General features: G+C 44.7%; 3 protein-coding genes across 3 annotated transcripts; 1 reads left to right on the top strand and 2 right to left on the bottom strand.

Moving 5' to 3' along the window:
• Nucleotides 1-21,626: 21,626 nt before the first annotated feature.
• LOC116907806 (40S ribosomal protein S12-like) lies at nt 21,627-22,819 on the bottom strand. The gene has a single exon (XM_032910982.1). The coding sequence runs from the start codon at nt 22,366-22,368 to the stop codon at nt 21,970-21,972; it is 399 nt and encodes a 132-aa protein (XP_032766873.1). The 5' UTR covers nt 22,369-22,819; the 3' UTR covers nt 21,627-21,969.
• On the top strand, nt 22,727-34,899 carry Arl1 (ADP ribosylation factor like GTPase 1). The gene is made up of 6 exons (XM_032910967.1): nt 22,727-23,225; nt 24,954-25,091; nt 27,308-27,389; nt 29,033-29,144; nt 33,302-33,480; nt 33,867-34,899. The coding sequence occupies exons 1-6, from the start codon at nt 23,222-23,224 to the stop codon at nt 33,895-33,897; spliced, it is 546 nt and encodes a 181-aa protein (XP_032766858.1). The 5' UTR covers nt 22,727-23,221; the 3' UTR covers nt 33,898-34,899.
• Nucleotides 34,900-37,955: 3,056 nt separating this feature from the next.
• Nucleotides 37,956-119,669, bottom strand: Utp20 (UTP20 small subunit processome component). The gene is made up of 62 exons (XM_032910993.1): nt 119,465-119,669; nt 118,129-118,209; nt 117,246-117,312; nt 116,986-117,118; nt 116,257-116,445; nt 114,191-114,272; nt 113,383-113,520; nt 112,717-112,872; nt 112,026-112,172; nt 111,735-111,869; nt 110,696-110,773; nt 108,616-108,794; nt 104,688-104,843; nt 104,489-104,577; nt 102,995-103,100; nt 101,206-101,356; nt 99,553-99,615; nt 97,986-98,144; nt 94,790-94,866; nt 92,334-92,413; nt 91,940-92,180; nt 88,151-88,336; nt 85,279-85,369; nt 84,468-84,553; nt 83,866-83,991; nt 80,947-81,113; nt 79,068-79,276; nt 76,021-76,164; nt 75,090-75,169; nt 72,569-72,792; nt 71,794-71,938; nt 70,313-70,400; nt 69,393-69,536; nt 69,092-69,142; nt 68,839-68,991; nt 67,497-67,652; nt 66,868-67,008; nt 66,366-66,503; nt 64,305-64,444; nt 62,125-62,207; nt 60,357-60,646; nt 59,102-59,241; nt 58,719-58,875; nt 57,238-57,336; nt 56,639-56,806; nt 54,678-54,844; nt 53,610-53,751; nt 52,685-52,801; nt 49,891-50,061; nt 48,827-48,958; nt 47,943-48,053; nt 46,385-46,464; nt 45,951-46,020; nt 45,669-45,851; nt 44,876-45,007; nt 44,096-44,228; nt 42,543-42,730; nt 41,870-41,941; nt 40,511-40,792; nt 39,755-39,881; nt 38,401-38,546; nt 37,956-38,243 (listed from the first exon to the last, which is right to left on the bottom strand). The coding sequence occupies exons 1-62, from the start codon at nt 119,507-119,509 to the stop codon at nt 38,088-38,090; spliced, it is 8,367 nt and encodes a 2,788-aa protein (XP_032766884.1). The 5' UTR covers nt 119,510-119,669; the 3' UTR covers nt 37,956-38,087.
• Between the last annotated feature and the right edge of the window lie 24,510 nt (nt 119,670-144,179).

Here is a 144,179-nt window from a genome sequence, read left to right on the forward strand (position 1 = left end):
TTTTCTGTTCACTAGAAGAATATGATTTTTAAATAAAAGAGGTTGGAGACTTCAGACTTGGGCTGGGGGTTCAGAGGAGGCCATGGCATAGGGTCCTGGCTGCCAGGTGGCAGGGACCACACCATGAAACCCGGAGGAAAAACAACTGCTAAGCCACATTGCTCCAGTACAGAAGAAGTACATTTCATTACCAAAGGTCACCACCACTCAGTCCAGAGCACACCCAGCACCCAATTAAAGTTTTTTTTTTTTTTTTCTTTTTTCTTTTTTCCAGAGCTGGGGACCGAACCCAGGGCCTTGTGCTTGCTAGGCAAGCGCTCTACCACTGAGCCAAATCCCCAACCCCCCAATTAAAGTTTTGAAGCTAAAGTTTTTGTTTGAAGCCTTTCCTGATCTGCCTCATTCGGACTCATGCATGGCTTACTCTGTTTGTTTCTTTGTCTTCATTTTTTTTCTTTTTTGAGATGGGGTCTCTCTGTGTAGCCCTGGCTGTCCTGGAACTCACTCTGTAGACCAGGCTGTCCTTAAATCCACTGCTCTGCCTCTCTAGGGCTGAGATTAAAGGCATTCACCACTACACTTGGCAAGGCTTAAGTTTTAAGTCTAAGTGGGTCCTTTATCTCATAGTTTTGACTATAGCACCAGATATTCCTAAGTGCTGTACCATCTAAATACCAAGCATGCTTGAGCCCGCTTAGCTTCTGAGATCAGTTGAGATCTGGCATGTTCAGGGTGGTATGACTGTAGATCCGTTTAAGTGTTTAATGTTGCAAAATTGAAGACTATCAACGGAAACATTAGATAGATAGATAGATAGATAGATAGATAGATAGATAGATAGATAGATAGATAGATGGATGGATGGGGTGGATAAGGGACCAGTGAGAAACCTTAACACATAACATTAATACAATGAGCATTTTTTCCTCTAAATCTAAAGTGAGTACCTACATGTGAATTCTAGCAGCCTGATAGGCTGGAAAGAATGTTGGAAACCAGGAATAGAGGCTGGTGACTTAGTGAAGTTGGTAATGGCCCTTGCCACCAAGCCTGATAGTATGAGGTTAATACTGGGGACCAACAAAGTGCAAGGAGAAAACTGACTCCCAAAAGCTGTCCTCTGACCTTCATATGGGCAGGTGGTGCACACACATAGAGGCACACACACACAAACACATTAACACACATGGGCACACATATGCACACATGCATAGCACATTCATACAATACACTCACACACAGTGTAATAATAAAGAAAAATTTGAGATAAATTTATTATTATTATTATTATTATTATTATTATTATTATTATTATTTGCAATGTGTAACTTAACCACCTGAACACCACCATTCATAGAATGAGAGTTTGTCGTTCTTTGACTTCTATGCTGGTTCACCATCTCAGAATTAATCCCTGCTAATAATCAAATGAACCCACCCTAGTATATTTTATGCACATACTCACCAGTGGCTATTTCCTTTGAATATAAATGATAGCATAATGTTTATACTGTTTTGATTCTTATTATTTTTTAAAGCTTTATTTATTTTACGTATATGAGTACACTGTAGCTGTCTTCAGACACACCAGAAGAGGACATCAGATCCCATTACAGATGGTTGTGAGCCACCATGTGATTGCTGGGAATTGAACTCAGGACCTCTGGAAGAGCAGTCAGTGCTTTCAACCACTGAGACATTATTATTATTATTATTTATTATTATTATTATTCTTTAACAATATATTTTAGCGAACCCTTTGTATTGGTTCAGGCAGAATTATCTTATTGTTTGCAAACAGCCGCCATGGGGAGGAGACTGAAGAAAAGGTATAAATGCAGATAGTGTTGGGTAGCATCTGGAGTCATCTTCTGCCAACACCTGGGAGATCCACAACACTGCGGCAAAGTCCCCGTGGATGATCGGTGAGCCTCCAAGCAAGGAGAAGATGCTCGGGTCTGCATTGATGAAACCACACAAGGTTTCAGTGCACACCGTCGCTGTCCATGGAGTGGAGCAAGGTGTCCTTTCTGCTATCACCTCCCAGGGAAGCTTTTCTGTCACAACAACTTGTCCAGTTCTTAATTTTGGCATGGCACACAAACTCTTCAACTTTGAGTAACAACATGAAAGACTCAAAACTATCTTTCTCTGTGGTGGCGCAGACCTGTGGGAGGCAGGGGCTGGGGCAGGGGCTGGGGCAGGGGTAGGGCCAGGAGCAGGCTGATCTCTGCTTTCAAGGCTAGCCTGAACAAGAGAGATATCGATTCAAAACAAACAAACAATCTGAAACAAAAAAACAATTGTCTTTATCCAGGAGCATTTTATTTGGTGGTGTCAGTTATGGAACTTAGCCTTACCTACCCTAGGGCAAGTGATCTCCTACTGAGCTGCAGCCCAGTGCCTGGAACATTACATTTTTAAAACACAGTGTTTGAATCTTTTGGTCACGGTGGCAAAAGCTGTAATCTCAGCACCTGATGGGCAGAGGTAGGAGATCACAACAAATGCACTCCCTGGCTGTACAGCGAGACTGCCCAACGAGAGAGACAGGTAATTAGTCAGAGTTCTCTAGAGTCACAGAACTTATGGAACGTCTCTGTTGACGGAATCTAGTAGTTGCTCAGTCCCACGAGGCTGGTTGTTTGAGCTGGTCTTCTGTGGAAGTAGGTTCCAACAGATGTGCTGGCAAGTAAGTGCAAGCAGGCGAAGAAGAGTGAGTCTTCCTTCTTCCAATGTCCCTATGTAGGCCTCCAGCAGAAGGTGTGGCCCAGATTAAAGATGTGTACAACCATGCTTGGATCTGGGACTTGCTTTGTCCCAGGCTGACCTTGAACTCAGAGCTCTCCTTGATTCAGTCTGCAAGGACTAAAGGTGTGTACTACCTTGCCTGAGCCTAAGTTTTTCATGGCTACTGTGCCTCAAGATCTCCATGCCAAGATCAAGGTCAGAAACTTGTGTCTTCCAGCCTCAAGATCTGGCTTACAGGTGAGCCCTCCAATTCTGGATGGTAGTTCATTCCAGATAGAGTCAAGTTGACAACCAGGAATAACCATTATAGATAGATAGATAGATAGATAGATAGATAGATAGATAGATAGACACATACATACATACATACATACATACATACATACATACATACATACACACACATACACACATACATGCACATATACATAGACAGATAAACAAGAGGCAAGGTCAGACAGAGGCAAGATGAGGCGAGGTGAGACAAAATTAAGGCTGACAAGGTGACTCTTCTTTTTTTTTTTAAAGGAAGGGCAAGACAGCTTTGCAGCCTGGTCTACAGTGAGTACATGATAAGAACCTGTCTCAGAAAACCAGAAAAAAAGGTGACATTTTAGGAAGATCCTGCATGGATAAAGATGAGAAGGAGTGGGAGAGGGAAGACTGGGAAAGAGTGTCTGGGCACAGGGACTGCAGCACTCGATCTTCTCAATTCATTTCAGTATAGTGTGATGTTGAACTCACCCTTCAAGTGAAAAGGAATGCACTCCAGCTTGCCAAGTGCCAACATGCATTGTAAAGCCATTCATTTCCTGATCCGAGATTTTATTTAAAATGTACAAAATAGTTTATCATCATAGTACTTTTAAAATAGATGTTCTTAATCATCTCCATTGGACATCAACAGACTCGATATAATGAATTTCTTTTGCCAGCTTTTTTCAAGTCCCAGATCCTGTGCTTGATTCTGGAGATAAAATAGGAAGGCTAAAAAATAAAGTTTCAAATGAAAATTAAGCTGAGCACGGAAAGCGAAAATGTGTTCATTCACACTTACAGGTTGACCAGTTGGCTTTCCTTCAGCACCACCTTTAGCCATTGCACTGTTTTCATAGTTAGAGACAGATCAATGCTTCTTCAAGACATTCTATGGGGATTTACAGAAGGCTAAACGAACCCTGCACACAAGAGTAGCTTTCATGCAGTTTGTATGTGAACACCCCACATGGGAGTCTGTTAGAGGAGCAAGTTCCATTGATTAAAAATATGAAGAAAAACAATGAAAACAATCAGGTCCTCAAATCTTCTGGAATGTAAAATGCATATTGTTTCGGACAGTTGGCTGCTTTTTTTTTTTTTTTTTTTTTTTTTTTTTAATCTCAGAACTACTTAGAAACAATCTGAAGACCTGCAGTTTGAGACGATTCAAGGATACCATGATATAGAGTTTTTCCCACTTGGAGCACTGCTCTGGTGGTTCACAACCACCTGTAAATCCAATTGCAGGTGGTCCAATGTCTTCTTCTGGCTTCAGGGGTGGGTGGGTGGCAGAGAGCACCTGAATACATTCATGCAAGCAACACACACACACACACACACACACACACACACACACAAACACACACACACAAATAAAAATGGGCCTTAAAAAAAAAGAATTCCTTCACTTGAACAAACATTAAATGCATATTTACTCTTAATACAGATATAACACTTTCCCCCTATGAATAACAGAATTAAGTAAATAATCAAAGTTCCTTGCTATCTACAGAGCAGATCCAACCAATTCCTTGTCCTTTGAGAAATGTTTAAGTCATCTGCATCTCTCTTCATCAACTTCTCTCCTTTCAGAATATCTAGAAACCTTTTAAGTAAAAAGGAAGGAAATTCTAAGCTGGCAAATGTGGGATGTGAAAACGGTCTCCAGGCATGAGAAACGCACTCCTAGTAAGTTAGCAAGTTTCAAGTCCTTTACGAAAGAAGAACTAGTTGGCACGGCCAGTTTTGTTAATCATGCTTTTTTTTTTTTTTTCTAAAGCTATTTTGTACTTGTGTGCTGGCTTTTTTCGCTGGCACCGACGTGGGAAAGTCACATGAATGCGAGCTTGTGCTCATTTAGTCCCTTCCTTTCCTCTTTGCCACCTATCTAGGGTGTTGGGTGTTATGAAACCAGTAGCAAAGACTTCTAGACTTTGCAAAAAAAGGAAAGAAAAAAGAAAAACAAACAAAGAAAGAAAAGCACCCTTTCTTCTCTTGCCTGAAGCACTCAGACTCTGTGTGTGTGTGTGTGTGTGTGTATGTGTGTGTGTCTCTCTGTGTGTGTGTGTTTGTCTGTCTTTCTCTCTCTCTGTTGTCTCTCTGTCTGTGTTTGTGTGTGTGTCTGTGTGTGTGTGTCTGTGGTGTGTGTGTGTGTGTCTGTCTGTGTGTGTCTGTCTGTGTGTGTCTGTGTCTGTGTGTGTCTGTGTGTCTGTCTGCCTGTGTGTCTGTGTGTGTCTGTGTGTCTGTGTGTGTGTGTGTGTGTGTGTGTGTGTGTGTGTGTGTGTGTGTGTGTGTGTGTGTGTCTGTGTGTGTGTGTCTGTGTGTGTGTGTGTCTGTGTGTGTGTGTCTGTGTGTGTGTCTGTGTGTGTCTGTGTGTGTGTGTCTGTGTGTGTGTGTGTGTGTGTGTGTGTGTGTGTCTCTCTGTGTGTGTGTCTGTGTGTGTGTGTCTGTGTGTGTGTGTGTGTCTGTGTGTGTGTCTGTGTGTGTGTGTGTGTCTGTGTGTGTGTGTGTGTGTGTGTGTCTGTTTGTGTGTCTGTGTGTGTGTCTGTGTGTGTGTGTGTGTCTGTGTGTGTGTCTGTGTGTCTGTGTGTGTCTGTGTGTGTGTGTGTGTGTGTGTGTGTGTGTGTGTGTGTGTGTGTGTGTGTGTGTGTGTCTGTGTGTGTATGTGTTTTTTTCTTTTTCACAATGCATGAAACCACCAAGCCAGTACACCTTTAACCCCAGCACTTAGGAGTTTCAGGCCCACCTGGTTTACATAGTGAGCTCTGGAGCATCTAGGACCTGAGAGAGGGAGAGAAGGAGGGGGAGGGGGAGAGAGAGAGGGAGAGGAAAGAGGCCCTGCCTCCAAACAGAAAACAAAGCCCACTTTATATTACAGAGGCAGTGAGCTGATTCACCATGCCTGATGACCCGCACATGCGTGCTAGAGAAATGGCTCAGCAGGTGAGAGCGTTTGTCGCTCTTGCAGAAGACCTGGGTTTGATTATCAGCACCCTCGTGATGGTTTGCAGTCATCTGTAATCCCAGTTCCGGGGGTCCAATGCCGCCTTCTGCCTTCTGGAGGCTTCCACACACATGTGGTCCACATACATACCCAGGCACGCACACATACAGACAAATTAAATACATAAATATTTAAAATTAAAATAGGAGTTGGAGATGTAGTTTACTTGATGGGATGCCCGCCTAGTGTGCATGAAGCCGTGGGTTCAGTTCCCAATACTATTTAAACTGGGTTTGGTGCTACACACCTGAAACCCCAGAACCAGGAGAGAGAAGCAGGAGAGTCACAGGTGTAATGCCATCCTTAGCTACATAGCCAGTTCAAGGCTAATTTGGGATACATGAGACTCGAGCTCAGAAATAACAACAAAATTAAAAATAAAAAGTATAAAATTTAAATTCACAGAGAGCAATGAATTAGTCAAAAGAGCACATGGGCCCAGGTATGATGGTGCATGCCATCTAGGAGGTGGAGGTAACTGGATCAGAAGTTCAAGGCCAGCCTGGGCTACATGAGACCTTGATTTAAAAAAAAAAAAAATTCAGGCTGCCAGGCATTGTGGCACCCATTTTTAATCCCAGCCCTTGGGAAGCAGAGACAGTTGATTCTCTTTGGAGTTCAAGGGCAGTCTAGTCTATATAGTGAGTTCCAGGATAGCCAGGGCTACATAGATCTTGCCTCAAAAAACAAACAAACAAACAAACAAAAACAAAAAACAATAGAGGCTGGGGCGAAGGATCAGTCAGTCAGGTGCTTACTTTGCAAGCTCGTGCCTAAACTTGATCCCTACCACACCTCGTTGGCACGAGCACATGATCCCAGGGCGTCAGAGAGATACAGAGATCAGGGAACTACCGGGAACTAGTTTAGCCTAATTGATAACCTCTGGGTCCCAGTGAGAGACGTAGACTCAAAAACCAAGATATCTCCTGAGGATTGACTTTCGAGGTTGACTCTGACCTCCATGCATTTGAAGGTCACACTCCATCACTCAAGCACACCCACACAACTTACATACGTGAGCCCAAAGCAAACAAGCAAAGAACAAACAAACAAACAAACAAACAAAAACAGCGACGTGACTGTAAAAGCAGCAATGAAATAATTCTAGTTCTATGAAGGAAATTGTTTTATATGTCTAGCACAGGATATAGTAAATACGAATTGGAGACCATCAGAGAAAGAACCTCAGAACTACGTGAGTGTTTGAGTTGTATATGTAAGTATTTCTGTGTGTATTCAAGTTGTATATTTCATCTGCCCTCCTAAAAAAAAGAAACAGAGTAAGAATCCTACGGAAATCAGACTCCCTAGACATGCCGTGCTGGTTTCCAGGGAAATCACACTTCCGGGAGAAAGTGCACTTTCCTCCGGAAGCAGTCTTGGAAAACTAAAGTGAAGAGGTCAGAATGAAGCTAGGCTCATACTAGGCCCATCTTTAATCCCGGCACTGAAGAGGAGGCAGAGGCAGGCCGGTCTCTGTGAATTAGAGGCCAGTCTAGCCTACATAGTGAGTTCTCCAAGACAGCGAGGACAGCTAGAGCTATACAGTGAGACTCAGTCTTAAAAAAAACAGAAAAAGAAAAGGAACCAGGATGCCCAGCGACCAACGACCAGCTACATCCCACTGCCACTGCTCCATCTTCGATTTGCTGTGACGATCAAGGCACCTGAAGTCATCCCTAGTGACACAGCCAAAGCGGGAGACGTGTGTACAATTATAACAAAAGGGCTTGATATCAACAGGGCTTTAGCGCTCCAAACCCTCTATATTTGAGGCTAAATGGAGTAACAGTGGGCCAGGGGCTGGGGAAAGGCATAGAAACATCCATTAGGAAGTCAGAGCAGGTCCTTACAGAAATATTCTGTTTGAAGAAAGCAAATCGGTGCAACTGGGTTTCATGGTTATGAAATTATCACTCTGATTTAAGGAGCAGGAAGAGTCATTTCCTCTTCCACCTGCAGGTCTGGAGGTATATTTTAATTAGAGAACAAAAACTCTCATTGCTTTAATACTGTAGATTCATCTCTCTCTCTCTCTCTCTCTCTCTCTCTCTCTCTCTCTCTCTCTCTCTCTCTCCTCCCTCCATCCCTCCATCTCCCCCCTCCATTTTTTAAGACAAGGTCTTTCTATGTAATCTTGTCTGTTCTAGAATTCACTACATAGACCAGGCTAGCCTCTTAGAAATCTACCCACCTCTGTCTCTTTGAGTTCTGAAATTAAGGCACATATCACCATGTCCAGCTAGATTAGGGTTCCTTATGTGAACCCTAAATCCATCTAATATATATGTTTGAAAAATAATTTTGTTGTATTATTCGTTAATCCCAACATCTTGCGTATAGTAGGCACTAGTTTTTGGTGGTTTTTTTTTTTTTTTTTAAGTTTGATCTACTTTGAAGCTATGATAAGAAAACTACCACAGTCTGCTTGGTCTGGGGCGACTTTAGTTTCAGAAAGCCATTGGTCGTGGAGCTACCTTTCACTGCTAAATCTGTTACTAGGGAGGCCTCAGGGCTCTGGGTTTGTTGGGAGGTGTTCTTATTATTTAAAACTGTCCTACATGTGGGACACGTGCCAGGCGGTGACCGCAATACAGCTGCTGTGAAAGAGGTGATTGTAGGACAACTTTCCTACTTCCACTGTGTAATCTTCTTTGCATATTGGACTTTCTAAACCCCCAATCAACTTATTTCTGAGTTTCAGTCACTGTTGGGATGAGATGTGATCTTTTCCTTGTCAGCTGGAATATACAGGGGCTGTCCCTTTGTTTTCCTAAAAGCTGGCTTAGGATGGTATCAAGTCCCAGCTAACTGGAGGGCATGGTCGCCAGGGCTGAATTGCAGCACCCTACTCAAAGACATATGCTGTGAGGGCCAGAGAACAGCAGATTTTGCAAAGGACGCTGCAAAGATCTGCTGTGTTAATAGTTTCCGGGGTTTTGGTCCGTGGCACTGGAGTTTCATCTTTCTGGTTCTATCGGGAGGTAGGAAGTTCATCATGACGCAGGGGTGTAGAAGCAGAGCTGTTTGAATCATAACACGCAGTCAGCGGGGGTGGGTTTTTGTTTTTGATATGGGGGCCTCTCTAAGTAGCCCAAGATGTCTTTGAAATCACATCACAGTGACCTTTAGCCCCCGAACCTCCTGCCTTAGCTTCCGGAGAACTGGGGTGATGGGTGATTACCAGCATATCCAGCCACAAGGAAGTTTCTTACTTAGAGCTGGTCAATCTCTTTTCCAGAAACTATGCACAGTGAGGATGCCCAGGAGGCCTGGTTCTGATGTTGAAAAGCTTGGGCCAGTTTTATCTCAGCCACTTACTAGCTAGACACCGTGAGCAAATGGTGGAACTTATCTAAGTGTTGATCTCACTGACTTTGAATCACGGATGTTTACTTCATAGCGTTCAAATGTAGGTCAGGTAAAGTAACGCGGTTGAAATCACAAGCACACAGACGGTAACGCATCTTCAGAAACACAAGCAGACTTAACATAAGGCAGCTGAGAGGAGCTCTGTTGGCTGCTGAGAGTTCCGAGACAAAAAAGTGCATTGCCTCATGAAGGGTTAATCATTCTGCTCATCTCTAGCCTGTGTTTCCTGATGCTCTTACATATCTGAGTTCTCCTGCTTCTCAGAATAGAAGGGACCAGCCTGAAGAACAATAGGAAATCTGGTTTTGTGCCGTATGTATTAGGTGGCCTTGGTTCCACAATGTCCCCACCTATAAAACAGAGACAGAGACGGGTGGCCTTGAGTTCACTGGGCTACTACAACTCCATAAGAATCCCAGGCTGCTTCAGTCCTCCATGACAGTAGCCCGAGTTGCTGCATTTTGAGGAGCTCAGATTAGAGCTCAACCTCAGATTAGAGCAATGGTTCTCCAACCTTCTTAATACAGTAACCCTTTAATACAGCTCCTCATGTTGTGGTGACCCCTAACCACAAAGTTATTTCATTGCTACTTCATAAATGTAATGTTTGCTTCTGTTATGAATTGTAATGTAAATATCCTATATGCAAGATATCTGATACGTGACCCTGTGCAACGGTCATTTAACCCCCAAAGGGGTCCTGACCCTCAGGCTGAGAACCACTGGAATAGAGGCTGAAAGAGAGTTTGGCAAACTCAGAACTCGAAGGGTAGTGGGGTTAGGGCGACGGCTGAGTGGGTAAAGGCCAGATGTATGCCTGTATTTCAAACACTCCTGTGTCAAGACGGGATAAAAAGAGGGAGAATTGGCCAGAAGCTGGCGGGTCAGCCTGAAGTATGCAGCTCAAAGGCAGAGACAGGAGAGACTTCAATTCCAAACAAGGTTCATAAAAGAGCTGACTTCTGCAAAGTCGTCCTCTGACAGTGATACATGAGCTGTAGCAGGTGTGTGTGTGTGTATGCGCACACACACCACACACACACACACACACACACACACACACACACACACACACACACCACACACACCACACACACACACACACACACACACACACCACACACACACACACACACACACACACACACACACACCACACACACACACACACACACACACACCACACACACACACACACACACACACACACACACACACACATATACACAGAGAGAGAGAGAGAGTGCAAGACAGACAGACAGACACACACACACACAAAGAGTCAGAGAGAGAATGAGAGACAGAGAGACAGAGAGATAAAGATATAGACGAAGACACAAAGAGAGGCAGAGACAGAGATACAGAGAGACAGAGACACAGATAGAGACAGAGATACAGAAATGCAGAGACACAGAGACAGATAGAGATACAGAGAGACAGAGAGACAGACACACAAAGGGGAGGGAGGGGGAGGAGAGAGAGAGAGAGAGAGAGAGAGAGAGAGAGAGAGAGAGAGAGAGAGAACAAAACAAAGACATTTTACCTTCTGGGAGTTTTTACTTTGTTTCTACTGCATTTGCTGACCAATTTGACTAAAGGATGGGAGTCTTTCAGTGTAAAAACAGCTTTCAATGTCTAATATACAGAACATTAAGATTTGTGTGTTATGTATGTCCTATCCGAGTATCACATTGCTTTTATTGGGTGTTTCATTTAGCTGAGATTTGCAGCATTTTGTAGGGGTGTTGTATATCATTCACCACGTCTTAAAATGTTTTCAGAGGCCGGGAGTGGTGGTGCTTGCTTTTAGTCCCAACATGTCGGAGGCAGAGGCAGGCAGGCCTCTGTGAGTTCGAGGCCAGCCTGGTCTACAAAGAGAATTCCAGTAAAGCCAAGGCTGTTACACAGAGAAACCCTGCCTCAGAAACCATAATAATCATGATGACAACGACGATGATGATGGAGGAGGAGGAGGGGGGGGAGGCAATAATGACCATGATGTTTTCAGACGGGCAGCAGAGATGGCTCAGGGGTTAAGAGTGATGCTCTTCCAGAGACTCCACTACAGTTCCCAGCACTCATGTCACATCTAACAACTGCCTATAACTCCAGCTGCAGGGGATGTAACCTTTACTCTCTTCAGAGAGTACCTGCTCACACGCGGTGCACATAAACACACTCAGGCATGTGCACACACACACACACACACACACACACACACACACACACACACACACACTCAGACCTGTGGAATTAGTACTTTACAGTTTTTACAGTAAACTCCAATAACTTGCGACTAAAATCTTCTGCCTGATCAGTAATTTGGTCGTGTACAACATAGTTCTTTTTTTCTGCCAAACATAAATCAATATTTGATTGACGAGAGACAAAGACTGCAAGTTGATTACAGAACAATAGCAACAAGAACCAAGCGCTCAATAGAAATGCAAAGCAGGGTGGCAGGTTCTGAACTGTCTCTAACTTTTTCCCACAACACTGAGTTAGGCAACATCCGAAACACTTCCTCATTTTAACTTTAAGATTTGAAATAACTTCTCTATATTGATAGTAAGATCGGTTGTTTTCCGGGCAGGGAGTTCACGCTATCATTTGACATGCGGTTGGGATAAAGCAAGTGTTTAAACAGGCTATTGAAATCATCCCACCGAGACATGCTCTGTGGCGCTAGTTTTTATTCAAGCGATGCCAAAAATCACATGAGAACGCTCTGTGTGTTTGAACTGTGGGGCAGAAGCAGCGATGCAAACATCACTGTGTTTAACTCTGAAGGGGGAAAGTAGGGTCTCGGGATGAACTCACTTTAGATCATCCTAATACTGTTAGCTGAAGGGCAGCCTAGACTGTTTACATTAGACTGCTTCTTTCAAGGAGATCAGGGAAATTCCATATTGACTGTTTCCTCCACACTCGAGAAAACAATAGTGTGCTTTAAGACGTCTGATTTCTCTCTGACATACAATGACATGATGAGTCGTTTATTCACTCAGATATTCGAGCATTACTCTTTGGGGTACTTATTATATGTGAGGTAATAAGAAAGGAAGGAAGGAAGGAAAGAAAGAAAGGAAGGAAGGAAGGAAGGAAGGAAGAAAGAAAGAAAAAGAAAGAAAGAAAGAAAGAAAGAAGCTATAAAGCTAGGGTTATTGCTTACTTGGTAAAGCTCTTACCTGGTATGTGTGAGACACTGGTTTCCATCCATGGTACCACAGGGTTCTAGTTGTTGTAATAAGGCACTCAAATAGCAACTTAGAGTGAAAAGGGTTTGTTTGGTTTACACTTCCAGGTCACAATCCATCACTAAAGGATGTCAGGGCAGAAGTTCAAGGCAAGAACATGGAGGCAGGACCTGTGGAGGAATCCTGTTTGCCGGCTCCTTCTTGGGCTGACTCATGGGTTCCCTCTCACTGTCTTTTTTATGCCTAGGATCACCTGCCTAGGAATGTGTGCCCACAGTGTGCTGGGCCCATTGTCAATTACCAGTTAAGATAATCGGTAATCCTTCAGAGACATGCCCCAGACTTACCTTATAAAGACAGTTATGGACTCCTCTCTCTCTCTCTCTCTCTCTCTCTCTCTCTCTCTCTCCTCTCCTCCCCCTCCCCTCTCCCTCTCCTCCCTCCTCCTCCTCCCCCTCTTCCCTTCCCTCTCCCCTCCCTTCCCCTCCCTCCCCTCTCCTTAGAATTTTTCTATGAAGCCATGGATGGCCTCATATTCTCAATGTCCACCCGCCTTTGTCTCTAGAGTGCTGGGATTGAATGTGTGTACCTCCACCCCTGTAAGCCAGACCCAATCACATGTTTCCTTTGTAAGAGTTGCCTTGGCCATGGTGTCTCTTCACAACAATGGAAACCCTACCTAAGACATCTTCTTTATCTGGATGATATGAATCAGCTGACCAATTCTTTTTCTAATTTTGTATGGAGTTACCTGTGCAGCTCAGTCTATGTTTTGGTTGATTCTTTTTAGGTGATTCTAGGCTGTGTCAAGTTGATAGTTAATGCTAATTAGGACTCAAAGGTTTTTTTTTTCAAAGAACAGCGTATAACTGAATATTTGTAGGAAGCCGGTATCTAAATATAGCTAATGTTTTTAAGACAATGAGTGCAAATTCAAAATACCATGAGTGAATACTGTAATACAGTAGAGGAAGAGGAAGACTTGGGTACCAGAATAGTGTAGGGGAGAGCTTGAAGAGATGGGTGGGATGAGGGGGAAATCATGGAGAAAGCATGGAGCAGGGAGCATCATACAGACCATTACATTGTCAGCTGCATAAAACATAGTACAGAGGTCAAAGAGCAGAGAAACTCACATAGTTACTTGAAGGGTAGTTTGGGGGCCAGCAACACCAGCATCCCCTGGAATTTTCACAATTGCAAAATAAATTCGTGGTTCTGCTTGGCTCTCATCTTTGGGTACTTTATGCCTTAGTATCTGACCAATCGATCCTTCAACTTAGAAAGGATGCTGAGTTGAAGAGAGGTTGAATGGCTTCTCTTATGATCATAGAGAACTTTCTTTTAGAGCTCAAATCAGACAGTCCTGGAAATGAGTCCCATGTCATATGAAGTATCGAATCCCATGTTAAGAAGTTTATGCTTTATTCCTCACTAACTAAACATTTTTACTGATGTTGTTGTGTGTGATGTACTTTGTGTGTGTGTGTGTGTTGCACATATGCTCAGAGTCCAGAGGCTCGTTCACGCTCCTCCCCTCCCCCTTTCTTTTTCTTTTCTTTTTCAAGACAAGGTTTCTCTTGATATACCACCATTCCCTTGCTGTTTTCACCTTATTTTCTTGAGATAGGGTCTCTCACAGAATCTAGAGCTGCACATGGCTAGCAAGCCCCAGAGATCCTCCTGTCTCCTTCATAAGCACTCTTATCTACTGAGTCCCTCAGGTCACCCCTTGCAGTGTTACGTCAGGAGCCACATCGCGTACTTGACTTTGCATTTGCACTCAGGGGTCATCTGCTAGATTGCTTCATGTTGGCAGGCTAGTCCTGTGTAAGGATGCATGCATGGACAGGGAGGGCAAGTGCTATCCTTGGGAAGCAACTCCTCCTTCTCAATCCTTCTCATATACCATGGTTCTCAAATCATTTGCTAATGTAATACATGTGATACAAGGGCAGACACTTGGGCTGTTTGGTCTTTGATTCTGTGGATAAAGCTGTTTAAACACCCCTGCATGTGCACCAAGGTGTACACACATGCATCTGTTAGGTATTGCCCTGGGGTATGGCACTGTTGGAGCCATATCCTGACATGTTTAGCCTTTCGGGGAGTGGAAGACCACAGGAGCCAAGAGTTCAGTGCATCCGGCCACCAAATAAATCAGTTCAGTACAACTGCACAAGTAAGTCCATACAAGACTAGAAAAAAATTGGTCAGCTGATCTGTATCATTTGGATAAGGAAGGTGTCTTAGTTAGGGTTTCCATTGCTGTGAACAGACACCACGACCAACGCAACTCTTATAAAGGACAGCATTTAATTGGGGCTGGCTTACAGGTTCAGAGGTTCAGTCCATTATCATCATGGCAGGAAGCATGGCAGCATCCAGGCAGGCATGGTAATGGGAGGAGTTCTGAATCTTGATCTGACTGCAGCCATGAGAAACTGAGTCTTCCACATGGGGTGGGGCTTTAAAGCCTACCTCCACAGTGAGACACTTCCTCCAGCGAGGCCACATGTACTCCAACAAGGTCACGCCTCCTAATAGTGCTACTTCTTGGGTCAAGCGTATTCAAACCACCACAGACTTTACTGTTTAATCTCTTAAATTTTTTGTGTGTGTGTGTGCGTGTGTGTGTGTGTGTGAATGGGTAGTTCTGGGAATGGAACTTGAGGCCTCAGGAACTCTAGTGAAGCATCTTATCACTAAGCTGTGCCTGTACTCTGTGAGATGGGCTCTCACGATGTAGCCTTGGTTGCCCTGGAAGTAGCAATGTAAAATGGGCTGGCCTGGGACACACCTTTCTGCTTCTGTCTCTCAGTTGCTGGGATTGCACACATCGGCGTGCCTGGCCTGGACCCCTACTTTCTAAAGCAGTTTGTTGTAAAGTAATAACTAACAGACATGGAAGTCAATAGCCGTTATGAGTACATGAAACTTTAAAGCATGTGGCTTTGGGTTTTGAGCATAGTGGATGGAAACTGGAAAAACAGAGAGGCTCTTAGAGGTGGAGGACAAACGAGCTGTTAGTGAAGGGCCACCAGGCTGGGAACAGATGTGTTACTGGAGGCTGGAAAGAGTGAATAGTGACAGAAAGCTATGTAAGGGGTACAAAACTAAACCAAAACAAAACAAAAAACACCTTGTAACAACTGGAAATTTATGTCACATAGCTAGTGGACTTCCAGAGTGGGCTGGGAGATTTCCAGGTGGCATATCGGAAGTATCATTTGGCTTCTGAGAACTGAGTACAGGAAGGGATAAGGGGGAGAAATAGTTGCGTCTGTAAGCAAACAGCTGGCCAAGGACTGGAAGGGTTAGGAAATGAGACTTCTTTTATTCCAAGTTTCTCCATGAGAGCTTTGGTTAAGACCTCAGAGAACAGTTGTATGCTGGTACAAACTGTAATCCTAGCACAAAGGAAACTGGAGAAGAAATACTTCCGCATGCTCAAGGATATCCCATCTTGGGATAGCAGAGTTCTTGTATAGGGGTTGGGGTGGGGCCCCCAAAAACAAAACAAGAAGGACTGAAATGAGGTGTGGACTGAACTTCAAGTCTTTGGAAAGTAGCGAAGCTTTCAAGAGTAATACAGGTGCAGAAACAGCCAGAAGCCCTGGGAGTTTCTCTCCATGGCGCAGGCTTTGCCGCATGTGTTACAAGAGTTGACACAGATTCTCAACAGCTCAGGAGTGGGGCTGCAGGAGGTACACATCAAACTGGAAAGTTGAAACACCCCCAGGTACTAAGAGAGAGGAATCCAGGACCGTCTCCAGGCCCTTGGTTTAAACCAAAGAGTATTTTTGCAATCTGAGCCTTTCGCCCGGAACAGGAAGTCCGGCCGCGGAAGAAAAGAAAACCCACACTATGGCGCCGTGGCACACACCTTTAGGGAGGCAGAGGCAGGCGGATCTCTGATTGGAGGTTAATCTCGTCTACCGGGTGAATGCCATGGGAACACAGAGAAACCCTATCCCAAAAAGCAAAAACACAGAAATCACAATACTGCCAGATGTTGTTTCCAGCATCTCTAGCAGAGTGGTGGGAAGGAGAGCTGGAAAGATGCCCCCCCCCCCGTGCTGACGAGCTTGTGGGTCTTTGTTGTACTGAGGAGCAGACCCTGTCTTACCCTTTGGAGAGGGCAGGGCTGTGAAGACAATGATCCCAATGCCCTCTCTGTGAGGGTGCTGTTGACCCGCTACCTCTTGTGTACCGTTAAGCTCTAGTGTTCCTGCCTCCTCCTGTACACAGTCCCTGAATTGTGGCATCCTGTTCCCTCTGGGACGCTGCAGTGTGATGGTCTTCACGGAAGATTTTCTGGTTCCCGAGTCAGGCCAGGCTCAGGAACATAAGACCACCATGAACAAATCCTGCTGTCCCAGGAGACCTTGAGCCCCTGGAAGCCATGGTCAACTTCAATATCCTTAGTGGAAGAAGAGAAACTCAATTACTTTCTAGCTGAGGAGCCACAGAATCTCAAAATGCTGTAATTGCTGCCTTCTTCCTCTACCTCAGAATCAAATACGAATTTAAATGGGGGGAAAAAGGTATTGGTGAAGATACATCTAATTTTAAAATTTAGTAAGTTATTATTGGATTATAGCATCTGACAAAGATTAAACTGTCTGGGTGTGGTGGCTTGTGTCTATAATTCCAGCATTCGGGAAAGCTGAGGTAGGAGGCTCTCTGTGAATTAGAGGCCAGCCTGGGCCACAGAGTGGGACTCTGACATAACATAAAACGTTAAATATGTTACTCTGAAGTTAGAGCTACAGTACACACATCTCTCATCCTAGCAATTAGAAGTTGAGGCAGGAGGATTACAAGATCAGTGTCAGCCTGGATTTGGTTAAGATTCTCCCAGAAAACAGATTAAAATAGCAAGTTATTCCTTGCTTTTAATAAACCGACCAATTGACAGGAGTCTAGTAACAATTAGCTTAAAGCACCACCTCCACCTAGTGGCTGCTCTTGACATTCTTTGATCGTTTGATCTCCAGTGCGACATTAAGACATGAAGACAGTGATTCACTTATGATTATTGTAACAAACTATTATAGAACATTTAAGGATTAAATTAATGATCATTGCATTAGTCCCCAAATCTCATTCTATAATTTAACATATAGCTGGGTATTGTGGTCCACACATGAGACCAGCCAGGTCTACACAGCGAGTTCCAGGATGGCTAGAAACTACACAGTGAGATCCTGTCTCAAACACCCAAACAAACAACACACAGTAAGCAATAGTAAAACAAATAGTTACTAAATAGTAAAAGAAAATTTTTTTTTGGTAAGAATCTGGCCTAAAAGCGAGCAACGGGAAAAGGGTCTTGTTGCAATTTTAAATATGACATTTGAGTGAACATATTAAGTCAATTCAGTGTGGTTGTCTCAAGAATAAGAATGCAAAGCTAATACAAGCAAGGTTAGCATGATTTTAGAGTTCTACTTCCTCAAAGATTATGCTTTAAAATATATTTAATTTTATGTATAGGTGTTTGCCTGAATGCATGTATGTATGTACGCTTGGTCCGTGTTGGAGCCCATGGAGGTCAGAACAACTGAATCCCCTGCGTGGTAACTATTCTTGGTGGTCACCTTGACTGCGTCTGGAAAGAACCACAGTACAGAAATGGAGGGCGGATTTGTGAGAGATTATCCGTGCTTGGGTGAATTCACTTCTAGTCTGAATCTTTGAGACAGGAAGACACACTGTTTTGATTTGGATCCTGAGGTGGGAAGACACACCTTTAATCTCATTAATCTAATCTAATCGCCTTAAATCTAATTTAATCTGGGCCACACCTTCTGCTGGGAGACTGTACAGGAACATGGAGGATGGAAGCTTTTGCTCTTTGCCTGCTTACCCTTGCCTTGCTAGCACATCCACTCTTTCACTGACTTGGAGCCTACTTCTTTGGGATTCCAGCAGTACTGAAGACCAGTTGAGACATCCAGCCCGTGGACTGAGTCTCTAGAAAACCCTTATATACCCTATAAACCCTGGACCTGGAGTTAGAGTTGGGAGCCACCTGTTGGTGCTGGGAGGAACTGCAGAGATGACTCGTGGCGGAGATTTTGAGAGTTACAAAATCTGCCTACCCGAATTGTTATTTTCACAGTAGTTTTATTGTGGTGTATTTTCTCTTTCTTTTCCCTTCCTTCCACCTCCCCACTCTCTTTCCGAGACAGGATCTCTCTATGTAGCCCTGGCTTATCTTGGAACTCACCATGTAGACCAGGCTGGCTTCGAATTCAGAGATCCACTGCTTCTGCCTCCCAAATGCTGGGACTAACGGTGTGTGCTGCCCGGCCTTTACAAATGTGGCATATTATTCCTTTCCACCCTCTTTTTAAAAGAGAATCCATTCTCTCAGGTATTTTATGTAATTGTACTCCAAGATAAATCTACAAGAGCCTAAATTTGAAGTAGCAATGACCAAGACCTGTCAATGTAGCAACTCATGTTAGAGAGGAGCTGGGAGAAGGGGTCAGTGGAATCGTAAGCATGCTTTATGTGTAAAGCATTAGAAAGACGAGGCGGTCTTTACAACTAATCTTAAAAAGGCTCAGGTGTTATCATTAACAGGCAATTCATCATGTGCTATTTAAGGTGAGAAGCTGAAGACAGGGCTGACTGTCCTATTTCAGCCTCAAGTGTCCTACAACTTCCCTGTGCTGAGTCAGGCTGGTCCCTGGCTCTGTAACCTGGAGAGAAAAAGCAGAAAGGAGCACGAAGAAAAAAGAATCCTTGGACTGCAGAGATGGCTCAGCGGTTAAGAGCACTGACTGCTCTTCCAGAGGTCCAGAGTTCAAATCCCAGCAACCACATGGTGGCTCACAACCATCTGTAATGAGATCTGATGCCCTAGTCTGGTGTGTCTGAAGAGTGACAGTGTACTCACATACATACAGTAAATAAAATCTTAAAAAAGAAAAAGAATCCTGTGTCCTTGAAAACAGCTTGAAGGTGAAGCATTCCCAACATGTGTTAGTAATATTTACCCCATGATATAAAAATGCCCAGAGTGGAAACAGCCAGAATTTAGCCATGGAAGGCAGCTCATCAGTGGAACAAATGCTGTGCTCTTGAATTCATGAATCTTGCTTTCTGGGTTCCTTCCCTGTAGGGCGCCCTCCAGTGGTGAACAACGGTACTGCACATGTGCAGGTTTTTGCACCTGGTGTCAGTTGGCCGTTAATATGCTAATGAGGGGCGGTACCATGCTAGTGAGGTGATTCATTCTCCACCAATCCCTGGAGGACAAGTAGTGGGGTGATAGTGGGGTGATCCGTGCCCCACCAATCCCTGAGAGATTATTAGCATACTGTTGTGTATATAAGGCGAGCGACTTTGCCGCTCGTGGTCCCCTGTCCCTGTTCAAGAGAGCTGTACAGTAAAGGCTTGTTCGCTGAAGAATCCTGTTGCCACGCGTCGTTCTTACTGGCGAGACGGTGGGCGCGCGACACTTCCCCAGTTGGTTTTTCCCTGATGACTAAGTCTGACTCAATGATTGTCTGTTTTTTGTCCTTTTACCCAGAGGCTTCAGGGAGACACTGATCAGGAGCTCTAGTTTGCTGTCTTGATGAGGGTTCTCGATGATTTCTGCTAGATGTTTAAGAGCTGATTTGATGCTGCCTTTTGTCTGCTCTCTCTACCGGGCTACCCCAGTTGTCTGCTGGATGTTGTGCACACCTCGATTGCTATTTTTTATTATCTGTTGCTTCTGTCTCCTACTGGCTACTCAAGGTCTTAACTTTTGCTGATTGTTTACTTAACTCAATAGTGCCTCATTCTAGAGAGATCACTCTGCAGACCTTACAGGTGTTAAGGTAGAAATTCACTTTCCCAATGACTTTTCCTTGCAAGGAATGTTTCTGAGAATTCAGGGCTTTGGGTGAAGAGGAGGGTGTTGGGAGATTTAATTCAACATCTGTGCAGCAAATTTAAGTAAAAAACAAAACAGAGACCCTTGGCAGGAATGTAAACTACTGTAGCCATCGTGGAAAACCATATGGAGTTTCCTCGAGAAGTAAAATAAGTACGGTAGCATCTACTTTGTGGTATTTACCTTAAGAAAACGAAGTCAGTGTGTCAGAGTGCAATGCGCTCCTATGTTTCCTGCAGCATGAATCGCGATCGTCGATATAGAAAATCAGTGGGGGCTGAAGAGGTGGCTCGTCAGTTAATAATTACTGTTCTTGCAGAGAACCCTAATTTGGATCGCAGCACCCACATCAGGTAGTTCTCAATTGCCTATAACTCCAGCTCTGGACAGCTCCAGATGTTGCTGCCCTCTGGGAGCACCTGTCCTCATGTGTTCATACTTAGATGCATGCCACGGGCACACACACGCTCAAAAATTATAAAAAATACAGCTACCAAAAAAAAAAAAGGTAGGAAATCAACCTGAATAATCGTATTAATGTAGAAAATATCATCTGAGTGTACAGAGGCCCATGCTCAACAATAGAATAACTAGTTTATAACACAAACTTGGAAGCCATTCTGCCAAATGAAATAAGCTTAATACAAAAATCATACATTTCTACCTCTGAGGGTGTTGGAAGATCTAATTCATAGGTGGAATCTATGGAGGAAACTCAGAAGCAGAGAGCACAACGGTGACTGTCAGTGGATGGAACAGGGATGCAGATACATTGGTAAAGCAGTACAGATTCCTTTGCAACAGAATGAACAAACCCCTTAGATGTATAGTCACAGCATGATGACTGTATTTAATAACAATACACTGCCTATTTGGAAATTGCCAGGAGCTGGAGAGATGGCTCAGTGGTTAAGAGCACTGACTGCTCTTCCAGAGGTCCTGAGTTCAAATCCCAGCAACCACATGGTGGCTCACAAATATCTGTAATGAGATCTGATGCCCTCTTCTGGTGTGTCTGAAGGCAGCTACAGAGTATATAATAAATACTTTTTTTTTTTTAAAGTCAAATAGGGGGTTGGGGATTTAGCTCAGTGATAGAGTGCTTGCCTAGCAAGCGCAAGGCCCTAGGTTCGATCCCCAGCTCTGAAAAAAAGAAAAAAAAAAAAGCCAAATAGATTTCAGTGTGGACAACATACAGGAAAAAAATTATGAGGATTTGCCTATGTTCACAGTAATCACTCCTCATACATATCACACTGCAACATGCATATAGTTTTATCAGTAAAACCCTAATAATGCTAGACTAAATCTTATGCAGTTTGCAAATTTCCAAAAAGATGAACATTTTCATTATAAAGAAGAACATAACAATACAAAGTTTACATTTGGAAGAAAATCTCCTAAATAGTTCCGGCGAAAACTCAAGAATTTGAGATAATTGTACTTTTCTGTTTTTAAGAACTTAAAAGAAAGTAAGCCAATTTTCTTGTTCATTTCTTGCATTTGAAGTACTCTTCGATGACATCTTTAGCTTGAGATTCTTGGCCATAATCCTTAACCACCACACAGCTGCAACCTATCACTTTACGAGGTTTCCCCTTTCGATCAATTTTGCAGAGGCCTACCCATTCTCCTAGTTTCTTGTTGTCATCAACCTTAATTAGGTTGATTTGGTGCTCAGCACAAAGGGTTTCCACCAACTTGATGTACATAGGTTTATCACAGTTGGATGCAAGCACACAGAGATGGGCTTGGCGCTTGCCTAAGGCTTTGGCAGCTTCGTGAATTCCTCTGGCTAGGCCATCGTGGACCAGGGCGGTCTTCAGCACCTCTTGCAAAGCAGTATTAACATCCATGATAACTCCAGCAGCAGTGTCTTCCTTGGCCATGGCGTGGGTTACAGGTGGATCCAACCTGGAGCGCACTCGAGCCTCTGAGCGGCTGCGCAGGAAGAGGAAGCGTTTCTAAGAATTTTAAACACCAAACCCTTTCACTACCTAAAACTACGTAACTTCCAACCCAAGTCGCAAGAGGTAGCAAGTTCCCAGTCCTGCGGAGGCGGAAAGGTGGGCAGGTGGCCACCCAGAGAACAAAAAATTAAGCACCTTGGGTACGAGGGTGCCCCGTGTTGGTGGCACGCAGTGAGTGCGGGTGAGCTTTCTCGTTATTATTACGTAACCCTGGCTCCTCCTGCGAAAATGCATTTAGAGGAAAGTGGACCGCCTCCGCAGACTGCACCGGGATCTGCAACCACCAGGACGCTGCACCCTGCGCCAGCATTCTGTGCCTTCGCTTCATCGAGCTTTTTATTTTTCGTTAGCCGATTCGCCACTATTTGATGTCAGAATTTAATATGAAAGAGTCCAATTTTAATATTTGAGAAGGGCTTACTGTCCATAAAAGTGGAATCAGGAAACACTTTTGGTCTTCAAAAAATCTTTTTTGTTATAGACGTAGCGTTCATTTTGGCTACGCTCAGAGAACCAGGAATTTGCGTCGAAAGCGCCGACTCGGACGCCCAGATCGCCGTGCCCGGCGCGCAGTCGCAGTGGCCTCTCGCTCTGGCTCCCGCCCCCGCTGAGTGGACGACGTGGAAGTTGCTGGCTGACCAGGCTTGGAGGAGTCGTCTTCGGAATCGGAGTCTGGGAACAGCGGACGTGGCGGCGCCCAGGCTCAATTAGGAGTCGCTGCCGAGTCCCGGCCTGTCAGTGAGGATCGGCGAGGGCGCGGCGGCGGTCCATCATGGGTGAGGAGCGTGGGAAGGGCGTCTGTCGGCCGAAGGGACCGGCCGGGCCGCGGGCAGATCTTCGCTACCTTGGCTCTTCACCTGCAGGGAGACCCCACCTCCCGACTCGGTCCTTTGCACCCGCGGGGTCCAAACTGGTCCCAGCCCGGCCTTTCCCCCTTATCCCGCATCCCCATCTCGGTTGGGTGGGCGGAACGGGGCGTCGGGTGCCTGCCAGGTAGCTTGCAGGTCACGGAGGTGTCTGACCCTTCGTGGAAGCTTGATGGCTTCTGTGTGGGTGTTGGGACTGCGTCACTTTTAGAAACCCGAGGACAGGCTTGTTGCTCCTTGCTCTGCTCCTGTCTGCTCGCCCGCTGTAGCTAGCTGTCCGCGGAGATGGTGGAGTTAGGTGGATTGTGAAGTGGGAGAGAGTACGGCGGGACAGGGAGTGAGATTTTAATGTTGGTTCGCAGATTCGCACTTCTCCAGGTGAGGGAACTACGGTAGACGTCCGAGCGCACCCTATGGTGATGCTCCAGTTGGAATTCTTCGGTTCCTGTCAATACTTCAGTTTTCTCAAAAACATTGTAATTCCGTTCGGTTCTCTATTACCCTTCGGCGTTGTTTTTCCGCCTCTGGACTTGTAAATGGCCGAAAGGACTTTGTCAAGTCACACCCATTCTTTCTGTCTACAGCTTGCGCTGTGTTTGTTTTTCTAGGGTAGGCAGCTTTAATTGTGCCATTTCCGCCCCCCAAATAGCAAAGTGTGACATCTTTTCCTTTCTTCCTCTCTCCTTTCTGTGTGCGTGTGTGTCTTCAAGTGAGTGCTGTTGGAAGTCAGCCTTGAATATGCTAGGCAGTGCCCATTTGCTGAGCTGTATTAGTTCCAGCCCTTTTAAAACTTTGAGAAAGGATCTCACACAACTCACTGTAGCCAAAGGTGACCTCAGACTCACAGTGCTCTTGCTTTAGCCTCCTGAGTTTCCATTTTCTCACTTTATAGTGTGACTTTTTTTAACCCTTTAGTGACTTTTGAAGGCCAGTATCTGTGGCACAAATACTTTTACATCTCAGGGTGCCTTGGGTACATAAAGGTTCCTGGGAAGATTTCATTAAAGTAGTGAATGTAGTCTTTCTGTCTAAAATGAGTTCCTCTGTTTCAGGAAACAGAAGCAGGCCAATCTCTATGAGTTTGAGGCCAGCCTGATCTACATACTGATTTCCAGGTCATCCAGGGCTATAAAGTAAAAGACCCTATCTCAAAAAACACCCCCCCCCAATAATAATAAACAAAGCAACAACAACCTAGTTTGTTGAGGTGGTTGTGTGGGTTAATGGAGAGTGCCCTGAAGGCTTATACTGGTACTGCCCCTGTACAGTCACTGCTCTGTCACCCAGAGCACTCCATTGTGCCACTGTCTCCTGCCTTACGGGTAAGGACGAGACTGCATTAAGTTACCCTGTCCTTGTTCTATTGATAGATATGAACTGGACTCCTGAGGGCAGTATCTACATGTCTGATGTCTTCTGCCTGCCTGAAGTTTCTCAGGACCTCAGAACTTCACGTGTTAGTGTTTGCTGTTGAAGTACATCTTTCACTGGAAGCAAGAGTAGCTACCTGTGCATCCAGGACAATGTTTTGCTATTTAATTAGGCACATAGCTCTCAAAAGGCAAGGTTAAATGTTTTGTGGACCTAATTTATAAGATGACGTCAAATACATTATATTTTGTTTTTATTATCTTGTAGGTGGCTTTTTCTCAAGTATATTTTCCAGTCTCTTTGGAACCAGGGAAATGAGGATTTTAATTTTGGGATTAGATGGTGCTGGAAAAACGACAATTTTGTACAGATTGCAGGTTGGAGAAGTTGTTACTACCATTCCCAGTAAGTATTGGTTTGATACAACTTTCCATGTTTCCAATAGAGCTTTCTGAATAAATGAGTCATATGATAGAGGTTTTTAAACTTCTAGTATGGAAATGATATTGACAGTATTTAAAAGAAAATAAACTCAGCATTTTGGTGCAATTTAAGGTTCTGAACCTGTCTAGAACACAAACAGGCTTCTCTGTTTAGAGTTACAGTTGGCTTAAGTCACTAAATCTTTACTGCTTAATGGAGTAAAGCAGGCATACGATGTACTTCGCCAACTTGTATAATGATGTACGTAGATGTTAAATTGGTATTGTTGCACACAAAGCACCTTTTTCTGAATATTTATTGCTCGAATCACAGTGCAATTTCTCCTAAGTAATTCTGTAGATCACTTCTTTTTTTTTTTTTTTTTTTTCCGGGAGCTGGGGACCGAGGGCAAGCGCTCTACCACTGAGCTAAATCCCCAACCCCAGTCACTTCTTAAAAATGGGAACTTTAGAAGCCAAGTGTTGAAATGACCTGGTGCCTGAAAACCAAGGAGAAGAAACACCTGAACTTTTAATTTTATTTTATTTTATTTATTTATTTATTTATTTATTTTTGGAGCTGAGGACCGAACCCAGGGCCTTCCGCTTGCTAGGCAAGCGCTCTACCACTGAGCTAAATCCCCAACCCCTGAACTTTAATTTTAACTCTGCTCATGGCCTTGTTATCTCGCTGTCTTAGACAGTTATTATCTGCAGATAGTCCTCCCTATTTTACTTGGGGGTGGATACTCTTTACTTGGTGCTTTTTGTTTTTTTGTTGAGCTAAATTTATAGAGATCCGATTAATACATTTTAATTAAATTGAAGAGGCTATAGAATTTACTGAAGATTTTAAATTGTGTGCTTTGAATTACTCTGTTGGATATTCCCGTTTTGTCACTGTTAAACCATCCAGGGTTTTCTCTTTTGCTTTAGGGAGGAATGTTTGGATTTTGTAGCATCTGTTATTTCCTTTTGCAGTTTTCTGCCCATTTCACTTCCTTTGATTCTCACTTCTGAGACTTCTCTCCACTTGGGTAGCCTTTTGTGGCTTCTGCAGTGCACAGTGCTACACAAGGTGTGGACGGCAGTGTGCGCTGTTTCCACGCCCGTCCTTTGCACGTAAACAGTGTTCTTGACAGTGATGACCATAGACCTGCACTTGTCTAGTTCTGAGGAAGATCGGAACTCGCTTTTCAGTTGGCTACATTTGCCATGGTTTTATTTTTCAGTTGTAATACGTATATCTACTTACCAGCCAAATACTTCATTCACCAGCACATTGTTAAAGATAGGAAACAAAAATCAGTGGTGATTGTAAGTCAGTTTTCACTCTGATGTTTTTATTGGTTTGTTTGTCCATTTTCTGAGACTGGGTTTCTCTTTGTAGCCCTGGATGCCTGGAACTCACTCTGTACTGTAGACCAGGCTGGCCTGTGTCTGCCTCCCAAGCCCTGGGATTAAAGGCCTCACCTGACTGGTTTTTTTTAAGCTTAGGAAATGCGAGCAAACGTTATAGGTGTTCTACTCTAAGTGTTTTCAGCATTACTTTCTCCTCATTTAGATTTTCTTTGAAAATAAATTTCTGGTTTCAGCTGCGTGGTGTCGTTACACTTAAGGATGACAGACAAAAGGGATGAGATATTGACTGTCCAGCTGCGACCTTGTTGTACGTGAGCTCTCGAGATGACTGTAGAGGGGCTGTAAGGCTGCAGCCTACAGAGAACATGGCTTTATTGAATTTAGAGCTTAGTCTTTTATATTAATTTTAATTATTTACTGTCTGTCAGAGCTTCAGCTTTTGAATCTATAACCACTTTTCAAATGAGACTTCCTGAACTCTTATATACCAATACCTGGGTAGTTATCATAATGGACTTCCGGGCTGGGGAGATTGCTCAGTAGGTAGCAACTGCCTACTACATGGTCGTGGTGGTATGCAGTTATGATCCCAGCAGTAGAGAGGCACACTGGCAGATATCTGGGGTCTGATAGCCGGAGAGAGAGAGAGAGAGAGAGAGAGAGAGAGAGAGAGAGAGAGAGAATATGAATATGAATGAGAATGAAAATATTGTTATATTAATCCAGCCCATAATGTGATGGAAAATTATAAGCAGTTGCTAACACTCCGTGAGTTGGACACTTTGTGAGAGTGGAGAATATCAGTCTACATATGTGTTGATTTGATTTCTCTTTCAGCTATTGGATTTAACGTAGAGACAGTGACGTACAAAAATCTCAAGTTCCAAGTTTGGGACTTAGGCGGACAGACAAGTATCAGGTATGGTATAAACATCAGATCATTTGGTGGTATTTAACATTTCCTGGCTCTTTTTAGCACTGACAACACTAAACCCAAATATATCCCCCGTTGGAAATTAGATAGGAGTCATGTTGTTTTTTTTTTTGGTTCTTTTTTTTTTTTTTTGAGCTGGGGACCGAACCCAGGGCCTTGCGCTTCCTAGGCAAGCACTCTACCACTGAGCTAAATCCCCAACCCGTAGAGTCATGTTGTTTAAGATGTGGTAGAATTTGAATCTATGTATTGTCCTTAGTAAGTCCAGTGATTAAAATCTAAGGGACTCGATTTTTCAGATAATCACTTAAATGAAAATTCTCTCACGAGAACCTAGAAGGTTCAAAAATTGGCCCCTGGTTTGGGTTTTGTCATTTTCCCCTCTGAGACACTGTTTGGCATACATGCAAGTCCACGCAGGCTGATAGAAATGCAGAAGCCAACTGAAATCTAGTAGTTGGCAAATGTCAGTGGCTAGGGAACCAGTTTAGAGTAGTAGTAATAAGGTTGCTGTTAAAAATAATGGTGCACATCTTTAGTTCCAGCACAGGGAGGCAGAGTCAGGAGGAACTCGGAGTTAGAGGCCTGTCTGGTCTACATATCTAGTTCCAGGACAGCCAGGGTGAGACTTTTATAGAAGATAAAATAAAAGAGAGAGGGAGAGGGAGTGGGGAGGGAGGGGAGGAGGAACATTGATTATAATACAGTCACTAAATACTCTGCCGTTCAGCCATTCATTTTATTTGGTAAGTTACCTTTGAGGTGATGATTATTATGATTTCGTTCTTGGTTTTTTTGAGACAGGGTTTCTCTATGTAGCCCTGCTTACCCTGGAACTTGCTCTGTAGAGCAGGCCTTGAAGTTTACAGACGTGAGCCTGCCCCGACCTTCCAAGTGCTGGATTATAGGTGCTCCGCCACCCCCTGCTCTGAGATTGTTTCTAATTGTGTACAGTTCTACTCCTGGTTGTCAACAGTGATTAAGGACATAAAAAGTCACATTAAAAAATTCCAGGCAAGGGGTTGGGGATTTAGCTCAGTGGTAGAGCGCTTGCCTAGGAAGCAAAGGCCCTGGGTTCGGTCCCCAGCTCAAAAAAAAAAAAAAAAAAAAAAAAAAATTCCAGGCAATTGTGGCACATACTTTAAATTTCATCACTTTGAGAGGCAGAGGCAGGAGGATCTGTGAGTTTGAGGCTGGCCTGGTTGATAGAGTGAATTCCAGGACAAGCAGAGCGATACAGAGAAACTTTGTCTCAGGAAACAGAACAAAACCAAAAAAAAAAAAAAAAAAAAAAAAAAAATCCCTGGTTAAAGACTGATAAATTACAGTAATCAGGTCTGTGGGTAATTTTTCTATCAGTGTATTTACTGTTTTTTTAAAATTATATTTGTGTCTTCTTGTCCTGAAGTTTGAAGCTTGAAACTGTAGTTTTAGGCCTGTAATTTAATATTTATCACTCTCCTATCAACCCAGTCATACTGAGTGTGATGCCAGATGTGGCTCTGTTAGAAACCATAATCATGCAGGGCTGGCATGTAACCCCGGTCTCCAGCATTGACCAAGTCCAGCATGTAAGTTGACATGTCAGGTGTTTTGCAAGGGATGACATGTTTTTGGATTTTCTTTAGGCCATACTGGAGATGTTATTATTCAAACACAGATGCAGTCATCTATGTCGTTGACAGTTGTGACCGAGACCGAATTGGCATTTCCAAGTCAGAGTTAGTTGCCATGTTGGAGGTAAGCAGACAGTTAAGAGTGAAAGAATTAGAGGGATCACTCACATTCCGTGTATGTTACCATGTGCAGCAATAATTAAAAACATTCAAGGGTACTTTCCTCCCTTCTTTTCCTTTTTTTTAGATACATTTTTGGGGGCTGGAGAGATGGGTTAGTGGTTAAGAACACTGGTTGCTCTCACAGCACCTGGTTCGATTTCCAGCACCTGTAAGGCAGTGTGCAGGTGACAGCTGAGTGGTCTGTTACACTCCAGTTCCAAGAGACACACATGGCGCATGTAACATGCTCATAAAAATGTAAACACGTTAAAATGCACACAGATACACAGAGACTTACTTATTTATATGATTGTTTTGTCTGTATTATGTGGGTGGACCATGTACATGCATGGTGTCTGTGGAGGGCAGAAGAGGGCATATCAGATCTCAGGGAGGGGAGGTGTAAATGACTGCGAGCCATTGTGTAGGTACTGGGGAATTGAACCTGGGTCCTCTGCGGGAACAAGTACTCGTAATCACCGGGCTAACTCTCAAAGATTTATTTTTATTTATTTATTTGTGTGTTTGGCTACATGTATGGTTCTGTACTTACTGTCACCTGAAGAGGCTGGAAGGGGTGTTAATTACAGATGCTGTAGTCTACCCTGTGAGTTTGGGGATCAAATGGGGACCGACCCCTGCATAAGCAGCAAGTGAACTTAACCAGAGCCATACCTGTTGCCCATTCTGTGGGGTGTGTGTGTGTGTGTGTGTGTGTGTGTGTATCCATCCTCTATCCCTCCTGTTCTTTTTAAAAAGTGCATGTTACTTCCTATTGGAGATACAGTTGGAAAGATAGATTGAATAATAATCCAGCTTTTTAGCTTCTTGTAATCATTTCATGAGCCTTAGAAAGTTCAGAGCTTGTAAGTTAAACTAAGCCAAGTTAAAAAGTTACCAGGGTGTTGTTTTTTTTTTTTTTTTTTGGTATGTGTGTGCGGGCATGTACGTGCGTGCACATGTGTGTTTGTACACATTTGCACGTGGAGGTGAGAGCACAGCTATGTAGAGTTGGCTGTCTTCTAAAGATGTATCTCGGGTTGCCAGGCTGATGAGACAGCTTCTACCTGCTGAGCTCTCCTGCTGCCCCATAGTGACTTTTACAAGACTTGTTTTTGTGTCTGTGTGTTTGTGTCTACATGCGTATGTATGCTGGTGCTTCAGAGGCCAGAAGAGGGTGTCAGATGCCCCTGGGCTGGGGTTGCGGGCAGTTGGGAGCCACCGTTATGGGGACTGAGAACTGAACTTAGTTTCTGGAAGAGGAGGAGCAGGTGCTCTGGGGTCAGTCCTGGGCCGTCCCTTCTGCTCTGCCTTCTAGGGTTCTTGTTTTTGGATGGTTTGGATGGTTTGGAAGCACTGTGTGCTCAGCCGTGCGTTTCTGGAGTGCTGGCTCCGCTGTGCTGTGACTGAGGTCTCACTTCTCTCGGAACTCTCTCTGAAGTCGCCGCGCTTGCTTCCGTCACAGCTCTTCCTCCCTCGTCTCAGAGGTCTTTGCTTTGTTGCCTCTCCTCTGCGACACGATCTTGTTTTGCCATCAGCTTTTGTTTGTTTGGCTTGTCATTATTTTTTATTTTTTTTTTTTTGAGACGGTTTCTCTGTGTATCCCTGGCTGTCCTGGAACTCCACGTGCCTCTGCCTCCATTGCTGGGATTAAAGGCTGTGCCACCACCTCTACAGTTGTGTTTGTTCTTGAGATTAGGTCTTACTATGTAGCCCTGGCTGTCTTTGAATTCACAGGAATCCACCTGGCTCTGCCTTTTAATTGCTGGGATTAAAGGTCATTATGCCTAGCAATTAATTTTTTAATGGTTTTGGGGGTTGAATTTGTACACGAGTTCTACTATTGAACTATATACAGGAACTCGATACATTTTATTGACTGAGATCATTTATAATTTAATGTTTGGACAATCAAATTTAGAGCATTCATTAAATAAAACAATAAAATTAATTTTGCTTTGATTCATTTAATAACTGCCAAGTAGAATTTGCTCTGAAAAATTAAGTGGATAGTACCTTTGTCTAAAATTCCCACTTTCCCAGTTTGACGCTTAGTAACTAGTTCTAGGCTACTTGGTACTCAGGCGTATTAGTCACTTTCTTTTCTCGCTGTGGTAGACACCATGACCAGGGCGATTCACAGAAAAGTTTCTTGGGGCCTGGTTCCAGAGGGTCAGAGTCGGATGGTGGAGGGAAGGCTTGAGAGCAGGAGTGGGAAGCTGAGGACGCACGCCTCGCACTGCGAGCAGGAGCCAGGGGGAGAAACTTGAGATGGCACCATTTCTCCCAAAGGCTGCTCCAGAGACTTTGCTTCTCCAGCTGGACCACACCTCCCAGCCCTCCTCAAACAGCACTGGGACTAGGTGGGGGACCCTCTCTTTATAGACCGCAACACTAGGTAAACGCCTTCTCAGCAGAGGGCTGTGGATTTGCCATTTCTTGGACCACCAGCTTTGTAATGGCTTAGGAGTTGTGAGTTACAAACTTAATAGTTTTTACCTCTGCTTAACTTTTACAATGTAGCATAGTTGATGAGCTTCTTAGATCAATTAAGTATAAAGATTGCTTCCTCCCCCCTTTCTTTCTTTCTTGACAAGGTTTTACTGTGTAGCCCATGGTGGTTTTTAATTCCTAGACATATTCCTGCTTCAGCCTCTCAGGTAATAGTGTGCTACCATGCTTGCCTGGGAATAAGGAATTAGTTTTTAGGAACTGTGGAATTGCTTTTGCTATAAAGGATTTTTTTTTAAATAAATATTTTCCTTTTTGAGGTTATAATACAATTCCATCATTTTCTCCTCCACTCCCCTCCCTGAGAACCCTTCCTTACACTTCTTGCTCTCTTTGAAGTTCTTGATCTCGTTTTCTTCAATTATTGTCACAGATAATGGATTTAATAGCAGCGGCTTATTTAGGTCTGGTTCACATTACATAAAGTGTCATTTCAAAGAAACCAGCCGCTAACTTCAGTTTATAGTTTTTGGGTTGCACAAGATTGTTACGAGGTCAGCTGCATCAAGAGGATTTGATTTATGAGCTCCCAGAGGTAGGCCTGCAGTCTCAGATGCACGCTTCTGTTTGGGAGGCCGTCCTGGGCTACATAGTTCAAAGACTTGTTCAAAACCAGGGTGGGGTGCCGCTCAGCAGAAGTCAGGGTTAGGACGTAGCTTCTGCTTCTATCAGTAGGCGTGATTATGTCAAATCCAGGTCTAGTGCCAGTTTGTATTGTTAACCTTAAAACAAACACACAGGCAGTTTAAGGTTTGCCTTCTTTGTATAAATTCTAGATGAAGTAGCTAATGTGTTTGTTACATGAAAACTAGCCACAGGAATGAGAGGGTGAGTGCACTTAGGGTTTCTGGATTGGGAAAACCTTTCTGAAACACTGGGAAGGGTTTACAAAGGAATAGATTTCATTATAATCAAACCACTCACATTCAGATATGGTAAATATCGACAAATAAAACAGGAAACCAGGACTAGCTAGAACCCATTGAGGGAGGATTGGCTGTTCTTCTTTCTTTGTGAGAGGGTCTTGCCTTTAGCTTCTGCTGGCTTGACCTTGCTTGTCACATGGCAGGCTAGTGCAGACGTGGTTCTTTTTTTTCGGAGCTGGGGACCGAACCCAGGGCCTTGCGCTTCCTAGGCAAGCGCTCTACCACTGAGCTAAATCCCCAACCCCGCAGACGTGGTTCTTACTCTGGTGTTTGACTGCTTCTGTCTTATTTAGCATGCATGAAGTGTCCATGGTAGGCTTGACATTCTGCTTGTGTGTCCATAAAGTCTCGAGTGTGTGTGAGTGTGTGTGTGTCTGTGTGTGTGTGTGTGTGTATACACTCACATCCCTTTATCCCCTCCTTGTTCTACTTCTACTCCATCTGTCCCTCCCCACCTTCCCTCCCCTCCTGCCTTCCCTCCCCTCCTGCCTTCCCTCCCCTCCCTGCCTCCCTCCTTCTCTCCCCACCCTGCCTCCCTTACACTTCATGTCTTTCTTTTTTCCTTTTAACGACCCAGTGAATTAGAGTTGTCCAGGAATATGGACACACACATCCCCCCCCACCCCCCAAACTCGAATGCAAATTAATTAAAGGAAATGAAATCGTTTTCTATTTTACTTAGGAAGAAGAGCTGAGAAAAGCCATTTTAGTGGTGTTTGCAAATAAACAGGACATGGAGCAGGCCATGACGCCCTCAGAAATGGCAAATGCACTTGGGTTACCCGCCCTGAAGGACCGGAAGTGGCAGATCTTTAAAACGTCAGCAACCAAAGGCACCGGCCTCGACGAGGCAATGGAATGGCAAGTATCGTGTGGGAAGGCAGCTGTGCGTATGGACAGCCCAGCAGTAGTAGCAGAGTATGTAACAGTAAGTGTATATACCTGCACTCAGACCGAGTGTGCTCATGGTCCCAACACTTCAGAGGCAAGGCAGGAGGGGCAGGAACTCAAGGCCACCTTTAGGTACTGGGTGAGCTCAAAGTTAGCATGGGCTACTTCAGATTTTGTCTCAAAAAAAGAAAAAGCAGAATAAAAATCAGTAGATACTTGGTGTTTCTCTTTTGATCTGTATTAACCTTTGTTATGTAAAGAGCTTTTAGTGTACCTCCATTGTGAAGTTTATATTATTACCATTCATGCTGTGTACTTTGAAGTGAGTTGGTAACTATTGCACTTCCTTTCTCCAGGTTAGTTGAAACACTGAAAAGCAGACAGTGAGTCCATTCACATGAGCGCCTGTGAACCAAACGCTCCATCACATACTCACTGGAACCAGTCAGATGTACTTCTCGTGACTGCTGGAAGGAACTGTGTGATTCTAGCATATACAGAGCTGACTTCACTATGTGTAATAAATATAAAAAGCAAGTATCTGGTGAGAGGGTTAGCTTGATCGAATCACCCAAATGGTTTATGTAATGTAAAATATTTCTTCCTTGTTTTCTTGTGTTAAGGTATATATTCTATTTGTATGGAATTCTTACTCAGATACAGTTCTATTAAAGAATGTACACTCTTGGGGGAACCGTCCTATTTTTAAATTAGTGGTTTCATCTTGTTTGTATAAACACTAATATTTAGCTCAGACTCTTTTCCCCTAAAATGAATTAAGGCGTTCCAAAGATGAGTCTTAGCAAAGTAGATTAGAAACTGAGCGTATGGCCGTCATTTGCTCAGCGGACTCACTTTACTGACTCACATTATCTTACAATACTCAGAGTCATCAGAAGCGTTTTCTGTACTGACCTGAACTTTGTGCAGGAACTCTGTAAGGAAGGTGGGGTTCTGCTAGGTTGTTTGCCAGCCCTACAGTGAGGTGTTATAGGGTTCAGAGTCAGGCTTGTGGGTCAGGAACTGTCCTAAATCAGACTGTCTCTGGAAATGCCAACACTGGGAGCATAGACAGACACCGCCGTGTGGTGGCAACACCTGTAATCCTAGGACTCAGGAGACAGAGGCAAGAAGACCAAGAGTTCAGCTTTGTGGTGAGTCTGAGGCCAGCCCGGGCAGCTTGAGGCTATGTCTCAAAACAAAACAGAAAACCAGCCAACCAACCAAAAGATTCATGTCCAAATTGTTACGGATATTCAGAGTAGTGTTTGTATGCACTCTTGTCTATGCTAGTAAAACGATACAGAACGGTCCCAAACGGCTGTTTGATGAGTTCACAACACAATACAGAAACTGCACATGAAAAGAAATAAAAATCAGTTTTAATAAGCATTGTCTTTAGTGTCTTCCAGTCATTTACCTTCATTAATAAGATGTCCTTACTGTCTTCCATTCATTTATCTTGGTATGAAATTGGCTAAAAATAAAAGTTTTACTGGTTCTATAGCAAAAATTAAATAGTCCTAGTTTTAAAGATTAGGCATACTGTGTAGGCCTTAAGATTGTCTTCTGAGGAATTTTCTGAACCTGGTAATGCACCACATGCTTAACTGAAGTGTGCAGAATGGTCCAAAGTGTTAATAACACCGTGGAATTCTTTCAGTAAGTTGGACAACTGGCATTTAAAAGTTAGGCACTGCTAGGAACTTGGGCTCTAGTCTTCCCTGCCATGTATGTGGTCATTTAGGGTAAGTGGATGAACGGACTTTGCTCCTGTGGGATCTTTAAGCTCCGAGCTAGCCTCAAACTCCCAGTGACCCTCACGTCTGGCCCCTGTAGTGCTGAGGAAACATGTGGCTCTGTAACCACCATAGCCAGCTTGGGACTCATCACCTTTTTGTTCTTCCCTCTACTGTGTAGTTTGCTTTCTTTGAAATCTTTTTAGGAACGCTCTTCCTCCAGGCACTATAGGATGATGTCATTATGCAGGTGAAGGCAGGTACAAGATAGAACGAGGCCTGTCACTGGATAAGAAGGAAGGATGGGCGGGAGAAAGGTTTTAGAGGAGGAGACAGGAGAGGAGGGAACAGCCCGGAGAACATGGAGGCTCATGTTAAGATTCCTCTCTGCACATTTACAGGTTGTTATGAATATTCTTAAGGGATAGATGTGTACAGGGCTTTGTATGTCTAGATGAGCAAATTATATTTTATCAATTGGGTCAGAGGTTATTGTATGTTCTTTCATGTGGCAATTTAATTGAGTTCAAGAGAGTGTGGTAGCTAGACACACTGGGCCACCATGGAATTGGGATGTGTATGTGTGGCATGGTGGTAACCTGCCCTGGGAACTGGATGGGTAGAGAGATTGTTGCCAGGCTCAGAGAGTAGCCATCGGCAGTGCGATTTTGGATGGAGCAGAGTGGGTGAGATGAAAATATCCCACAGATGTCATATGGGGTAGTATGGCGCCAGACTTAGTGCAGGCTGAAAGAAAGCCGTATTTTAATTTTACTGCAACAAGGCAGTTATTCTTAGTACAACTCATCAAAACAAAATACCTTTTTGATGGGCAACAGCTTTTGTTTTTTTTTTGTTTTTTTTTTTTCTCGGAGCTGGGGACCGAACCCAGGGCCTTGCGCTTCCTAGGCAAGCGCTCTACCCCTGAGCTAAATCCCCAACCCCCAGCTTTTGTTTTTATATGAATACTAGTATCTATATATCTGGACATTCCGTTTCATGGGAACATATTCATACTTGAGGCCAGTAGTGGCTCAGTGGATCGTTTGCTATGGAAGGATGAGGATCAGTGTCTAATAACCAGACCTGTGTAAAAAGCCAGACGACCTTCCAGCCCAGTACCGGGGCTGGAGACAGCCTAGCCAGTCTAGGTTGGCCAGTGTAGCTGAAATGGCAAGGTCCACTGTCTCAAAGAGTAAGGCAGAATGTGCTTGAAGATGGAACTCAACACTATGACCTCCACATCTACACGCCCAGATAAGTGCATCCCTCATACCCTAATATATATCATACAAAAAATAGAAAGTTGGTATATGTCTGTCAGGTAGGAAAGTGGCCCTGCAATTTATACCTTAGCTTTCATCTGGTCAGAGGCACAGCTGGGAAATGGCAGAAGAGTAATTTACAGAGCTAAAGGTCCTGAGTGCTGGAACACTGAGAAACTCGGGGGCTGGGAGGCACGCACTGCCTGCCACACAGCCCCTGCACCTCAAATCATGATTCTGTTGATTTATCCCACAGGCTGGAATAAACCCTGAGTTTCGTTGTTGATGTTTACAAAGTAAATCTGGATACGTGTGTGCGTGTGTGTGCGTGCGTGTGCGAGATCTTGGTTCTACTGCCCACTACCTCACACACCTCCGTGGTGTACTGGCTGAGTCTGCTGCATCTGTAAAACAGGAACACTTCTGAGTCATCAGGTCTAGGTGTACGCCAAGTGCCTAACAACACAGGATCTACTTGCTGTCTTCCCAGCACTGGCACTGAAGAACACTGCTTCACCCATCCTGAGTGCAGTGAGCAGTTTCCTCTAAATCTGTGAGCCACTACACACTCAGGCGATTCAACCTTAGAACCAACTGGTAAAGTTCCAGTGAAACCATTTACTAATTTTTGTTTCCTGTTGTTGTTTGCTCCACTTTAATTATGAGGTTTTTGCACATAAGCAAAATGTGAGAATCTGGAGGAGAGCTCTAAGTCTTACAGGTACTGCTCGTGCCGTTTCAGGCCTCTGCCGGCACACTGGAGCTGCATCCTCTTCCTCCTCAGGGCTCTCTTCCAACACTGAGCGCATTCTCTGTCCACTCACACGGTTTACAGGACCACATATATGGTCCTTTAACAAACACATACATTAAATATAAACTCACTGTCTTGTCTTCCACTAATTAGCTTACCACCAACGTTTCTGGGGTTTTGCTTCCGTATGCACTCAACCAATGGATGAACTTGGGAAGGGCGTTTTCAGTCACTGACCGCCTCAGCCCGGCTGTGTCCACTGTGCAGACTTCAGACGCCTTCAGATAAGTTTACATGTTCTCATACTTTGTTTTCCTCACTTGTTCCTAATATCTTCCTCTTTACATTTGTTTTCTGAGGCAGGATCTGTTTTCAAGCTCACAGAGATCACTTGCCTGTGACACTAGAGTGCTGGGATTAAAGGTACGCAACACACCAGGTTTTTGTGAAAATTAGGCTAAAATCATATCATGTAGTATCATGTTCTTTTTTTAGACAGGAATAGCATATAAACATTTTAATTAAAAAAATACAGGTATGGTTACACTAAAATATACATTACAAATGTATGCCAAAGTTTTAACTTAATTTCTTTTGGTTGAGGTCCGGTCTCAGTCCAGCTGCTCTGAAACTCTAGGCAGCCCAGTTGCCTGGGCCTCCAGTCGGAGATCACAGGTGTTAAAGCGCCACACCCACCTCCCAAAGTTTACATAAGAAACAAAATCTGCTGCAGGGTCGTTCAGCCCAGCAGACTACAGCCGGACGTTCAGGTTCACCCTGGGAAGACGGCTGAGTTAATGTAACGCACACAGGGAGACCTCACTCCACCATTGCTAAGTCTCTGAGGCTCTGGGACTTGTGTCTCTTGGCCTTGTAGCCGGGCCGCAGGAACTCTATCTTTCTCTTCTTTGCTTCACTTTTATTTTTGTGTTTCTTCAACTTCTTCTTGGCGGCAATGTCAGGATTGGTTACAAACTTGAAGAGAAACCGGAAATCGTTCATTACTTTTAAAGCACATATGAAAAGAATCCAAATCACATGCAGAACACGTGTCATTAATGAACACGTGTCATCCCTCTCCCACGGAACAGTGGCACACGTGTGCACAGCCACATTTACAAGGGAACCTCACCTCCAGGGCCTTCCTCTTCTTCCGGAGCGCCCGCTTTTCACTAGCCTGTTTCTGGACAGAGGCAAAGGCTAATGAGAAGCTCTCCAGTCCAACCAGCTTTTTGAGTAATTCTATGATTTCCTGGGATAAATTCTTCAGCACAGGATCTAATCACACAGAAATAAAAGATTAGAGGCAATCACACATCCAAGTAACATCTAAAGTCCTGTGCTGTCATGACTGTTACTGTTAAACACAGATCTGACACCGGCTTCTGAGGGCCCGACAAGGAGGGTGTGGCCTTGTGGCCCCCACCTTAGCCAGCATGCAACAAGACACCAGGAACCTGGCTGTGAGGACGGCACAACCCAGCACCCTGGCAGTGTTCTGGGTTCTGTGACTGCCCAGTTGTGCAGCGGTGGAAGAGGTCAGACTCTGGCCTCTCTCACAGGTCAGAGTCCAGCTGTGCCCACAGTACGGATTTTTGAGATGACAGACACAAGAAGCTGGATTATCTCCTACTCTCCATGTCTCCTCCTCTTTATAAAATGCAAATCAGCCACAAGAGTTTGCCTATTTCTCAAACGCCATGGGGATTAAGATGTGTACCAAGTCCCTAACACACAGAACGGACTGTTCCAAATACTCTGGGCACTAAAGAATATCCCTGAGCAAAGGCTGGGCTGAAATCAGTCTCTAAATGTGCACCTCACTACAGCACTGGGTATGAGGACCTCAGGACCAACTGCTAAGATCTCCGTGAAATCAGACACTCATTTCCACTTTCTCTCTATTACTTATTTAGGCCACACGTTTAAAAAAATACATTATGAGGTATTTGTGAATAAGCAAAATTTGAAAACTTAGGATCTAACGTCAAATCTGTTTCCTTTGTCTTATTTTTAAACTATTTAAAAGTTTTTTGTTTTGTTTTTTTTCCCTTTTTGAGATACTCTTCCCGTGTAGCCCAAGCAAACCGCAAACTCGCAGCTCCTGCCTGAGGCCCCAGAGGGCTGGGGTTGCAGGAGCACAGCACCCGCCCAGCTCACTGTAAGGCCTTCCGCAAACTGCCAGACAGGACAGTCATCGCTATGCACAAGTGACAGTCGTTGAGACGGTGCTTCACTGTCGTTTTGGCCTTGAATTTGTCAAGGTCCAGCTGCCTCGTGAGTCAGACTCAACACCGTTCTGACATGACTGAGTCATACAGACAGTTTGTTAGATACAATGGAAAATATGTCTGTCGATTAACCATTTTCTCCCCTGAACTCCAGCAGGAGAGGCAGACAGAAAGGAAGGGGTCATCCAGCATCCAGACAAGAAGTAAGGGGTCCCAGTGTGCAGACCCTCAGGAGGATAGAGATGGCAGGGTTACCTTGCTCTGAATAGGTGCTGTTGAGTTCTCGAAACAGGGGAGCGATGATCACTGGGAGATAGGGCTTCACCCGGTCTACCCCAAGATCCACGGCCACCGCACCGAGGAACTTAAAGATGCAGGTTCTCTGAAAGAAGACATCGTTTTCACTTGAAATGTTTCTGCTCAACATTCTGTCATGCAAAAAGCGTTCATTTGAAAAGCAGAGTTCACTCTATTGTGCGACAGATAGTGCTGCACTTTTAGGTTCAAGATAGAAAATAAAATCCCAAGGATCTGAAAGTCTCATGGATAACGTTAAAATATTCAACAAAAAACCCAAGCCCCAAAACAAACACCCAAACCCAAACTACCACACGTTTCAGACCGGCCTAGGATATAAAGCAAGTTCAGGCAAAGGCGTCAGAGCCCGTGTCAAGCTGGGCGTGTGGTGCAGGCTTTTAGTCCAGCGCTCAGGAGGCAGAGGCAAGCAAATCTAAGCTGGAGGTTAGGCTGGCCTCGATAGTGAGCTGCCAGAGCTACAGAGGAATTCTCTCTCCAAAAACCAAAACCCAACCAAAACCCAGCCAACCAACCAACTAACCAACCACCCCAACCCCTGTGTGAAGACACAGGAGCCAGGCATGGCGGCACACTCCTCTGACGCCAGCATCTGGGGGCAGAGCAGAGCTCCGGCCAGAACTATGTAGTGAGCTGAGAACCTTCTTAGACAACAACAAGCACACAACGGAGACTTTCGGTTGTCCTGCTCTGTACCTTTAAGGGGTTTCTGGGTGAATAGGCAGCTTCCAGCTTGGCCATTCGGGACAGCTTCTGGATCAGCCACATCAATGTGGCTGGCTTGCTGGGCTCCTCCTTCTCTTCTCTGCTGGACTCCGTCCTCCCATCTGCAGCAGCCTTCCCTTCTGCCGCCTCTCTGGCCAGAGCGTCTCCTAACGTGTCCTGTTCTTCCGAGTCTCTGAACCTTTCTTGCTTGTTCCCAGAATCAAGTTCCAGTAAATATAAGACTTTTGCTATGAACAGTAAGTTCTTAACAACCTTAAAAGATGAGGAGGGGGAGTTAGAAACAAGTACGGCTCGTTGGAGCCTAACCAAGTGCAGCGGACAGAGACAGAAAGCACAGCACCGCTGCACTGATGGCTGTGTGCTTCAAATTCCTAAGTCCTTCCATAGACAGCATCCAAATTCACCCTCACGGAACTTAGCCACCTGTCTCAGTTCCGTCCTTAAAAATCACAGAAAATATTTCCCTATGGAATAACCTTTCTTATTTTACCTTGCACCAAATTCTTTGAATGGAGTCAGGTAGCAGTAGTGTTAACTGACTGGTTGGTGTCTATCCATACTATGGGTCAGCTGTAAAAGGTCTCTCTGAGGTGGTATTACCAGGAGGAAATGAGAAATGAGCTCAGAGTTATTATAAGGTCCACATGTACACTGTCACGAGTGCTCAGCCACGACTCAGCAGTCTGAGAATCAAGGCCGAGCGTTTAACTCTGCCATCCATCCCTTCCCTGCCCCTGCCCCATGATAAACCATGCTACCATTCACGTTTTAAACATAAGAGTGGAGACCTGCAGCCCAGGCTGCCCTCAAACTGCTGGTAAGCTGCCCACCTCAGCCTCCCAAGGGCTGGGATTACTGGCATGAGCTCTTCTACCGGCTACAGTTACATTTCCTCTTATGGAAGTCCATAAACGATTTTCAATGATGGGATAATGTATCTGTTTCTAAGGACAGCCAGTGTTTAGGGCAGAATGTGGACAGCATCCTTTCTAACTTCCAGGGTGGAGAGGAAATACGTTATCAGGCTGTGCTACAACACCTAAGCCATCAGTTAACCCCTGTAGAGCTTAGTCACTGAGTGGGATAGGGAATGGTGGGGAAGCCAAGAGTTATTCCAGTACTGACCCCAGAATCAACGAGACAGCACGCCTAACTGCACACACACTGGTGTGGACGTTTACACACACACACACACACACACACGCTGGCGTGGACGTTTACACTTCATCAGATGCCAGACACGAAAGTTGGCTACAAACAGAAGAGCCAGTAGCAGACGCAAGCCTGTGTCAGTCTGCGGCTCTGACCCTGAGCCGACCACACCCTTACCTGCTCTCCTAGGGACGCATCTAAGAACCTGGAATGCAGTTGATGGCACGAAGCCAGAGAGAAACTCTTCATCTGTGAAAAGAGACGGACATGAGCAGACAGACAGCACATCTGTTGGTTTATTAAAAAACAGAAACAAAAATAAAAAAATCCACCAGCCAAACAGAAAGACCCAGTCATGTGTAACAGCCGGGTGTGGCCGCGCACCTCTGACATCATCCGCGCACACCAGGAACCCGAGCCAGAGAAGCCCGTGACTCCAAGGCCGGCCTGGGCTCCAGTGAGCTCCACAACTCCTTTACGCTTGGTGAAATTGTGTCTCACAACCAAACCAACGCCCGGCCCCAACAACAGCCCCAAACAAAGCTACTATTAGTTCCGTGTGCAGCAAGTCATCAGCGGGATCTCTCCCAGTCATGGGTTAGAGCCACAGTCCACACACCAGAGCAAACACCTCACTCAGCTTAGAAGGGGAGAAAACGGCTTCAGGGAAAGTGTACCTTAGCAAACACACAAGCAGCAAGAAACAAAACCCAAGCTAGGCATGGAGTAGTACAGCTCCCAGGACTTAGAAGGCCAAGGCAGGAGGTCCAGTAACTCAGGCCAGCTTGATTTTAGGCTACAGGGCTACATGGAGACTCTGTCTTTAAAAAGTAAAGAAAATGAATGGTACCTTCTGGTCAAGGTCACTTGTTAGGAACTTGACTGCTACAGGGTCTGAGGTCTTCTTTTTGGCCTTTTTGCTTTTCCATTTTTGAATGAGCTCTTCTGGTTGGCAAGAGGCAAAGAGCAATCCAAAGATCTGGGCTGCCGTGAGCCACACCCAGCTGTGTGGGTGTCTGAGGTGAGAGTGCACATGACCTGAAAGAGAGGACGCCTTCTCAGGCACCGCCCTCCTGGCTCTCTGGAGGGACACAGATGGAGGCACCCATCTGTGAGATGGAGCTGCTCACAGGCTTGGACCGAGGAGCCGAGGAGCTGCAGAGGAAAATGGCTGTCCCTGCTTCCCAGGCCACAGGAGCCGGGGAGGAGAGGCAGAAAGACTGGCACCGTCTGGTAAAGGATGCACGGAACAGGTGTACATATACAGGAAAGCACACCGTTCCTAGAGCTGGTGCCACACGAGCTCGTTTCAGAACCCAGGGAGGGAAGATGCTGTTCTCAGACCATCTGTAGGTCAGCGATGGAAACGTGTGCAGACACAAGCTTGGTTCTAAAAGAAATTGGTGACGGAAAACAACCATTTCTTTCTGAGGGCCTTCTACTGGGTGTGTGCTCTGGTAACCTCCGTTAGACACAATTGTGAAGGAGAGTGCAGCTTTACCTTAGAGGAAAGAAGTGCTCCTGGAAGCTGGGGTCACACAGAGCCCCACCTCACCCAGAACACAGTGCTTCAGCAATAGGATGGACACCAGGCCTCTCTCTCTCTCCATCGCTGCTCTTGGCAGGAAGAGTGCAAGTCTAATGTGCGGTCGTTTGACCACTGCACTCTGCGAATGTCCACATACTGACTAATCTAAACGTATACGCTAAGGTTCTGGGTTACACTCTGCATTGGGAGAGTTCTCTAGAGTACACATGGTAATTTAATGTCCTCAAGTGAAAAGGGCGTCTACTGAGCTGTACTGTCATGACATGCTGGCTGAGTACACTAGGACACTAACATCTCTAGGGAACTAAGCCATGTGGAACACACCTACTTCATAAGCCGACTGGAAGGAAATACACTGTGTGTGTAGATCTCAAACCGTGCTGCCAACAATCTTACCCTCTCCCTTCCTCCCGCTGCTCCTTTTTATTAACAAGGACCCCCAAGCTGGGGGAACACAGGAAGGAAAGGGGATGAGGAAGGAAGAGCTGGTGTGTGAGTGTGAGAGTGTGTGTGTGAGTGTGTGTGTATGTGTGTGAGTGTGTGAGAGTGAGTGTGTGTGTGTGCGCGCGCACGCTAGCGTGTGCTTGTGGAGTGAAGGAAACCACGCAGCACTTCGACAACTTTACCTTTTCAAAAATTAATATCCTTTGTTTCATAAATGAAATGAATTAGTGACGAAGAAATACCCTTTTCCCCCACAAAGAAACATTTCAGTGTAATAATCTGATGGGATCCTTTACATTTTCCTTATGAACTTAAAAAAATTTACTTTTTGTAGTGTTCTTATTTAATTTTCAAGTTCTTTCAATATTTTTGTAATAACTACAATGTTAGACTAAATACACAATACTTACTCCAGATTTTACTCAAAGTCTCAGAGGGCTTGGTAAAGTGAAGAATATTACATTCCTTGATGAGTTTACTTATCAGGGTGAGAAAACCGAACAGCAGGCGATCTGCAGCCTTTTCTTCCGTCTCCTCTATGATCTAAACACATGGAGAACGCATGCCAGTTGACACAATGACCCGGAAGCACCCAATCCACGCCTCTCTAGCACGTTTGTTTCTACTAGGCTTCCCAATCATAGCAATAGCCCTCATTCCCAGCCGCCTTACCACTTTGCCAGTATCACGCCCACCTCCCAGCCGTGAGACCAACAATGTTTCTGGATACTGTCAGATACACCCGTGGAGTAAGAAGCTCTGGCTGAGGGTCTCTAACTTCATAGGTCATGGAAGATAATTTGTCTTCACCCCCACTTGGCTTTTAGATAGTATCTCACTGTCTATACCATGCTGGTGTCCAAAGTGCTTGAGATTATGGGTGTGCACTGTGACAGCAGGCTGCCCCTGGGAATATAGGTGTGCACTCTGACAGCAGGCTGTCTGTCCCTGGGATTACAGGTGTGCATCATGACAGCAGGCTGTCTGTCCACGGGATTATGGGTGTACATCTCGAGAGTAGGCTGTTACTTGCTTGTTTCTGTGGTGCTAGGGCACGCTGGTAAGCACTCCGTTGAGGAAATATTTCCTTTACCAGCTGCAGTGAATTCTTGCTTTGACTAACAACAACTGCATGTTTAAATACTGACTCAATTTGAGTTCCAAGTTTTAGTACCTAGCAAATTACTTACATCTTTAAAACTTTCAGGATCAATTTCCTTTTCAATCACAGGAAGAAGAGTTCCAAGCCTTCTCTCAAAGTCAACTCCTTCACTTTCCACAAATAAACCACAGGCCAGGGCAGCAAGTTGCCTATTTAATCGCTATAAAAAAGCCACAACGGGATGGATTACAGAAAGGCAGACGTCATCAACACCAGAGACAACATGGATAAACGCCATGCGCTGGCCCTCCTATGCGGACCCTAGCTTTATACATGTGTGTTTACCTGGAGTGACAGGAAACTAGAAAAGGGCCCAGGAGAGGAAAACAGGTTAAAGGAGAGGGACAGGGAGGATTAAACCTGTCACGTGAGAGCAAAAGGGGGTCGGTGGTAGAAAGGTTCAAGTCAGATGCGGGCCAGAGCACGTGCAGGATCAACCAAATCAAAACTGGATGAAACTAGAATTTTCAAAAAGAGAGAAGAAAATAAACGAGATCCTTGGCAAACGCAGTAAAAGACGGGCCAGCGGTGACGGGGAGAGTATTAAGGGGGAGAATGAGGAAGACTTCCCTCCAGAAACGGAAGAGCAGAAGTGTCAGGCACTCACTCGCTGGAGTGTTCTGTTCCACTGTAACACACGCAGACGGTTATTCTATGGCACCTGGACTTCGTGCCAGTTTAAGAGCACGTGCTCACACAATCACAGTCACCAACACGGCTGCCGGGACAGGGCGTTCGTCCCAACAGTGTACCTAGCGTGCATTTTGATGTAAACTGTGCTAAAAGCGGGTCACTGAGCCATGACCATGAGCAACACTGACCTTCTTTGCTTCAAACCAGGAGGTAACCAGAGCAAACAGCCAGTCTTTCTTCTCACGGCTGACCTTGCTGAGTAAGGACTTGACTGCCATGGACGCCATCCTTTTGCACATGGCAGAGTCATCGTTGATCATCATTAGGCAGAGAGGAATGAAGAACATCCCGCAGTAGTCATGGAGGAGTCCCTGTGGGACAGCAGGCACCAGTGAGAATGGAACTGCTGTGGCTGCGTGACAACATGGACAACACGGAGCCAGGCTCCCAGGGCCCAGGGGCAACTGTACCTGAGGGAAGGTCTCAAACAGATAGGCGATCATTTCTAAAGTGGATTCTCTTCCCGTCTCATGTTCATAACTAGGGCAAGAACGTTAGGTAGACTCAGTACACCGTGGTTATTTTAAATTAAAATGGATCAGTTTGTCACCTAGTTTCTTTAAAAGCTGGGAACTACTCCATTCCCTTCATGGCCGTGAATGCATGCACCCAGCAAGCGGCCAGGCAGCTTTAGAGGGAAGCTGTTGGGCTTCCAACATTCTCCTATGTAGACTGGTCGGACTGAGTAAAAAGCAACCCACAGAAACAACAGGGAAGTCAAGAGTAACAGAGCAGCATCCACAGAGAAATGGCCACCATGCCCACGCTGTCCCTTCAAGACTGTTGCCACACTAACAGTACAGAAACCGCCCTCTGCTCCCATGCTGCTCACGGTTGGGCTTACCTCAGCTGAGCCAGCATAAATTCCAGGTTTGGCCTCAGTTTCTCACCGAGGGGATAGTCAAGGATGTACTTCAGGAAAACCTACGAACAAAGCACGCGGCTGACCATGTGCAGCCTGCCTGTCCAGGCAGGAACCGCGCCTCCCTCCCCTTGTTTCCTTATGAGGCAGGAGACTGACACAGGCACTGGGCTTGCTAGGCCAACGGGACTCCCACCTGCTAAGGTGCTGTCTGGGACTCTCAGGAGGGACAAAGCGACGAAGTCAGCCTTTCCAACCAACTCCAGGTTAAGCTGTGTACTAAGCCTAGAACTGTGCCCTTTCCGGGCTCCACGTCACTCACTGAGGTCTGGCTCCACAGCGGCTCCTGCCTATGACTACGTGGCTAAAGCTCCAAACCTCAGCCTGCACATCAAAGCCTCTGTCAGGGGCCTCGGACAGTGCGGCCACTGCACTTCCCGCCCCTGTGCCGGGCCTAGCACTGTTAACCCTGGCTTAGCTCTTTTCAAGTCCTCCCACCCTAGGCGACAGAGCACAGTGGTGGACAGAGACACTGACGTCACTTTCCGGTCCAAACTGTAATTCTTTTTTCAAATTACTTATTTAGTGTGTGTGTGTGTGTGTGACTTGTAGTTCTTTCCTTCCATCATGTGGGTCCCCGGGATCAAGCTCAGATCACTTGCTGGGGTCGGCAGCGAGCGCTTTTACTTGCTGAGCTGCCTGGCCGGCTAGGCTTCCGTCCTACCCCGCTAGTATTCCGGCCTTGTTAGACACACGGTGAGAATGACGGCGCATCCTTCAACTTCCAGGGCCTGCTAAAACAGAGACACCAGATGCCCACACGAGTGGACTGTGTAAGGGGCTGGGTGGAATCAATAATGCGCTGTGTACAGCCCACTTTGGAATGCTGTGTGTAATGCACACATCCCTTGGTGGAGAGGAACTGACCCCTCCCTGTCGCAGTAGGTGAGAGGGATGTGTGAGAGAGGATCACAAGCCAGAATGAAGATCAGAGAGCATGTGCACAGCCCAGGGCACATGCTAGTGCTTTACGGCAGCTGACCCTCTGTGCTCATGCCGCTTCAGTTCTGGGGATTTCCTTCCTCTTCTGCCTGGCCTCCACAGCAGTGTGTGTGCGTGGTCTTCTCTGTCTACCTTCTCCGCACGGAGGATCGCACACTTAAGTGTCAGGCCTGGCAGTCAGCACCCTGACCCCCAGAGCTCTCACCAGCTCAGCGTCTCCATCTGTAACCAGACCACAAGGCCTTCCCAGCCATCTGTGCTCCGCTCTGAAGGACACTCAGCTCGTCTCACCCCAAAGGCTACTTTCTGAAGGCGGCTACTGCTCTTTCACCTGGAAGACTGGACCCCACTCTCCCGTCACTCCTCACTGGCCCTCCTGACCTCCTCCTCTACAGCTTGAGTCTCAGCACACAGCATCAGCGTCACACAAGTCAGCCGTCAGCCCAGTCGGACAGAGGGTCACCTCTCAAACTACAGAAGCCAGCGCTGGCAGGGAGTGGCCCAACGTTTCCTATAGAAACAGGCTCGGTCTCCACACCTGTCTGCACTGGACCCTGGCAGGCTCGCTCTGGGCAGAAATCGCCAGCTTGGATACTTTCCGCATGACATCATCGATTTCTGGGACCAACAATTTTCTTGATAAAATAGCCTAAAATATAAAGGGAAAAAACATACAAAATTTACACAGAGATGGAAATAAGTAGGCATGATGTTAAAGTGGTCACAGGCAGTTTTCAAACACACAAAAAATAACCAATAGAAAAAGCAATCTTAAGAGATTAAAATGGAAAACATTATATTATGTAGTAGTTCATCAAATTAAGAACAAATGACTCTCTGATATGATATCTAGAGGATGATATTTGTACATAGCTCCCTGGGCTTAGATAAATATATATATATATGTGTTTGTGTGTGTGTGTGTATATACACACACATATGTATATATATATATATATGTATATATATGCATGCATGCACACAATGGTGGACACTGAACTCAGGGCCTTTCACGTTCTGTGTTTTACTACTGAGACCAATCCCAGCTCCTCTGGTCTAGGAAGGTAACTGCAGATCTTATGTTTAAATACTATATTAGGGGCTGGAAAAATAGTTCTGCAGTTAAGAGCATGGGCTGTTTTTCCAGAGGTCCTGAGTTCACTTCCCAGAACCCACATGGTGGCTCATGACTGTCTATAACTGTGGTCCCATGGGATCCAATGCCCTTTCTATTGTGCAGGCATACATGTAGACAAAATACCCATATATATAAAAATAAATAATTCTTTAAAAAGTACTATATAAGCTTATACCTATCAAAATCATAATATCCATCATCAATTAGGTAGTATGTTCCATATTATTCTAAGGATCTGATATGAGTGCATAAATGGCCAGAGCCAACATTTGGGGACGTCATACCTTCAGAAGACCAAACGCAGTGGCTTGTCTTGAAGTATCATAAATGTCTTCTTCAGCATAAGCCAGGAGAACCTGAAGCTGTTTCTCAGTTATCTGGTGAGACTTGACTTTCTTTACAACGATGGTAACACACTGCAAGTCACAACAGGGAGTTAACAGCAGCCACCCAGCACGGGGGTCTAATGAAACGAAAAGATGCTGGTCCTGGCTCTCCCTAACTGATGATGGCCGGTCCTGGCTCTCCCTAACTGATGATGGCTGGTCCTGGCTCTCCCTAACTGATGATGGCTGGTCCTAGCTCTCCCTAACTGACGATGGCTGGTCCTGGCTCTCCCTAACTGATGATGGTTGGTCCTGGCTCTCCCTAACTGACGATGGCTGGTCCTGGCTCTCCCTAACTGACGATGGCTGGTCCTGGCTCTCCCTAACTGACGATGGCTGGTCCTGGCTCTCCCTAACTGATGATGGTTGGTCCTGGCTCTCCCTAACTGATGATGGCTGGTCCTGGCTCTCCCTAACTGACGATGGCCGGTCCTGGCTCTCCCTAACTGATGATGGTTGGTCCTGGCTCTCCCTAACTGACGATGGCTGGTCCTGGCTCTCCCTAACTGATGATGGCCGGTCCTGGCTCTCCCTAACTGATGATGGCTGGTCGGTCCTGGCTCTCCCTAACTGATGATGGCTGGTCCTGACGCTGGTCCTGGCTCTCCCTAACTGATGATGGCTGGTCCTGGCTCTCCCTAACTGATGATGGTTGGTCCTGGCTCTCCCTAACTGATGATGGCTGGTCCTGGCTCTCCCTAACTGATGATGGCTGGTCCTGGCTCTCCCTAACTGATGATGGCTGGTCCTGGCTCTCCCTAACTGACGATGGCTGGTCCTGGCTCTCCCTAACTGATGATGGTTGGTCCTGGCTCTCCCTAACTGATGATGGCCGGTCCTGGCTCTCCCTAACTGATGATGGCCGGTCCTGGCTCTCCCTAACTGATGATGGCTGGTCCTGGCTCTCCCTAACTGACGATGGCTGGTCCTGGCTCTCCCCAACTGTAACTGTTTCTTCTCACCTTGAAACAATTCACGACCAGGTGGAAGTTCTGGCCCCGGGCAGCCCCCAGTCTTGCATAGTTCTTCAGCAAGAGGAAAAGGTGTTTCGTCAGCTGGTCTGCTTTGGTTGCTATGGAAGGCAGAGGGAACCGCAAGACCCAGATCAGGCACTGCAGAGCACCCGTGATCACCTGAGAAAACAATGCAACTATGACTTAGGACACAGGGAAGGAGCTGAGATATGTCCGCCTACTGTGGGAGATCTAGTTACAAACTGTGAATTTCTTGTTTCTCTAAAAAGTGTTTTTAGATTATTTTATGTGAAGAGGGCATCGGACCCCCCAGAGCTGGAGTCATAACTGGTTGTGAGCCATGTGGGTGCTGGGAACAGAGCCCAGGGCCTCTCAAGAGCACCTCTCTTGACTGCTGAGCCACCCCTCCAGGCCCAAGTCACTCACTCCTTGCTGTGGAAGAACGGACTCCCTATCACAGCAAGTGAACGCAGGTCACAGTCGAAACAAACGCCGCTTATTCACAATGTTCTTAAGGGTTTGGACAGGGTTTAAGGACTTTTCCTTAAAATTCAATTTAAAATAGCCTAATTTCTAGATAGTCCATCTTTATTGTTTGTGTTCTTACAGAGGGCTAGCCTGATGCTCCTTATATTCTAATGCTAATATTGTGTCCCCAAGACTGTTGCCCAGAGATGAGAGTCTGCAGATAGGCCCTAAGTGACCCTGCCCCAAGTCATTTCTGATTGTGAAATAAAGAGGCCAATAGCCGATTGCTGGGCAGAAGGGACATGGGCGGGTTCAGGTTTTACGGGCTTGGGTGACCCCAAGGAGGACTACAAGAAGAAACAGATACAGGAGGAAGAAGGAGAAGTCTCCGTGGGTTAGGTGAGCCATAAGTACATGGCCCTGAGGGCTAGCCAATTGGAGCTAAGAGCAGCCCAGATGAAACATAGTAAATACTGAGTAATAACTCTGTTATCATATCAATAGGAAAATAGATTATAACAACATGGAGGGAAGGTATCCACCCAATATTGGGCTGCCTAAGGTTTATTGTAAATATAAAAACTATGTGTGTCTTTTATCTGGGAACAAAATGGTCAAATGCGATTAAATAATTTCTTTTTTTTTTCCCCCCAGAGCTGGGGACCGAACCCAGGGCCTTGTGCTTGCTAGGCAAGCGCTCTACCACTGAGCTAAATCCCCAACCCCGCGATTAAATAATATCTACAACAAGTTCTATATACAAGTGTGTGTGTGTGTGTGTGTGTGTGTGTCTGTCTGTCTGTCTGTCCACACACTCTACTGGGTATCACTGGCACTGCTGCTGCCGCCGCTGCCACCACTACATCTTGTGAAGCCCTAGAATCAATCCAGGGCCCTTCCCATGCGAGGCAGATGTTCTACCACTGACCTACATTCCTCATGAGCCACTGGGCATTATAAATACAAATAACTAGGTGTGGTGGCTCACGTCTGGATTCCCAGCACTTGAGAGGTTGAGGGAGAGGGACCTTGAGTTTGAGGCCAACTTGGGCTACATAGTTAAGAGTCTGTTTCAAAACCCCAAACATAAATATACTTATAATTTCTGTGTTAAGAAGAGACAACAGGGGCTGGAGAGATGGCTCAGCGGTTAAGAGCACCCGACTGCTTTTCCAGAGGTCATGAGTTCAATTCCCAGCAACCACATGGTGGCTCACAACCATCTGTAATGGGATCCGATGCCCTCTTCTGGTGTGTCTGAATTCAGCTACAGTGTACTTATATATAATAAATAAATAAATCTTTTTTTTAAAAAAAAAAAGAAGAGACAACAGGCTCAAAACCAGGCTTAAGAACATGTAACATTTTCCACAGTTACATACTATGTACAAGGATAGGGAGCGTGTGCTGGTACTCGGTGATCAGAGTACCCGCGTCCCCAGGCCCAGACAGGCCTGCAGTCCTGATCCACTCCCTCTAGCACAGGCACCCGCACAGGGCGCATATGGCCACCTGAAAGACCCGGGCTGATGCCTGAGTGTTCTGAGGGACAGAAGCCTGTGTGACTCTGGAGATCAGCATTTCCTCTGTGGAGCAGGAGACGGCAGCTCTGGGGCCCTGAGAGCTCATCACAGACCATGGCTCTCTGCCAGCCCTAGCTTCTTCATTGACATCTGCCTTGGGCCGGGACTACAACCCAGTGGTACAGCACTTGTCTCGTGTGATAAAGTTCTAGGTTCATTCAGAAACAGAACAGGGCTGGGCTCGAGAGCTAGTCTGCTGCTCTCTCAGAGACTCTAGGTTTGGTTACTAGCATCCAGATCAGACAGCGCACAACTGCCCAGAACTCAGCACTGCAGGGACCCACTGCTCTCTTCTGGATCCCGTGGGCATCCAGGTACATATGTAAGCACGCATACACATAAATACAAATAAAGTAAATCTTCAAAAAGAAACAATCTGCCTCAGGAGTTAGCAGAGTCAGGGATGAAGCCACGATGATGATGATGATGATGATGATGACGACCACCATGCAGATGAAGATCAGTATCTGGGGACACTGGAGGTGTTGTGAGATAGCGTAGTAAAAGGACTTTCAAAGATGGTCAGGGCTATCCAAACAAATTTATGTCATCCAACCTCAGGTCCTCATGATCACAGACACGAACTCTGCTTGCTAAGCCTTCTTCCTACATGCCCCCTCTAGTTACTGTCAAGGAGGCAGACAGGGAAGTAAGAGTTCCTGAGGTAAGTTTCAGCATCCACAGTGCAGCCCTTGTGAAGAGCAGACGCTCCAACGCGGACCAATACTCACCTTCACATCCTGGGCGCCCAGGCAGTTGATGAGGACGGACACAAAAGGATCCAACATTTCCAGCACACGCTCACTAGAGGACTTGACCTTGGACGTCTTCAAACTTAGGTGCAGCAGCTACAAGGTGTGAAGAGGATATTTTACATTATTTCTCCACAATACTAGGTGGACGAGGTAAAGGAGCTGACTTGCGGAGATGAATATGACATTTCAAGATGCTTCTATTCAAAATAAAACAAGAAATGAAGAAATCCAAGAAGCGACTCTCAGAAAGCCATGCTTGTGGGAACGCAGTCTGCAGCTGAGATGCTGTTCATGAAACAGAGCATCTACTGGGATTCCAGCACTGGCTCCGTGCAAGGGCACAGTAATGGCCAGACAGACCTGGTGCCCACACTGGGGGCTCTTAGCTAGGAACACTCAAAGAGTGAGTTGAGAGCTGAGGGAAGCCAGGCTCACTACAGTGTGTGTTAGGGCGCTACAGTAGGAGCCTGGAGCCCTCAAGTGCCAGGGAAAAAAAAGGCCCAGGAACTAAAAATGAAATTTTAAAATTCAAAAATTAAAAAGTCTGTCTCATTACCTTAAGCACAGTGAAATTCTAATAAATTTAGGTTAGAATAGTAACTCTGAGACAACTGTATATCAAAAATATGGCCCAGAATGGTGGTGTATTCTTGTAATCCCAGCACTCAGGATACAGGGGCAGGTGAACATTGCTAAGTGTGGGGCCAGCCTGGTCTACACAGAGATCCAGGGCAGCCAGAAGGGTGTGCTATTAGAAGTATTGGTGGAGGCAAACGGTAAGTTAACGAACGCACCCTTAACCAGTTCTGGAAGTAATTTGCGGTGCAGCATTGGCACAGGAGGTGGCTGGCACCCAAGATTCTGCAGGTTAAACCGGAAACAAGTTGTAAGGAAGTCTTACCCGAAGTCCAGACTCAATGAATACGTGCATGTTGGTTTTCTTGCTCACGACAGCTTTTGCTCCACCTCGAACCGGAGTTGCAGGGAGCAGAAGGCAGCTCTGGGGTGGCAGTCGAGCGTCAGGCACAGGGGCTGCCGGCTTTCTGCCAATCAATCACATGGAAAAAAAGGAAAGAGCACTGTCATCGATTGGCTCTGAGAAGACGCTGTGGCCCGGAGAACCGAGCAGCGCCGGTGGGGCCCAGCCACTGGAGCTCTGCTCTTCCTCCCTGCAGACGACCGCCACTGACTGAGCTGCAGCAATCCCTAGACTACGGAACGGGTCTGAGTGAAGACAGGCAGCTAGAGGACACTGCCCGGGGCTGCAATCTGCAATGGAACACCTAGGGGTCCTTTTCAGAACACAGCAAAACCCAAAGCATGGGCACGAGGTGTTTTCAGATCGCTCAAGTTCTACATCTGTTTTTATCAGAACCACAGGGATGTATTTCAAATCCATCCTTCCATTCGGTAAATATTTACAACTGGCACCAGAGACTGGTAGGGAGATAACTAGATGCTGTCATTCATGGCCACCTCATTAAGAGAAAATCTACATTTTTCATTTTCTAAGATGGGTCTCACTGTGTAACTTGGCTGTCCTGGAATTCACTCTGTAGACCAGGCTGGATTTGAATTCAGATCCCTGCCTCTGCTTCCTGAGTGCTGGGACTAAAGGTACTTAGTCCCACTACACAGGACAAACAAACAAACAAACAAAAAACCCCAATCCCCCATCTCGTGTTGAAGTGGAGCTGGGAAGAGCTTGGAAAGCTCTCAGCCTAAACAGCACAAGTGAAGAAGAACTTTGCTATGTAAGCTTGGCTGCTGCATAGTCACAATCCTCCTGCCTCTGCTCCCGAGCGAGCACTGGGATCACAGACATCCATTGACGTAATCAGCTTAATTTTTATTCTGCACTGTGTCAGATTATTAAGTTAACACACTTAAGAGGTGGTGAGTGAAGGGCTGGTCAGAAAGAGAGGCTCACGAGCTGGGTGGTTTAGCTTACAGTTTTCCCCAGACTTACTTTTCCTTTTCTGTTAGCAGTGGCAGATTTTCACTGACCAAACCGTAACTGAGCAGTAGGAGAGCATCAGGCGTCATGTCTGGATTCACAATTAACCCTGCTATAATTCGGCGTAAGGTTTCATGAACTTTCCGGGCAAGTTTTAAGCTTGTGGTGTTTTGTAGGATCTAAACGGGCAAACAGAGAACGGCAATCTGATGAAAAGCCATGTTTCCATCTGCAGTATAGCTCTTCCACATATTTGCTTTCTAGTGCATTCTTTTTCTAATTAAAAAAATATATAGTAGTATATCTTCAAGTAGTTATGACATATAAAGTCAAAGTTCCTGTGAACCTGTGAACCAAGGTTTCCAAAAGAAAACAGTGTACGGGGCTGACTGGTTAAACTGCAGGGCTGTGGAGAGCTGTAATGTTGCAGGCCCAGAAACAATCTCAGGCTATTGTGAGCCCTGTAAAGGGTCATTTACTGTGCGCCCCTGTGTTGACCTAACATCCTTGTGACTACCTAGTAAGCCCTTTTGGGAATACACAAACAGACCTCCAGCTTTCACCAGGCCAAAGGCTAAGAATGTCTTCAGATAACTTCCTGGGACTCCTGCAGAAGCTCTCCACTCTACTGTAACTGACCTACCCAATGTTTCCATAATGTATTTTTAAATGCCTTGATTTATGACTCTGTTTCTTCTGCTACTATAGAAACTTCATTACTTTGTTACCATGTATGAATTTATGTTGCCCTCATTCATACTTACCATTTATAAAGAGTATAAAATCTTGCATTTTCTTTAAGGCAAGAGCAGCCTCAACTTTAGGGACAATCACTGTGAATGGTTTCTATGCTTCCATTCCTGTGACTTCCTTTCCTGTTGGTGAGGCTCAGGACAAGTGCTGCAGGTGTCAGCTGCCAAGAGCACTGATTGCAAGTGTGCATGTGTGCACCCTGTGTCCCCCCAAGCAAATAAAAGGCACAAATGCTATTTAAAAGACAGCATGTTAATTAAGGGCTACAATGGCCAGGCTTCAGGACAAACTCAAAGGAACTTAAGAGGAACTTGGGATCATCATTGACTTCAGCAAGATACTCAGCACTTCACTGCATGAGAGCCTTTCTACCTTCAAATACATCCAACGCTCTTATGTCAGCCTCAGATAAACTACGGACTCTCTGGAATATGGACTATGGAACAGGTTTACCGACCACCAAGACACCTGAAGTAAGAGCAACTTGTGACACTGGACAGCACTTTGGGCTCTAGTTTTAGTATATGAAGCTGTATAACGCGAACCATTGACATTATTGAATGCTTATCACTCAAATGGGCAAGGCAAACAGTAAGACAGTAAGTAAACCCGTTCTCTGTAAGGCAAAAGGCACCGGAAAGCCTGTGAGTCTTGGGCCAGAATGGTCTAGAACGAGATCCCTAGTTGCTGTAATGATGCTTCTTTCTAGCCCCCTTCGCCCCAAGCCTCGATTTTCTACCTGTAACAGTGTTTAGAACATTTTCATTTTTTCTTTAACTTTCTGTGTATGAGTGTGTTACCTCAAGAGGCCAGAAAAAGGTGTCAGATACCTTGAAACTGCAGTGATAGATGGCTGAGAGCCACCACGTGGATGCTGGGAATTGAACCTAGCTCCTTGGGAAGAGCAGACAGTGCTCATAGCACCCACGTTTAGGACATTTAATGGTAGCACTCTTCACTTGGCACCATGGCAGCTGTTTAAAGACACAGATGTGCTGTCACTCACACTCCAGCTCTCAGTGCCTTTCCTCCCACGACTATGGGTCCCTGGTCACAGCACACCTCAGGCAAGGCTGCAACCCAGCACGCACACAGTACTTGTTTGCTCCTTTAGCACAAAGGCAATCACAGTCTCGTGCACGGAGAGTGCCCACCCCGCAGGGCTCTCGGGAACTAAAGAACCGAAACCCTGCTGCTCCCAGTCTCGCACAGGCCCTTACCTCTTTTAAGGGAAGAATAAGTTTCGTAACTTGCTGTTTTCCAACGAATTTGCCCAGGATCTCATAGGAGTCGTAACTCTTGCTCCTTCGAGCCTCCATAACTTTGGACAGAATCTGCTTCACTTCCTTTTCTTCGGCAAGCGCACCGAACAATTCATGGTTAAAAATCTTTGAAAGAAAGGGCGAATGGCAGAGATGAGCACTGGGCAAGGCGCCCAGGCACGAAGTCTGTGACAGCAGCTAAAGTAAGCTGCCCTGAGGCCATCAGAGGAGCTTCTGCTAAGTTTTACACATTTCTAGTGCACTTTAGAAACCACTGCAGAAACACCACACAGAGCCACAGGCTACAGTCCACATGTTCTCATATCTGCAGCTTAATTACTGAAATGAACAGAAGACAGTAAATAAAGCATACGACAGGCGCGCATAAAGTTGGGAATTAAAACCAGGGAGTGTCTTCTACACTCTTCTAAGCACCCACCATCACTGCGTGAAACCTTATATTCTATTTTCATTTCTATAGTCTTTTTAATATTTGTGAACTTCTAAAATGACCATTGCCTCCTAGGGAAAGCAGAATTGCGTTCTGTAAATCTTACCTCAGTCATTATTTGAAGACAAGAATCTAACTCCCCAACGTGCAGCTTGCTGGAGAGGCCTTGCAGCAATGTGTAAACAGTGAAAGTGAGAACGTGGACCTAGGAGGAGACGCACAATCAGGATGCAAATGGCTGAGTCCCACAGTTGAGGGCACCACACAGGCCTGGGAATGCTGACCTTAACGCTGCCCACATGTTAATTACTGCTCAGAGCAGCTTTGAGACATGTTCTCACATGTCACCATTTAAGGACCTTTGACAGAAGGACAGCTTTATATAGAATACAGTGTTCAGAAACCCAAGGCATGCAAGGAGTACAGAGATTTATGAAGGAAAGAGGGGCAGACACACACGTACGAACTGCTGAGAAACCAGTCACGTCATTAAAGCAGTCAGGAAAACCCATGTGACACAGAAGGGGATCAAACTGTGGTACAGTATTTTAAAATAAATCCTGGTCAAGGGCGAGTTCTATCTTGAGCGGTTACAGCCTTTTCAGGAATGAAGGTAGGATAAAGACCTCCCAGAAGGGCAGTGAGACTCCATGCCACCAGCCCCACACTACACCACTGCTCAGGGAGGCTCTTCAGATTCCAGGGAGATCCCAGGAGATCAGAGGGGAGGCAAGAGCAGCAATGGAACTATCCAGGTGGGGCGCTTTCCTTACTTGACTTCCTCCATATGTATCTGACCACTAAAAGCAGACATGCTGGCAAGAAGAGCCACATAAAGAAAGGATATGGAGTTAGTTAGAACAGCTTCCTTACACACGCGTAAGTTAAGCCGTGTAAGGAATGTTAACTACACAGCCCTTGGAGAGTACCTGAACAAGTCATAAAGGTTCCCAAACTTGACCTGTGGATCCTAGTAAATGTAGGCTCTAGACAAGTGTGGTGGGCTCTAGTTCGCACCTCTCTAACACATGCATGCTGTTGCCCAGGCTTACCCTCGGGAGCTGTACCAAGGCCAGACCACCATGTAACTACTCAATGTTTCACACTGCCTGCTGGCCTTAGTAATCTTACACTGTATGCCAAGTTTAAAACCTTCAACACATAAATATATACTCATTCGTATTTTCATATTTGCTCTGTTGGCAATACCTTCGAGTAAACATGACAATAAATTTTCATTAAGATCTAGAGACCAAGAAACAATGCTACACAAGGTCAAAAAAGTCCATGTAACCCCAAGCCAAGGAGAAGCCATAGCTAAGATCTTTGAACTGATGGATACGGACTAGGAACCTTTGGTTATGGCTGTCTGAGACAGGGTCTCATGCAGCCCTGACTGCCTTTGATTTCCTCATACTCTTTAACCTTCCAATGCTGGGATTAGAGACAGTGTCCCCAGACTTGGCTCTGACTGGACCTTGAATGCTGATGTCTGTTTGCTGCACCAGCTTTCCTGAAGACAGACCCAAAGTACTATGACTTGTAATGCTCAAGCTGAACCTATCTGCGATCAGACGTTGCACTTACCTGATACCCACGGACAAGGGTTGTCTGTAACTCTTTGAGGATGTACTGCAGGAAGTGCACACCCAGATCTTCCATTATTTTGCAGAGAGTGCTGCGTGCAATGTCTCTGATTTCCTGTGCTCTGTTCTTGAGGAGGACACACACTTTCAGCAAAATACTAGAAGATACAAAGTTGAAAAGTAACTAACCATGTCACAGAAACGAACAAAAATATGCCCGTCTTTTTGTCTCTTAATTATTCATAATCCTAGTTCCTAGTTAGGATTTGGAATTATAGCGAACCATGGCAGTATTTCTCTTCCTGACAAAATAAATTTACAGGCCAGGAGGAAAGCAGCAAATGTTGGGTTTCTCCGAACTTCTCTCATTTGTCATGTAACTACCTGGGCAGGTTTGCCTCCATAACTTCCCGTGGAAGGGACCGCATCAGCTTCACCATGGCAAAGGCCAGGGGCACTCGGACCACTTCCTCGTCATTCACGACCTTCGACTTGACCAGCTTGTGCTCTTCTTCTCTCTTAGTCTGGAAGAGAAGTTTAGGGGAAGTTCAAAGAATACGGACCACAAAGATGCGCCAACACTGTGCCCTGCATTTGATTGTCTCCTTTGACTGCTGTCCAGATCTTGGGGCTTGCTACACCCAACTTTCCGGACCCCCAACTTCATATATGAAAGACAAACTTTCTATTTTAAGCCTATTGCTAGTTTACTTGTGTGTGTGTGTGTGTGTGTGTGTGTGTGTGTGTGTGTGTGTGTGTGTGTATGTGTGCAAGGGGCCAGAGATGCAAGTCAGATGTCCTGTTCCATTACTCTGCCTTATTCCTTTGGAACAGTCTCCCTGTCTGAGCACCTGGAGCTGGGCCAACAGCCAGCGAACCTCAGCCATCTTCCTGTACCTGCCCACGCCCACCGTCTTCATAGCACTGGTGTTACAGACACATGGCGCAGCCATTCCCAGGTTCTTATGTGAATGCAAGGGGGAATTAAGTTCAGGCCTCCATGCTTGCACAGCAGGTGCTCTTACTTGGTTATCACTGTTAAAGCTAGTTAACTCTGCTGCTGTACTGCACAACAAGAGCGGTGTATTAGGTAGTATACTGTCGCTATGCATAATATCTAACACTCGTATTAGATGTTGATGTATATATCAGAACACACTCTCTCTCTAAAGAAGTAACATAGGTACAGCTCATGGCTCACTTTGTAGACCTATGTTTTATACCAAGAAGGAAAGGCTATGAAAAACAGACTCAAAGGAGAGAAAGGTATATGAGCATATACTGTTACATCATCCCTGTCAAGCAGGAGAAAGCTGCATCTCTGTCTGAGCACCATGTCTGCCTAAGCTGATATTTAAACAGTACAGAAGTAGCCAAAAGGCAGAAAGGGAAATAGATTCTGATGTTTCATTAGCTTGTGCTTGGAAAACTCATCCTCCCATTTGGAGATAGAAAAAGCAGTGTAATGGCTGCCGCAGGAGACGACGCCTCAGGTTACTGGGAGAAGAAACTATGAAATGCTGAGATGAAGGGAAACACACAAGCTTATATCACACCGAAACCCTGAGAGGAGCCCATCCCACTGTGATGGGCTCACTAGCATCTGGGCTCGCACAAACCCGCCGGCCCCAGTCCTTACCGCAGCTGCGAGGCACTTATGCAGCCTGGGGAGGATGTCTCCAGTTATGGCTCCCTGGATGGTTTTAATTGTTCTTTCCAACTCCTCCTTATTCCGAGGAAGAAAAGAGACAGACTTGGAGATGCATTCTGGTTCCTTAGCCACTGTCCCCTCAGAAGCAGCTGCCTCCGGGGCTTCCAGTGGCTCCTTGCTGTCTGACAACCTCTCAGAGGCTTGTTCCTTCTCCTGCTCATCCATGTCCTCCACTTCCATAGCTTCATGCTCCAGTAACTCAGCCATTTCAACTGTGTCTGTAACAAAAGTCACCTTGAATTAAGGAGAGAAACGTCACAGCTGGGTGTGGGGTTCGTACCTGTAATCTCATCTTAACCTGAACAGCACACTCAAGAAACTAAGAAAGATGAAAAAGTTGGGGGCTAGCCTGTGCTACACAGCCAGCTACTATCCCAAAATGAGGAAGAGATGGACGAATAGGTATGATGATAAAGGCATGCAGTTGTGATGAGCTGCCTTCTTATATATAAGTACAATAGCGGAGGAAGCAGCGGGAGTAAAAGGATAATTTTCTCATGGTTGAGAATCTAATGACAGACAGAGACCAGGAAACGGGCAGTTATGAAAGTGTGTGACCTGGCCAGGACAGGGTCACCCGAGAACACAGTGAGGTACTGTGAGGTAAGGCAGCCTTGACCCTGCCCATAAGGGCAGCCTTGACCCTGCCCATAAGGGCAGCCTTGACCCTGCCCATAAGGGCAGCCTTGACCCTGCCCATAAGTTCTCTTATCTTAGTGAATTACCTGACTCCCAGGGGACTTTGGGTTCTTCACCAGTGAAGGGAAAGAGGCACCCACCTTGCAAAACTATTCTGAGAATTAAACCAAATTCTGTAACTGCCTAAAACTTGTTTGTCATTCCACCAACTATAAAGAGAAATGTGGCTGTGAAGCCTGCTCTTTTTATCATTTACGGCTGTGAAACTGTCATCTTATACCCTGAAGGCAGTCTCTTCTACTCAGGGAACTAACAGGGTTCCCTTCTTATCAGGATGATGAGACACTGCCCCTCTGCTCAAAACACCGAGTCCATGTCCCACTTCGCTGTTGTTGAGCATTTTAACCAACAACATATGGGATCAAGATCGGGAAGACCCGTGGCTTGGCATCATAAATCAGAGTCCCTCCCAGGTATTCTTCACCCTCAGCCTGACTGTGAAGCTCCCTGAACCCTGGGTTGGTCCAGCGCTGATGCAGGCTACTGGGGGGACAGAATGACTAGCAGGTCAGGGTCTTGGCTGTGTATCCACGTGATGGGCATTCTGCAGTGCCACTCTGTCACTCTGACATGACAGGACAGCCCAGGCTGCTGAGAAGGACACACATGGGAGAAGAGCTGTTCTATGTGGGTCTGATTGTGGTGAGTGAATGATTGATCCTGAGGTGGAGAAGTAGTGTTCTGTCTGTCTGTCTGTCTGTCTGTAACCGGGATCTCACTGCTGGTACTCATAGACAGACGGCCACACATTCGGGAGACAGACCTCTAGGGAAATAGGCAGCAGCTCTGACTTTTACATTATACACTTTATAGACTCGTCTTCTGTACAGGTAAATAAGATTCTAAAGGAATAAGCTACTCATTCCAGTTTCTTCCTGACTCAATAACTGTTGCTTACTACAAAATGCATTTTGCAAAGTGCATTTTTCATCTTTAATTATCATAAATTATCCAGGAATAAAATGAAAATCTGGCTTAAGGAAGTTTCAAAACATACTTTCTTCATTCTTAACATTTCCCATTTGTTCTTCAAGAGTTTTGTAGTCAAAATGGAATGCTTCCAACACGATCACCAGCAAACTGTCAAGAAGGATACAGAAATAGCATCTGATTAGCAATATCATCTATGGTGGGGTGTGAAGGTGGGGCTTAGGGACATCAACAGTACAAGTGATTACCACGTGAGCACCATCGATTATAATGACATTCACACAGTGAGTGTAAGTGGAGATCCCAGAAAGAACCATTCAGGAAGCACGGTTCAGGTTACCTTTTAAAGACAAAGAATGCACCACATTATCTGCATCCACTCCCCTGTTGAAGGGCATCTGGGTTCTTTCCAGCTTCTGGCTATTATAAATAAGGCTGCTATGAACATAGTGGAGCATGAGTCCTTGTTGTATGTTGGGGTATCTTTTGGGTATATGCCCAAGAGAGGTATAGCTGGGTCCTCAGGTAGAACTACATCCAATTTTCTGAGGAACCTCCAGACTGATTTCCAGAATGGTTGTACCAGTCTGCAATCCCACCAACAATGGAGGAGTGTTCCTCTTTCTCCACATTCTCGCCAGCATCTGCTGTCACCTGAGGTTTTGATCTTAGCCATTCTCACTGGTGTGAGGTAGAATCTCAGGGTTGTTTTGATGTTCAACATTTCTTTAAGTGCTACTCAGCGATTCAAGATTGAGAATTCTTTGTTTAGCTCTGTACCCCATTTTTAATAGGGTTATTTGGTTCTCTGGAGTTTAACCTCTTAAGTTCTTTATATATTTTGGATATTAGCTCTCTTTCAGATGTAGGGTTAGTAAAGATCTTTTCCCAATCTGTGGGTTGCCATTTTGTCCTAATGACAGTGTCCTTTGTCTTACAGAAGCTTTGCAATTTTATGAGGTCCCATTTGTCAATTGTTGTTCTTAGAGTATGAGCCACTGGATACAGAAAATGTGGTACATCTACACAATGGAATATTACTTAGCTATCAAAAACAATGACTTCATGAAATTCTTAGGCAAATGGATAGAAATAGAAAATATCATCCTGAGTGAGGGAACCCAATCACAAAAAAACACACATGGTTTGCACTCATGATATTAGCCCAAAAGCTCGGAATACCCAAGATACAACTCACAGACCATATGAAACCCAAGAAGAAAGACCAAGTGTGGTTGCTTCACTTCTACACAGAAGGGGAAAGAAAATAATTTCCAGAGGTAAAGGGAGGGATGTGGGAGGGAGAGAGGAAAAAAAGGGGGGCAGGATAAGATGTGGTAGGAGCTGGGGGTTGGGAAGAAGTACAGAGGGTCAGGGATTTGAACAGAGGTGTGTAAGAGTGGAGGATGGGGAACTGGTGGTAGCCACTAGAAAGTTCCAGATGCCAGGGACCCACGAGGTTCCCAGAACCCAATAGGGATGACATTAGCTGAAATACCCAACAAAGGGGAGACAGAATCTGTAGAGACCATGTCCAGTGAATAGTCACAGCCCCAGGTTGAGGGATGGGGCCATTCACCCATCTCAAAAATATTAACACAGAATTGCTCCTGTCAAAAGGAAATGCAGGGACAAAGAGTGAAGCAGGGACTGAAGGAAAGGTCATACAGAGACTACCCCACCTGGGGATCCATCCCATATCTCAGACACTAAACCCAGACACTATTGCTGATGCCAAGAAGTGCTTACTGACAGGAGCCTGGTATAGCTGTCCTCTGAGAGACTTTGCCAGAGCCTGACAGATGCTTGCAGCCAACCACTGGACTGAGTGCATGGGGACCCCAATGGAGGAGTTAGGGGAAGGACTAAAGGAGCTGAAGGGGTTTGCAACCCCATAGGTAGAATAATAATATCAACCAACCAGACCTTCCAGAGCTCCCAGGGACTAAATCTCCAAAGATTACACGTGGACAGACCCATGGGTCCAGCTGCATATGTAGCAGAGGATGGCCTTATCTGGCATCAATAGAAGGGCAGACCGTTGGTCCTGTGGAGGCTCAATAATCCAGCGTAGGGGAATGCTAGGGTACTGAGGTGGGTGGGTGAGCACCCTCATAGGGGCAGGTAGGAGTGGGGAGGAGAAAAGGGGGTTGTGGAGGGAAAAGAAAATAAAAATAAAGGCACAGATTCAAATTAAAATAAGTAAATAAGTAAATATATATATAAAGACGAAGAAGTTGACTATACCTGACAGCCAATTTCTGGTTGATTTGGCCTGACTGTAAGACATGGATGAAATGTTTCAAGTAATAGACATATGCTGGCCAGGTCAGGTGTCTGCAGATGGCTCCGATGACCTCTGTGGCAGCAATGGTTATGTTCTCATGCTGTGAAGTAAGCCAAGAGCTTCAATGTACAAGTGCTAAGAAAACACGGCTTCATCTGGTACACTCCACAGGACAATAGGCCATCAGCAATCACAAAAGGAATTATGATACCTCCTGTCTTTCACAAAGAAGTTTACCAACCACTGTCACAAAATACTGACTCGGACACTGTGTGTTTGTCAAATAAGCTGTCCTTCCTTCTTTTCCTACCGTAACCCCAGAAAAGGATGGTATCAATTTAAAGAATATTAATGTACTCTGAACCCTTTGCTGCCCAGATCTTCCACATTGGTTCAAGACTATTGGCAGTGAAGGGGAGTGAGGGGGCGCCAAGGTTGTGACAAACATAAAAAAAAAAAAAAACCCAAAAAACCAAACCAAACAAAACAAAAACCCACTGCTATATGGCTACACTGCTCAGCTCCTTCAAACCTTAAACTAGGAAAGGGGACAAAACCATGAATCCAGCTGTCAGACTCTGGATGATAATTACAGCAAGATAAGACAGTGTTCCCCAAGAGGAAGGCTAGGGAGTACTGCCATGATCTGAATTTACTGTACATGGAGAACTGTGGGGTTCCCACGAACCCCAAAGAGCCTCATGGTGTGTGAGTTACAGAGAGAGGCTGAGCACGGCAGCGGCAGTGCACAGGGAGGAATGCCAGGGAGAAGGGCTTGAGGAAAGGCTCTGGGTTTAAGCAGGGCGCCCACCAGCACACCCGAGTAAGGGAAAGAGGCACCAAAGCCCAGCCAAGGACAGGGATACTTATAGCCCACCGTAGGGATGAAGGACACAGCAGTCATAGGCACGGGAGCAAACGCACAAGACCGTCTCCTGAGCTGACCTTTTGTTTTTAAAGACAACTATTTATAAAGCAATAAGAGTAATTACTGTGCATTTAAAACTAATATAGAGGGGAAAAGCAAGTGATAAAAATACTTCTGTTACCAATATATAAGGCAGCAGAGGAAAAAAAATAAAAAATGTCAGGACAAGTCAACAGAAAGAATAAAAGGGAAAATGAAAATAAGGAGTGAGATTGTAGTGTTCAACCCAACTTTATTAATAAAAATGTCAGGTGCAAATTGTCTAGAACCAGTTCCCAGGACGGACTGTCAGCCTGGACATAAAGCAGAGTCCTGGGAAATACATTCTACAAGTCACAAGTGGGTTTGAAGACACTACGGCAACACTGAGGAAACCTGGGCAGACTGTCCAGCCACACCTCATCCGTACTTCAGCGCCTTAGACCCTCGACTGGTTGTGCTTACTGGCTTTTAAAACTGGAATTTAAAGAAACAACCTGTTAAGGCTGGGTTTGGTGGTACAGGACCATAGTCCTGCAACCAGGGAGGGAAGAGTACTTTAAGTTTGAGGCCAGACTCTAACATAATGAACCACCCACGCCCTCCTCAAGGATAAGGAGAGAAGGAAGAATCTCAACCGGCGTGGTGGTTCACACCTACAGTCCCTGCACTCGGAGTCTGAGGCAGCAGGACCACTGCACTACTACACGGTGAGTTCTAGGGCATCCTGGGATAGAGGGAGATCCATTTCTAAACAAACCAAACAGCAAGAAACCCAGGAACCGAACAAACGGAAACATGCCTGATGTAAGGTCAGCAGCTGGGGAGGTAGCTGACAGGAGAGTTTGGAATTCAATCAATGTCAACTGGGCCACACAGTGAGACCCTTTTCAAAAAGCCAAAAATCATTATAGAGATCTAGAAATTTCTAGAAAGAGAATTCTTTATTTTGGTGGTTGTCCCATGTGTGCAAACAGTAATAAAAATATATTCACAATTTACACAGTATTTACCATGTATCAGACTTGGAGCGAAGGGATCTGACTTACTCGTGTTTAATTGTGATGATAAAATTAATTTGGTTACTAAAGCTCATGCATTACTAGTAGCTTACCTTGAGCATTTTCTCATCAAGAATTGGAGCCATGGCATAGGGCATGATGTAATTCTGCAGAGATTTAGAGGACAGCACAACCTGTCCTTCCAGGAGCTGGTTAGCCAGTTTCTTCAAGGCTCTTGCTCGCCTGTGGATCTAGAAAGTTAGATAAAATATGCACTGGTTACTGCACACGCTCCCCTGAAGCCACCCCTGCCTGCCTCAGCCCCAAGTGCCTTTTCCATGAAAAGTGTAAAGGCAGGGAACTAGGAGACCATGGCCTTTTCTTGGAGAGCAGGTACTTGGGTTTTGATTTGCTTTCACATATACAATCCATAGCTCTTCACAATGCCACCAAGAAATGAGAACCCCAGGAGATGATCATCTGATATGGAAATCTGCATATCAGACCAGGGGAAGGGACCCTGAAACCTTCTTGGAACAAGAAGGTCCCTGTTTCCAACGAGGCACAGCTGTGTGGGCCGTTATTCTGAAGGCAGGAGGAAGCAACTGCATCTACCTGAATGTGCTTCATGTTCTCAAAGAAGTCCATTTCTGGGTCATGGTAATGAGTGAGCTGCACCAAGTCCTTAAACTCCAGTTGGTTTGGAAATGTTTGAATCAAACAGGAAAGGATCAGGGTATAGTCGTGTTGAACACTCTGCAAATATCAAATTGAGAAAAAAAGTATTTTAAAGGTATTATCCATTTCCTAGACAATAGATGGTAGATGAAAAAACCATTCATATTTTAAATAAATCATTTCTTCCACTGTAAGAAATAAAAGAACTGGGGCTGGAGAGATGGCTCAGCGGTTAAGAGCACTGGCTGCTCTTCTGGAGGTCCTGAGTTCAATTCCCAGCAACCACATGGTGGCTCACAACCATCTGTAATGGGACCTGATACCCTCTTCTGGTGTGTCTGAAGCAAGCGACAGTGTGTTCATAAATAAAATAAATCTTAAAAAAAAAAAGAAAAAACTGTAAAATAAAAATCCAAGTCACATTACTCCCTACCTACGCCTCAGAAAGAAAGCCTGGTGACAATTGGTAACTATTTTAATTCTTCATACTAAACCTGACTGCTTTTCAACAGGAGAAGAGGGAGAACACGCCTAGACAGGATAACGAGAAGACACCGTTACAATACCTCTGTCTGGCTCTTCAACCCTTTCCTCAGTTTCTCCAGGAGAGTCCGGTGAATGATCTCCTTATATTCTTTCTCTGTGACATTCAAGGCAGCTAGTCTTTTGATGATACTTGTCAAGCATATGCTGGCATTGTCACTTAAAGACATGTCTCCTATCTGACAAAGAGAAAAAACCCAAGTCATTCTCCTACTAACTTTTACCTAGTAATACAACATAGAGTGTTACTCCCCCAGAAAGTGAAACCCTGATGGAGCTATCGAGCCAAATGCCCGTGAGTGCCTTGTGCTTTAGCAAGAAAGGCAGACGAAAGATACAACGACCAAAACATGGGATTCGGGAAAACACATACTGCAAAGTGTTTTTCATTGCAGGAAGTGCAGTCAAGCATATGTTAGACCAGCTTACTTCCCAGAGCATGCAGAATAAAGGTTTACTATAGCCAGTTTTTGATTATCAGATCATCATGGAAAATGGCAGAAAGAGAGACCTTCGCCTGGTGTAATAGGGTTAGAAATCCCAGAGTCCTTGGTTTAAGAACGTAGTGAGTTGGTAAGGCGGTGTGGCGTTTCTGCTGCTCTGAGTACTTCAGGTTAGCTAGCTTTCAAGCTTTGAGGATTCTTCAGTCCCCCTCCATCTTGAGGTGTCACAGATGTATGCTATTATATCTGGCTTTTTACACGTTTCCTGGGGACTGAACGCAGGTCAGTCTTGACTAGCAAGTGCCTTTACCCATGAGCCACCATGCTGGCCCTCAGTGGGTTTCAGAACAGTCAGAAGGCTGTGCAAGGATCCTGTGTCTCCACTCCCCTCCCTAGGCTCAGGGAAAGTGTTCAGCCTGCTGTGATGTCCCATGACGGTAGAGCTGGAGCCAGAAGACCTGTGAATCTGAGGTCTGCATGGTCTACACAGAGTTCCAGGTCAGACAGGGCGCCACATTGAGACCCTGTCTATACACACCCTCACCATACCAAAGAACAAAGCAGTAAGAAAGAGAAAAGGACAGGGTCCTGTTCTGTAGACCAGGCTGGCACCAAACCCATGCTCCTTCTGTCCTGCCTCCCACTCATGAGGTACAGAAGCCGCCACCACGCCCAGGCCAGGTATCACTGGGTGTTTTTCTTTTTTTTTTTTTAAGCACTTCCATGTATTTATCGACATTTTCAGTCTTTCAAATCATGAGAGAAACACTAGTAGTTCACAAAACAAAAAAGAAATTTAAAAGAAATCTTACCCTAAAGCTGCTTGTCCTTTCTCCATAAACAACCTTAGGAACTAAGTCACAGTACTTGGGGGTGTACTATCAAACAGCCTAAGGGCCTGCCATGAACCCCACTCACCTACCTCCATATTATAGAAACAGTTGTGCATCACAGCGACGAGGTAGTCCACATCCACCGTCTGCATTGCCTTTATGTGGGAGGTGATGGTCTGGAAGGCTGAGAATCGGACGTCAAAGTTGATGTCATCAAGATGTCTTTTATCAAAGGCATTAAGCTACGAGAAATGACAAGGCAACCATATAAATAGAGGGGTTATATCGATATTAATGAACCAACACTTTTGAAGCCAATGAGATGTAGGACTTCTTTCTTACCTTTACGATATCTGTAATGTATTTTAGTCCACTTTCAAAATCAGACAGACTCTGAAAGGAAAGAGCAACAGGTTTACTTTCTGAGTTTTAGGATGCAGTTTTTCTGGCTCGCAGGTCTGTGGCAGCATTTCTGGCTGTGAGCAGCACGGTTATTAAGGGACAAAGCCGTAACTCTCCTGCCCTCCTCAGCCCTACGAGCACTCAACTTCCTATGACCTCACACTGCAACAAAGGTGGCCGGCTCCAGGATTTATGGGGTGGAAGGAAACAGCAATTTGTGATTTAAAAAAAAAGAACATACCTGGAAAACAGTACAGAGCAGCTGTCTTGACAACTTGTTCTTAATAACTGAAAAGAGTTTGGCCAGAGGTCTGAGGAAGTGTGAGGGATCCAGACAGTGCTGTAACAAGTTCTGCACGGTCACCAGGATGTCAAGCTCTGTGTCCTGAGAATCAAGAGAAACTGCATTTCAGAATCTCGTAAAACCTCCCCCCACCCCCCACGGCATATTACAAATTTTGAGACCCGGTTTTGATACTGGTAACGATCCTTCACCTTCTGTCTCCTAAGTGCTAGGATTACAGGTGTGCACCACCACACTGAGCTCAGTTTGTATTTTATGATAGCATAGGAAATAGTTATGATTAAGAATTAAAAAAATTTCATGGTATTTAAAAAATTAGCGTTTTAACTTAACAGAGTCTATAATGTTACAATTTCTTCCTTTAATTCAAATAAAGAATGCATGTGATTTGAAAGTCTCTTCCGTTATCTCATCACAGCGGTGCTAAGGGCAAGAGCATGCTGAGGACAGGAAGGCCTTCCGGCCGCCTACAGATCTGTGGGCCGATGGCCACTGACTACCTGGTCAAGGGTGTGGTTCAACTGATGCCTGACACATGGGTCCAGTCAAGCAGGGATCAGAGCTTGTGTTTGAATATTAAAGAGGAGACTTTCCACTCAATTTTGCCGATGAGATCTACATCGGTAACTTGTTCAAAAGAGGGAGGGAATCCTGGAATGGGTGAAGGGGCAGCTAAGTGAAGGGGAAGTCTTCCTGAGGAGGCAGATGATGACGGCCCTCTCGTCTAGCCCAGTTCCCCCTCTATTCCAAATGTTTTACTTCTACACGGCCTGAAGTTTTCTGCAATAAAATTCCCTACACAAATAAGCCTAAGACAGCACGCTCTGAACACAAAGTTAGCATCCTCTGAACGGTACCTGAGGAACATTGCCCCGGAGGAGGAACGGAAGGAGAAGTGTAATGAGGAGAGAACACTGCTCTCTGTCTTTCATAAACTTGCTTATCCTAAAGAGGACAAACGGACACGTTAGGCAGATGTGCAGGAAGAAGACTCTCGACCAAGCTAAACTGTGGAAAAGCAGCAGATGGGTGCAGTGGGTGTCTCACCCCCTGGCTACCACTCTAACACCCACACAGTATCTGCGTGTGGAGGTGGTCCTGATGTCAGCGCTGTCATCTGGCAACTCAGGCTTTCTTATTTATTTCTTATTCTCAGGCACTGTCACAGAAGGTTTCACACACAATATTTCAATGTAATTCCCTGAACGGCACAGTGACAGAGGAATTCCTCTGCCCCATTTTCCTCAGAGAGGACCAGAGACTGGCGGAGCAGCTGAGGTGTGGCTGGGAAGCAGCCGATGGTGGGTGAGACTCTGGCCTTTCTGAGCCTAGTGGCCTGTCATGTTTCCACCACCACATCGCCCGGGATGAACTGGGGCAAATACTTAGAAAGACTCAGAAACATGAGTAAAACATTCTAGCTACTGGACGACCCTAATTTATCATTTTTACATTGTTGAGAGTAATAACAAGTTATCAGTAAGTTTAGTGACTCTCACATTAAAATTTAGGATAAAATAGTTTCTTATTAACTTTGCCCTTTCAGGAACTGATTATATATTATTAATTTTACTGCCAAAGTCTTTAAAAAAAAGACCCGGCTTGACTCTTCGTGCAATTTGTTCTTCCAAGTATTTTTAATGATCTAACAAAGCTTGAGGCTTTGATTAAGCAGATATACAAAGGAGGAACAATCAATTTTTTTGTTTGATCGAGGCCTGGAAGATGCAGCATGTGCTCCACTCAGGGCTCCACTCTCCCTCTCCACTCAGAGCTCCACTCCCGCCCTCTCCTCCCTCTCCACTCAGGGCTCCACTCCGCCCTCCTCCCTCTCCAGAGCTCCTCCCGCCCTCTCCTCCCCTCTCCCTCAGGGCTCCACCCCCCCTCCTCCCTCTCCACTCAGCCCCTCCCGCCCTCCCCCTCTCCCTCAGGGCTCCACCCCCTCTCCTCCCCTCTCCACTCAGGGCTCCTCCCCCTCCCTCCTCTCCACTCCCCCCTCTCCTCCCTCTCCTCCCTCCACTCAGGGCTCCACCCCCTCCCTCCCCTCTCCCTCAGCTCCCTCCTCCCTCCCTCCACTCAGGGCTCCACTCCCGCCCTCTCCTCCCTCTCCTCCCTCTCCACTCAGGGCTCCACTCCCGCCCTCTCCTCCCTCTCCACTCAGGGCTCCACTCCCGCCCTCTCCTCCCTCTCCTCCTGCCCCTCCCACTCCACCCCATTTTCCTTCTTCTGTCTGAGTGTTTAGTGCTGGAGATTAGATCCAGGACCTTACACACACTGTTAAAGACCTTTCTTTCCATTTTGTTTCAAAGTTAACACCTCCAGCACAAACACCACTTACTTGGAAAGAATACCAAGCTCCTTACTGACTTGGGCTCTGTTCTTTTTCTTTTTCACCTTTTCTGCACTAATCGTGTTTTTGCTGAGATATTGAAGAATTGCAGGCACGTGCGGCAGAATCAGTCTCCCTCCTACAGTGACAGGCTCTGAAACAGTGAGGTCTCAATTAACTCTTCTTCATTATACGTGATTTTCTTGATGATAAATAAGGAAAGCATTCAATTATTAATGAACATTTACATTTCAACTCTAGGGGCTGCTGAGATGGCTCAGCGGTTAAGAGCACTGGCTGCTCTTCCAGAGGTCCTGAGTTCAAATCCCAGCAACCACATGGTGGCTCACAAGCATCTGTAATGGGGTCTGGCGCCCTCTTCTGGCCTGCAGGTGTACATGCATTAAACATACAAGCCCCTAGTCCCCCTCAACCACATTCAACTGTAACCACTAAATAACTTTTCTCCTTTAAAAGAGATACATCAGCAGCTAAATTACAATGTACGTGAGACCTGCAGGGTCTGTAAACCATTCCGTCACAGCACAGGACCTGCTGGGCTAGGTGACAGGAAGGACTCAGGGGTGACAGTGCAGACCACTTCCCCGTGTCCTGTAGCACAGCTGAGACTTCCTGGCTGGAGCGTAATCTACACTCCTACCTGTGCAAAGAATTTCACATCACACGCACGTCTGCAAAAAGACACTAAGCTCTGCTGAGTCTTTGCTGAGAACGACAGCTGCCTACGACGTCGACGAGTCACTGCTTGGCGCACTGCACGCACCTGTGTTTTCTGCTACGTCGGCGTACACACAGCCAGTCACCGGCAAGCTCGGCACTGCTTCTGTGGGCTCGAAATCCGGAAGGTTGAGAAGGTCATCGACTATATCCATTATAATGCTAGCTGTGGCACTGGACAGGTTCTTCGCTGAGAGAACTGCAAAGACATTGGTCAGGATATCGCATTCTGGGTGCCCAGGTTTCTGTTTAGCCAGAAGAGGGAAATATCTGCAAGGAGAAAGACACTGTGATGATCACCTTATTTCTCAGTATGTTAAGTTTAAAACATTCCATAAGAGTTTCTCCACTGACGTTAGCAAGTGCATGTGCACATGAAGAGAAATTACTTCACCTAGATATTACAGTTATTACAGTCCTTAGATTTGCACCTATTTAATCTTGCGACATCTCTACGAGGCACCACTATTTCACATTGTAGATAAAGAAGGGCAGGCCTGCTACAGCTACCAAGCTGTCCTAAGAAGCAGCGGGGCTGAGAAAGAGCCTCACATATGCTAGGAGTGCTGTCTCTTACTGAGCTATCTCCTCATCTCTAATATAATGGGAGGGGGCAGTTTCTCTGTGTAGTCCTAGTTGTCCTGGAACTCGCTCTGTAGATCAAGCAGGCTTCAAACTCAGAGATCCCCCTGCCTCTGCCTCTGCGTCCTGAGTGCTGGATCACTGATGTGAGCCACCACAGCCCGGCAAGAGTAGCATCTTTATGACATACATATCCACTAATTCTTTCACATACATCTGTGCGTGTATGTCTGTGGCTACTGGAATTATGACGTCAGTCAGCCTCCCCTGGGATATTTTTCAGGTGGGTGTTACATATGAAAGGGAAACAGATGGAGTGATAGCACAGGAAGAGGGTTCTGGTAAGCAAACTTGGGTCCCCTGGAAGATCAGTCGTGCTCGGATCACTGAGCCATCTCTCCAGCCCATCATCTACTTTCTCAGGGGGACAGAGGATAGGGAGGGAGAAAATTTCAGGAGTCACTGAAATGATGTCCTGTGTGGATGTGAATAAGGGACCAAATAAAGAAAGGCCAAGCTCTACTGGACTACCTTCCTGGAATAAAGCCTTGGGTGGCTTGTTTGAATGTATCACTATAAAACCTCTCAAATAGACTATAAAACGCTGCTTCTGGGTACAAAATCCCTTATCAAATGGGAAGATAAGGAAAGCGAGGCTTTTCCTAGTAACAAACAGGTTCTCCTACTAGTAAAAAGGAACAGACGACAAAAACAATGTTTGGGGGTTTTAGGGAAAGCCTATTTAATAACAAGAAAATATTCATGCTATAATGGTAAACGATAGAAAACAAAAAAAATTGAAAAACTGGTTATACCATATGGTCCCACTTGTAAAAGGCAACGGCAAGATTTTAGCTGGCACCATCAGATCAGCATCAAAGCTTTACCTGACAGGAGTTTTACAAGGAGACAGTGACCTAGAAAGTCTCCCGGGCTCTTTCTAGAGCCTCCATTTCAAGTAAGAAGTGGAAAAAAAGACATAATCACCATCAGTGAACAAATGAGTATTTTTCAGGAAAGCACACCAAAGCATGGTGAATTTATGTGAATGCCGTGCTTGTATGATCTATTTCTACTTCTGCCTTGGCCAGGTCAGATCAAAGGGCCGAATCAATGACCACACACTGGAGGAACGTGCCTATCGAGGCCATGCCTAGGCATCAGCTTTGGACTTTTGACTGTAGGCTACGTGTAACATGGGTTTCTAAAAGGCTGCAAGAAAGCACACTGGACGGTTTTATAGAAGGAAGCACACTGGACGGTTTTATAGAAGGAAGCACACTGGATGGTTTTACAGAAGGAAGCACACTGGACGGTTTAATAGAAGGAAGCACACTGGACGGTTTTATAGAAGGAAGCACACTGGATGGTTTTATAGAAGGAAGCACACTGGATGGTTTTACTAGAAGGAAGCAGTATTTGAGTACACATGTTCATTCTCATCTGTACACCACACAGCGGATTCATGTACTGCGACACGCCTCAGTATGTAAAACTGATGGACGCATTCTTTAACGTTTCTCACGCATCCCAGATATTTGTTTTATCTTATATTCATAGACAAATATGTTTATAAGCATTTTTCTTGGGATACATCATACATATTTTTTTAAGTCCATTAGTTTTCTTAAAATTATGTATTTTGGGGCCTGGAGAGATGGCTCAGTGGTTAAGAGCACTAACTGCTCTTCCAGAGGTCCTGAGTTCAATTCCCAGCAACCACATGGTGGCTCACAACCATCTGTAATGAGATCTGATGCCCTCTTCTGGTGTGTCTGAAGACAGCTATGGTGTACTCATATACATAAAATGAATACTTTTTTAAAAAAAAAATATGTATTTTGAGATCTTTCCATGGTGTTATTCAATTCTTTACCTGTTGTGCCTGCACTGAGAGTGACTCGCTGTTCAGCAGATGGTCCTTAGACCAACTTTGAGTAGACTAGGCTAAAACACTCTTCCTTTAGAAAGGAAAGAAGTCTTACCTTGCATTCCTGCTCCAGATACTAATCAGTTTCAACAGAGGAGTAGGCGAATACTGACTCTCAGATCCAAGTCTGCAGATCTAGGAATAATGCAAATAAAGGCAATGTAAGCCACAGACTGATAGAGAAACAAGAGCGACTGGGAAGCAGGGTAAGCTGCGCAGTGGTGTGGAGACAGCAGGCGGAGAGCACACATAGAGGACAGATGTGAGACAGAGCAGGGTAGAGAGCACACATAGAGGACAGATGTGAGACAGAGAAGGGTGGAGAGCACACATAGAGGACAGATGTGAGACAGAGCAGTGGGGAGAGCACACATAGAGGACAGATGTGAGACAGAGCAGGGCAGAGAGCACATAGAGGACAGATGTGAGACAGAGCAGTGGGGAGAGTAACAGCAAACATAAATAGATATATAGAAACAGCAAACTGACAGCAACAGAAAAATGCAGGCATGGTGCATGGAGTGTTTCCATTATACTGCAACCAGCTATTTGGAGTTTCAAATGGTCAGAAATGACTGAATTTTCACAGCTAGAAACTATTCTCAAAATCAAGTTCCTCCCATCACCTTCTTAGCTAGGGCTAGCTAACCACACTAGTTCCTATGACAACTCGTCACAAGTGGAGACATCAGTAAAGAAATGCTGAGGAACAACACACACCTTCCCCTGTGCTTGTTAGCATGAGAGGCTATGGCAGTTCAGTCACGTTTTTGGTCACTTTTTTTAAAAGGCACAGTCATATTCTACTTAACCTTCAGTATATATGCCACTGACTCTTGACCTTTCGGTCTAACTCAGTGCTCTAACAACCTGCAGAAAACAGTGTTGATGTAAGAACAGTGTTGATGTAAGAGAGAGCAGACAACACTCATGTCTGGGTGGTGGGAGAAGTACAAGAGCCAGGCAGGATGTAAATCCTGGCTTACCTGGGGCCAAACTGTACCATGAAACACGGCATCAATTTCTTCTGCTCTGAACTGGTAAGACTCCCAGTCCAAAAAGATATCGGTGACCATCTTGATTCCCAAACGTCTTAAATTTTTCAGTGGGCTAATAAACCTCAGCTGTATCTGCAAACAAAGATATTTTTCAAACATAAACATCGCACACATATACACCTCACAAACATACATACATACATACATACATACATACATACATACATACATACATACCCCCCACACACACACCCTGGTTTCTGTAGAGAGGCACTCTTGCCCATTTCTAGGGGATTCAATATACAGCCCAAAACACTCATATGCATAAAACATTAATAAAAACAAACAGATGTGCTTGCGTAGAGGCACAGAGCTGGACAGTCACTGCAAACATTAACGAGACATCACGTCTCCTTCCGGGTGTGCTGTGAAACCACAACAATGCAGCCTCCAAGTAGAATTACTCATTGAGTCTCCGTTAATGGCATTATAGCCATAGTCCATACTTATATGAGGGACTGAAAATTATGTATAGTTCAATATGTGAGGAGATTTACGAACCTGGGAAGGGCAGACATTATGCAAAATTTCCACTAGACTATTAAAGAATGAATAGGTTTACAGAGAGGAAAGGCAAGGACCTTAGAATGATGCCTTCCAAACAAATGTCAAAAGTCCAACAAATCAGGTAAAACTCAAACTCTGACTACCTTTCTACCTGATCGCTATATTGTGGGCGTTAGATATTTAAAGGCAGCACTTTTATATATGACCTTATTTACCTAAGAATCGTCCTGAAACTTAGGGCAACAAAGAAAATCCTCTTACGTAGTTAATGCCTGTTTTTATCCTTTCAGTTTTTTGAGACAGGGTTTCTCTGTGTGGCCCTGGCTATCTTGGAACTCCCTCTGTAGACCAGGTTGTTCTCAAACTCAGAGATCCAGCTGCCTCTGCCTCCCAAGTGCTGGGATTCAAGGCCTGTGCCAGAGAATGTCAAGTTTGTTTCTAAGACACCATGAGTAAAACTAAGGGAAGTTACTTGCCAGGAAAGACGACACTAATCAAGAGAGATATGTAAATATACAATATCTCATTTTAAATTCAAGTGACTATGAACAGGGATACTCTTAATTCTGCATAAGCACAAAGATCACGAAACTCACACACGGCCTACCTCAATCTAAGCACCTCGTTATTCAAGCTACAGAGGAAGTAACAGGCAAACCCAAGAAGTTACAGAGCTACAAGGCTCTGATCTGCTTCACTCTACTGGGAACACTCGCTGTCCCTTGGCTCAGGTCTGGCAGAAGATAAAATGATCACTGAGAATTTTAAAAACATGGTATTGTGATCATCTGGAGCAAAGAAGCCAGTGTTAGGAAACCAGGCCTCAAGTAGACGCCCTGCTCTGCCCCATCCCTGCTTCCCTAGGGGCAGGACAGGCACATTCTACCAATTTCTACAACTAGAGTTCCCGCTGTCCAACTTCCTCCATAACTGTTGACTAAAGTAGAGGAAAAGCCGGAAAACAGGTAGTTGTAGATTTATATATGAGCCACTGCCTTGATGTACAAACACCACAAAACCATTTACAACCTTAACAACACACACTTCATGTCAGCCAACACCCCAGAGGCTATCGGTGTCATAGAGAGTAAGTGTATAACTGAGCTCAAACGCACTCAGACAAAACCACCATGGGCGGACGACTCACTGTGTCTCTGAGAGGAACTCTTTGGACTCATTTAAAAGAGCGAAGCTTCACGTCCGTGAACAAGCTCAACACCTCACTAACTAATGAACCATGAAAGTGCACAAATGACACTCTAAGTTACGAAACGTCGGCATGGGAGCATGGCCCATTACTGAGTAACTCCTATGTTACTCCAAAGTCCAAAGGATGCATCTTTACGAAACTTGACACCTTCATAGAACACGTGCACAGACACTTCTGTTTGCTCTAAAGCACAAATGGAAAGCCTCCTCTTCCCCTTTAAATCTTCGTGTGAGAGAATTTTCCATGACCTCTTTTTGGTGTCACCTCTGGCTTCCCCACGCCAAGCCTCCAACTAAGCAACCAAGGCACCTTGTTTTCAGGGTTTTACTACATAGCCCTTGCTGCCCTGAAATTTACTATATATACAGCCCAGGCTGTCCTCCAACTAAGAGATGCACCTGCCTCTGCTTCCAGAGAGCTGGCCAGCACACCTGGACAAACAGCATTTTAAAAAAATGTGTAGCCCAGGCTAGCCTGGAACCCATGATCCTCCTGCGTCTACCTCCTTAAGTGATTCCCACTGGCATGCCCAAACACAGCCTGTGTAAAGCAGAATCTTTACCAATCCCCTCACTTAAGTCTTGTCAGGAATCCCCGGCGGGCAGGACGCGTCACACTTTCATGTAAGTCCATGTTGTATCACCAGTCTTCCTTACTGGATGCTTTCCCCTCACTGTGCCCCAGACGCCTCTGCGCCTCTCTTCTTAGCCCAGGCAACTGTGCTACCTCAGGGGTCAGCTGTGGTGAACCACTTTATCATCAAGGCCGAATTATGTCTATCCAAAACGCAGCTTAAAATTTTGGCAACCGACTTCTACCTAAGACTACATTTGAAAGGCAGGTCACGGGTATATTATGAATCAATAGAGATGATTTTTTTTTTTGACAAACTGAAATTTACACCAGACTTAAAAGACAAAATCTGAGGCTGGATCTTTACTTCAAATCCCAACTGTTCCAAGAAGCCTTCAGTGCATTATAATGTACAAATACCTCCCACATTCTCCAGAGTAAGCTCACGGCCACACTCCTACTTTATCAGAACACATTCGGAATATGTGGGGAACCTACAGCATTCACCTCTCAGTAGTCAGCCAGCTAACTAACCACTCCTGCTCACCACGACACTTGCTTACTCAAAGCACTGCACTGGCTTCAGCAATAACTTCCTAAAGAGTCTGTGTGGCTCTGTCCCGACAACAACTCCCAAGGAAAAGACTCTTTCAGTTAGACGCGAGCATCTGCTGCGAGCCCTCACCTTCTCCCGCTGGTCGAGGATGTGGGAGATGGCTGCTGTCATACACAGCAGGATCTGCAGGATCTTGGGAAGGTACGCGCTGATCAGATGACTGATGTTCTTCAACACGATCTCCAGGCTGTTCAGGACGCCATGCTGCCGTCCCACAGGAAGAACCTTAGACACATCCAAATCCTCTACCGCCCGGATGACGGCAGAACAGCAGTCCCCTAGTGACACGGAGAGATGTGCCATGTGGTGGAACGCTAGTCTGCCGCTGACCACGGCGTCCTCCTCAGCTCCCTGCACAGTGCGGCTTCTCTAGTGATGTTACTTATGGTGCCGGGGTTCTGCTCTCAGGCACTATCCCCCGCCTCTTACCAATGCTCAGCGAGCTGTTTTACTGTTGGGTTCTCCTGTTCACATTTCAGACAGGGAAACTGAGGGGTAAGAAAGATAAGGGAGTCGTCTGAGAGCTGACTCCGAGTGTTTGATTTTATTATTCATTTTCGCCTTTGAGACAGGGTTTTTCTATGCAGCTCTGGCTGTCTTGGTACTCACTGTGTAAACCAGGCTATCTGTGCCCTCTCTCTTAGAGGCGTTGGAGTTAATGGTATGTACAGCCACACCTGGCTCGCCCAATTTTAAAAAATACTATTCCCGAACACTGGGGTCATTGAGCTATGCTAAGTTTGGTGAGTTACAAAAACTCAGAGAAGACTAAGAATAAAATGTCTTTTTTCCTTATATAATTCCAGGCTAATAAATAAAAACAACAGTACTTTGTAAACAGCTGCTACCATATTGATGCAGAATCTTTTGAAGTCTGAATTGATACTACTTAAGCTTTGCACGGCCTTCTGCAATAAGACTAAACTAGAACTGTATCATCTGTACCACCCTCCATCTTGGGAGTCACCCATCAAACAGAATGCTGGTACTCATATAGTCACTCTCCTGTACACTGAACTGAAACAAAACGCATTACACTACCAAATAAATAAATAAATAAATATATGTGTGTGTGTGTGTGTGTGTGTATGTATATATATATATATATATATATATATATATATATATATATATATATTATATTTTTTGTTGGGCTAAAGCCAACCGATTTGGGAACTAGATCAAAGGATTTTATAGTCAGAAAGGTCTGAGTTCAAATCCTGCCTCTACCAGTGTTCTCATTTGTAAACTGGGACAATTACATAATAAGAGCTCCTGTGCTTGTTTTAAATGTCAACTGATGTTTCCAACGTTATGTGTAAAGGGCTCAACACATCTAGTCGTGGCAAGTCCTCACTCTGACACACGTCACACGCTATGACAGAAGAGAGCCAGCGCTTAGCCTGCACTATTACATATACTTCTCCACTGCTTTCCAACGGAGCTGACGATCTGGGACACAGGAGAGAAGGACAAGCCACTGCGCCGCAGGCAAATGATTCTGTGAAGAACACATGACTAAAAGGCTAAAACATTAGTTAATGTTTGTAACTTGTGCTTAATCTCTCAGGGGCGGTCTCTCCCTGTTTCTGTCTCTGTCTCTCTGTATGTATGTGTATACTTTAGGGCAGGGTTTCAGGATGACCTGGACTCACGACATAGTCTAGTCTGGCACACTCTTTTTATATTGATAAGTGTTTTGTCATTTTTCCTCCGTAGAAATGCACAGCAGTAAAACACATTTTCTAATCAAAGTCTTCTTAACACAGGACCCTGACAACCCTGGGGACACCTAGGGTCAGTAGAGTTCTTGGTGAACTCAGTTTCAGGAGAAGGACATCCCTAGGGTGGGAAGTAGCAGCCTCACAACAAAGACTTTCTTCTGTCCAGGATCGTCACAAGTTCACCACAAAGGTGTGCTTTTGGTAAGGAGGCAGCAGGGACCTACCATCTTTGAAGTGCTTCACAGGCTCAGACAGCAGGTCTAAGAAAAACTGGATCTCTTCAGGTTGGGTCCCCGCGAGGAACCGTAGAACGATGGACATGCGGGTTCCGGAAGCAGATTTGCCCTGGGTTTTACTCCCCGTCTTATGCTTCATCCGCCCATACAAAATTCTGAAAAGTCAAAAGAGCATCACCCTTCTGTGTGTTAGACACATCCCTAGCTGCTTGTCGGCTGCAGGTCTGTAATGAGCTCCTCCAAAGACTTCAACAGATACAGAGTCAAGAGAAAAGGAAAACAGGTATTGAGAAAAACAAATAGAAAAAGGCAGAGAGAGAAAAAGCCTAAAACAGGCAAGTCAAGGGTAAATTAAATCAAGGGAAAAGGAAACCAGTGAGACGGACATTAAAAGGAATTGTAAAAGAGTCTGTAAGAAAAAAGGAAACTAGAAAGATTTCAGTTAAAATCTGGGGGAAAAAAAGCAAAAACAAAACCAATTAACCCAGCAAAAGGTATTTAAAAAGAAACAACAAAGAAGAGACGGAGGCAGTCAGATCTCTCTCCGGTGTATCCCAGCCAGAGCTGGGAAATAAGACCGTCTTAAGTCAAGCTCACACAAACACCACAAGCCCACACCGAGCTCATCTGCTTTACATGCACGTCTTCAAACGTTTGAGGAAAGATGTGATTTCTGGGCTACGGTTTCACAGTACAGAGAGAGAAGGAAGTATGGTTTTTGTCCTTAGGGAAGGCCATAAAAGTAATGGATGAGTTAATGAGCGAAAATAAAAACCAACACTAATTTTGCTTATATATAAAACATTCTCATTCCCCTCCCTCCCACTAAAACCATATACTAAACTAACCAATAAACACAATACAGAGCATTTCTTCCTTCCCTCTCTTATACTGCCCGCAAGGATGTACAGGCATGCAGGATCACACGGGGCTCAAAATACACTTCTCTTATTTTTCAAAGATTATTATCATCTTATTTCATGTGTATGCTTTGCATGTGTGTGTGTGTGTGCGTGTGTGTGTGTGTGTGTGCGTGTGCGTGTGTGCGCGTGTGGCCACAGAGGTCAAAAGTTAAGAGAGCTGTGAACGTCTAACAGTTCTAACAGCTGGTGCTCAGACATTCCCCCCTCAGCCTAAATTACATCTCTAAACACAGTTCCGCCTGATCCATCGCCTATGCATATTCAGGGAATGCACCAAGACCCATCAGGGCAACTACAGGAATAAAACAGAGGAAAGGCTCACAAAGAAAAAAAAAAAATCAATATAACCATTTTAATACATGCTCACTAACAATATTTAACATCCATTTCTCATAAGCCTTTAGATATTTAATAGAAGCGACTTTGTTTGTTTGAGACAGGGTCTTCCTGTGTAGCTCTATCTGATCAAGAACTTGCCATGCAGACCAGGCTGGCAATCCCAGGTGCCAGTGTGACTCTGCTTCCCTGGTGCTGGGACAAAGGGTGTACGACCCAACCAACTGCCACACTTAGCGCGAGAAAACGTACTGACCATACTCAAAACGCGGATAGACAGTTGAAAATGAATATTAAACACCTTTAAACTGTTAGAGCCCGAAAGAACTTCTGTCTGAGTTTGCCTGTGGTAGTTACTAATTTCAGCAGCTAAGGCTGAGCAATTTTAAAATACTGTTTTATGAATTCATTGAAACAAAACATGTTTATCACATGTTCATATAAATCACGTTTTAATGGAAAAACATAATTATATCCCCCAATATTTTACCACCAGTGAGACTAGAGGCACTGCTCTCGCTTCTGACTGACCTAATAGAAGACGACCAGATGCTCGTGTGGCCTCAGCATCTAATCCACTGGGAGGGAAGAAAACTCCTCTGGGTTAGAACAGGAGAGAGAACCTGCGAATAACTGTGGCTACTTCATTTGGATACTGCACAAAAATCTCAACAAATAGCAACTGGCTACAATATGGAATACAAAACTATCAACAAAGTCTATGAACTTTGTTTCACTAAAATCTGTTTCTCTTGAGCTTTGCATGCTGACCCTGTAACTCACATCAGTTACTTGGAAACCAGGGGCTGAACAAGTCATAGAAATGTCAAAGGCTGACACACCTCACTGTAAACCAAGAGGTGTATTAATCCACCTTTAAAAAGTACCGTTATCTACCTCACATGTTTTCAAGTAACTAGGGAGCCATGAGCTCCCAGACAGAAGTTTTCCAAAATCTTAACTTTCATTTGACTATTAAAATTTAGTAACTTGAAACAAATGCTGTCATTTGTTTTCTTTGAATTGTCAAACTCACTGCCATGTTTAAGGAAAGTCCTGTGAAATATCCAAGTTTAAACAGGACTACTTCATTATCCAGGCTTTAAATAAAAATGGTGTTGCATGAAAACGAAGTGCAGCTTGCGACTCACACACATAAGTGTCGCTCTCGGTGATAACCAGTGTGCGGCGGGAGCACCTCACACAGCCTCCTCCTTCAGCACAGACCAGTAAAATAGTCCGCACTCAGAGGCAACACTCTAGGGAACTGACAGAAGCGAAGGCGATTTCGTCTTCATGTTTTTCTCAATTACGTGTGCATGAAGACTGAGAGCAGTTTGGAGCCAATGTCCAAAAGATCCAGGTAAAGAAGAGAAAAAGAGGGCTAGAGACACAGCTCACAGGCCTGCCCAGCACACGCAAAGCCCTGGGTTTGATCACCAGGACTGGACAGAACTGATCGTGGTGATGATGCATGCCTGTAATTCTAACCAGAGTTTAAGGTCATCCTCAGCTACACAGAGTTTGAGGCCAGCCTGGGCTACAGCAGACAAAAACACATGAAATACTCCCACGATAACTGCTGAAGAGAATCACATGATTGTAGTAGAACTGTGTTTTCATTCACATTTTAAAACCGTATAAATACCTCATCAGAATCGGAAACAAATCTGCCCGGTGGGCCGCTTTCACGACAGAGTTATCTTCTGAGATGTTGAAATGCACGATCTCTTCCTTAAAGCTTCTGTCGTCCAGCAGCCTTTGTAAGTTTTCCCTTCAAGAGACACAGCACAGAGCGACACTCAGACCAGGGCCCTTTCCAGAGACGGAAAGAGCAATATTTACAAGGACAGCTAAAATATCCAGTAAGTGGTTCACACTGAGGCTCACTCCTGGAAGGAGGGACAACCCTCACAAAACTGTCTTTGAATTGCAAGAGGTAAATGGGTCAGAGGGATCAGAGTTGGTCCATGACACAAAGGCTTTACTCCTTAGGCAGTGCCACTCCCTAGGTATTTGCAAAGGTTTATACAACTATGTTAACAAGGACAGAGAAATGTTACCACTTTCTAAGACATAGTTTCAAATTAATCTCTTTTCCATTTTCTTATCTACAGAGAATAAATACACTCCTGGCTTCCACTTCTTGCCTGGAAATACCTAGGGTAACTTGAGAAGAGGGGGACCCCTGAAAGACATTATGTCAGAAGTGGCGGTAGGGAGGAGGTAGTAAGCATTTCTCTAGCTTACCTGTATGGGAGGATATGAGGATGTCTGTAGGTCATTATGCAATCCAAGGTTATTTTTTGCACAGCTTGATCTTGGTGTAGCAATAACTAGAAATGACATTTTACAGAGTAAGTTAATCAAGTAATACATACACAAACCACGAAATAGAGATTTAACTAATCAATAATAAGACTCTGTCTTAAAAAAAAAAAAAAAAAGGAAATGAAACTCTGACCTGAATTCTGTGTGAGCCTGGATTGTAACCGACTGCTCTGGTCCTGTGACAAGGACATCCTACACTATACAGGTAATACACCATGCATTAGCAGTCAGCAATGTCCAGAGGACTCGGCTGCAGTTGCTCTAGTACTAAGTTTAATTCCTGTGGCCAGAGACTTCTAAGCTCAGGCGTTTTATTACATGTGGAGCGTGGACAGAGTCTGCCCAGCAGGTAAGTTCCTCCAGAAGACCGTCCACACAGGAGTCTCACTCCCCAGGGCACTGCCTGAGTCCCCACCATGGCTGAATGAACACGAGGAAAAGGCAGCCAGCCATCCTTTGCTGCGCTACAACCCGTGACTCTACTGTTCTTACTTCTAATACAGCTGCTTAGCGCCAGTCACGCCATACTGGAGCTGACTTCAGAGTCAACGAAATTAGTGCAAGCTAAAAAATATACATTGAAATGGTTTTTAATGTGTGAGCCTATTAACCAAAAATACCACTTAACATCTAGAGATGGCCCTGTCCCTGACTGCTGAAAACCCGAGGTGCTCTGACAAAGGAAGTGTGACAAGAGTGAGGGTCAAAGCACACAGGACTTATGACTTACCTGAAGATACAATTCGTACAGTTTGGATTCTAGATATAAGGCCCGTGGGTTTGAGAACTTAGAGAAGACTTGCAAATGAGCAATTAGCTGCCTAAACAAAGAGAGAGGTTAGCGTAGTAGGGAAGACTAGAGACCGTCTTGAAATAACATTGCCCACCAATTCATTTTCTGACAAGTATTCCAAACAGTCCACCCATACGTCTGTCCTTAATCAACCAATCACAATTTTATGATTAGGAGACCATTTTCTTTAACTTTTTTTTTTTTTTCTTTTTTTCACAGCTGGGGACCGAACCCAGGGCCTTATGCTTGCTAGGCAAGCGCTCTACCACTGAGCTAAATCCCCAACCAGGAGACCATTTTCTGAAAACTTCAAATCTCAGGCGCCTCTCCCCACAATCAGGCGTTACACCAGAGCAAAGCCTCAGGACGTACAAGGAAAGGCTTAGCTAACCCGACACTGGAAAGAAGGTGGAGAAAACAACTCCTCTCAGAAGGAGAGCTCGGACGATTTTGGGGGCTTAGTCCTTTGTAAGGTTCCACACGTCAGGCGAGGAAGTGGCAGAATCCACCTTCCTCTCGCTCACAGACATAAATACTGATGGCAGACAGCCGAGTTTAGGTGACAATGGCCCTTGTTCGCACAGCTGACAGAACATACAGCAAAGCTCTGTAACTGAGAGGTAAGAGGAGGACAGGACTGTCCGAGCAATGCATCACCTACGGGAGCAGATGGAGACGTGTGTGTCTGCCTCATTTGTCCTCCTGATTCCCTAATACATGGACTCCAGGACGCAAAGCTCTAAGTTGGTCTATGCATACACTGAGACAGCACAGAGGGTCTCATCCTCAGTTCCTTCACTCATCTTTCCTCTTCCCCTCTCCTAGGTCTCATGGTCTCACTACGTGGCCTGGTTTGCCTGGAACTTGCTATGCAGATTGGGCTGCTCTGAACTCAGAGATTTGCTTGCATTTGCCTTCTAAGTGCTGAGATTGAAGGTGTGTGCACATGCATGCATGCATGCGTGCGTGCGTGCGTGCGTGCGTGCTCGCGTGCTCAGCACGATTTATTCATATTTTCAATGATGGTATCTGGGAACAACATTCTAGGTTTGGGTATGGGAAGTAGCTGAATCCTTACAGAATTTCTTTTTCTTCTTTCTTTCTGACCCCGACTGTGTAGATGAGGTTCTCCGTCAACAACTCCTACTTCACCTCCAAACTGAAATTATATGTGTGCTCATACTGTACGCCTAGCTCACACAATGCTGCCTGAGCAGAGCCACATGTGTGTCTCTGCCACCCGAGAGCTGCTTCACTTTTAGTGTTTTAGACAAGTTTCTTTAGAACACTTCAGCGGACCAGGAGGAAGGCAGTTAATAACAAGAATACCACTTGCAGCCCTAGGGATTATGAAAGCCCCGTATGCTTTTCATAAAAAAGAGCTAAGATCCAAGGAAAGCAGGGATTCCAGGACACAAGTTATGGTCAGTTTTGAGAGTCTGAAATCACCTAAGGTAACTTCAGTGAAGAACTAGAAGTACACCTTCGAGTATGACCAGATTCTCTCAGTGGGTGGAAATGAGGCCAGGGCATTCGGAAAGAGCGTGTGTGCAGGTCCAGGGGTGAGAAAGGCCACGGTGTGACTGGATAAATGGCTTATTCATTTATTTAGCAAACACAGAGCTTGAAGTAATCTTTTGCTAGGGATTATGCTGATGGCAACCGGGGAGAGAACAAGGAACTAAAGTTACACGCAGCTTGGCCGTGACCCTTCCCTCTTTCTTCCCTCACACTTTCTACTGGCTGAGAGGTCCTTCCCTCTCCAACACTGGCATCTGCCAGTCTTTCGTCTGTCAGCAGCAAAGGTATCCTTTCCTCTGTGAAAGGTTTTCTCCCAGTCTTTGCCTGTCTTTGTGGTAGAAGGAAGTAGTTCTTTACCACGCTTCCAGAAACCCCATAAACATAATCTGACCAGCCATTTGACACACTCTCACCCTGCAGATGTTTGCAGTTCATCTTTGCAGCCCTACACTTAGCAAAGAGCATTGGCGAGCTACCAAATGGACAAATCTATAAATGCCTAGTGTCAAAACACACCAGTGAGACCTAAAAGTTTAAGAGCAGCGCCAGCCTGGCGGATCAGACCCTCAATGGAAACAATCTTTAGGTAAGCTCAAAGAGTCTCTGAGAGCAGGGTTTTTTTTTTCTTCTTCTTCTTCTTTACAGTTTAGAACAATTTAGGTAAATGAGTAACCAAGGGACCTGGAAGACACTGTAGCACAAGTAATTAGCAGGGGCTAAGTCAGAGGCAAAGGGAGGTGCTGACACAAGGCTCTGCCGCCTGCCCCCTGCCACACAAAATACAGCGCCCTCAGGGTGCCTCAGCGCTCCAGTCTGCAATGCTCCCATCTTTAAAAGGAACCATGACAAAAATGAGCCACACCAACATTCCTCACATCCTAAGAATCTGGGGTGAAACAAGAGAGCTAGTGAGTAACTGTTCCAAAACAAAGCAGCAATCCTCAAGGTGCCCAAGAGACTAAAGGGGCAGAGAGCCAGGATAGCACTGTGCGACTTACTGGGCCATACTGACAGAAGTGTGGTCCTGGGTAGCACCAGTGTCAGCACACCTCTGTAAATGTCACTTATCTTTGATGTCACAGAACACCACAGCCTGTTCTCAGTGCCTGGCACCAGAGTAAGAATCGAGAAAGACTGACGAAACTGTCAGGAGAATCTCAGGACAGTATGCCAATAATTATCTGAGGAGTCCATCTTTCATGAGGCTGTTTCCCAGGCAGACAAGAGGAGGCTACACTGCTCTCCCTGCAAGTACAGCTCCGTGCTAAGCCAGTGACGGGGAACTCACTTTGCTGCCGCCCTTCTTGTCTTTTTCTTCTGGGGCGCTTCATCTGTGGGTGCGGCTTCTTCTTCCCCGTCCTCTCCCTCTCCAGCAGCAGGCTCTTCTTCCGCCTCCTCAGACACTGCTCCTCGGCCTTTCCTTCGGAGATCCTGAGTGGGAGCGACTTGCAGATCCGCTGGGTAATACTCATTGCTGTAAGAGGACGGACACGAGAACAGCCCAAGTGAGGAGTATGCCTATCAGAAAGGCACCCATGGTACACGGGAACACGCATGCACATGCACACACATGCACAGAGCTTTTTAGTCAAGCTATACTAGTATTCTTAAGTTATTATTTTATGTGGTGGGTGCTTTGCCTGCATGTATGGCCTGCTGGCCACTGCCTGCACCAGCTATGTTTGGTACCAGCAGAGGTCAGAAGAGGGTGTTGGGTCCCCTGGGCTGACGGTACAGATGGCTGTCAAGCACCATGTAGGTAGGTGTTCTGGGAACTGCACTCTGGTCCTTTACAAGAGCAGCTAGGGCTCTTAACCCCTGAGCCATCTGCCCAGCCCTTTCCTTTCCCTCCAGTCTGTCCCACTGACAAGTCAATCACTGTAGAAGACAGTCTGTTCTATTACTTCACTGCTGAAAGGTCTGGACTGTCTACTCCATGCTGAACTGAAACCCACCCTCTTGCCGCTGGAAGCACAGCTGGTCAGAAGCGGACTGTACCGGAAGACTAATGTAAAACATTAAGATTGTATTTCTTTCCTACTTTGCCAATGTCCTTTCGAAAATGTAAAACTACAACCTTAAATAGTAAGCAAAACGTAACAAAGCCAGAGACATTTTCTTACATCCTAACAAACTGAAAAGCGGCTGGATCAGAACAGCCTTGCCTTAGCACGGAAACAGACACACAGGCGGCTGCTGGCCGCTCAGTAACCAATGAGCACAGAGCTCCGGAGAAGCACGTGGTACAGCGGGCTAACCCCGAGCAGAAGGATGCAACCAGACTTCGGTTTCTCGTCACTTACAGGACTCAATGGAGAAGTGGAGTAAAGATAAAAGGCCTAAACTGTAAGAGTACCAGGGAAGAGAGAGAAGGGCCATGTCACTCAGTCGTAGGGGCAATAACAATTATCCCAAGCACGAACAACAGAAAGTGCCACCTCTTCTTACACATCAGTACTAGGTTCTGTTACAGCACGTCAGTATTCCTCTAATACAGGTGACCCACTCCTACTGCAGGCCTTGCTCTGTCCTACACGACATAGCACCTTTACAGAAAGGCCATTATCCGTAAAGGAAAGGGTGGTAATAATAGTTACTGAGCGTTAAGAGTGGGACACTTACAGTCTATGAACACCAAAATCAACTTTCCTGGGCATAGCCCTAGCTACCTTGCAGAACAGCGGCCATATCCGTTAAGATCTCTTACACAATGCAAGAGAAAAGCCTCTTTTTTCATAAGGGGGTAATTTTGTGTCAATAAGACAGAGGCTGGTAGCAGGAGCATGGGGTACTGCTGTGACAGACCTGACCTGTTTTGGGAGGATTGTGAAGGACTTTGGAACTTTGGGCTAGAAAAGGCATTGAGTGTTTAGAGCTCAGTAGGAAGTTCTTGAGGAGTTTGAAAGGTCATGTTCAGAGCAGTGCAGAAGACAGAGCCCCGATTTGTGACGTTTCAGAGGAGAATTTAGCGACTCTGTCAGAGCTGTTGCTATTTTGAATTGAGATTCTGTGGTTCTGGTCAGCTGGAACCACAATTAACAAAAGAGCAGCCACCACTGCAGTGGGAGCTTTGTGTTACTAGGACAATGGACGCTGGTTAGCTGGAGATGAGAAATTAGGGGTGATTAAGGCGACCAGCGTCACTGAGGTGAAATCTTCTGCGAAGTGTTTCCTAAGAGCACAGAGAGGCTGTGCTCAGAAGTGGCCAATGCTGTACTGGCAGCTGGACTTGGTAATGTGTGCGAGTCACCCGGGACCTTATACTTTTCCACCACTGACTTGTTGCATGTCTGCATTATCCTTTCCTGCTCCTTTCTCTCTCTGTTTGTAAGATGGGCTCTCATCGTGCAATCTTGCTTGACCTGGAACCTATGCAGACCAGGCTGGCCTCCGACTCACAGAAATCCACTTATTTCTGTCTCCGAGTGCTGTGATTAAAGATGTGCATCAAGACACCTACCTTCTCTGCCCTTCCTGAGCTTTTGTAAGCAGCAGTGTCAGTGTGTGACTGAGGAAAGCGTCAACAGAAGCGCCCTCTCTGGCCCACGGTCCTGCTCAGTCACCAATCTCCATCTTACGACCAGAACTCACAGGTTCCAGTTTTCTTCTCCACGTTCTCTAGAGCTCATCTGATCAGACTTCCATCCAGATTAAGTAAAGCAATGCACTAATGTCTCCGTGTATCCCTCTGGGTACAGCCTCCCGAGGCCAAAGGTCAGCTTTTCCTCCACGTACGACTGTTCAGAAACACCCAATCTTCTGATCCAACTGACCATCTCTCCCTTCAACATTTATCCTTAAACTAAGAGGTGATGCTATTTCTTGAGGGAAAATGAGGAGTTAACAATCTAGGAAGTTCATGTCCATGTCTTGTTCCTGTTCCTACTTCCCCGTCCTGCCCTCCTTTGCTGGTTCCGAATCTCCTCTTATATCCATCTACTGAAAATTCTCAACGTATTACCTCCATGCCAACCCTTTTCTTTGAACTTAAACATTCTAAACCTCATGCCTACTTGCCCTTCTTCTTGGCTATCTATCTACCTGGTATCCTGAACTTAACGCAAATTCAAGTGAACCAGCAGCTTCTGCATTCCTTTCCTAGTTGCTCAGGTTACAACCCTGAGAGGGATTCAGTTTCTCCACTCCTTTCTAATCCCCAAAACCAACACAACCTTCAAATCACAGAAAGCGGACCTGGTTAGAATCTTCTCAAAGTTTTTTTTCCTTCTCCTCTCAAACTGGAATTCTTTTTAAAGATCCATCCTTAACCTTATGGCCTTCGTCAGACCACCGCCAGCCTTTCTTAGACCTGTAATCTCCACTGACCTCTCTCCCTCACTGCTGCCTTTCTACGACCTATTCTTAAAGCAGCATCTACAAGTCCTTCATGCTTCTGCTTAAACGTCTCTCTTCTCTGACAATGAAGGCTAATCGCCTCTCTCTCACAAGGCCAGTTAATTTCCTGCTACCTCTACTAACTCTCCTTAGATCATGCCACACAGGTCACCCAAATCTCCTTTCTGTTCCCTGGACAACCTCAACATGCTGTGGTTTATGTCTTGTTCAATCTAACCCCATACCTTCTTCCCATGTGACAAAGCACACCAGAACAGAATATACACTTACTATTTACTTCTATACAACATATCCTTTCAAAGCAATCGAGACTCTCAGACTCACACACTCAAAACAAAACAAGGTTTCAGAAAGCTCTTATTATTCTTCAAGAACACATTCCTCAGCACTGAGACGCAGAACAGCAGACATGGTTATGTCACTCCCAGGCAAGTACAGAAACAATGAACAGGGAAAGAAACAGCAAGGCCTTTGTACACTGACCAAACTCAACATAGCTCTTCCTTTGTGGTAGCCTGACCTATTTTTATTAGCACCGTTTGTATATTGATTCACATATAACTAAACAGTGAACAAGACTAGCTTAGTGTTTACCTGAGGGAGGAAGTGCTTTGCAGACATGATAATGGTTTGAAACATGACAAACATGCAAAATGCCCAGCCAGAGGGGAGGCTGATTCCTCACCCTCACTGTGCCAGGGCCAGAGTCCAAGCTACTTACTTGATGAATCTCAGGAAAAGTGGGGAGAGTTCCCTGGACCTTGGCTCTACCCTCTCTGGGAATTTGGCCAAAGCTTTCCAGAGCAAGAATCGGAAGTTGGTGTGGTCCAGTCGCTCCCGACAGTCAGTCTTCAACGCTAGCTGTTGCTGGTAAAGAGTGCCAACGTCTCCTTCCTGGGTTTGCTCCCAGCTTCCACCTCCCTCAGACTCTTCATCTCTCGTATCCTTCTGCAGTTCTTTCTCTGCAAGAGACTGGCGTCACCCTCATGCCTGTAGACCACTGCTTACCCTCAAGACAGGACCTGCGTTTCCTTGCAACGCAGAGAGAACAGTGCCCATCTTAGAATGCTATCCTATCAGCACTGGTACCCAGGCTTCCCAGCTCCTGCTCATACCAGCATGTGAAGCTGCCTTTTCTAGATGTTCATAGCAGACATTCCAGAATTGCTTGTTTTCCATTCCATGGGCATGAGAACTAAAAGAAAAAGATCATAAAATACATGACACAGCATGGTCTTTAGTGTGAAATATCCCACTAGAAAAATGTAAAAGAATCAACTAAATGTTAATTGGATTAACCTTCAACATGAGGTTAAATCTGTTGTTTTTTTCTCTGCATAGACTACATACTTTATTTTATCAATATTTGATTGTGCACATAATGCACATGAATGAGTGGGGGCACACATATACCGGTGTCTGCACAAAGGACAGTTGTCAGATTATTTGGGGAGTTGGGTTCTCTCCTTCTACTGCAGGATCCAAGGATTGAACTCAGGTCATCGGACTGTGCATAAGAACTTTTACCTGCTGAACCACCTTGCCAGCTCACAGAAACTATTTTCATAGTCATAAAAGACCACACAATAGTTTTTAAAATGTAAGTAGATACATGCAAGGCTAGTTTTGTTGTTGATGATACTTTGAATCAGTCTTTCTCTGAAGTCCCAAACTGTCAGAAAATCTGCTGGCCCTACCACCGAGTGCTAGTCATAAACTATCATATCCAGTTAGGTAGACTAATATTAAAGACACAATTGTGAAAATGGGACACGGTGTATTCTCCACCTTTTCCTCTCTGTTGCTGTGACAAACACCATAACCGAAAGCAACTTGGGGAGGGAAATGTTTTTGTCTTGTAGTTCCAGCTCACCACTCATCGATGGAAGAAGTCAGGGCGGGGTCTCAGGGCAGGAGCTAGAGGCAGAAAGCATGGAGGAGCGCTGCTTGCTGCCTTCCACCCAGGCTTAGGTGCACCTGCCTAGGGACTGTGCTTCCCACAGTGGGCTGGGCACTCCCACACTAATGAGCAATCAAGACAAGTCCTCAGACAAACCTAATATAAAGAAGCTTACTCACTGACTCTCTTCAGGTGACTCTGGACTTTGTCAGGTTGACAAAGCTAAGAGGGATAGCATGTGAGAGAGGACCCACTAAGGAAAAGAAATTGCTGGAGAGAAAATAACAGCTGCACTCAGAGTTAGTTAAAACTATCTATTTCTCTGCACCAAACTCAAGTAAACGTTGACTATTTGAAATACGCTTCTAATGTCACCACCCCGGTGACAGAGGTAGAGGTAGAGGGGGCAGACCTGTGTTAGTTCAACCTGTGTTAGTCCTCAGCGCTGGCCCCAGGCCAGTCAGGAATACACTTAGAATCTGCCTCAAACACTTTTCAGAACTTAATGCTGAGACATGGCAAGGATCATGTAGGGTTATTTTTGTTTTTGTTTTGTTTTTACAGTTTAAAGCCACGGCAATAATATTCTCAAGTTTTCTCTATCAGTCATTAATTTTACATCCCTTTCCTCTCCTTCTCTTATCTTCCTCCTCATTCCCTTCTCCTTCGTCCTCCTCTTTCATGAGACAATAGCTGCGTAGCCTGGTCTCAGACTTGTGATGCTCCCCGCCCTCATCTCCTGAGTCCTGGGATCACGAGTGTGGGCTGGCGCGCCTGGCCCCCCACTAATGAACACAGACTTTTCACGAGATCTCACACTAGTTATGCACGGTGTGCACTGTACATGGAGAATAGTTCTCAACAATTAAAGACCTAAGCCATTATAGGGAGACTTTAAAAGCATTCGGAGACTTAGAAGCCAACATTTGTGACAACAGATCGCTGATTACACACATCACTTCCTATATTTTGAAGGTAGTGCCCCCAACCCCCAAACCAGTCGAACTCAAGAGCCATTTATTTTCAGTATACTCTTTTGATTGCTCTGAAAGGAAGCAAAAAGCAGGCAAATTGGTTCAAAATTGAAGAGGGATTTGTTTATTCAGCTTCTGTCAAGTAAGAACTAGTAAGATTGGGAAAGGCTGGGCACATGACGCATCTCTAGTCCGACAGAAAGCCTGAGGAAAGCGTACAGGACATCTGTGAAAGGACAGATTTCTCTATCTCAGCACAGCATATGCTATGCTATGATTATTAAAACCATTTGTTTGAGTTAAAGGTGTGTGTGTGTGTGTGTGTGTGTGTGGGGGGGGTGGTATGGTATGCTAAACAGCTAGGATTTTGAAAAGTCCTTATTTTTAAAGTATGGTTTAGTGATTTAGTATGTGAAATAAAAATCTGTAATTACCACAATCTGTCTTTTGATGATATACACAGCATCATACAGTAAGAGGAAAACTCTCCAGTCATTTGAGTGCACAGGAACATTCGTACAGTGGCCTACTGAAAGACAGGCACTAGAGAGGAAGAATCTCTGTCTTTCTTCCTCGTGTTGTCTCGCAAAGGAGACACTTACACTTACCCATACGTACACGGAACACAGGCCCGGCCCCGGCTCCGCCATTCTGCATCAGTGAAAGTGAACAGCCCCACCGCTTAGCCCAGGCTTACCTTATGAGCTCAATGACAGGGTCCCAGAGGGCACTGAAGTTTATGTACAGCATGCCTAACAGGTAACGGAGTGGCACCTGCAAGTCCAAGAAACTGGGTGAGTAAGCATGTGACAGGCTGTGAGAGGAGGTCAGAAGAGAAGTGCTCAAATGCACACGCCCTTGGACAAAGCAGGGTTTGGGAAGAAGCTTACGTTTACAAGAGAAGGTTCCTGGTATTAACCCAGAATTCAGTGTGAAATAATTTTTTTCCAGCTCCTAAAATCTTACTCATACTCATTAGAACACAGTATGCAAGCTCATCCCAGATGTTCACTCTCATATAGTCAACGTCTAAATCCAACTGGGAATAAGATTCCATCATAATCACTATCATGATCCAAAGCCTCATACATTAATAAAGTGTAGACATTAAATCCAAACCAAACCCAAAACCCCAAGTTGTAGGAATGGTGGCTGACGCCTCCTACATCTGCTGATGCCCGAGTTTATTCTTTCTTGCTTTGGTGGTGTCTCTTTTTTTTTGGTCCTTTTTTTCGGAGCTGGGGACCGAACCCAGGGCCTTGTGCTTCCTAGGTAAGCGCTCTACCACTGAGCTAAATCCCCAGCCCCTGTGTCTCTTTTTATAGCCCTGGCTGTCCTGGAATGCAGACCAGGCTGGTTCAAGCTCACAGAGATCCGCCTGTCTCTGCCTCTCAAGCTGCAGGATTAAAGACCTGTGCCACCATGCCTGGCTAGATGCCTGAGTTCTCTAACCTGTGCAGCCTTCTCAGTCAGCTTCCACATGGCCTTCATTATTATCAACACTCCACCTTCCAGGTTAGACACCATGGAGAATGGTAGGTTTTTTTCAAATTTGGGGGTGGGATGTAGATATATGTTCTGGCTGTAATCCCCATTTCAAATAAAATGTAGAGAACACTAATATTCAGGCCAGCAAAGAAGGAGCCTAGATGAAGAGGAGTGCCTTTCTCAGCCTTGCTCCTAATGAGTCCATGAAGGATTTCCCAAAGCCAAAGCCAATATCCTGCAGCTCTGAATAAATGTGGTGAAGAATATTGGCTTTAAACCTCACGTAATGTCCTCCCTCGTAAGGAGTCATTTCTAAAACGGGACTAACACTGCCCACACTTGGCTGTGAGAATGGACGGAGATTCTATGGGAAGGAGTTTGAATGGAAAGGCAGGTTGTGAATTACAGAGTACAAACCTTGTTCTTTCTAGGCTGGTTTGGTTTCGTGCATACACTATTGATTAGCAGGAGCTTGCTCTTACAGTTCTGAATGGAAGCACTCGAGCTGTCTAGACCGAGGCAGGGGTGCACAGCAGTGGAAAGCATGAACCATGCACGATCCTTGACACCTCGGCTGAATCCCAGTTCCTCCAATGAGGCACTACATGACCTTGAGCAAACCTGAAGCTCACTGTGCCTCAGTTTCCTTCTCTGCAAAGTATTATAAGCTGCCTCCCATTCCCTGTGCTTCTGGGCATACCTAAATCCAGCAAGAAACAATACTTGGCTTTTAAGATATTCTTTCTCAAAGAAGAGACTTTAAGACACAACACTGAGTTGTTCTTTCTTGACATGGCAAGGACAGAACTGAGGCTCAACACTGACAACTCTTCTTTACTCTTAGCCTTTGTACATTTTACAGGCCATGCACACAGTGTGGCTGTTCTCACAGGTGCTCATTTCATGGCCATTCTCTGTAAAACCTAGCCAGCAATTCTTCAAAAGCAGTGGCCAGAGAGCATTACAGCATGAAATGATCTTGATATGGAAGGACTATGTTTTCCTAGTCTACTGTCAATGGGTTTTGCCTAGAATAAAACCAAAAAACAAACAAACAAAATGTCCTGTTTTCATTCATTCTGTTTCAACATATACTGAACTGCTTATGTTTAAAAAACAACCTAATAAAGAAAAGTGTACAATTGTGTCCTGGGTAGGGATCAAAGAGCGCACGCTCTATAAATTAACCCATCTTCACCCAACACCTACTCAGTGGAGCAGAGCACTGTGCTCAGATGAGTTAAAGACCTAAAGTCCTCAAGGAATATATGATCTGGGGAACTCCTTCTAGAATCTACAGGTAATCAGCAGCAGAAGGATCAACCATCGACAGCAGGATGGCTGTGGACGGAGAGCGCATCTGTGACATCAGAGATGGATTGTGGTATCAGTATTTCCCAGAGCCTGGAGACCACATTCATGTGCAGAACCTGTGTGTGTCAGACCTCACTTCCTTTGCACATCTTCCTCTGCAATGGGACAATACCACCTCCTTAAAGATGCAGCCAAACATCACCCTTCCAGACATTTCCAGACCCTTGAGAGGATGGAAGGTCCCCTAGTCCTTGCCCTCGACGCTGTCTCACTGAAAGCAGAGGCAGAGCCTTTGTTCCTCACCAACACCTGGTCACTGAATGCTCGGTTAACACCCCTAAGAACTAGTATAACGTGCTTAAACGCCAGCTTGTTTTGTATTGGAATTTTAGATTTATTTTGTGTAGTTCCTATAGCAACAGTGGGCTACAGACTATTGTTTCCCTAGTTCACAAACAAGGAAATGGTGTTACCCACCTTTCACCTTGGCAGTCATGAGTTCTCTACTTAAACTCTTGTGGGGCTACTAGGGACCAGGAGTCAGCTCTGTTTCTCACGTGATACATTTCTGCAACCTACTCCCACACGCACCAATTGTACTCTACCCTGTATAGCTTCTTTTAAAGGACAGAACCCACATTTTAGAACTCTTCTGTCAACAAAATTGGTTTCTGTTTCTCTCTGTGTGTCTGTCTGTGTGTGTGTTTGTCTGTCTTTCCCTCTTTTTCCATCTCTCAGTAAGGCTGATGAAGCCAGACACCAGCTGAAGTGAAGTCTTACACTTTCAAATGCTCACGTGCCATAACTAGGTAAGAAACACAAGAGAAGCCCCAACTGCTCTCTAGGCAAAGCAACACAAGAGTGGCAGTCACTGTGTCACACCTCACATATTCAGAAGGACACAGGCTGAAAGAACGACTTAATTGGAAGCATGGAAGAGAGGCAAGGTTTGCTTTACCTTGTAACAAGAGTATTATCATTGTTGACAACTATGTGGGATGACCTCCCAAATAAGATTTAAAACACACTTTGAGAAACAATTTTAAAGGTAGGAAGAAAGAGAAAGAAAGACAGACAGACCCCACCGTTACCTCCTGCAGTGGTCCCTGAGGGACGGCACTCTGTACCACGTCATGCCTCAGCTTTCTCAAGTGCAGAAGCTTCTCTCTGTAATCGCTCACAGTTGCTGGCACAAGTTCCGCCTGGCGTAGTATAGCGAAGGCTGACTGCTGCTCAGAGAGCCCATCATCCTGAGAAGCCAGACAAGACCCAAGGCAGGTCAGAACTTTGATTCCAAGCGGAACGTGAGGCATGACTAAAAGGTTGTTCTGTGAGACAGGGTCTTACTATGCAGCTCTGGTTGGCCTGGAACTTGTTATGTGGTTCAGGCTGACCTCAAACTTATAGAAAATACCTGTTGCTTGCCTCTCAAGTGCTTGGATTAAATGTGTGAGCCACTACACTCAGTTGAAAGGTTTAAAAACAAACAACCCAACCAAGAACATGCTGGAGAAGGATGATCCCGAAACCTTGTCTCAAAATATAATGATCAGGGTTGGAGAGGTGGCCCAGAAATTAAGAGCAATGGTTGCTCTTCCACAGGACCCTGGTTCAATTCCCAGCACCCGCATGGTAACTCATAAACCACCTGTAACTTCAGTCCCAGGAGAGGATACCTCTTCTGGCCTCCTTGGGCACTAGACATGTACACATTGCACAGATATACATGCAAGTAAAATATCCATGTCCATAAAAATGATTAGCTCTAAAGACATACAAGCAACAGCAAGTGGACTTAGCAGGTCCTACTTATAAACCTATTCACATTTAAATAAATGTAACAGTAAAGAGTATGAAGTGGCGGGCTGGGGGTGGCGTAGGAGAGGTTGGAAGGGGAAGTGACATAACTATATTTTACATAAAACAATTAGGTAGCAAACAATACAAAATACCAAAATCAACCTCTAGCCTCTATATTCATGTGCACTAAATGTATGTGCACGTGCACGCGCGCACGCACACACACACACACACACACAGTCCACACACCCACAGTCCACACACACACACAGTCCACATACACAGAGTAAATAGGAAATTGTCAAAAGGATTCAAAGGATTCAAACTAAGAGCATCTACTAAAATAAAGAAAAAACTATATGAGAGTGTGTGTGTATGTATATACACTCTCACATATATATATAATATATATATATACTCTCACTGTGCTATTCTACTTCTAGTATTTGCATAATAAAAATAATTCTGTACATGCAAATATCTAAGGGAGTCTGCTGTAGTGCTGTACAAAATAGTGAAAAATGGTAATTAAAGCCTAACTTAAGCTTCCATCAACAGAGGAATCAGTGAGACTTTAAACTGTGGGGACTATTTAAACTTCAAAAGGAAAGAGGCAAAACCAGAGGCACCAATATAGAAACTCATATGGCAACACGAGCCTTCACCACATCTGCTACCCATGAGATTTGAAAGGACATTTAGTAGACTTAGTGGGAGACAAGAGTATGAATTCAAAAATACCCATTTTTATTATACATGTTTACATAGTTTTCTGCCAAAATATCACTTTGAAAATTAAATAACACATATTAATTATGTTTTGTCTATTTATACTATCCACTCTAATAATTACAATACCTCCATTGAAACAGGAAGCCGGATGTCAAAATGATTTAGGATCCTTATTGTCAAAAGCCGAATCTAGAGAGAGATACAAGGGAGATTTCAAACTGCAAAGTTTAATTGAAGGAAGAAACTGCCCGCAGCTTAGAAAACCCAAGAGGCACCGTCTCAGGCAGAAAGCCCACCTTTTCTGGTTCTTGTTTCATACCCAACAATGACCAACACTTAATTCCAACAGTAAACGAATTGAAAATAGGCTGAGACTGAGTGGTGAGGCTGCCCAATACACAGTAACACTGTTGTAGCTATGGCAGTAATGGAGCACCAGGGCCTGACTGCGCTTATATACAATTCAACTTCAACCAGCGCCCAGACTCCTTAGCAACACGGTGTTCCACAGACTCAAATAAGCAGGTGAACCACTTAAAATTCTTTCTTTTCGTTTTCCTCTCCCTCCCTCCCTCCCTCCCTTCATTTCTTTTGGCTTTTTTCAAGATAGGGTTCTTACTAAGAAGTCCTGGCTGTCCTGTACCTCACTATGGAGACCAGGCTAGCTTTAAACTCACACAGATCTGCCTCCAAGCTCTGCGATTAAAGGTGTACGCCACTACTCCTGGCTGAAGTTCTTGGTTTTTTTCTAAATTTGGAAACGTTTTGAGAACAGCAGCATATCACAAGAACGCATTCTAGTGTTAAGCTGTAAGACATATAGGCTGTCCACCTATTAATGTAAGCACAATTTTCTAGTCCATAAGATGTCCACTACACAAGCCTGTACATCTAGTCCATAAGATGTCCACTACACAAGCCTGTACATCTAGTCCATAAGATGTCCACTACACAAGCCTGTACATCTAGTCCATAAGATGTCCACTACACAAGCCTGTACATCTAGTCCATAAGATGTCCACTACATCTAGTCCATAAGATGTCCACTACATAAGCTTGTACATCTAGTCCATAAGATGTCAACTACATAAGCCTGTACATCTAGTCCATAAGATGTCCACTACACAAGCCTGTACATCTAGTCCATAAGATGTCTACTACACAAAACCTGTACATCTAGTCCATAAGATGTCCACTACACAAACCTGTACATCTAGTCCATAAGATGTCCACTACACAAGCCTGTACATCTAGTCCATAAGATGTCCACTAAGCCTGTACATCTAGTCCATAAGATGTCCACTACACAAGCCTGTACATCTAGTCCATAAGATGTCCACTACACAAGCCTGTACATCTAGTCCATAAGATGTCCACTACACAAGCCTGTACATCTAGTCCATAAGATGTCCACTACACAAGCCTGTACATCTAGTCCATAAGATGTCCACTACACAAGCCTGTACATCTAGTCCATAAGATGTCCACTACACAAGCCTGTACATCTGTACATCTAGTCCATAAGATGTCCACTACACAAGCCTGCACAATGGAGATTCAAACACTTCATGTGAGTATATAAACTGAACAACTATTTTATTTATCTAGCTTTTCTCTGCCCTAGTCCTACTGAATTGGAATGGTTGGAGCAGAAGCCTAAGACTTGTAATTTGCTGGTCATCCTAACCAGGCTGCTGTGACCAGACTGTGGCAATCGCCCACAGCAGTGCTCTGATGAGGAGTGAGTGATCACAAGCTGAACTTACAACACAGCATTACCTTGGAGACACCGGTTGAAATGTTTGCTTGTAACTTGGGAAATAACTCCATTAAAGCCTCCTCAGAGAGTGGCCCTTTGCATCCACATAACGCCAGCCTCTGATAATAGACATCAGCTAGCAGCAAAACAGACGGCTCCGCTGGAAATGTTCTGCAACGAGATATTTACGAGAGTCACACTGCACCATATTGCTAAGTTTCTAAGAACTGTCCGCTGATGAGGGAAATATAAAATGCAGCAGGTGTAGGTTTTATAGAGAGAGTCACCATTTTATAGCTGAAGATGAGGTTGCCAAGTGAGTGATGTGCTTAGACACACAATGTGCTAGCTAGAGGCAGAGGAGGGACTGGAGTCGGATGCTGGAACCCCAATCCACTGCTGTGAGTGGCAGTGGCTTCCCAAGAGCACATGTGAAATCTGTCAAGTGTTTACTGCGTGCCAGGCACTGAGCTGGGGAGGGAAAGTTCAGCCCACATCACAACCCTCCACTGTGACAGGCTACAGACCTTCCATATGCCAATTTTATTCACAGACAGGGTTTGAGAACCCAGCATATATATGCTAGTGGTTTTTTTAGACACTGGATAGAAAATAAACCAAAGACAGAGTTCTTATTCTCCTGAAACTCACGTTCTAGGACAAGATAGTCGCGGTACACTAAAGAGTACTCAGTAGTACAGTGATAAACGCCGGGGAGAAAAGCATTCAGGGGAGGGGGCATAGAGGCAGCAAGAGAGTAGATGGCAGGGACCAGTGGGTAAAGTGACACAGGACAGGCAGAGAATGCAGAAAAGAGGACATGAGGGTCTCTGAAGGAAAAGCATTACAGGCAGAGGAGTGAAGCCAAGGCTTTCTCTGATGCTTGTTCGCCTAACACTCTAATACATGCACACCTACAGGGACATTAGAGACCAGTGCAACTGGGGCCAAGTGAACAAGGAAATGTGGGTGATGTCAGGACTCAGCAGGGGACTTGTAAGGACTTCAGACTTTATTCCAGTAAGAGGGTTACCAGAGGAGAGGACTTCCCAGCAATGCTAGCATTCAGGGCATGAACTATGCTGGGGGTGCCTCATGCACTGAATATTGTTTAGCGAGCCTTGGCCTCAATCTACTAGAAACCACAACCGGCTTCTCCATGATGAACCAGTGTTACTTCCAGGGTCAGCAGCTGGTCAAAATAACTGTACAGACCAGAAACACCACGCTGGGCCATTTCAACAGCAAACAATAGACAGAACGGGGACGGTTCTTGGAAATGCTGGTCACCCACTGTGAGGCAGAACAGCAAGGCATAGAAGCATGGAAAGCTACCTCACTAAGGAGGTGGATGCCTAGTGTATGTGAAGCCTCTGGTTCCAACCTCAGCAGCACAAAATAACTTTTTTTAAGACCCTTTGGGCTGGACATGGGGATGCATACCCTTTAATCTTGTACTTAAGAGGCAGAGGAAGGTGGATCTCTCTGAGTTCAAGGCCAGCACAGTCTACAAAGTGAGTTTCAGGGCTGTACAACAACCCTATTTAAAAAAAAAAATCCGCTCACATTTTAACTTTGTAACTCCAAACCTAAAAAAATTATGAAATATTTCTTTGCAAAGATGACTGTGTACTTAAAATACTTAGTCTGTCAAAAATTACTTATTTTAGTTGAAGACTCTAATAACCACTTAATTTTCCCATGTGACTGTATTCGGGTGTAAAGATTTCTGTTGTATCCAAGACTTCATACAAACAGGAGCTTTTTATATTTCCTCACTGTGAGGACAAATGGAAGCCGTTTACTTACAACACTAAGTGCTTCACCCGTTCCACAGGAACCAGATGAAGAAGTTCAGAAGACTCTTCCAAACTTAGTAGAGTATTTACAGCTTGACAAAGAACAAATAAATTTCCTAAGGACAGAAACCAGGAAGAGCACGTTATTTCATTCTCAATAGTGAAACACTCATTTACCAACAGCCCCATGACTTATAGAAGACTCGTTTAAAGCCAATCTGTGCTTTCTAACACTGTATATGTCAAAGGGATAGACAAACGCAATAGAAACCAACAGGGGAAAGATTCTAGGTCCGATATTGTATCTTTCTTACAGTGAACACATATTCAGAAACAGAATAAAATCCACACCACTGTCTGAGGCAAGAAGCAAGCTGAGATTGAGCGCCTCTACTCCAAACCTGAAGTGTGTGAGCCCTGCTATGTGTACAGTTAACTTTCCAGTCACAACGTTAGAGCTGGGGTTTTCAGACTAGGGTTCCTAACCAGCAAAACAGATGTACACATATTTGAAAATCTGAAGCACCTTTTGATCCCAAGAATTTCGAGGAAGGGATAGTCTACCCTCTAGCATTATCCAGACTAGAATTTTCTGTTAACACACACACACACCCAAAGCCTAAAACATTTTCCTCTGTAGAGTGGAAACTACTGAACTATTGAACACAATGCTCTGCAATGGCAGAAGTCTGTACTGAAACAGCCACACCCTAATCCAGTAGCCACTAGATACACATGGGCAAGTGTCTGAGCTATGAAAAACTTGCTGTGTAATATTCTACAGCACAGTAGTACTTCTGTGGGTGAATAGTCACAGTGTACATGTGTTAGGCTAAAATAAGGCACTGAGAAAGACCGAATATCTGCTTTTAAACTGTTAGACTCTGGGGAAGACATGCATATGTTGTGCCTACAGGAGGCAGGAAGGCTCCTAGTGAGGCAACTGTGGTGTCTGAATGGGCCTCGTGTACCTGAACACTTGGTCCCAGCTGGAGGTGCTGTTTGGAGAAAGTTCTGGAGCTTTTAGGACACTGTGCTGTTGGAAATGATCTCCCAGCTTCCCTCTCAGGCTGCCTGCTGCCACCCCCCCCCATTATGTATCGTTCTGGACTGTACACTAAGATAAACTCTTCATCATGGTGTCTCAGCACAGAAACAACAAGCAATTGGCCTGAGTGGTCACACTGAATAATAAACAGAAAGGTTCTCAGGCAGAGGGAACACAGGCGTCAGGGAATGATTTTGTTCCGGGTGAGTAAATGAAGCAGCCTGAAGCAGAAGCTGTCCCTAAGGGTTAGGGAAGGCACAGGACATAGGACACAGTGGGGACTCAAAGGTCCCATGTTTTAAATCCTCCTAATTCTTGACTTTGTGATCAGGTGACTTATGGGGCATGAGTAGCACATGCCCCTGCCACACGCACATTGTCATATGGAGGTGCAGCCGAGTACAGCGTTGGCACTGTTCTCTGGCACACCGAGAGAACAAGTGCTGCCTGACTGACCTTTTCCAAAGCTCCCTCTGTCAACAGCCAGGAAGAGTGACTCTATGAAGCAGGACACGAGCGATATCGTCTTCTCTTTGTCAAGAGGCCTGTTACGAAGTGCGAAGAAGAGGGACGATTTCAAATTTCTATTTAATGGCTTAGTCACAGGATGGAAAAGAATGGGCAACACTTTCATTAAAACGCTAAACGTTCTTACCTGAGATGAGGTAATACCACGAGGGCTGCCCAAGACTGTGAAAGGTATGCGGCGTCGTTATTTGGGGGTGACTGAACTATGGATGAGAGATGGTCTAAGACGGGAAACTGTCCTTTTCTTCTCTTCGACTCGGCCTTCCTCTGCTTTAAGTAGGATCTGAAGGTAAAAACGACAGGTATTTAACAAAGCCCAAGTCTGAAGGTGCATCTTGAAGGGAGGAGGAGCGGGGGTGACAGATGGATGTAAATAAACAAACGCGAGTCATTACTGGCTGCACAGCTCCCTCTCTGTTGAACTGCTCTGTAGCCTAAGCCAAGGCCTCCCTAGCTCTAGGCCCTGCTGTGCATTGTAGTGCTAGGCGTTTCTGAAGGACTGGAGCAAACCCGCTTCCTCCACCCCTCATATCTCCTTCATTTTAGACGGAGCTGAGCCCTGGGAAGCTGGAACTATTACACACACCAGGCTGGTCTTGAACCTGTGGCCATCCTCCTGGTTCTTGCCTTCTGACAGCTGTTGGTATTACCACTATAATCAACCATCTGTTTCCTTTTTACATGAACTTTACTATTTTCCAAATGAAGAATGATGTCACAGTTTTTTGTGGAAAAATGGGCAAATGCCACTTTTGTTATGATTGACAGTTCTTCCACTTTATATGCAAACAGGTTTCTCAATGATGTTTTGCGTCTTACCGTTTGTCATTTGCTTGCGGGTATGTCTATATAGTTATAACTAGCCCTTTTCTATTCTTGTAAGCAAAGTCACAGAATGATAGGTCATATGCTTTATAACTCGTTCCCCACATCCAGTATGGATAATTTGTATAAGAGAAGTAGGCTGTGAGAACTTTTGTTACTTAAATCAACAAAAAGTCACACTTCTTTTTTGTTCCATACTTGTCAGGACACAGAATATTTAGAAATAATAAACAAGTAAGTTAACTATCAACGCACTACTCACTAGTCAGCCTATCTTTTTTTTCTAGACAGGGTTTCTTTGAGTAGCTCTGGCTGTCCTAGAACTCACTCTGTAGACCAGGCTGGCCTCGAACTCAGAGATCCCCTGCCTCTGCCTTCTGAGTGTTGGAATCAAAGGCACGTGCCACCATTGCCCAGCTAGTCATAGTGTCTTAAGTCTTTTTTTACAATAAGCATGTTATGGCAATCTATAAAAATAAAATACTGAGATGATGTAGAAGAAAAAGTCATATTTGCTCCATCACTGTCCTACAGTTAACACCTCTTTTCTGGCCTGGAGTCTTGAACTCAGATCTTCTAAGGCTCAATCTTTCCCACCACTACAGTTAAGTCCAAAGCCCCACTCCAGAAGGGACTGATCCTCTCTGTCCTGCCCTGCTCATGTGCTGAACTGCCTCACCAGGTCCCATCTTCTTCAGGATGGACAGGAACCTCTCACTCCCACTCACACCCCATTGCCTACAGAGGTGGATGGTGACGAGCATTTTCACACCAATTCGCTCTTCCTGGTTCCTATGAGCAGAGCCGGGATGGTTCTGTAGTTTTAGAGACAGGGAGGGTCTCAGTGTGGATCCCAGGCTCACCTCAAACCATGGAAGAGTTAAGACAAAGGTGACCATTCACACAAATGGTCTCTGCGAAGGGTGGTAGAGGAACGTTTCTCAGGGAAAAGAGATGTGGAAGTTGTAGCACCAGCTTTGGGTTAAAAGATCTAATTTGCTTATTTTACTAGGTACTTTTCTCAGAAGGATTACAGCACTGAGAGGTGTGACAGGGGCCTCATCAACCCCTTGGCTTTTCTGGGGGAAGCTGAGAATCAAGCAACTTCATTCCATGGCACAGGAGACATAGTTCTGGGGACACCTGCAGGAATAGGCCTGCTGGAGCCTGGCTCTGGGTTGTAAATCAAGACAGGAGGCCAAGGAAATGACTCTCCACGAGTTACTCTTCCTCATCCGTTTCTCAAGAGCTGGGGAGCTCAGTTAAGGAAAACAGGACTCTGCTCAGGCGTTTGACAGAAGCTACTTTCAGAGTAGGAGGTGTACACAGGGACTAAGGCGGCAAGGCCCCAATTCCCAACTAAATGGTGTGAGCTGTGGGGACAATAGCCCTCACCCCAAAGACTGAAGCCAAGGTCAAAGCTGAGACCTTAGCAGACTCTGGGAACCACGTACTTACCCTAGTGTCTCAAAGCAAAGCAAACCACAAGAACAGCTAGGTGTAGCCACTCCAGCAAGCACAAAATTAAGCATGAAAACAAATGGCAGGGGCCACTGGGACTGCTCAGAGAGTAAAGGCATGTGCTGCTAAGCCCAGTGACCTGAGTTTGAGTCCCAGAACCCACTAAGTAGAAAGAAAGAAAGTACTCACACGAGCTGGCTCTGGGCTCTGACTCTGACGTGCCATGCGCCCACCCTTGCCCATGCTCACAAAAAGGAAAAGCAATTCGTGGCCCCGTTAAACATGTTTAATATAACATTATAAACAGAACGGACTCAGGGACACAGAAGTAGAGCATCTATCATGCCCAGGTGATTGCTGACAGAAGTACAAGGACAGCTTCATGGAGAACAGCTTTTCAACAAATGTGGCCAGAGCAGGTTAATAGGCTGTTGGCCTAAACCTCAAAGTCGATGTAACAATGAATGCCTAATGGGCTCCAGACTTCATATGACACGGAAGGAAGGGAGGGGGTGAGGGGGGGGGGCAGGCAAACCAGCTACAAAGTGTGATCCTACCTCAAGCAAAACAAAACAAAAATCAATGAATACTTTTCAATGTTTGATCAAACTGTTGCTTCTGTCATGAATTAACAAATTGTATTTGGTTCTCCACAATCATAAATCATGCCTTCTCAAGTCACTACAATGTCTATTTATAGGAAGTGGGTGGGATTCTTCCTATTTATCAAACACCCCCAAAACTCCACACTGGGATATTTACAGAGTTGAAAACACGAATGGTCACAATAGCTTACTCTTAATGTGCAACAGCCAAGAGGCAGAAATAACCCAAATGCTCTCGCATGTGTTAATCATTAAACAATGACATTCTTACCAGGGAATCATCAGAAACAAAGAGGAATGGGCTTACTTGGTCTAGCAACCTGGGTGAGTCTCTCTCAGAGAAACTGTTGGAGGCGTAAGGCCGACCAGCTGTGCAGGTAGAAGGCACACTGCACGGTCCTCAGGGACGTGCTCACAGACAATGGGAGGCTAGCTGGTGGGTGCAGGGCTAGGAACCGATGGAGTATGGCTACTAAAACCCGTGCAAGAGAACTGTGAACGTGAAGAGTAGGGGACAGTGGATGGGAGAGGCTGGGGGAGAAGAGAAACGATGCAAGTGTTTTTGAATTTTTAAAAACTGGAGGACAAAAATGTACAAGGATGAAGACCTCTGCGGAGGTGGTGGTGACAGCTCTGTGGAGAGATCACTTGCAGACCCTCAGACTCTGCGTACGAACAGCAGTCGGGTAAACACACAGGTCTCAGGAAGCCTGTAAGTTGACTCTAGTCCTAATAGAGCAGCAAGATAATGCAAGACTTTACCAGGAGGGGAACGCATATACATAACCTCTCTATACATTTCTTGAAATCACACATCAATCTAAAATAATATTAAAAGGTTAAAGATTAATAATCAGTTCTAATCTTTATCACCATCTGGGATAAACAAAATTAATAGGTTTACGGCTCTACCCATCCCATATTTTCCCTGTTTAGTCCACAGGTTTGCAAACTGCAATCATACTAACACTCTGTGCAAAGCCACAACTTGAACCTTTCCCTTAACACTTTACCATGGACATCTTTCTAGTGAGATATATAGATATTGATCGATCGATCAATCATCATTTGGGGTAGCAATCATCATTTGGGGTAGCACACCTGAACATTCAATTAGGAATCAATACTCTTACTGTCACCACAGACAGCAGGTTTAGAACTTACCCCACGGTCTGCTGTGAGAAGGCCAGAGGGTATCTTTCAATGGCCATGGAGCCGGCAGTGGGAGGAGCAGCTTTGTTCAGAATGAGCTTGGCTAAAATGGCCAGTGCTTCATCGCTGGCCACAGAGTCGTCCATCAAGAAGCAATTCTCAATGTATAGGAGAAAGCTCGGTAGAAACAGCTAAAGACAAAAAAAGGAAATTTACACGCATATTCCAGAACATCCAGGAACGAGACCCTAAGAGTGCTGCGAAGGACCAGCATTAAAGCTCCTCGTGCAGACAATATGGCAACACTGGGACACTGGGACAGAAAATGGCTACAACCAAGATGGTAATGTCGGGTCTACTACCAATGCAGTGCAAGGAGGCAATGCACATCCCAGATGCACTAAACCTTATGTCCCGCCATTTACCCTCCTGAACCTGTCAGAACTCCAACTCCGAGAGGAGAGCGTAAAGCAGGAGTGAGAGGGAGTACAGGGCCCAGGAACCAGGAGAGAACAAAGGACCACCCCAGCGGAACGCCGTCTAATGGCTGAGAAAGAGAGCCCTAGACAGGAGGGACCCAAGGGAGCGAAGCGGAGCAGCTGAGTTGCCTACAGTTTGCCGTCCGGGGTGTTCAGAATGCCACTGGGAGACAGAGTCACAGACATGAGGCAACTGCTAATTCGAGGAAAGGTAGGCAGACATAAAAAAGGACATGCAATTCTAAAATTCTTCTCGCTTATAAAACGTAAGTGGTAGATATGGATTCAATCAAACCGTAAGATAGAACTCTCCTGAAAAGGTGTGCAGGATGACGGAACTAAAATTAATCTACCTGAGAAGGGAGTTTACTGATAAGGCCCAAACTAGCTTATCACAGAAAGGATGCATTTAGGTGAGTTCAGAGTAATACTGAGGAAAATAAGATAAAGATTACTGATGGCTACTGCTGGTAACAAGGGGAAACAAAGCATTTGTCTTTTAGCCTTGCCTGACTGCTTTAAACCAACATGCACACACAGCATACATACACACACACCATACACACACAGACACAGACACACATACACACATCACACACACACACACACACTCGCTCACACGCTCACATCAAACATGCACACACAGACACACACCACACAGACATACAGACACACAGACACAAACACAGACACACACACAGACACACACACACTCTCTCTCTCTCTCACTCACACACATCAAACGTACACATGCAGAGGTCTTTTAGTTTTTCTGATATAAGCAAGGTCTCAGATGTCTTCACTAAGCTTGAACACCTGATCCTTCTGTCTTCATTTCCCAAGTATTGGAATTATAAGCATACACCACCACATCTGGATAAGATTTATGTTTTATTTATTTATGTGTGTGTATGCGCGCACACACGCGTGTGTGGTGGTGGTAAGATGGGATCTCATGCCGCACAGGCTGGTCTAAGTTCTTTGGACTGACTTTTCAATGTTACCGAATGGTTTTCTAAACAATTCAATTACTGCTAAAACACAGTGGCTCGTGGCTATCATTAGGGTGTGTGTACATAAGTCTGTGTGCATATGTGCTCTGAGAGAGTCTCACTGTAACACCGTCTAGCTTGGCCCATTATATAGTCCAGGCTGGCCTTCAGCTCACAATAATCCACTTGCCCCAGCCTCTGAAGTGCTGTGAGTCCAAGCTTGCATCACTCCTGGCTCCAGGATCGTTTGGTGTGGTGGTTTTGGAGACAGGGTCTGAGCAGCCTGGCCCAGCCTTCACCATCCTGTCAAGTCCTGCCTTGAACTCGTCTTCCTGCCTCTACCTTCCAAGTGCTAGCATTAGAGTCTGCACTGCACAGACAAGTCATCTGAAATGACTTAGCATATAGAGTTTCACATATAAGTGAACTGAGTATTTCTTTATCGACTGAATAGAATTTCTTTAAAATTATATTTTGTTCAGAGCAAGCACTGAACAAAATGAATCTTCCCTCTCAAAAAGCAGCCAGCCACAAAAACAAAAACAAAGAAACCACAGGATTTCACATTTGATTATTTCACGACATATTTAAAAAGTACCTTAAAATTTGTGTTTTGCTTACCTGCTCAAACTGCTTCATAGCAAACATGACTTCAGAAAAATCCAAAATCAAACGTCTCTCAAATTTGCTTTCAAAGACCTGAGAAGCAGCATAGATCAAAAGTATCTGTAAGTGCACACAGTGGTTCTCTCCTCACCCCAGGGTAGCTATGGCAAGGGCAGCAGGCACAGCACATGCCGATCAGTACTCTATCCAAAGGCTTAGCGGGCTCTGAGGGAATTCAGATGCAGAGCAGTGTCTCAGTGACCAAGACACGCCCTCAAGGATGCTTGGCTCCTTCCCAGTTCCAGGCAGTCACAACAGGAAAAGCAGAAGGTTTCATATGAACTCATCTTTCTATTTTTCAGTCCCATCCAACCTGCTTTCCAAACCCACTAGACTGCAAACAGCTTAGCATGACTCTGCTCAGAATTCTTCCAGGCCTTCCCTAGCTACAGGATAAAGCTGAACTTTTCAAAGCCAAGAGAGCTCTTCTCTTATGGTCTCAACCCCTTCCCAATGCCCCTGTACTCAGACTACATGCATTTGTGAAAACAAGCCAGTCATTAATGTTCCTTCTCTGGCTGTCTTCTTTTTCCTCCATTGGCAAACTGTTAAAACATTTTAAAAGACTACTCCGAGTATGTGACCTTTGAAGAGCTTTGTCTAGTAAGTAGAATTAACAATTAAAATTCAATAGACACCATAGTGTAAGCACTCACTCCCAGGCTCCCTAACCCCTAGTCAGAATGGAAGAATCTTGCCTACCCTGGAATGAGCAGCCCACACACCCACTGCACAGTGGCCTATGGGTGTTCCCTAATGTTTGCTTTGGGGCTTCCCTGTTATTGTGCCACTGTGTTTGTTTACATGAAGGCGCAGCTCCCAGCTCTCCAACAAGAACAATCCCTTGGGGGCAGAGCCATTGTCATGCTCCATCTGTATACAGGGCAGACATACAATGCTGAATACATTATTAGCTATGCAAGTAAGAGCTGCTAGAGTGAATTACCTTTTCTAATTTTAGTATATGTGCTGCCGAAGCGAGCACGTGAATTACCTTTTCTATGGTTTCTTTGATGAGGGTCTCTGGCAAGGAAACATTTTCAGCCAGGAGCAAGGCAGAAACTACATCCAAGAGAGTCTTCCCGCAAGATGTGGAAAGATGGGCTGTCTGTAATGCTTCCAACAATACCTGTAACAACAGAAGAAAACACAGGTGCACATAGCAATCTACACCCGACCCTCAGAGCTGGGGGTCCCCAGTCCTTTGCACATGTGTACAACACAGAGCTACGCCCCAGCCCCAGTTTTTAACAAGCTGTCAGGCACATCAGACTTGGGAACTCACCCCACAAATGTCAGCAGGCCGTGCTACTTTAGACCCACTTCCGTGTTTCACGACGATCAGGAATGTTTCCAGCAAGCGCCTCATCTGGTCAGAGTTTTCAGAGCAGTTTGCTTTTGTCACTTTGTTGTGCAGCTCCAAGAGTGACTCCTTCAAATCAAGAATGTAATGGAGAAAATAACTATGAGACCCCAAATCCATTTGCTCATGCACTAAGGGAATCTTCTGTGACAGCTCCCCTCCTCACACTGTTGTGCTTTATAAAAAGGAAGATGTTTCGAGCACCACTGGACGGTGGCGGCTAGTATTTACAGAGCACCCCGTCCTGTGCTCTTTGCAAGTATTTACACATCCTCACAGCCTCCTTGACATAGGTAACATCCGCCCCATTCTACATGTGAAAATAGCACGCAACCTGCGCTCTAAATAACTTTCCTGAGTCACACCAGCAGTGAGAACAAGATGCCAACAGGAACTCTGGCAATTCTCACAGCTACTAAGCTCCACTGACGTCAAAAGACGCGAGGGGGAGGAGGAAGAATGATGTAATCGATGTATAAGGAGAAGCATAGGAAATGCATAGCGAACAATGAGGAACACAACGCCCAACAGAGTGCAGCTCTGCTCAGAGCAGCAACAGAGTCAGGGATGAGGACTGCCCTGCTACACACCCATCTTAACAGTTAGAACTTACCTGCAAACAGTCAAAAAACACACCCGAGTGTTCCTTATGGATATACACTACAGTGGATTTGGCCATGTTTTTTAGGGTTTCTCCAACTAAGATCCATGGAAGTTGGGTTTCTGTTTCCGTAACTGGTCCTAGCTTCTGCAAAATGAGCTTCAGTGCCTATGGGAATGCAAGAGACCGCAATTAACAGTTTTTTGAATACATTTTTTTTTTTAAAGAAAGCATTAAGCTGTGTTTTATCACTCTGATTTTATTAAAAAATTTGGCATGGAATAATCAAGGGTTTGGCAGCTTTGACTGTTAACTCTGTAACCCAGGCTGGGCTTAAACTTACAATCCATCTGCCTCAACACGTGGGGTGCTGGGATTACAGGATTACAGGTGAGTACTAACCATACTGCCCAGCCTTAGAATGGGGAGTTTATCACAGAACAGCCTCTCCCTCCCCATCTACCCATGACCATTAGTCAAGTGCTGTGAAAGCCTCCAAGCACTCAGGATCAAGACGACAGAAGTGATTCTATAAGTGGAAACACCCAAAAGCTGCATCAAGAAGCACATTATTAACCCAACCCTCCCCGGCGTGTGCTCCCTGTGCGTCCCAGGCTGCCCTCCTGGCTTGATTCTCTTCCCCCCCCCAGCCTCCACGCCCTGCTCCCTACTCCTTACCTGGCCTGTGCAGGAATGAAACATATTTCTGACTCCTTTGCACATTTCAAAGAGCAGCTGTCCAACTCCTTCCACTTTTTCTGGATGTTCATTAAGATCAAGGAACATTAAATTGAAAAGTGCATTTTTATCAGAGACCTACAGTGAGAAATGGAAGACTGCATTTACAATACAAGTATATCTAACTAAGAAGCTACCTTCTTGTTTTATATACTCATATTTATTAACTTATTTTATATTCATATTTAAATGGACTTGGGAAGTCTCTGAAAGGCGCAGATGTAATAACTTCAAACTGCTAGCGTCTGGTACTTGCCTTGCAACTGTCACGAGGGTGATAAATTAACTGGTGTGGTAGGAAAGCACGTGCTAAGAAAAACAGCACAAGGCAATACTCTATTTTTAAAGTAAACCAAATATTCACATTTTATGAACATTTTATGAATACTGGTGTTTTAATTTATCACCCAAACCTAAATTCACCGGGAAAAATCCAGACAAACGTTGAGTGGTACAATGCTATTGTTCCCTTGCAAGAAATCATTCCAGAATCCCCTTCACTTAGCAAAGAGCATTTTATATTATGTACACTGAAAGTTATAAACCCATGTAACAGAATGATCCAAATGATAGCTCACTAACACCGAACAAAAACTAAACCTTACGGCAACATGAGCTGAGAGTAATAACCAGCTTCTGCTTGTCTGTTTAATAAAATCACTTTGTAATCACATTTAAAAACCATCTATTCTAGCCATCCAACTCCTGACAGTTTACTACCAATAAGCACAGAAAGCAGCACACTAACCTTTCTCATCAAGAAAGTAAAACTTTCGGCAGCAAAATTTCTTATATGCAGTTTTTTATGAGCCAAGAGGGTGCTATACAGGCTGTAAGAGGAGAAAAACAGGGCGGGTCAGTCAACAGCATCAGCTCAGTACACACATGCTCCGGGTCAGCAATCTGGTCACCAGCACTAGGTATGCACGTGATTACAGAGACACTCAAACGTCAGACAGAAGGTGGGGCCAGGGGCAATGAGCTAAGTGGCATTGGTCCTCACAGAAGACTCCATGAAATGGTCAAAACCACAGTGAATTCTGAAAGGCAGCATGAATTCAGCTGTGAGCTGGACAGCTTATCATTAGGAAAAGCGAAGGCAGGGTGAGTGGAAATAATCAATCACAGTCAGGGGCTAGTAAGGAGGCGAGAGGCACACCTCAGAGGAGGGGTGAGATGGCCAGGGAGGGTGAGAAATGACGGCTAACTCGAAGCTCTGAACCCCACCCAGGCACAGGCGTGTGGGCAGCCATTTGCATTTCTCCAAGTACTTCCTTGACACTGCTTCATTTAGCCGGCACAGCTCTATGAGCTGGATGCGACTGCTACCTTCAGTATTTAGATAATGAGCCTGGGGCAGGGCTAAACGTCCTGTTCATTGTCATATACCACACAGCCATAACTAATTATATAAGCGCAAGGTCAGTCTGCTTAACGATGGAAAACACGGAATATGCTGTCCTCTTTCTGTCATGTTCCAGCAGCTAACAGCACCTTAATAACAGCAGGTGTGAATAAACAGTGGCTGAATGTCATATTTTCTATAAGATTAATTTGGCAGCAACATACAAGATAAAGAAAGAGAGGCTAATGATCTGGTTATAAAGCTAGTCAAGTAACGGAAGCGTGGGCAAGCATCAAGGCATGGAAGAGGCAGGTATTAGAGAGAAATGGAAAGACTCAACCCAGAAGGTATTTCAGGAGTGCCTGCCTTGGAGCTGGAGGCCTTCAGTGATCCAAGACCCCTCTGCTCTGTCCTGTTCTCCACCCTAACTAACACAGAACAAGGACTTCTGTGCTCTATTTGTGACTGTGCCACGTGAGGTAAAGCAGACGGAGTCACTACGTGTTCACTGAGCTTTGTAAAAGACAGAGGAGAATCTGGAACACTGGGTAACTAGACCAAAGATGCCTCCAAGGAGCCAAGAGGAGATCGCTGGCATTGCTGTCCGCTCAACACCCACACCTTCTATTGAGATGCACAGGAGAAATAACTGGAAAACCCGATGAAGAGTCCGATTTAGTCTGCCTGATTTAAACAGGTAGGAATCTTTTCTTTCATTTAAGCAAAAAGCCACTGGGAATCCGTTCTCCTTCCACATCCCTGTGCATTTAAAAAACGGTATCTCTTTTTGCTGAGCACATAGATACATGCTGAATACACACACACACGCACACACGCGCGCGCGCACACACACACACACACAGAGCTGGACAAGCACCAGCATTTTCAACAGTTTTCGGTTTGCTTTAACAGTTCAGGGGTATGCAGAAGACAAGATTATATTACAAATAACACAAAATAAAACACAGCAGCCAGAGGTCCAGAATCCAAAGCTATCATGGCTAATAAGTGAGAGGGGAGTAATATGATGAACTCTGAGTCAAGTTTGGATGGGTGGGTATAATTTTAAGAGTTAAGAAGGAGGGCTGGAGAGATGGCTCAGTGGTTAAGAGCACTGACTGCTCTTCTAGAGGTCCTGAGTTCAATTCCCAGCAACCACATGGTGGCTCACAACCATCAGTAATGGGGTCCAATGCCCTCTTCTGGTGTGTCTGAAGACAGCAACAGTGTACTCACATATATAAAACAAACACATCTTTAAAAAAAAAAAAAGAGTTGAGGAAGAGAGAAAGTAGGTACGAATTTAAGATATACACAGCAGACTGACAGATTAAAATGTAGATCACTGTGACTGGCACATGAACCTGTATAAGGAACTAACTAGGCAGTGTACTAGAAAGGTATTCTTTCAGGGAGGGGCCAGGGGAAAGGAAGAAGGCAAACCAAAGCAGTGCGGAAGAAAGGGGCACCTGTATATCTTGGACATGTCCTTCACCATCAGTCTCCACAGGTACTTGTAAAGATACGAGAGCGAGGTGAAAGCCCATTCTAACAGTTCTGTGTCCTGAGTCTCCAGGATGGACGTGATTGTCAGGAAGAAGTCTTCAAAGTGGGGATAGAAATCAGTCTGCAGATCTCGTGCCAACTGAACTACTAAACTGGATTGAAAAAGAAGCAACCAATTAAAAAAGAAAAGCTGTTAATAATACAGATAACCTATGACCGTTTCATGAATTAAAACAAAGGACTTCTAAGTCAAGCCTCTGTTGTTGCTGTCTTAGTTTGTGAAACAAGGTATCTTGCTGTCCAACCCAGGCTGGACCAGGTCCCCCTGCTTCCACCACCCGAGAGCAGGGATTATAGAGTGTGCCATCATCCACAGCCCAAATCTGAAGAGATAGAGAATTCTTCAGATCCTAACAGGTGAGCACAGAAAGTGAATCACAGTTACGGCAGAACTTGGGGCCACCCATCGCTGGTTTCCAAGAAGCATACAGCTCTTGTAGGAGTACAGAGAAGGTGAAATGTACCCCCAGACACTGCTTTACAGCAACACGTTTTCTGATACAGTAAACTAACGGGGCAGGCAGATTCATCCTGCTTCTAAATCATAAACAGTAATTTAAGGCCAGTGATGAAACATGATTTTCCTTGAAACTAAGAAAACATATCGAGCCTTCATTTGAGATGGCACTTACTCCAAAAGAGGTTGGTAGGCAAAACTGTTCCTAATCTGCAGGTGAGTCTTCAAGCTCTGAACAATTTCATTTTGATGATAGACCAACTGGTTGAAAGACTGACATTTGTCAATGACTTCTTTATAAAATTTTCCTGGATTAACAAAAGGAAAGAGGAAGGCAAAAAGGATTATGTTCTGTTTCTCCATCGAATCACTAATTGTTGAGAACATAAAACTTGCAAATTATGGGAGGATGAAGTACAAAGAGGCAGACAATACCGAAATGCTCTGTGAGGTTCAGCTCTCTCCACTTCAGCAAAGCCTCGAAGAAGTAAGTCTCCACGTCCTGCCAAGAACAAGGTGGCCATTAGTGAGGCAACTCCAGGACAACTGACCAAGCTGCAGAGCACAGACCACAGCCAGTATCTTAGTACAAGAACCAAGGGTTTAAAAACTCCTTTTTGTGTTTTTGAGAACCAACCCTGTCAAGCCACGGGAAGTCTGCCAGCGGCAGGTGAATTACAAAAACAAGCCTCACTGCTTTGGTTGCAGCAAATAACTGTGTAAAGCCCATGTAATAAGCACAGGCTAAACTGCCCGCACACAAAACTATGTAAGACCCTTTAGTCTTCCACACTGCCTTCAGACATGTAGACTGCGACAACCCTACAGGGAGGAAATCTGGTACTTCAGTTAGACAAAGAATTAACATATCCTTCCACCAGCAATTTTACTTTTTAAGTTATTACTTATAAAACTTACACACATAAAGGTTCATTATACTGAGAGGAAATCAAAACAGACTGAAAATCCAACAGTACGGCAAGTGTTGTACTACTTATGTGGCCTATACATATGGAAGTGTACTATGTGGCAATTAAAAATTACACGAGGAGCCGGATGGTATTGGCTCATGCCTTTCATCCCCAGCACTCAAGAGGCAGGGCAGGCACATATCTGAGTTTGAGGCCAGTCTGTTCTGAGAGTAAGTTCCAGGACAGCCAGGGCTACACAAAGAAACTCTGTCTCAACCTTCCCTCCCCCACAAATTATATCAGTGTTGAGGATATAGCACAGTGGTAGACAGCACCCCTAGCATGCATGAGGCCCTAAAAATCCAATCAATAATTTCCAGCAACAAAAATTTAAAACACCCTCTTACCTCATCATAGCTTGCGGTTCTGTCAATACGGTGAATAATATCAATGTTCACATTGCCCAGCCTTTCAGCAAATGTAAGAAACTGCAGAGAAAAGCACAGTTAGGACACGTTAGCATTCAATGTTTGTCATGCTCGATCTTGGCTGGAGTACACTACACCATATCACACCAGATTCTGAGCACAGAATGTTTAGAGTTTCAGTGATCCACCTCTGGCCCATCACCACAAATAACAGTACCCTTAGCCCATCATTTCAGACGTGTGGTTTCCATTGATCATAAGATGTGTAATTTTTTTTTTTAAAAAATAAGAACAAATGTTACTTATGAAACACAAAAGGTAAATGTAAGAACAATAAAGAAATGCACTGTTACTACCTAAAGTTAATAAATACGTCTACATTTCTGCATAATTTACTTCATCTTAGTGTGTATTTTTTTTTTATTTTTTTTTTTTTGGTTCTTTTTTTCGGAGCTGGGGACCGAACCCAGGGCCTTGCGCTTCCTAGGCAAGCGCTCTACCACTGAGCTAAATCCCCAACCCGTATTTTTTATTTTTTATTTTCTAACTTAAGTATCCAGGTTGGCTATGTAGCCAAGGTTGACCTTAAAATTTAAGTTCAGGTCCTCTTGCCTCTACTTCCCCAGGTCTGGGGTTAACAGGCACTAGCCATCACACCTGATTTTGTTATTATTGCTGTTGTTATTTTTAATGAGGTGTAAGTGGCTGGGGATCCAATGTAGGGCTTCCCGAATGTTGATGAAACACTCTACCAACCGATCTACCTCCTACATTATGTTTTATCAAATACAATATCCACACAGGCTGTGGAACCTGGACGAACGCTGACAAGCGGGATGCTGCATCTTTCACGTTTCATACCACACCAAAATCGCAGGGATCTCGCTAAGTTGTGGACACAAGTATATATATAAACTCAGACAGACTCGGTTACAAAAGGACTTGGAAACACATTATTAAGTACTACAGTGGCCAGCAGAAGTCATTCGCCAGTTGCCGGCTCGTCCCAGTCACCTCAGTTCAGTCTTAGAAAGTAAGAAGTGGAGACTTGGTTGCCTGGGCCAATCAATCTGAGTGAAGGGAATTGCCCAGACAGGCCAGGTCTCATTGTTAAAAGGTGGAATCTGTATTTCAAGCTTCCTAACTTCCCTGCGAACTAATGTTTATTATACTGGCATCGTCTTCCATTTAGGCCGGAGCTCCGGGCAAGTGACTCCGGCTTTGCCCCGACTCTGCAGGCCCAGGAGTTACTCTATCAACTAGTCAAGCAGAGGTAGGACGAACCGCGGCTCCCGGCCCAAACTCCCGCGCTCACCCGGTATGTGTTCTCGGTCTTGTGGGAAACTGGCTTTGGCTTCATGACTGCGGCGGGACAGCGGCCCGCGAGGGTCTCAGGGAAGCAGGAAGGGATCCGCGGGCAGTACGGAGGAAAAAGCGGCTCACACGCGGTACTCTCCGATGCTCGGTTGTCTGCTTTTTCTCACGTGTAGCGAGTGCCGCTGGGCGCCGCCATGTTGAAAAGCCAGGATGTGTGGGTCACATGGGCGGAAGAGGCAGACCGAGCATGCGCGCTCTTCCTGGTTGCCAGTCGGTCCTGCAGTTTGTGCAGGCGCGGTTTTCGCTTTGTGAGAAGTTGGCCAACACACAAAGAAGTCAAGATATTTTTTTGTGGACGTTTTGCTTTATTTTGGGCATTTTTTTTTGGTCATATTGGTCGTTTGCTTGTTGGTTTAGATTTTCGTTTTTGTAGATTTTTTTTTAAGGGAGAAGAACGTACAGTTGAGTGCGTTGGAAGAATCTGAGAGGAGTTGGGAGAGGGAAAAACACGTTCAAAATATATTGTATGAAAATTTTTAATAAAAAAGGGTAAACGGGTTTTATTATAGAAAGAAAGCATAACAATCGTCAGCTAATATTAACTGCTGCTCGACACATAACCTGCCCTGTCAGAAACTGTTTCCCACCCATAATTTACAGTAATGGTTATAAACTCAAAAAATGTTAATATATATATAATAATATATATATTGTGTGTGATGTACAGTTTTTAAGGCATTTAATAACGTCTCCATTTAATATTTGATCAATTATTTCCTGAGAGTCTACTATGGGATACGAAAAGAAATATTTAAAGTGCTCATATCTTTTTTTTTTTTTTTTTTTTTTCCCCGGAGCTGGGGACCGAACCCAGGGCCTTGCGCTTCCTAGGCAAGCGCTCTACCACTGAGATAAATCCCCAGCCCTAAAGTGCTCATATCTTAGAATGTCAAGATAAGCTGTAAGTAAAAAGGAGGGTGCATTGTCACATAGACTTGGGGTATGTACAAGGTGATCTGGGCTTGTGTTTGCAGGAAGTTGGAGAGATGAAAACATTGTGATGGTTGGCATATACTGTTGGATATTTCTATCCACCAAATACTATATTTGTAAAAAATTCTGAGAGGCCTTATATTGCAGAGATCCAATGGCTATGTAACCTCAGAAGGATGTCTGCCACAAGATGCATAGTCACAGAGCTATAACATCTGCACAAACATTGCACATAACAACATTCGAGCAGAAACCCAACAGAAAAGAGAGAGTATGGGCCATGGAGCTATTTGCATAAAAATACAGTACGAAGAAATATTCAAGGGCAAAGTCCTTGAGATAAGCTTTCACCCTAGGCTGGCTCATAAGTAGTCAGAGCCCCTTGTGGGTAGAATACAGTGAATCAAGCCATTTCTTGCTCCCATTTATTACCCTTCCCGTCGTAATCCATTTTAATCCATGGGAGTACTGGGTATTTCTTTAAAGCATGGAACAATTCCTCTCACTTTTGACCTAGGTTTGATTGGCCGATCCATCAACATTTTATGTAAGAAATAGATTTTCTTTCTTCATGAGTTTGTTTGTTTGTTTTTTGAGACAAGATATTCTGTATAGCCTTGGCCATCCTGGATTTGTAGACAGTTTTCAAACTCATAGAAATCCCCCTGCCTCTGCTATTCAGTGCTAGGATCAAACGTGTGCATCACCAACCACCTGTCAGCTTCTTTCCTCGTGATTCTTTGTGTTAGAGAGTAAGGTGTAAAACTGCCCTGATTATATACGAGTCCAATAATTCAAAGGAAAATAATATTAGTAAGATTCCTTGTTCATAAAAGACTTTGAGCTTCTCAAATAATTCAGCATCCATTGCCTCTGCCAGTCTCTATGTCAGCCCTTTGAGGTAAGCAGAAAGATATAATTTCCATCATATCATACAGAAAGAAATGAAATAGTCCCAGTGAAAGTAAGCAATTTTGCCAAAGTCATGTGCTTTTGCTTGCTGATGCCAGAGTTTCTTACTCAGACTTCAAAGGCCCTGGCACAATGCTCATCTTCCCAAGTGATAAACAGTTGGCACTATGTAGCTCTTACAATGCCCCAGGCACTGTTCTAAGTGTTTTTATATAATGACTCATTTTTACTTTTCCTACCAAGTGGTTCTATTATTATCTCCATTTACCAATGGGAAAGCTAAGAGACGGACAGACTGGGTAACTTGGCAAAGACTGGCTAATCCCATGGGGAAGCCAGAGTTCCTGACCGTTGCAGGAATGTTCAGAATCTGTACTCTTAGTCCACACACTACATACACTACTAGAGGTTTGGAAAAAAGTTTTGTGATTCGGGCGATTTAAGAGCATAGCTCAAGAGTCTTTGAGATCAAGTCCAGAGATCCGCTTACTCCTGAGATTGTTGAAAGCCCTTCCTTTGATGTCTAAAGCCACTTGGCCTTATTATCCACTTAATGGGACAGGGAGATGTAATTAAATTTTGGTCCTTAAACTATTTATCTGGGTGGGGTGCAAGAAACAAGGCCGTACAGTCATCATCTCACTGTTTAGCTTGAATTCATTAAGAATATGGAGTAATAAAATATGCGTGTGTGGTTTTCACCTGGTTTGCCTGTATTGGGTTACACAATCTCTATTATCCATTTTCTTTTTGGATCCCCACCCCTATTTGTTTATTCTCAATTCATGAAGTTACAACTACAACAGTGCTGTCCTGTCTCTCCAGGGTTCCATACACGGCTTAGATCATTGTGTGTGTGTGTGTGTGTCTGTCTGTCTGTCTGTCTGTCTGTCTGTCTGTCTGTCTGTGTGTCTGTCTCTGTGTGTCTGTCTGTCTGTGTCTATGTCTCTGTGTGTATACTTGTGCATGTACTATGTGTGTGTGACTGTCTCTCTGTGTGTCTCTGTGTATGTCTTCTTGCATTTGTGTTTGTGTGTCTCTGTGTGTATGTGTCCAATTCGTTCAGTGAAAGTTGTTCCTAGAACTTGTTAGTTGAATTATCAGGAAACAAGGCTGTTTCTACTTGGAGGCTAATATAGTTGGTTATAAAATTGAGATTGCTGGTGGCCATCTTTTATTTTACAGGGACAACCAGCAAGAGAATGAGTGGATGATTACAGATGAATGTAGTACCCAAAGAGGAACAGATCAAGTTCCAGATCTTCAGCACCTAGCTTTTTCTGATCTGCCCATGAACTCTTCAGTAATGTATGCCAATATGTTCAGACAAGTCTGAGCTGGGCTTCTATCACATGTAGCCTAGATGAATTATTTCCAATTAATTAATTGTTTAATCAATATAGGCATCATTTATATATTATTTATTTATTTATTTATTTATTTATTTATTTATTTATTTATCATATACATCTGCAGGCCAGAAGAGAGCATCAGATCCCCTTATAGATGGTTGTGAGGCACCATGTGGTTGCTGGAATTGAACACAGGACTTATGGGAGAGCAACCAGTGTTCTTAACTGCTGAGCCATCTCACCAGTATATATACATCATATATTCCTAAAGAGATAGAATCATTGCTATGACTTAAAAAGACAGAAAGGGGGGGTTGGGGATTTAGCTCAGTGGTAGAGCGCTTGCCTAGGAAGTGCAAGGCCCTGGGTTCGGTCCCCAGCTCCAAAAAAAAGAAAAAGGAAGAAGAAGAAGAAGAAAAAAAAAAAAAAAAGACAGAAAGGTTTCCATCAGTTCACACACGATAAAAGTTTTTGGCCAAGTGAATAACCAGGTACACTCTCCTTTAACTCAAAGTCCAAATTAATGAAGAGCAACCATTTTTCAACATGTGCTTCTGGAGACACCGGAAAGGCAGTCACGTGTAGACAGGCGTAAGGATCGAGTGAATCAGGCACAGGTATGGTGCTGCCTGCTCACGTTCCACCAGCTAGAATTCAGTCTCACTTGGTTCCGCTTTTACAAGTGAGTCTGAAAAGGGCAGTACAACTGTGTGGTCAGAAAGACAGGACAGGCTCTGGTGACCAAGGAGACAGCCGTCTGGGTCATTTGTGTTAAGCCCAAGCAAACTCTTAATTTTTTTGCTGGTTGAATTTTGTCATTTCTAAATGAACAATAGCCATGATAGTTCTTTTGTGGAGTCGTTGTAAGGACCAGGTACATAGCAACTCTTAGTAACAGGATGTATCCTTCAAAATACATCATTAAGTGTCTTTGTTACTATGCAAGTGTCACAGAGTAAACTTACATAAGCCTGGGCCACCTATACATGACAAGGATTGGTCAGCCACTTGACTTCTTTTATGGATTTTAAGCTTCTTATTGCATTCTGATTTATTTTATGTGCTTATGAATGCTCGTGTATTTGTGTGCCGCCTTGCACACATGAACGACTTACTGGAGTTGGTTTTTGCCTTCCACCATCTGCGTCCCAGAGATGGAACTCAGGTTACCTTGCCAGCAGGTATCTTCCTCTGCTAAGCCATCTTGCTGGCCCTCGACACAGCTTCTTGATGCAGCAACCATGAGATATACAACGCTGTGGTATGAACGAGGTCGCCCCCCAGACTAACAAAGCAGGTGGTGTCCTGGTACGTTACTTATGTCTTAATTAGCTTATTTTAGTAAGTAGAACCTCATTTTACATGTACGGTCTAAAATAATGATTCAAAATATTATAGTAAATACATGAGTTAGGTGTAACTTCGTGGTGGGACTTTTGCCTTGAATATATGAGACCTTGGACTCAACACCCAGCCAGGCAGAAAAACAAACCAAAGCAAAAAATATACTGTAAATCGGTGAAGCAGTAACGTAGATCTTTATTACCACCATTGATTGCTATATGCCATACACATGCATGTGTGCTATGCTTTTATACATCTGGAAGTGTGGTAGGCTAGTTTACACCACCATCCCCATAAACACACAAGGGATATCTACAACGTTACAACTATTACAATGTCTGTTATGATACAGGATGTTTTTCAACTCCGTTGTAATCTTATAAGATCACCATCATACGTACGTGTGGCATGTGCATGCATCGTGAAGACCTAGAATGTTGCCTGGTATACAGTAAACACATCAAAATTTTCCTATTACTATTGTCATACTCTAGAGCATCAGGTTAAAGGTCAATACTTAATGTGAAATCTTCCCTTCTTCTTCTATATCCTCCACCAGAGTTTACTGTATTGAAGTTATGGATTTTACTGACTGGTCCCCCCTTCAGCACACTTCTTCTAACTTTGTCTGGAACCTTCTAAAAGAGGCAAATCCTAATAAATGGCTTCTGAAGATGACCCAGCATCTTGCATGGTCTGCATGGGGTGGGTAGACTCTGATTTGCAAGTTCTTCAGAGGTTCCATCTCAGAATTGATTCTTGTTATCGTGTCTTTCCTGTTCTTATTAAACAGCATCATGATCCCTGGGCATTAGCCCACCCTATTGGACAGATTTTCTGCAGATCAATAAAGATGTACTCTCTTGTAGTGATGCCATGTAGATAAATAGAAGATTTATTAGTCCCTAATAATGAGCCTATAGAATTCTTACATGTATTCTAGTAATTTTGAGCCTGCTATAGAAAGGGCTGTAATTGCTTCTTGAGGAAAATGTTTCTATCCCCCCCAACCCTCCTTTTTAATTCTTTGCCAGTCTCATATAAAGAATTTAAATTATTGGGCTGGTAAGATGGCTCAACGGTTAAGATCACTGACTGCTCTTCCAGAGGTCCTGAGTTCAAATCCCAGCAACCACATGGTGGCTCACAACCATCTGTAATGGGATCTGCTGCCCTCTTCTGGTGTGTCCGACAGCTACAGTGTACTCAGATAAATAAAATAAAATAAATCTTAAAAAAGAATTTAAATTATTTTCACACACACCCATTATCCTCTCCCTTCTTCTACTGAAGTCTCTCTTATGTTTAGTTTCTTAAACTATTTTAAGTACCTAGTGGCACACTGTAGGTTAGCATTGGTATTGGTGGAGGAAAGAGAGTGGTGGGGGAGGGGAAGACAGAAAGGAGAGAGGGAAAGGAAAGGGGTGGGAGGAAGAGAAGATGTCTTGAGATGTCTTCTCATGGAATGTTCTGAAAGAGCAGCCTGGTACACGGCATAGCAGCTGGAGTAACTGTTCTGGTCCGTGTCCCGGAAGGTCACTTCACATGCATTAGCAGTATAGAGTTGACTTGGTGCCTGGTGTTGGACACCTCTGCTGTCTACTGATTCCAGCTGCTGCCGCCGACCCTAGCTGCAGGAGGAATGACTCTGTAGTCCCTCGCCTCTACTGCGCTGGAGCTCACATAACTTCAGGTTGCCATGAGGCCAACTCTTTGGGCACCTGCAGAACTGTGCTTTGTCTCTTACACAAACAAACATGCAAGTTAGGGAGTTGATGTCTTGCCAACCGAAAGAACAGAGAGAAGAGGAGAAGTTGAGAGGGAGGGGAATAGAGAAAGGGTCGAAGGCTCTGAGGAATAGTAACAACTTATTTGGGAATAAGCAGGACTCACTGCACTGAAACTTACATGTTTTCGAAGATGACACCATGTGCATTCAGAGAGGTGGAGGCCAAGGGGAAGTTTGAGGGCTAATGGAGGAAGATTTACAAAAACTGTTTTGAATCAGTCATGCTTGGCTACAGAATAAATAACAAGTGTGGCATCTTTTCAAAGGTAGTCAGGCAGCTGACAGGCAGACATCCTGGATAAAGTTGCCGTGGTCTTAGTACAGGCTGTGTTTCTGGTCTGTTGCAGTGGCTCGAGTTATCAAGCATGTATACACGAGATTCCCCTCCTTTACTTCCTCATGGCTTGATTTATTAGTTTGTTGTTAGGGTTGACAAAAGTGACGCCATGTTGCTTCTGACAACTTTCAGAGTCTTTTTTGTTTTCCACCTCAAGAATTCAGATTGATACCATTTTTATTCCTTTTTCTTTTCTTAGATTTTCTCAAAGTGTTCTCTCTATATGATATATATATACATACATACATATGTGTGTGTGTGTATGGTTCTGTGTTACATAAGATCATGTTTACATACATATTACACATTGAGTATATTTCCCATACTATCATCCTCATTCTCATTTGATGAAAAACATTCCATTGTGTATAGTGTATATACAACACACACACACACACACACACACACACACACACACACACACACACATTTTCTGTAGAAGGGTCCGCCTGGCTGGTCTGGAACTCCCTGTGTAGATCACATTGGTCTTGAACTCACTGAGATCTCTTGCCTCTGCCTCCTGAGTGAGGGTATTATAGTTGTGTGCCACCACATCCAGCTGAACGGGTTTCTCTATCTGCTCTCCTGTTGTTGGACACCCATGTTGGTTCCATGACTTAGCTATTGTGAGTGGTGCTGCATTCACCGTTGAGGCATAAGTGCTTCTATGGTATGTCGGAGTTCTTCAGATAAATATCCTGACGTGGTATAGTTGGGTAACATGGTAGATTAATTTTAACTTTGTGAGAAACCTCCACAGTGATTTCTGTAGTGGTCTCACTGGCTTGCATTCATACCTACAGTGTTCATTCTTTTTTAACCATATCTTCATCAACATTTGTTTGTTGTTGTTGTTGTTGTTGTTGTTATTAGTTGTTGTTTGAGGCAGAGTATTACTGTGCAGCCCTGGCTGTCCTGGAACTAGCTCTGTAGACCAGGCTGGCCTTGAACTTACAGAGATCTGTCTGCTTTCCCCCCATTGTTTGTTTTCTGTTTTTTAAAATTAAAGATAAATTTAATTTCTATGTATACGAGTGCTCTACCTGTATGTACACCTGCATGCCAGAAGAGAGCATCAGATCCCATCCTAGATGGTGTGAGCCAACACGTGGCTGCTGGGAATTGAACTCAGGACTTCTCGAAGAGCAGCTGGGTGCCCTTAACTCCTGAGCCATCTCTCCAGTGCCTTGTTTGTTTCTGTAATGACTGCATTTCTTTTTTTTTTTTTGGTTCTTTTTTTCGGAGCTGGGGACCGAACCCGGGGCCTTGCACTTCCTAGGCAAGTGCCCTACCACTGAGCTAAATCCCCAACCCATGACTGCATTTCTGAATAGAGTGAGATGGAATGTCAGTGTAGTCCTACTTTACATTTCTCTGATGGCTACTAAAGATAAGCATGCTTTCATTTGTCTTCTGAGAACACTCTGCTTGCCTTATTAGCCCATTTATTGATTTGGGTGTTTGATTCCTTCCTCCCTTCCTCCCTTCCTCCCTTCCTTCCTTCTTTGTTTTGAGTTTTTGGAATACATCAGACAGTAATCCTCTGTCAGTATACAGCTAGCAAAGACTTTTCTCTCAGTGTCTTTAAAGGACCATTAAAGTGTATCTTACGGTCTTATCCTCACTTCAACAGAAACTTTCTTAACCAATTCTTAGAATCTGAAAAATGCAGACTCCTACCCTAGTTGTGACAGGATTCCTTACTCTGAAGCTCTGAAGGCAGGGTCTGGCCTATGCCAATGTATTCACTGGTTTTGTGTGTCAACTTGACATGAACTGAAGTTATCACAGAGAAAGGAGCCTCCCTTGAGGAAATGCCTCCAGGAGATCCAGCTGTAAGGCATTTTTTTTTTCAACTAGTGATTGATGAGGGAGGACCCAGTCCATTGTTGGTGGTACCATCCCTGGGCTGGTAGTCCTGGGTTCTATAAGAAAGCAAGATGAGCAACTAAGGGAAGCAAGCCAGTAAGCAACACCCCTCCATGGCTTCCGTATCAGCTCCTGCCTCCAGGTTCCTACCCTGTTTGAGTTCCTGTCCTGACTTCCTTTGGTGATGCACAGCAATGTGGAAGTGGAAGTGAAATAAACCCTTTCCTCCCCAACTTGCTTCTTGGTCACGGTGTTTTGTGCAGGAATAGAAACCCTGACTAAGACAGCCAGGAAGCTTATAGAACCACACAAAGGTGTACATGCTGCTCTTTTCAAGGGGCTCTGTCCTCATGATACTCAGGGGTTTGTTTATTTGGGAGCTTCAAGAAGCTTCTTAAAGAATTTCAGAAGCATGATCAGAATCCTTTCTCTGTAAATAGACAAGTTCCCCGGCCCTCCTGAGAATCATTACACACAAAATTGATACCCATACTATGGAGTATTCATAGTTCGACCATGAAGTCCAAGGAGAGCTCCCCATGAGGTCACTTTACCAGTGCCTGTCCTTCCTAGGAGAACTTTGCATGTGCTCTATTTGTAACCTACCACCACTAGGAAAGCATACCATCTTTAGAGCCTTACAACCTTGGATTAGCTCCTGTTTGTGGGAACGAATCACTTAACATGTATAAAAGCCTGGAGTCCAGGGGCTGGCTGGTTGTGTGTACTTCATAAATAGCTCCTGTTGTTCGCATAGACACGTCTCTTCCATTACCACATCTCTCACAAATCTGTGCTCCACTCCCAAGGTCATTGCATATCCATATTTGCTCAAGTTTCTTCTCTTGCAACTTTGGCTCCTTGCCAATCACTTACCACTTGTCACCCAGCCAAACGTAACTCTGTAAGGTGCGGCACGTAAGTCTTCACTGTCCCTTCGTGATGGGAAGACAATGTCTGGCGATTGTGTCCTTCCCAGAAGTAATGCGACCGCAAGGAGACATTGCAAATAAAACAGCCGAAGCTCCCTGGTGGAATGTGAATCAAAGTCCTATTAATACTTTACTAAACATCCAACAGGACAAGAAAACAAAGGGCAATTGAGGCAAAGCCATGAGGTTTTTCAGGTTATTATCACAAGAGGCCAATTGTCAGCCAGATACGAGGTGGAGACTCCTCACCCGAGTGTTGTGTTTCAAAAAGGGTTTCCCAGTTGCGTTCACACAGAGCCTTTACCACAGCCAGCAAGAACGCCCATGCTTATTCTTAAAAAACGACACCAACAAACCAGCCTTTTGTACTTATAGTTTCTGAGAGCTGAATCTTTTGTCTGGGTCAATCGGGATGAGTAAAAGCGGCTTGTGACGTGTCGCTGTGCCTGACAAGGCAATCCTTCCCTGAGCCATCGGTAAAGAACCTGACTTAGCTGCACTGAAGTGCAGCCCCTGTTAGGGTGTCCCGGGTGGTGATGAGGAATAAAGTCAGGGCTCCTAGGCTAGCTAGCAGCCATGAGCTGGAGGCTGATTTGTCAGTGGGAGAAGCTGGACACTGGTCTCAGGTGAATTGTTTCTACCCGGAGTCTGCTTTGTACTGGACACATGGTTTAGACTATTTATGGAATCTCCTTGAGTCCATTTGAGTCCCCGTCTTCTGTGACATGAAAATAATACTGTCTACTTTGTAGAGCCACCATAGGAGTAAATGAAAAGACAAAATATCTGGAATACAACAGGCATGTAAGCATTCTTTGTCTCTTCTTGAGGCACGGAATATAAAAGCAGTTATGTTGTTCCCAGAATCATAGTCTCTCTCTGTCTCTCTGTCTCTCTGTCTCTCTCTCCCTCCCTCCCTCCCCCTCTCCCTTCCCCCTCTTCCGATTCCCCTCCTCCTCCATCTCTATCTCTATCTATCTCTCTGTCTCTGTCTCTCCCCCTCCCTCCCTCCCCCTCCCCTCCCCCCCTCTTCTGCTTCCCTCCTTCCCCCTCTATCTCTATATCTATCTATCTCTCTCCCCTCTTCCTATCCCTCCCTCTCCTCCTCCCCTCCCCCCTGTGTGTGTGTGTGTGTGTGTGTGTGTGTGTGTGTGTGTGTGTGTGCAGGTGTGAAGAGACCAGAGATAGATGTCAGATGTCTTTACCATTCTGTACCTTTAAAAAAAAATTTTTTTTTTTTTTGAGACAGGATCTCTCACTGAACTGGAAAGTCACTGATTTGGTGAAGCTGACTGGCCGGTAGTTTAAGCAGCTGCCTGTCTCTACTGTATCCACTCCCCCAAGCACTGTGGCACAGATGTCCATTTCCACACCTGGCTTTTACCCTTGTTCCTGGAGATCTGAACTCAGGTCTTCACTTTGAATAGCAAGCACTTTACCAACTGAGTGTTCTCCCACCATAGCTTGTCTGATTCTTGCAGTCTTTTAGTGGTTGAAATATTTTCATCTTATTAAAATTCAAAATATCTTTGTGGCATAAAAATTAGAACATTTATATAAGCACAAAGAAAACTAAAAGTTACACAAAATTCTAATACAGTCCCCTTGGGTATATTGTTCCAGAACTTTTCCGTGATTGTATATACCGATATATTATTTTTAAAATATCATCGTATAATATTTATTAATTATTATACAATATGCTCTTTAAATTTTCTAATACATTATCGTTATCATCATCATCATCATCATCATCATCATCATCATCATCAATTATTGGAAACTGTACTGGTTTGAATGAGACTTGTCCCTATAGGCTCATAGACTTGAATGCTTGGTCACAAAGAAGTGCACTATATGAAAGGAGGTATGGCCTTGTTAGAGGAGGTGTGTCACTTGTGATGGGCTTTGAGGTTTCAGAAGCCCAAGCCAGGCCAGGAGTCGCTCTCCCTTCCTGCTGCCTGTGGATGCAGATGCAGAACTGTCATATATGTCTACACTACCATGTCTGCCTGCATCCTGCCATTGTCCTGCCATGATGCTAATGGACTAAACCTCTGAACCGCGAACAAGTGTCAGGGTAATTGTCTATTGTTACTGATTTACACCTGAATTTTGATGTCCTTTCCTAGAGAAAGGGCACGCGGCTTCTTCAAGAAACAGAAACAGTAAGGTCTTCAAATCTTCTTGAAACAATTTTTTTCCCTTTTAGACTATAAAAACAGGAGAAAATGTATCCCTTTGTACTTAAGAAGGTGAAAAAGAATTGTCACTAGTTATTTTTATGCATCCTGACTCCTACACTAGAGAACAAAGTAAGGGAAAGTGAAAGTTTCCATTCATCTCTCTGAAAGTAACAAACAAAGGTTACTCTTCAGGAACTCAAGCAACTTAGTGTTATGGTGGAATGTTGGCCCTAGCATGAGAATGGAGGCTGTGCTGGTCATGTTTGCTTATTTCTCAGTGAGGGAGGTGATAGGGAACCAAGCAGGGAGTGTGTCTTTTGACTTGCTTGCAATGTCTTTTGTCCTTAATGTTTTCCTCACTGAAATCCCACTAGATCCAGCACCGCAGTGCCCCAAGATATCTGGTAGATACCTTAATCTCAGTCAGCAAAACCTCTCACCCGCTCTGCTCCATCCCATGTCACACTGCCGATGGCCTCTCTCTGAGTCTGGCAGCAATCTGTCCACCCATCCAGTTCCCAAGGCAGGCTGCCACCATGCCAGAAATATACATCTCAATTCCATGGCGGCTAGTGTCCCAGCCGCCACAAACTCTCTTAAACTTAATTCACCACACGAAGAGCACACAACACAATAACCTCTGATCTAATTCATAAGATATAATTGCCCACCTAAACATACAAAGTCCTATACACATCCATTCCTTAAGAATATTACTAACAGGGTTGGGGATTTAGCTCAGTGGTAGAGCGCTTGCCTAGGAAGCGCAAGGCCCTGGGTTTGGTCCCCAGTTCCGAAAAAAAAACCAAAAAAAAAAAAAAAAGAATATTACTAACAACCTATAAATACACAGAGAGGAATCTTAACGTCAGCCTCCATGCTCTCTTGAGCCTTCCTCCTCCCGTTCCATTCTCCTCCTCTTCCCTCAAACTTTCCTCTTGCCCATCCTTCTTCTCGTCAGGCCTTGCTCTATCTTGCACCTGCCTCACCTGCATAGTGACATCATCCCACACTTCCCAATAGACGATAAAGCCCTATCATGGGCAAAATTTCACCCTGACTTTCCACTCTAGTTATATAATGTTAGCACAAAGTATAGAATTTCCCCTTGGCCTCTTGGGTGAAACTCGGGCTAAAAGAGTGACCCATCTGTTTATAGGAAACCCCTATTCTCATTATCATCAAATAAATATTTCACCTCCCCTCATCAAATAAATATTTGTGTTCTAGATGCTATTTTAAATGTACAGGTACCATGGCAAATACGACAGGCATATTTCGTCTTTCTGCACAACCTATTACTTATTAACTTAGACAAATCATCATTAAGGAATATAAATTTATTATTGCTGACCCCAAGCTTCTCCCTCGAGAGAAATGTGAGGGAAGCCTAACTAGGGACAATAATATCGTTACTAAGTCATTCAGTATTATCAATTCACTTAAAGATTCAAATGGGCAGGAAAACCTTGTTGTGTTAGTTTTTGTCAACATGACACACTCTTGGACGTACCTGGGAGGAGCCTCCATCAGATTGGCCTGCAGGTAAATCTGTGGGGCATTTTCCTTCTCTCACTGTCTCTGTCTCTCTGTTCCCATACCCCCCCCCACACACACTTTGTTTTGTTTTGAGACAAAATCTTATGTAGACCTGGTTGGCCTGGAACTTAATCTGTAGACCAGACTGGTCTCGAACTTGCAGAGATCCATCTGCCTCTGCCTCCCAGAAGGCCGAGTTTAAAAGGTGGCCTCTAGGACATTTTCTTGATGAATTAATGTGGGAAGGCTCACAGTGGAAAGTGTCGCCCCTAGGAAGGTGATCCTAGGTTGCCTAAGAAGGCAGGCTAAGCAGGCCTAGGCGAGTGAGCCTGGTAGCAGCCAAGTAACCCCTTCTTCCCCAGACTGATTTCGGTCATGGTATTTATCATAGCAACAGAAAAGCAAATGAAGACACTTGTTTAAAAGTTAAATATGGTCTCTATACAGAGACAAAGCCTAATGTCTTCGTTTTGTTTTGTTTTTGAGGAAGGGTCTCACTGTGTAGCTCTGGCTCTCCTGGAACTCAGTCTGCAGACCTCAGACATACAGCTCTGGCAGTGTATGCCTCCTGAGTGTCAAGACTCAAAACCTATTACTATCCATTTGTCTATCTGTCTGTCTATCATAAAATATTATTTTATGCATATGAATATTTTGCCTACGTGTGTGTGTATCCAACTATATGCCTAGTGTCTGCGGAGAGGTCATAAAAGAGTGTCAGATTTCCTAGGATTTGAGTTTTAGATGGTCGTGAGCCATCATGTAGGTGCTGGGAGTCAAACCTGGGTCCTCTGCAAGAACATCAAGTACTCTTAACTGCTGAGCCTCTTTTCCAAGCCCCTCAAAGCCTACAGTTTTAGCCAAATTTAAACGTGAAATACAAAGACACCCAAACCGTTCTTGTTTGCACATTACCTCTCCCATGGAAACATGCCCAGTCACAGGGCTGAAGGCTGGCTCGCTTTTGCTGTTAAAGATATCCTTTATAGAGTTGTTGGGAGAATTAGGCGAGGTAACCCTTATAAAGAGCCTAACCAGAGGCTGGAATTTAGAAAGGCTTCTGCCCTGCCCTTTCTCCCTCATGAACGCGGTGAGAAAAAGTCATGGCCATAGAGTCCCACAGTTAAGACTTTGAAAACTCGCTAATCTCACATGTGACATTTCTAAATCTCATTTTGAATGCATATATGGACATATATGTTTGTGCACATTTGTGTACAGGTCTGTGTGGAGGACTAAGGACAAGCTCAGATGCCTTACCTTGTATGTCCATTTCCTTTGAGACAAATTAGCCTAGCTGTCTTGAGTTAGGCCAGACTGACGGTCTAGCATGTGTAACAACAGTACCTTCTATTCTCTGTGGTAATTATTGTCTTGGAGGCTACTGTTTCAGTCTGTTAACCTAGGCCTAGCCCTGGAAGCTTCTAGCCTCTGTACAACTTATCTAGGCCTAGACTGTTTTCAGCCTCTGAGATTTGCTGCTGAAAAAGCTCACCCTTTTCTGTTTTTTTTTTTCTGAACTTTGGCTGGCTGGTTCAACTCAGCTGTTATGGCTCAAACATCCTTCAAGCAGACTGATTCAATCTGGCTTCTCCTGAATTGCTCTGCTTGACCTCAAACTACCTCTGTCAATCTGTTCTAAATTTCTGGCTCCTTCTCATTCTTTGGCTTGTTCTGTCTTCACCTGTGTCTAGCTTTTTTCTCTTTGCAACCTGTCTCTGTAAAACTGTCCCAGTGAAACTGCCTGCTCTTTCTCTCTTCCCTGCCTCTCAAATAGCTTCTCTTTCTTCTCTCTTACTGTGAGAGTTAGGCACATACTATTCTGTCAGATCTTTCTCTGATTCCTCACTTTTTCTGCCACTCAATTGGACATCATTTTTAAACATGGGTGCTTCCTTCTACAAACTAATTTCACCTTCATCGTTTGGGATTAAAGGTGTGTGCTAAGGGCGTGTCTGTGTTCCAGTCAGACGGATTAAAGGTGTGTACTAAGGGCTGAGCCCTACAACTAGAAACAGGTTTTTGTTTTGTTTTGTTTTGTTTTTTTTTTTTTTTCTTTTTTTCAGAGTTGGGGACAGAACCCAGGGCCTTGCGCTTGCTAGGCAAGCGCTCTACCACTGAGCTAAATCCCCAACCCTAGAAACAGGTTTTTTCAGTAAACAACACAGCCTCTGCGTTTAGCATATTCAACTAGCCTGCAATAAGCATGTTTCAGTGGTCCTCTTGTGTCTGCTTCTGCTATGCTGGGGTACAAGTGTATACACGCTTGGCCCTTTTATGCAGTTCTAGGGATTGAACTCAAATTCTCACAAGGAAAACCTTATTGACTGAGTTCCCTCTCCAGCCCATCTAGTTTGCACTTTAAACTTTTCATTGACTTTCTAAAATTTTGTTTTGTTTGTGTATGTACAGTGTGTATGCAGTGTGTGTGTGTGTGTGTGTGTGTGTGTTCATGTGGTGCACGTGTGATGGGATACCATATACTTTGTCTTTTATATGGGTCTTGAGGGTCAAAATTCAAGTTCCCACTCTTGGGTGGTGACTGCTTTACTCACTTAACCATCTCCCTAACCCCTCAGCTATCTTTTTTAAAAAATATGACATTTCTTTGTTGTTGTTTTGAGACAGGGTTTCTCTGTGTAGCCCTGTGAGCCGAACTCACTGTGTAGGCCAGGTTGGCCTCGAACTCAGAAAGATCTGCCTGCCTCTGCCTTCTGAGTGCTGAGATTCAAGGCATGAATCACTATGCCCATCCCAAATATGACATGTTTTTTGAGTTAAGGAATGTCAGCAGTTGCAGAGTAAATTTAAAATAAATGTTCAAAAAAAAAACAAAAAAAAAAACAACCAAACACCATAAAAAGAAAGAAAGAAAAAGAAAGAGAAAAGAAAACAAAAACCCCCCAAAAAACAAAACAAAAACAAACCCCAAAAACCCACTGAATAATGTACCACTTATGTATTTTTTGTGAATTAATGCTTCAGCTAATAACTCTTTCTCGTTTTTTTTTTTTTTTTCTTTTTTTCGGAGCTGGGGACCGACCCCAGGGCCTTGCGCTTCCTAGGCAAGCACTCTACCACTGAGCTAAATCGCCAACCCCTGCTTCTTTCTTAATCCTGAGTCTGAAGGGCATAGTTATTGAGCAGGAAGCTGGCCTCTTTTATTTACATCCTCTTTTTTTTTTTTTTTTTTTTTTTTTAGGAGCTGGGGACCAACTCAGGGCTTTGCGCTTGCTAGGCAAGCGCTCTACCACTGAGCTAAATCCCCAACCCCTATTTACATCCCTCTTAAAATGCAAACATCTTTGCTTACCTTGCCTGTGTAAGGCCCTAGGTTCAATCCCCATTACTGCCAAAAAAAAAAAAAGTTTTAAATTTAAAGATGGTGTTAGTTACCTAGGATGACATCATAAGTTGTCCCAGATGAGGCATATTAAGCAACAGAAATGTATTTCTTTATGGTCCTGGAGGCTGGACATTTGAGACCAGAGCATTGGTAGGTTTGGTTTCTTCTGAGGTCTTCCTCCTTGACTTGTGACAGCTGCACCTTCTCCCTGCGTCCTTGCTCAATCGTTTTCCCGAAGGCATGCATTTCTGGAGCCTGAGGAAACTGGTGATTTCCTCATTTTCTGAGCACACGAGTCAGACTGGGTCAGGACCCACCTGTCCGGTCTCAGTTAACTCAACAACAGCTTTGAATGTCCAGCCTTATAAGCCATCGGATTCGGAGGTCCGATGGTTGGGGTTGCAACATATGAACTTGAGGAAGAAAGAACTCAGCCCATACCTTGTTGTGGTTTGCCCAGAAGTTATCTGTATTTTGATGCTAATTCCACTGCCCCAAGGACAGCTGCCCAGTCACATACTCAGGAATCAGGTGACTTCACCAGAACCACCTTCCCATTGAATTTGTAAGGGGCAGGTACAGGATAGAAGGAGGCCTGTCATTGGAGGAGAAGGAAGGATGAGCGGGAAGAGGAGGAGATAGAGGAGAGAGGAAGAAACAGGAGGTAGGAGAGAGAAGCCATGGCAGGACAATATGGCAGGTGACGTTAAGATTCTGCTCTGTGTATTTACAGGTTAAGATTCTGCTCTGTGTATTTACAGGTTGTTATCAATGTTCTTAAGGGATGGATGGTACTGGGCTTTGTATGTTTAAGTGGGCAATTATATCTTATCAATTGGATCTGAGATTATTGTGTTGTGTGTTCTTTTATGTGAGGGTTTGAGTGTAGGAAAGTGTGCGGCTGGGATGTGTTTCTGCCCAGATATCTAGCAGATATCTTGGGGCACCGCGGTGCGGACCCAGCGGGATAAAAGACAACCATACTTTTTATTTTTATATTTTTACAACAACAACACCTGACGATGGACAAAATAAACTCCGTGTCACTTAGAAATGCAGCTTCCGGAGGCTGGAGAGACGTCTCAGTGGTTTAGAGCACTGACTGCTCTTCCTGAGGTCCTGAGTTCAGTTCCCAGCAACCACATGGTGGCTCACAACCATCTGTAATAAGATCCGAAGCCCTCTTCTGATGTGTCTGAAGACAGTGACATTGTACTCACATATGTAAAATAAATAAATCTTTAAAAAGGGGGAAATGCAGCTTCTGTTTTAAGGGCAATGGTATATCAACGTGTGGCAGCAGACCAAACGATTAAACCCCATTTCTTAAATATCTGAAAGAATTAGAGTGGCATCATTTTCTTTGACCTGAATCTCAGCCATACTCTCACAAACATGCTAGGAACTGTTGTCAAAAATAACACGCTCCTCGTTTGGGGCACTTGTTATTAAGTATTAAGTTTTTGCAAGTGTCTCAGGGCTCCTAAGCTCAACTGGGACCTCTAATATTCCTGGGTTAAATTTCGTTCTTCCCCAAATTCATATGCTGATGTTGTAATCCCTGGATTGTTCTCTTGATGGATGGGCTCTCATGTACTCTGATGGGCGAGCCTTTAGTGTCCTGTGGCTGCCAGCCATCAATGGCGCTGCCTCATAGCTGTGCCATTTCAGCTCATGGTTACATTTTTACCTGGGATTTCCCCTTGCGTATTATCTCTCTTATGTTCCTGTGTCCCAATTTCCTTTTCCTTACAAGGACACTAGGCTTCGGATCAGTGTCTTCCCCTTGGCAGTATGGCCTCATTTTGGCGTGGCTACTTTTCCAAGGACACTAAGTATCAACTTCCTGCTGCTATAAGAAATCACAAACTAGGTAATTTATTAATAGCTGAAGTTTATTTCTCATGTTCCAGAGGCTGGAGGTCAAAGAAAGCAGCACCAGAAGAATTGATGCCTGGTTACTTATGTGCCATTTTGTTATGACGTCCTCATGCCACAGAAAGAGGCAGAGGATACCAGGGACTATCAAGTCTCTCCTAGTCTGTTTGTAATGTTCTAATACCATCCCCAGCAGCAGAACTTTCAAAGCCTAATGTCCCCCTAAAAGCCTCACCTCTTCACAGGACTGCACTGGGGCTTACGTCATCTCCAACCCTGAATGGAGTCACATGCACAGTTCACTAGGGCTTAGGGCCTGAGCATTTATGGGATACAAGTCAACCCATAACACATAGACAGACAATCCACCCTCCACCCAGCACCCACTACACAAACTTACAACGCTTAACTAGGCCTGCTTCAACCTGTACACTTCCTGAATCAACAGCCTAATTTTCAACACTACATCTTGTTCAAAGACCTGCAAGTGTTTTAGATAAAGCAAGCGTTTGTAGTTTGCCCCATGCTATAATATCCCCCCTGGGTCTATATTGTCTAGTTATAATGCCTGATAGCCGTAGGAATTTTGTGTTACGCTGCTGAGTCTGGAGTTAGAAGGTAGAAGTAAGGATAAAGATGGGCGGAAACTCAACTAAAGCAAAACTTTGCATATGAAGAAGATAGGGAAGGACTTGAAATCAATTCCAATGCCGAATAAAACATATGGTATCTGTAAATTATAGTGGATATCACTTGAGGACTACCAAGGGAAGCCAGCCACCGAGATAGGAACATAGGAGGAGACTGTGCGTGAAGGTTGTAACTTAGTATTTAGTATGCTGAGTTTCATATGTCCTTTAGATGGCTGAATGGCTGGTGCTCAGGAAAGAGGTACTGGTGTAGATTTAGAACTATGTACTTAGTATTTAAGATGTAAGTGTGTGGTTCCACATTTCCACATGTATAAACATGGAGGTCAGAGCTCAATGCTGAGTATTGTCCTCAATCATTTGCATTTTTTTTGGGGGGGATGGGGTCTTTCTATGAACCTAGAGCTCACTGATTTAGCTAGACTGGCTATCCATCAAGCTCTAGCATCCTCCTGTTCCCATTTTGCCAGTGCTGGGATTACAGGCTCATACCATGGTGCCAGCTGTCCTATGTGTGTGTGTTGGGGATCGAACTCAAGTTCTTATGCTTGAGCAGCAAGCACCTTAGCAACTGCTCTATCCCCCCCAGTCCCAGAAACCATTATTTTTCCTGAAGTAGCAGAGGACCATGGTGAATGATACTCATGGCTGTCTGTGATTCGTTTCTCCGTGGAACCAGAGATAAGTGTTAACTACCTTTGGGCAGAGTAGTAATAACAACACATCCTGCCCTCAGAGTCAGAGTTGGATGAAAGTCAAGAGCAGAGATTAAAACCAACGCCAAGACGAGGGAAGCAAAACCAGTAAAAGGCTGAGGGAAAGTTGGTCATTTATTTTTCCAGTGATCATTTGTTAGATGTCCCTCATACATTAACTTGGAACTTGTGGACTGCCTGAATTATAAATCAGTTTATGTGGAAACCTTATGCAAATACCGTAACCCGAGACTAACAGGATAAGGCTCAGAGTTCAGGTATATATTTCACTTCCCTCAGAATCACAACAAAGAACAGTGCGAGGGAAAGCCAGCTTCTGCTGGATTTAGAAATAAAGCTCTTAAGGATTTGAACAAGGGAGGCCTCTAAATAGTTACGGGCTTTGTGGATGTAGTATCAAGGGAAATTTAGTGCGCATGCATGGATTAGCAGTGGACCAGCACATCACGTGTATATAAATGACATCAATTTATATCATGTATATCAATGTATATCATTGCTGTGATAAAATATTTGACAGCATGAGGGAGGATGGTTTATTTTGGCTTATGGTTCCAGGGTACAGTCCATCAAGTTAGGGATTAAAATTAGGCCTGCAGGAAGAAGCACAAGACTGCAACTATCATTGTATTTTGCGGGCATCATTGCATATTCGGTCAGAATTCAGAGAGAGAGATGAATGCTAAAGGGACTTCTTTGCGTGTGGTTCAGGATCCTAAGACCATGTAATGGTCTTGCACACATTGAGGTGGGTCTTCTCTCTGTTAGTCTAATTGAGGTGATCCCTCACACTCGTGACCAGAGACTTGTCTCTTCTGGTGATTGCAAATCCTGTCAAGCTGGCCATCAGTTATTAGCCCTCACAGAAGGAGACACCTGCAGTACAGACTCTCTGCCCCCTTGAAATTCTGATCCATCACCTACGCAGTGGAATCCAGCAGTCCACACTTTCCCCTCAAATACACATCCAGGCGATTCTTATATGTTTATTCTACAGAGCCCATTTTAAGAATGGGCGAGCAAAATGAAACAGCATCATCCTTTAAGGAGCATCAAGCTTCGTATAAAGGATCGAAGAGAATTCTTTGTTGCGATGGAGGTCTTTGCGTATGAGTCATTCCTGTACTATCCATGGATGTTTATGCTACATTTGCTATGGAGTGGTGTGGATCATTACCATCATTACCCACTTTCTGCTGTGAAGATTTCCACCCAAATCCAATGGAAATAAATGGTCTGGGTATTGGTTCGAGTTCTGTGGTCCTAACTAGATAGAGAAGAGTTCAGTATTCCCATCTGTACTAAGCTTGCAGGATGAAGGTATCTCTTTACCATAACACAAGCGCGGCTATGCACGTGTTCGTGCGTTTGTTTGAGAAGGGGACAGTTTAAGTGAGGATTCTCCCCATCATTCTTGGGAAGCAGTGTTACTCAAGGCTTAACAACACTGACCCTGTAGTAAGACTGGCTGAGCTTGATTAAGTTGCACCAGTGATGGTTTCATAATGTCATACATATTAATTGAGTTATCCAAGTCTCTATTTCCCCACCTGTCCAATGGGAGTATTTTTCTATGAATAATTATATCCACATTATATGGTGCAAGATTAAAAATTGTTTGCAATTATAAAAAGTAAATATAGGGCTGGAGAGATGGCTCAGCCGTTAAGAGCTCTGGCTGCTCTCCCAAAGGATGCAGGTTCAATTCCCAGCATCCACAACTGTCTTTAACTCCTGTTCCATGGGATCCAATACCTTCATACAGACATCTATTCAGACAAAACAACTGTTGTACATAACATAAAAATAAAAAATTAATAAATTAAATATAATTATATCATTTCCCCCTCCCTCTGTTCCCATGCAGTCCCTATTTCGTTTTAAGTTCCAAAGTAAGTCCATTTAGTGTTCCCTGTGTATATGATTTTAGGATTGACTGCTTGGTAGTGGCTGTGATAGGTCCTCCTCTAAGGCCATTGACCATGTTAGCCCCGGAGAGTTAGCTCTGTTTCCAGTACCAGGTGCACTTTCCGTACTGTTAAACAAATCACATTAGACTTGGTCACCACCAAGAGGTGAGGGCCGCTGCTGCATCTTTAGGGATGTTTTGCTGGAATAATCAGGTGCTGAGGGTAAATGTGTGCATCACTACACCTGGCTATATTTTAAAGTGAAATTTTTTAAGTTCTCAGAACAGCATCTCCTATATCATAGGAACTATGCACGTGTTCACTGTCACAGTTCTGTCTGAATCCAAGCTCGGTCAAACACAGTGATTTCACCAGTGTATCCTTCAGTTCCTTTGTTACTCAACAACAGAGAAACCCTAGTATCAAAGTGTGTTGGCCAATGTGTACGCGCCAAAGGACTAGTAATTGCCAGTGTATCCTTTCCTTAACAAAAAGAAAACACTCATGTCTTCTGCAGGAACTGTCACGACTAAGGATTTGGGTCATCTGAACCACCACACTTATCAAGAATAAATTAAGAACATGTAAGGATCACTCCAAGCCAGCTTTTCCTGAGCTTGAGTCTGTGTCAAACCTGCAGTAGTCAGAGAAGCCCATGCTACCAATGAATGGGGACATCAGGACAGGACCTTGTGTGGGAGCTAACATGGGGTTACTCGATCCCAGGCTGCATATCTCCCAGCCAGTCTAAAGCTAAGATAATGATGTGACAAATTATTTGCTTTGTAAATAATGGCTTTCATCCAAGATCAAATCTTCTCTTCCGCACTAAGTGATGTTCATTTTTGAAGGGCCAAAGGCTGTGTTCAACTGCCACTACAGGAATCCCTCGGGCTATTTCACATTACACGGGGGATAAGAACCTGGAAGGGGAGCATGGGATAAGAGGCTGAGAGCTAACTCTAGGCCAAAACGTTTGTGTGTGTTGTCTTTGGGGTAACCTAAAGTAGGCCAACTCCAAAGCTATGCTTTTATTTGTCTCTGTGTTCATCATAGGGACTAGCACCTTGCCTCAAACATAGAAAGCTCTTCATGTTGGTAAATATTATATATATATATATGTATATATATATGTATATATATATGTATATGTATACACACACACACACGTTATGTCCACATGGTCTATCACTCCTGGGTTTAATCTAATAGTAGACAAAGCTAATACCACTGGAAATGATAATTTATGTGGAAGAGGACGAAGAAGTTCTGACCGAGGAAGATCCCCTAGAATTCATCTCTTCAAAGATGCAGATCTGAATATTCATAAACTGAAATATCTATCAGATCTGGCCTTAGCCTAAGACTAAGTAAGACGCTGAAGAAGTCAATAAAGAATCTGGGCGTGATGGCACAAATTTGTCATTCCACCACTCTGGAGACTCAAGCAGGTGAATTGGGAGTTCAAGGCTGGTTTGGTTATAGTTGGAGACCTCGTCTCTAAAACTCCAAACTAACCAACTAGACAATGAGTCAACCCAGCTGTCAACGGCACAACCTGATACAAGTCAAACAACACCACACAACAGCAGCAGAAAAGAAAGCAACGAAAGAATAACATAACCGAAAACCAAACAATAACAACATAACCACAAAGGACGGCAGGAAGGATTTGCCCCCGTCTCTTCTTCCCTAACTCGAGGTAGCGTGAAGAGAAATACTGCTGACTTTGAGGAGGTAGAGTGAGTTAAGTCCAAGAATTAGACTTGAAATCCATTGCCTGTCTTCCCTGATCTTTGGTCAGGGATCAAACTAAATTCCATGATCCCCACCCCCCACCCCCACCCCACCCGGGGCCATGACCCACAGTATGAGCTACTGAAATGCGTTAGCCACGTGGCCAAACGGCTGCCATTCTTTGAAGCAGCAGGGAAGGAGAGCTTGGCCCACTTTCTCAAGAACAAGGTACAGAAAAACGGAGGACTTTGCCTTGGAGCTCAGAGCTGGGCCTGCTGTGGTGAAACTCCAAAGCCAGGAAGAAAATAAATGTCTCTTTACTCAGCTAGAATTCTCAACAAAAGCCGCTAAACATTCTCACTGCAAATGGAGGCCAGTGTCCCATTGGAATAGGCTCAAGTTTTCTTTCCCTTTAAAAGTATTCCTTTTTTATTTTATGTGTATGAATGCTTTGCTTGAATGTATGTCTGTGTACCATGTGCGCGTGCAGTGCCCACAGAGGCCAGAGAAGGGCATCAGATCCCATGGAACTGGCGTTCTGGATGGTCTCGAGCCACCCTGTGGGTGCTGGGAATTGACCTGGTTTCTTTGGAAACCTCTGAGTCATCTCTCCTTTCCCTTAGGGTCAAGTTCTCACTTGCATAATTGTTGTTCTTAGAGATCTGCCTCTTCCCCAGCCCCATCCATCGTCCAGACTATGCAGGTCCTTAGCAGTCACTGAGATGCTCAGACGCTATGCTGCTTAGCCTCAGAGTTGGTGTCCAGGGGTGTTTCCTCTACCTTAACCTTGAGCAGCACAGTTATCCTTGGGTCAGTGCTTGCACACAGAGCTCTAGACCTGCCTCAGCGCGAGGCAGAATCTGGGCCACAGTGAGCTGCACTCATGCATCCTCCCTGGAGTAGATAACTGTTTACAACTCAGACTGTGCAGGCCCTTGTGGTTGTGAGACCTGGGTATGGCCTAGTGTAGCGTCAGCCTTGGTGACTGAAAGATCCCACAGGCCTCCATGGACAGCATTTTCATCACTAGTCCTCTCCTTGCTGAGGTGGAAGACCTAACGAAGGAAATGAAGAGCAGGAAGACTTGTCTGGTTTGCAGTTCGAGGAGGCATAGTCCATCATGACCGAGGCAGCAAGATGGTTGGGGCACAGGGCTGGTGCTGGCTTCTGGGCTGATCAGGAAACAGAGACATAACCTGACACTTACCCAGCCCTTTTTGTTT

The sequence above is a fragment of the Rattus rattus genome, chromosome 1 (genome assembly GCF_011064425.1).
Source record: "Rattus rattus isolate New Zealand chromosome 1, Rrattus_CSIRO_v1, whole genome shotgun sequence".
Taxonomy (NCBI): Eukaryota; Metazoa; Chordata; class Mammalia; order Rodentia; family Muridae; genus Rattus; species Rattus rattus.

Coding starts and splice junctions, on each gene's coding strand:
- LOC116907806 (XM_032910982.1), bottom strand. CDS start 22,368: ATGGCCAAGGAAGACACTGCTGCTGGAGTTATCATGGATGTTAATACT.
- Arl1 (XM_032910967.1), top strand. Junction 25,092..27,307: donor AGTTGTTACTACCATTCCCA/GTAAGTATTGGT, acceptor TTTCTCTTTCAG/CTATTGGATTTAACGTAGAG. Junction 33,481..33,866: donor CTCGACGAGGCAATGGAATG/GCAAGTATCGTG, acceptor TCCTTTCTCCAG/GTTAGTTGAAACACTGAAAA.
- Utp20 (XM_032910993.1), bottom strand. CDS start 119,509: ATGAAGCCAAAGCCAGTTTCCCACAAGACCGAGAACACATACCGG. Junction 83,992..84,467: donor CCTCATATCCTCCCATACAG/GTAAGCTAGAGA, acceptor TGTCTCTTGAAG/GGAAAACTTACAAAGGCTGC. Junction 79,277..80,946: donor TGTGAAGCACTTCAAAGATG/GTAGGTCCCTGC, acceptor CCGTGTCACTAG/GGGACTGCTGTTCTGCCGTC.